The sequence below is a fragment of the Melanerpes formicivorus genome, unplaced genomic scaffold, assembly GCF_026170545.1.
Source record: "Melanerpes formicivorus ecotype bairdi unplaced genomic scaffold, bMelFor1.0.p_v2 SCAF_1, whole genome shotgun sequence".
NCBI classification, from domain to species: Eukaryota; Metazoa; Chordata; class Aves; order Piciformes; family Picidae; genus Melanerpes; species Melanerpes formicivorus.
In genome coordinates, this window is record NW_027142353.1 from 63126764 (window position 1) to 63270942 (window position 144179).

The 144179-nt window shown below is 41.1% G+C and overlaps 1 long non-coding RNA gene across 1 annotated transcript in view; it reads left to right on the plus strand.

Moving 5' to 3' along the window:
- The first annotated feature begins 142021 nt into the window (after window positions 1-142021).
- LOC137443616 (uncharacterized) overlaps window positions 142022-144179 on the plus strand; it is a 3680-nt gene continuing 1522 nt past the window's right edge. Inside the window, exon 1 of the long non-coding RNA XR_010987962.1 lies at window positions 142022-142053. This is a non-coding gene — a long non-coding RNA (uncharacterized lncRNA). The remainder of the gene's footprint in view (window positions 142054-144179) is intronic.

Genomic DNA, 144179 nt, shown 5'->3' on the forward strand with positions numbered 1-144179 from the left:
GTTCGGTGCAGTATAGGCACGAAAAATGCCTTAGTCTTCCTTGAGATTCACAGGGCTTAGAGCGGCACACATGACGGCTCCTCTCCCTCTACGGCGGGGCTAGGCATATGTGGACTCGGTATCAATCAAGTCCCTTCTCCCCAGCAACTGGGCAGATCTTACCCTTGGGGGTCGGTCCAGTCCTCCGGTGGCACGGTGGGCTCTCCCGGTCGGTACGACTGGCTGTAGCAACTCTGAGGTCCTCATTCTGTGCTTCTCATGATGCAGAGGCTTTCAGTATGCATGCATGTATAACAGAAGCTAATAACAATAAGCTCAATGGCAAAGGCTGCAGCTCGAGAGTTGCTGTCTCGAGCAAGCACAGAGACAAAGTGAATGAGGGGGCAACTTGTTTACCAACTGGGGTGATACTTATATATTCCTCGAGGCTGGGCTTGACTAATGGGCAATCACATGAACAACTGACTTCAGCCTATAGAAAGCGCGAAGCTAGAATTATGCCCATACTTGGTGTCAGCACGAGCAATGCATGCGCTGGGTGCGTGCTGGCCTGGCTAATGCCTTGGCTTTTGTCTTCCTCCTGGAGGAGGGGGAACTTGTCCACATGCTGGGACAAGATTCAGTATCTGGGCATAATGTGCCTTCACCACAACCCTCTCAAGCAGTTTGCTGTTCTTAAAATAGAGAGCCCAGAACTGGACTCAGTCCTCCAGAGGAAGCCTGTTGTGGGTTTAAGGCTGGACATCTTAACCAGAGAGTACAGCCCACCAGAGGGACTAGATTTCCCAGGGTATGGATACTTGAAAGGTGTAATCTGTGTTATTTCATTCCCCTAATGCCTGCTTCTCCCCTTTATAAATAAATGAACAGCACAGGTTGTTCAGCCCCTCCCCTTCTCCTCTTCCTGCTTCCTTCCCAGCATGGACTGCTATATCTTGTGATGTGGGGGAGAGGGGCCTGGTATTGGCAAGCTGAACTTGTACTGCGCTGTTCAGGCCTGGGTAGGGAGGTCTGGGGGTGGGGCATATGAGGCCTGGAGTTTTGTTTGGCCTGGTTTGGAGGGAGGTTATGGAAAGCTTTGGCTTAATGAGATCCTGTGGTAAACCCAGATTGAAGAACTGGGCTCGGGTTGACTATGGATTTGTGTATTTGGTATTTGTGTAAATAGCTGTGAATACTACTTCCATTGAAACTTCCATTCTTCCCAATCCTGTGTGGAGCATTTTCTTTTACTACTTTGGGGAGGGGTAAAGAGCATCTGTCTCATTCTCTAAATCCAAGACAAAGCCCTAGACAGAGTAGAGAGGGAGGATAACCTCTCTCTACCTGCTGGCCACACTCTTCTGAATTCATCCCAGGACAACATTTGACTTCTTGGCCACCAGGGTATATTGCTGGCTCATGGTCATCCTGTTGTACATCAAGATTCCCAGCTCTTTTTCCACAGAGCTGTTTTCCAGAAGGTCAGCCCACAACTTGTACTGATATGTGGGCTTATTCCTCCCTGATTGCAATACCCTACACTTGCTCTTGTTGAACATCATAATGTTACTGTTGATTGGATATCTAATAATTAGGAAACACCACGTTATTGCAATGCATCATTGTTTAACTATCCACACAATTTCTTCCACAGTATAGTTAATCTCTCTCCATTATGAAGGTCTTCAAAATATTATTCTTATCCTTCTGGTCAAACCTGCTTGTTACTTGGTCAGTCTGACTGGTTCCTAGCTCCTAGCAAGTCTTTTAATATTCAGGGGAAAAAAAGTGATCATCCTTGGTTATGCTGTTGCTAATGATACGTTGACTGGCTTGGCCTGGTTTTCCAGATGGAATGATTGCTAAAGGAGAACATGAACTAGGGTATAATCACCTCAGTGACCTGGATATTTTCACAGGAGATAGGAACCTGTATTTCTTATTCAAGCAAGGAAGGTCAAAAGACCTTAACTTCTCCACTATGTGTTCCAATTACCAGGAAAAAAGAATCTGTGCTCTCCTGTCAGGTGTGTCTCCAAACTAGTGACATTGCTCTCCACATTTGATCATAGTTCTTTGAGAGAATAACAGTCATTTACCTTCTGGAAAGCTATCTGGCTTTTGACTCTTGAGAAGGCTTAAAAACATCTTTGTAGCCCTAAATTTTGTCCACTCTGAGGATAAAGATGAAAAGGGATCCCTTTCCCATGCTTAGAGCTTTCAGATGATTCTGTCTGTAATGAACACAGTATAGGAATGTCTCAAATTGCCCTTATAAAGCAGCTAACTCCTTCCTAATCCTGTGCAAGAACTATGCACCTATCTCTCAAGACATTACAAACTAAAGGTAGAGGTGCATTCCATCTACTATAATCTGTCATTTGCAATCACATATCCTGTAATATGTGTTGCTGGACTGCAATTAGACAACTACAAAAACATTCACAGAAGAACTGGCTGAACTTCAGTGCTTATATTTAGTAAGAAGCATGAACTTTTCAGGAAAAAACGTCTCATCCTGCACTGGAACATTTGTTTATTTAAAAGTACTAATAAAGGAATTTTTTTCAAAATTATTTAATTTAAGACCACTGAAAATTATAGAATCATGAAATGAGTCAGGGTTGGAAGGGACCACAAGGATCATCTAGTTCCAACCCCCCTGCCATGGGCAGGGACACCCCACCCTAGATCAGGCTGGCCAGGGCCTCAGCCAGCCTGGGCTTAAACACCTCCAGGGATGGGGCCTCAACCACCTCCCTGGACAACCCATTCCAGGGCTTCACCACTCTCATGCTGAAGAACTTCCTCCTCACATCCATCCTGAATCTCCCCACCTCCAGCTTCATTCCATTCCCCCCAGTCCTATCACTACCTGAGATCCTGAGAAGTCCCTCCCCAGCCTTCCTGTAGGCCCCCTTTAGATTCTGGAAGGCCACAATAAGGTCACCTCATTGTGACCCTATATTCTACCTGAACTGGTACTGCTCTTCAGGACTAAATTATGTGTTCAGAAATTAACTCAGTCCATCTCTAGCTTATACACAACAAATAGGTTTCCACATACAAAGATTCAGTGTTCTGTTCTGATTCCATCATGTTTCCAACCTATGCAATATTCTGATTTGGATGAAACATTATTATTTCTGCATGACTCTATATAGAATAGGAGAGAATAGGAGAGAAGAGAATAGGAGAGAATAGGAGAGAATAGGAGAGAAGAGAAGAGAAGAGAAGAGAAGAGAAGAGAAGAGAATAGGAGAGAAGAGAAGAGAAGAGAAGAGAAGAGAAGAGAAGAGAAGAGAAGAGAAGAGAAGAGAAGAGAAGAGAAGAGAAGAGAAGAGAAGAGAAGAGAAGAGAAGAGAAGAGAAGAGAAGAGAAGAGAAGAGAAGAGAAGAGAAGAGAAGAGAAGAGAAGAGAAGAGAAGAGAAGAGAAGAGAAGAGAAGAGAAGAGAAGAGAAGAGAAGAGAAGAGAAGAGAAGAGAAGAGAAGAGAAGAGAATAATAAACCAGGTTGGAAGAGACCTTCAAGATCATCGTGTCCAGCCCATCAATCAATGCAACCCACCTAAACAACTAACCCATGGCACCAAGCACCCCATCAAGTCTCCTCCTGAACACCTCCAATGATGGTGACTCCACCACCTTCTATTCTTTAATTTTTCCTCCTCTGTGGAGTATAAAATTGTTTGTTTCCTTCAGAGGGAAAAAAAGACCAGATTCTATTTATACCTTCAAACCAAAAGAAAATTCTTATGTATCTTGTTATATGTATCTGTTTCATGATTTTGATTGATCATCACTGTGGGTTTTTTTCCTCCAGGTATCAGAAAATAAATTTCAATTGGCATAATCTGGCATCCTGTTGAGAATGTTTGTTTTTAAGTGTTATGAATGCCGCATTAATGCATTAAAATCTTATGTTTCCCCATATTTTGCTGCTGGTGTATCAAGACCTTTTTCTTATTTTATATTGATGCCATTGAAACCAGATATAAAATAAATTAAATCACTCCAATTCCTACATAGGAGCTTTAAGGATCCTGAAAATGTTATCAGGATAAATCAGCTTACCTTGGATGACAATCAAGTCCCTATTATTTATATCATGTCAAACATTCTGAGTTTATATATTTTTAGACAGAAACCTTCCTAGAAGTAAGGGAAAATTATTTCCTTCTAAAGTTATTCTGTGTTTTTCAGGCAACTGGCACCTGCCAGTACATGTGTGTCAGCTACCTGCTTTTAAAATAATATATCTGATGGTACTGAAATAGATCAAATGTCTAAATAATGATACTTGATTTTAGGTATGTAAATGTATTCATGACACAGAGGAATGAAAGAAATTATGTGAAAAAATTTAGTGAGTAAAATTTTGGTTTCCCCAGGAGTGGGACCTGAATCAGTATGTCAGTGATATTTTATTTCCACAGAATCAAGCAGCAACTACACAGAAAGAGTTGTTGGCCACTGGAATGTGCTGCCCAGGGAGGTGGTGGAGTCACTGTCCCTGGAGGTGTTCAAGAGGGGATTGAATGTCGCGTTTGAAGCCATGGTTTAGTTAGTCACGAGGTGTTGGGTGACAGGATGGACTTGATGATCTCTGAGGTCTTTTCCAACCTTGTTGTTTCTATGATTCTATGATTTTATGATTTTACTTTGCAGAATACAGAGTTAACCAGGTTGGAAAAGACCTCTGTGATCACAGAGTCCAACCTATCATCCAACACCATCTAATCATAAACCATGGCACCAAGTGCCAAATCGAGCCTCTTTTTAATCACTTCCAGTGATGGTGACTGTGCTCTGGGCCACCCATTCCAATGGCCAATCTCTCTTCTGTGAAGAATTTCTTCTTAACATCCAGCCTAAACCTCCCCTGGCACAGTTTGAGACTGTGTCCTCTTCTTCTGGTGCTGGTTGCCTAGGAGAAGAGACCAGGCCTCTCCTGGCTTCAACCTCCCTTCAGGGAGTTGTAGAGACCAATAAGGTCTCCCCTGAGCCTCCTCTTCTCCAGGCTAAACAACCGTAGCTCCCTCAGCCTCTCCTCATAGGGCTTGTGCTCCAAAGTTGCAGATATGCATTGCAACTGTTTGAAAGCTGATGAAAAACAGCAAGTCTTTCCTTTGTTTCATAATACTTTGGGATTTATTAATGTTTCTTGGAGGAAAAAAACACAATACAAACCCAGTTTGGTTAGTATAAAATTGTTATTGAACAGCAACTTCATTATCAAATACATTTTTTGGAAGATAACAGAAGGTATTTTTTTCACAAAACAGAATTATCTCAATTGTTAAGGATTTCTCTTAATATATCAGAGGATGAGTTTTAAACCCTTGTTCCTCTGACTTAGTTGTGAGACTTGAATCGGGAGATTTAGTGTGCTACGTGGTGCTCAGTCTTCCTGTGTGAATTACTATTAACATTTTGAGCTGCTTTTCTGGTTTTGCCATTTGAGTCCATCCAGAGATGATTAGGGACTATCAAGGTTCTGAATATAGACCTTTCACAGCCCACAGAATCCCAGCCACTGGCACTAACTGTTAGACAACTGGAGATTGAACATTCTAATTTATTTCTGATTAAAAGAAATAAAATCCAAACCCCATAAAAGCAAAACCTCTTGCATTTTTTCCACAAACAAATGTAAACAACTTCAAAACCTCTGGAGCTTTACTGCCAGTTATCAGCTGCTCAAAAAATGAGTAAGTGCAAGCTATTTTTATTTGGTTCTTCTGGGATGTACTTACTGAGATAATGAATGATTGCAAGAGTGACTTCTCCTTTGTCCATTCTCCTGCTGTGTGTCAAATCATGGCTCAAGATTTTACCACTGCATTAAGTTATTCCTGGAAGGTTAATTTTACAGGAAACAGAGAAGTAATGGTAGATAATTCTGAATTATATAGAAGGATGGATAGAATAGAATAGAATAGAATAGAATAGAATAGAATAGAATAGAATAGAATAGAATAGAATAGAATAGAATAGAATAGAATAGAATAGAATTAACAAGGTTGGAAGAGACCTTCAAGACCATCGCATCCAAGCTATCATCCAACACCACCCAACCAACTAAACCATGCAACCAAGCACCCTGTCAAGTCTCCTCCTGAACACCTCCAACGATGGTGACTCCACCACCTCCCCGGGCAGCCCATTCCAATGGGCAATCACTCTCTCTGTGTAAAACTTCCTCCTGACCTCCAGCCTGAACCTCCCCTGTTGCAGCTTGAGACTGTGTCCTCTTGTTCTGGTGCTGGCTGCCTGGGAGAAGAGACCAACCTCTGCCTGTCTACAACCCCCCTTCAGGTACTTGTAGAGAGCGATAAGGTCACCCCTGAGTCTCCTCTTCTCCAGGCTAAGCAGACCCAGCTCCCTCAGCTTCTCCTCACAGGGCTTGTGGTCCAAGCCCCTCACCAAATTTATTAATATTAATATTTAACACATAAGGCTGGAAAAAAGTGAGAATAAGACAAATAAAAGGTGTTAGATCTTCAGGCAGAGTTTGTCTGAAAATGCTCTGAATATCAGGTAAAGGATGTAGAACAAATCAACATGCACACTGGTCAAGCTAACATTAAAGTGAGTTGGCAACAATAAGGAATGCAACAATGGAAACTTTAGTTTATATGAAAATATTATGCTAGGTTCTGGACATAGGATAGGATAGGATAGGATAGGATAGGATAGGATAGGATAGGATAGGATAGGATAGGATAGGATAGGATAGGATAGGATAGGATAGGATAGGATAGGATAGGATAGGATAGGATAGAATTAACCAGGTTGGAAAAGACCTTCAAGATCATCAAGTTCATCCCATCACCCAACACCATCTAATCAACTACACCATTTCACCAAGTGCCTCATCCAGTCTCCTAAACACTTCCAGAGATGGAGACTCTACCACCTCCCTGTGCAGCACATTCCAATGGCAAATCACACTTTCTGTGAAGAACTTCTTCCTAACATCCAGCCTAAAACTCCCCTGGTGCAGCTTGAGACAGTGTCTGTGTCTCAACAAGGATTATTCTCTGCCTAAAAGCTTGCACTGCTAATAGGGAAAAAAAACCTCAAAGAACTCAAATAATTGGAATTAAGGTTCAGAGAATTCATACCCTGAAGATTCAATTTTATAAGTTAGAAGGAAGATGTAGAGGACAATGAAGGTTTGCAGCCCCTATGGAGGAGACATACAGAACAATTTGAGGTATGCTTTCACATCACTGGCTTACATCAGAAAGAACTCAATAAAAGGAATGACATACGGTGAGTTCTTAACATGCTGTTCTCCCAGACTCATTGAAGTGCCCCAAAGTCCATTAGCTATGAGCTCCTTACTTTTCATTAAATACAGTACTCTTGGCATCATAACAAAATTCCTTTCAGATGTGCCCTCCACTCTTCTTATGCTTCACCTGTGCCTCCTGACTTGTCCAAAAGTCCCCAGTTTTCCACTGAAGAGTTGCCTCTGTTTACTTACACCAGCTTCATTCATAACCAGCCTTTCAAATCTCCTTTTGCCCAAGGCTTTTAGCATTTGATTCCCAAGTCTTGTTTTCCAGCTTTTATTCCCACATGACATTAATATTACCAAAACTGTGGCTGTATTGCTTCCTGCACCCTTTTATTACCAAGACATCTTCCTACTCTTTCTAACTAGCTGCTGAAGCTGGGCAGGTCTGCAGACTTTTGGCAGTCAAAGTGGCTCAGTTCTTGTATTGTCTGAGAAATTCAAAATCCAGGATGATGAGGATGGTTATCAAAATCTACCTGGTAAAGGCCTTGGAAAAGTTATTTGCCACTGGTTTTCAAAAAACCCCACTGATTCTCTATAAAAGCAATAAAATGACTTAATCCTATGCCCTGGTGAAAGGATTAAAGCTTGATCAGTTTCTGTATGCAACTTGTTTCATATGCCTATCTTTGTCACAGCAACCTAAGTCAAAATCTCTTGAGCCTCACTCTTACCTTAACTGCAAGACTCCCAGTTGTCTCACATTAAGCAGGTGTGGGTAATCCAGATTAAGTGATCGTTTTTATAGTCTGTTGTCCTTTTAATGTCTTTGCTGAGTCAGATGCAAGAGAACTAAAATAAAGAGGGAGAGTATCAGCAGTGAACTTGATCTTCACAAGACTTCAAATAAAGAGCTGAAAAATATTTTTTTCCCTTTGGTGTAATTTCTTACACTTAACAGGAGAACATATTCACCAGGCAGGTCCTAAACATGTATACTATCTTACATTTGTAGTTCGGTGGTACTCACATTTCTAAAGTAGGATTGTTGCACAATGGGGAAAATCCACTAGGGTCTGAAAAGGCCAAAAGGCCATTAATTCAAGTGAGATGAAATCCTTTTTGTACAGCCAGACCCATAAAACATGTTGCCATAGACGGAGAAAATCTGACAAAAGAACCACAGCGGCTCAATTAGATTTTTGGAGTGACTCCCTTGTACAGCACACAAAGAGCTCTGACCACTTTTTATTTTTAATGAAAAAAGAGTCATGTTTTCTGCCAGGGTCAGAGAGATCACTATGCTTAATTAAGTAATGATTCTTGCAATGCTGCTTTTTAGCCATGAAAGATTGTTTGGCCAAATTGCTTCATCATACCTATAAAGAGAAGAGAAAGTGACTTTAGGCAGCACTTCTTAGCAAGATGTCTCTTAAGATGTCACTCCTTAAAAAGTGCCTCTCTTCAGTCAGTCTGAATTATTTTCACCAATTTAAACAATTGAAACAGTTTATTTCTTTAGCTTTGGAGTCTTGCATAGGAGTGCAAGGGCAGAAAAAAAAAAATCACTGAGATGAATTCATTCTAAGAAATAGCAAATTAAATTATTGATTGAGAAGTTTCCTGATACTTTGCCTGATCCTAAATGTCACCGGCTGAGGCTGTCCCCTTAAGAAAGGGAATATGGTGGACGGATGTTGGTAAACGAAAGAAGAATCTAAACTAATTTCATTGGAAGAGTGGGAGGAAGCACCTTCTGAACTGGGAGTGAACTGGGCACTCCGGCACTTTTATCTTCAGTCTTGCTTCCGCCTCTTCTTCGGGCAGCATCTTTCTGTGCTGGGCTTTCTGCCAAGGCTTCGGCCTTGAAACCGATAAGCTATAAGGCCTGTATTAACTCATTTCCAATTAACACAAAACTGCCTCTAACCCTTTTTTTCTCTCTCTCGCTCTTTTCTAACCACTCTGGGGAATAGGGGGAGAGAGGGGGAGAGCGGAGGTGGGGAACCCCCTCAGCGAGGGGGGGGGGGAAACTCTCATTTCTGTGTTACTTTATTGTATATCTTTTTATATATTGTACATATTGTAAATTTGTATATATTCCCCTGCATATCCTACATTGCTTTGTAAATATACAGCTCCACTGCTTTGCTAATTCAGCTGTGAGTTTTTTTTTTTCCCTTTCCCTTCAATTTTCTTTCCCTTTACCTTACAAGGGGGAAGGGAAGAGGCTTCTTGGCCTTACCCTTCCAACCCTCGACACTAAACAAAAATAAACTTACTGCTCTTGGAAAGCTTTCAAACGTTTGGATGTCTCTTTTCCATTGCATGCTGCACAAATAGCCTTTAAAAATTATTTAATTTCATCATGACTAATTATCTTAGATTGTGTGCCATGCTGAGTTCTGAATAACAGGCCATTATTGATGCTGTGATGTACAATATACTCCTCCACAACAAACTATTAAGAAAATAAAGAACTTCATTCTATTATGCATTATATAATATTTCACAAGACCTACAATGAAGGCAAAAGGAGACGTTGTCATTTACTTCTAATTGAAATTTGTATTCTGAGCCACAAAATTTCGTAGAATCATAGAATCAATAAGATTGGAAAAGACCTCAGAGATCATCAAGTCCAACCTGTCACCCAAAACCTCATGACTACTAAACCATGGCACCAAGTGCCACCTCCATTCCCTTTTTGAACACCTCCAAGTAGGGTGACTCCACCACCTACCTGGGCAGCACATTCCAATGGGCAACAATTCTTTCTGTAAAGAACATTCTCCGCACCTCCAGCCTAAGCTTCCCCTGGTGCAACTTGAGACTGTGTCCTCTTGTTCTGGTGCTGGTTGTCTGGCAGAAGAGACCAACCTCCACCTGTCTACAACCTCCCTTCAGGTAGTTGTAGAGAGCAATAAGGTCTCCCCTGAGCCTCCTCTTCTCCAGGCTAAACAGTCCCAGCTCCTTCAGCATCTCCTCATAGGGCTTGTGCTCAAGGCCTATACCCAGCCTCATTGCCCTTCTCTGGACATATTCAAGAATCTCAATGTCATTCTTAAATTGAGGGGCCCAGAACTGGACACAGAACTCAAGGTGTGGCCTAAGCAGTGCTGAGTACAGGGACAGAATGAATGACTTCCCTGCTCCTGCTAGCCACACTATATCTGGTGCAGGCCAGGATGCCATTGGCCTTCTTGGCCACCTGGGAAGTGCAAGAAACAACATAAAAAATAATAAAATATCTAGGAAAATCAAACTTGCCCAGCATGAAAGTTGTCTTTGCACTTTTGTGTTCAGCATAAAATACTCTGGGAATAGGTCGCAGCTCTGCATAAAGTAATAACCCAAAGCAGGCACACCAAGGAAGTTCCCCAGCAGTCCACACAGCAGGGCTTAGACAGAGCTTAGCAGGAGAAGGTGCCTCAATATGTTCCTCTGCTTAGTACTACACACATCTTTGCTTCTTGAATGTTCAACAAACACATAAATATTCTGTAAGAGATTAAATTTTAAAACAGAGAGAACAAGGTTCTTCTAAAGGATAAGCCTAGGATGTTCAAAAGAATAATTGACAAGTTTAAGCTTTTCATCTAACCTAGTCAAAACTGTCAATGATACAGGAGTGAAGGTTACCAATATAGATTCATTCTGTGAAAAAAAATCAGTTCCTAACAAAAGCATAACAAATGATTGTCTCGATCTGCTTTTGTGGAAGAGATGGTTCTTTTATGGATCCCCAAATGAAACCAAGAAGGAGCCAAGTAGCTGGTTGCAAAAAGAACTTGAATTCTATTTGCTCACATGTGCAGGGGGAAAAGTTAGAAGTGTAGGAAAGAAGGGGGCAAGAAGGTTGGAGGGAGGGGAAGGAAGGGGAAAAAAGCAAGAGACAGTACAAGCAAAGATACTTACCACCATGGATCCAGATGATGTCTCGATTGTCCTGAAAGCCTTGGTCAGTGGGGGAGTTCCAAACATCCCTGTTACCTCTGAGGTTTTATATCTTTTCTGATCCTATACATAGTCACAGCTCCTCATTCTGTTGCAATGGTTATGGCACTTTTGACTGGTGTTAGTACTGGTCCCACAATTAGTTACGTGCATCAGCCCCTGTCCCAAGGTTAGATATGTGTGTTGGTCCTGGTTTCACGGTAAGTTGTGTTGTGTGCTCTCATGGCACTAAACTGCTGTCTCAGTCATCTGTGAGGGTCCTCTCCATCAAAAGACCCATAAAAACTTGTCACAGTGAGCCCCAGCTTACATCCCAACACTCTTGAAAGTGGAACCTGTGGCTTTGTCTGTTTTTAACAGCTGCTATAATCACAGAGCTTGTGGTCTTGTAGATAAGCATTGATCTTACCGGAACAATACTGTGAAAACACCTCAGGACAAACAATGTGGAAGCAAACATGAGGAAAACAAACCTAACTCCTTACAATGATGTCTGTGTCTTCCCATCAGCTGTAGATAGATCCTAGAAAACAAGTTCATACTGCACAGCTCCCTCATTATTTTAAGTTGTTGAAGTCAGGTGATATTCAGCTTGTGAAACGGGTAGAGAGTAGATTGCTTTTGGAGAATAAAATCCCCTTTTGTTCAGTATAATAGTATTGAATTGATTTAATCTGATCTATTTCTAAATAAATTGACCTCAGCAGAAAACTCAGATGTAGACAAAGCCAGAGCTGTTCTTATAACTTATTTTTCCCAAAGATTTTTACTCCCATGAGGTATATTTCTAGGAGTGCTGGATGGAGTCCGAGAAGTAGGAATATTTAATACCGTACAGAAAATGTGTGACAAGTGCATCTGACTGGAAAGCCACTTGCTTTATTTTTCTTTTCCAGGGAATTCAGACATTTTCTTGTTCTGCTGCAAAATACAGTTGGAAGTGTGCAGTTAGAGGCAGTGCTAAAGAAGCGTGGGTGTGAGGGGATGTTGTAGTTGAACCCCAGCTGGCAGATAAATCGCACCCAGCTGCTGGCTTACTCCTCCCTGGTGGGATTGAGGAGAGAATAGGAAGAATAAAGTGAGAAAACTTACGGGTTGACACAAAGACAGTTTAATAGGTAAAGTAAAAGCTGTGCATGCAAGCAAAGCAAAATAAAACATTTATTCACTACTTCTCATCAGCAGGCAGGCATTCAGCCACCATCAGGTTAAAGAAAGTTGTTACACTATAAAGATCCTGGGACTCACAGAGGCAAGAATGTGCACAAGATTAAATTCATGTCTTGTAAAACTCTTGATTCTAAAAATTAAAACAAGTCAGAAAATCTAAAATGTTATCAATATATGTCAGGTAAAAATACAGGGGAGAGAGCTGCTCTTGATTTCACCGAATGTGTAACAGTGTAACTCTTAAGATTCAAAATGGGAGAAGGCAGATGAAAGCTACTCCTCTGATCTTTACCCTGAATAAAACATATTTTCAGCATCAAATAATTTTCAAATGCCCAGAAGTTACTTAGGATTCCACTTTCCTTTTACTACTCTCTGTGTACCTCCACACTTAGCAACTTAAGACTACATTTTTTAAATTAAGCATAGATTCTTTCATCAGTTGGATACCATTAAAATTTTTATCCTGTGTCTACTTTGCTCTCCATGACTATGCATTAAGAGTTTCATTCTTCACTATCTCTCATTCACTGCAGAAGATACCCCTTAGGAGTGACTGAAATTGCCTTTGAACTACACAGCTCTCAGCTTGATTACTACTGCAAAGTTCACTTCCTATAAAACAGAACTCAGTGTGTTTCCTTTTCCCATTCTGTGCACAGATTATTCCAAACCTTCAGCCACAAAGGATTTAAACTTCTTTTTTTTTTTACCTTTTCCAAAAAGCTTGCCTATAAAGTATGAGTTCAGTGCATATTGAAGAGCTACTCTTCAGAGCATTTCTGAGACCCCACATAACTCTATCCCTCTGGCTGTTCCTATTAACATTTCTTCCACAGTGCATTGTATGTTTGCCTTTCTTAGAAATATTGTCCTCTTCAACAAGAAACTCAATCTTTTTGACACTTGGATGCAATGTCTTTATGCCATACATGATACATTATCAAACAAGCTGAAACTTTGCTTGCATATTAAGAAAGGTAAAAGTTAAAGGAAGGAAGGATGAAGGTTTGAAATAACAAGCCTTAATAAAACTTGAGAGATCATCGAATCATAGAATTAATAAGGTTGGAAGAGACCTCAAAGATCATCAAGTCCAGCCTGTCACCCAAGACCTCATGAATGCTAAACCATGGCACCAAGTGCCACATCCAACCCCCTCTTGAACACCTTCAGGGATGGTGACTCCCCCACCTCCCTGGGCAGCACATTCCAACAGCTAACAACTCTCTCTGTGAAGAACTTTCTCCTGACTGTAATGTAGAACTGTTATTTCCCAGACAAGAAAATGAAGAAAAGAAGGAGGGAGAAGGGAAAGCTAGAAAGCTATAGGTAAAGGGAAGCATTATGAAAGCTGTAAACTAAACTTAAGCCAGGATACCAGTGATGAGGATATAAGACCAGCCCTCTTTATGATCAGAGCTGTCAGGTTAGATGATTTTTTATTCTCTGCTTCCCATTGGTATGAGAAAGTACAGGAAAGAGAATTATCTTTCTCATTTGATCTAAACTTGATGATCTCAAAGGTCTTTTCCAATCTGATTAATTTCTATTCTATTCTATTCTAGTCTAGTCTATTTTTCTATTCTATTCTATTCTATTCTATTCTATTCTATTCTATTCTATTCTATTCTATTCTATTCTATTCTATTCTTCTATTCCAAACTTATTATAACTGATCATATTTCTAAAGCAATTACAGCATTAGGAAAGTAGGTACATGCTATTCTTCTTCTGTTAGAAAATAACTAAGATATGTTTGCAACATGTATTTGAACAAATAGTTTTCTTCCATTTGCAGAAAACAGATTGATGCAGTAGTCTCTTGTCTCAGAAAACAAATACACCAAAAAACCCCAACAAACCAGCTTATTGTTTATACAGGAAAGAAGAACTAACTTAAAAAGTGTCATTGAGCACAAGCCCTGTGAGAAGAGGCTGAGGGAGCTGGGGTTGTTTAGCCTGGAGAACGGGAGGCTCAGGGGAGACTTCATTGCTCTCTACAACTACCTGAAGGGAGTTTGTAGCCAGGTGGGGGTTGGTCTCCTCCCATGCAACCAGCACCAGAACAAGAGGACACAGTCTCAAGCTACATCAGGGGAAGTTTAGGCTTGAGGTGAGGAGAAAGTTCTTCCCAGATAGAGTAATTGCCCACTGGGAATTTGCTGCCCAGGGAGGCGGTGGAGTCACCATCCCTGGAGGTGTTCAGTAAGGGACTGGACGTGGCACTTGAAGCTGTGGTTTAGTTAGTCCTGAGGTGTTGGGTGACAGGTTGGACTTGATGAACTTTGAGGTCTTTTCCAACCTTATCGATTCTATGATTCCATGATCCTCAATGCCAGTAGCTGGGTTACAGTCTCAGCGCTTCTAGGAGTGTTGCTAATCATGTCACATTTGCAGTGATGCAGAAATTCTGGAAGACTTATTGGGCTGTACTGCTACCACCCTAATAGGTCCTACTACCTTTTCTGGTTTTTTCCAAACCCCACAAGAGCTACTGGTGATATTTTGAAGAAATGTTTTCTGATTGAAGAACAGAATCATTACATTGAATGCAATGTTTAATAAGAGAAATTCTTGGTCAGGATAGGTATCTCTGGTTTCAAAAACAAACAAATTAAAAAAAAAAACCCTAAACCACCAAACATCTAACATGTTCAAAGGTTGTGTTTGATGTTTTTGAAAATGGAAAGAATTAAAGTCTTAGTTGTAGATACCACAGTAATGCATAGCCCATTAAAATAAAACAAACTACAACAAAAACTAATAGAAATAGAAATAGAAATAGAAATAGAAATAGAAATAGAAATAGAAATAGAAATAGAAATAGAAATAGAAATAGAAATAGAAATAGAAATAGAAATAGAAATAGAAATAGAAATAGAAATAGAAATAATATTGTTTTCTACAGCCTAACAAAATATCTCAAAATCAGTATTAGTAAAAAGATAATTTATTTATTTACTTACTTACTTATTTATTTTAAATTGTAAGTGGCAGAGCCGTATCTTTTTGGCACTGTTAACTTAAATAACCTTGTTTTGCCTGGAGAAGAGGAGGCTCAGGGGAGACCTTACTGCTGTTTACAACTACCTGAAAGGAGGCTGTAGACAGGAAAGGGGTTGATCTCTTCTCCCAGGCAACCAGCACCAGAACAAGAGGACACAGTCTCAAACTGCACCAGGGGAGGTTTAGGCTTGAGGTGAGGAGAAAGCTCTTCACAACGAGAGTCATTAGCTGTTAGAACGGGCTGACCAGGGAGGTGGGGGAGTCACTGTCCCTGGAGGTGTTGAAGAGGGGACTTGGTGCCATGGATTAGTAGTCACGAGGTGTTTGGTGACGGGTTGGACTTGATGATCTTTGAGGTCTTTTCCAACCTTATTGATTCTGATTCTGTGATTAGAAAATCAAAAAGATGCTAAAATATCCTGGTAGGATGGCAACATGTTAACTTGAGGATTCTTTGTTTTTTCCAGTTGGCAAATACATATGCATTTCTGTATATTCTCTTGCAAAATGTAAAGAGACAAAAACTTAAGGACATAAAGAGAGACAGAGAGAGAAAATGAAGTTCTTCCAAAGCAGTGAAATAATTTCCCTTTCTGGTCAGCTCTGTAGGCCACGATTGCCTCTATGCTCTAAACATAAGGGCATTCATTAATCTTGGAGGCAATATATCTGAACTGAATTGTTGAGAAGAAAGGCTCCCACAACTATAAATGAAGATGACATCACTTATAGAATCCACTTAACATTCATTCTGTGTTTGTTACAGAAAGTGAAACATAGTTAAGATAAATTTGGTAGGTGAATGCAGCAGGCTGAAGGATGGAGGCTAGCCATGACCATGACTTAGTATAGAATCCACTGCTAGGAATCTGATCAGGGTAGTAGTCACACAGCCACATGGCTCCTCATGTTTATCTTGTATACATTTCTGTGTACTATGATGACAGTGAAGAATTTGTCTAACTCTTATGAGCTGCAAGTAGAAATAGAGGCTTTCTCCCAGAACTCAGACTGTTAGGGAATTCCAGCATGGCATGGCTGGCTTTTATTCTTTATGATTTTAGTGGGACTATAAAGACTGTTGCATCAACAACATAAATTGTTAAAATCCCACTGAATAGATATTGAAAGGATTGGAGTGTTAACCTAGAAGTATGTGAGTATTTGTAAGGATGGAGAGAATTACTATCTACTTTGTCATTGTGGAAAGGTAAGACACAGAATATCTTCTCAAGGGAAATATTTGCTAAGTATCTGACTTCTGAGGTAATTGCATTCAGTTGTTAAGTGCATTCCAACTGCACTTCAGAAATACTCTGCAACAAAGACAATTTAAGTGAAGAACAGCAATTTCCAATAGTGACAGAGAAGTCATATTTTTCCTCACTTATCTCTGTGCTAAATTTTAACAATTTATCTTGATTGTATCTGGGATTAATATTCGAGATGTCACTCCCAGGAGTCCTCCAGCTGAGACACTCTTAACCCCTCTCTTTCAACCTTTACCTATGTTATTTACATAGGTAAATATGCAGGGGTCTTGGTGGGCAGGATTTCAGAAAGCACAGTATTCAAAACAACACATAATAAAAAAGTCTTCCCAGTGAGCCACTTCAAAATAAATAAAAGAAGGTGTATAGAAAATCCAAATGACAATAAAACTCACATATCAACAGATTTAAACAGATTAATTTAAGGAAAATCAAATGTAGGTGTCTGTCCTCAGAGGATAATCCCCTCCCACTACTTTTGTACTTCAGTAGAGAGAGGTCAACAGTCCCAAAAGGAGCAAGACTGCTGAATGCACAACCTAGCTCCCACTCTCTCCATTCAAAAGGTGAGAACCCTGAAATTAAAGCACCCTAGTTACAATCAACCCAATATGAGCCATATATCTTTGTCACTTCAAAGATAATATGTGTTCAATACCTGCACCTCTGAGCTAGGTAGTGAATATTAAGCAGAATGAATGTTCAAAACAGGAACCAGTTAAAGCACAGCTACTAAGTTATGAAGAACCCCCACACGGTCACATTCATTAAATTCCTTACTCAAGCACCCATTCTCAAAACAATTTAACAAAAATCCAGGGTCATAAAGAACAATAGATGACAGTCACATTTGGTCTTGTTTACCTTTGTGAACATCTGGATTACTGTCAGTTATTTCAGAAAAGATACTTTGCATGAACACCATGAGATATGAGTAGGACCTTCCTTAATATTAAATTAATAATTCTCAGGTCAGGACTCTGATGGTCTTGTGGCATAAAGCACCTCTGAAGATGGTAGAAAAATTGATAAAAGCATTACGTTGCTGCAGGCAGTCTTTCTGTAACACTAGTAGGAAAGTTTCTAACCCACTACTCCTGTCCTTGTGGTATCTGATGTGAAAGATTTCTTGTAACAAATGTGAAGTCCACGATTTCCCAGTTGTTCCAAATACATATGTCTTTAATAAGATGTTTTTGTAGGATCTTTGATTGCATCTATGTGGGGAAAATATAATTTATGTTTTTATAATCACAGAGCTGGGTCATTCCTCCAAGCATAGAATCATAGAATCAATAAGGTTGGAAAAGACCTCAAAGATCATCAAGACCAACCTGTCACCCAAGACCTCATGACTACTAGACCATGGCACCAAGGCCTCTCCCCAGCCTTGTTGCCCTTCTCTGGACATGTTCAAGAGTCTCAATGTCCTTCTTAAACTGAGAGCCCCAGAACTGGATACAGGACTCAAGATGTGGCCTAACCAGTGTTGAGTCCAGGGGCATAATGACTTCCCTGCTCCTGCTGGCCACACTATTCTTGATGCAGGCCAGGATGCCATTTGCCTTCTTGGCCACCTGGGCACACAGCTGGCTCATGTTTAGCTGGCTGTCAATCAGTACGCCCTATGAAGACAGGCTGAGAGAGTTCAGATTCTCCAGCATGGAGGAGAGAAGGATCCACGGAAACTTTATTGCATCCTTTCAATACTAAACAAGGCCTTCAAGAAAACTGGAGGACATTTTACAATGGTATGTAGTGGCAGGGCAAGGGGCCTTTAAACTGAAGAAAGGCAGATTTAGATTATATCAAAAGAAGAAGTTCTACACTGGAGAAGGTTGCCCAGAGAGGTTGTGGATGCCCATCCCTGGAATTGTTCAAGATTGGATGGGGCTTTGAGCAACCTAGTTTACTGGAAGATGTCCCTCTTTATGGCAGGGGACTTGGAACTAACATTCTATGATGCTGTGATCCTTAAGGTCTGTTACAACCCAGAATATTTTATGCATATAAAATATTGTTCCCTCTTCTAATTTTTCAAATTTTCAGTTTTATTTTCTTTTCATCTCTTCTTCCTCCTCTTCACAAAGTCTGAGTGCCCAGGGTTCAGCCAGTTGAATCAGCTGATGAGTATTCAACACCATGCTGATGTCATGCCTGCCATAGAAAAGAGCTGACCAGAGTAAAGGATGATGTGGCTTGGAATTCAGACTGTAACCTGTGACATTTTCTGGTAAAAAAGGGCTGGCAGAGGCAAAGGATCATGGGGCTTGTAGTTCAGACTCTAGCATGAGATGCTTCCTGCTTCTGGGGGCTTCCTCTGGCTTCCAGCTTGCAACTTGTGCTGTGCCTCTCTTCTGCTTTGCTGGCTGCTACTTTTTCCACTTGTTGTCTTATCTCCTGATTGCTTTTTCTGGCTTGGATTGTTTGCTCCTTGGCATGACCATTGTACATTGCATTATTCCGTTAAACTCTCCTCATCTCAACCCACAGGGCCTTTGTTATTTCTTTCACCCTTGAGCTGTGGCAGGTGGGGCTTGCTTGTGTTAGCAGCTTGAGACTGTGTCCTCTTGTTCTGGTGCTGGTTGCCTGGGAGAAGACACCAACCCCCTCCTGGCTACAACCTCCCTTCAGGTACTGGAGTAGAAGTGTCACGGTCCGGAGACATTAGATGTCTCGGTCCGGAGACACAGTTCTTTTAAATATTCCCGTGTTGTGAAATTAAAGGCACAAACGAGGCCAAAGTATCAACAGCTAGACTATTTATTACATAAATAAAGTGGACATAAGAAAGGAAGAGGGAGAAAATAGAGAAAGTGGACATAAGAAAGGAAGAGGGAGAAAATAGAGAAAGTGGACATAAGAAAGGGAGAGGGAGAAAATAAAGAGAGAGAGAGAGAGAGAGACGAGAGATAGAAGAGGAAAGGAATTATATTACCACACCCCTCATCCCCCCCAAGATAAAGTCTGTGGAGGAAAGGTGCTGCAGGAGATGTTGGGTTTGTAGAGACACCGTGGTGAGGCTTTTGCTGGAGAACAGCTGTGGTCCTCTGGGGAGATGTTGGGTTGATACAGGAACGGTGCTGAGGATTTGGCTGGAGCTGTGGTCCTCCGGGCAGCTTCTGTCCTCCGGAGCAGCATTGTCCCGGCTTCTCAGCGGCCTGGCCCGTCTCCTGTGTTTTCCTTCATCTCCGTTTTTCTCCTCGTTTTTCTCCTCTGTTTCTCTCCTCTGTTTCTCTCCTGTGTTTCTCTCTACAAACCAGTAGTTGCTCAAGTCTTTTATACAGTTTTTTAGTCCTTAGGTATGTAGTCAAAATATTGTCCCTCAGGAATTCCAGTGGCAGGAAATCTGTGTGTTTGGGCAAGACCCTGGCTGGAGGAGGGGGGAATCTCCGTCTACCCTGTCTCCATCCAGACAAAGCTCAGGAAACAGGTGGTGATTATCTTGCCCTAAAGGTGTGATGGCTGGGTCCTTGGGTCCATTGTTGTAGTCCCGTGTTATCACGATGCAATCACAAGCTGATTTGCATCCAGGATTGGTGGACAGGATTCTTTCCACCTTCTTTGCAGTGGCTCTGCTATCACTTTTATCTTTGTTGACTCACATAGAGAGAGGCAAACTTATTAGACTCTCACACCACCCCGTCAATCAAAGATAAAAGGAAGAAAGAAAGAAAAGAAAGGAAAGAAGTGGAAAAGAAAGGAAAGAAGTTTTAAACAATTTTTGCAATAGACATAAGTTTTGATTGGCTAACAGCACAAATCTGTTGTACACCATCATTAGACACAAACTGCATATTGGACACTACATGTTGAATCACTGTATACAACAGGGATTTATACAAGATTGACAATTATAACAAAATTAAACCAGGTAATTACACAAGGTGAAAGCATCCTTGTTCCTCCTGGAAGGCAGGAGAACAAACAAACTCATACCCCCCCCCACCCCGTCAGTCCTTCAGTTTGGAATTGAAGTGAGAGCTTCAGTCCAGATCTGAATGTCTGCGGGGTTATGGAAAGTACAGTCCTTGAAGAGATGTCTTCTGTGATGCAAAACTTGAGAAGTCTTCCATATTGTAGCAAGACAAGTCCTTCTGACAATACATCAGGTAGTCTTCAGCATTAGAACTTAAATTTAGCATTAGAACTTAAATAAGAAACACAACCTTGAAACATACAAAACTGGTATTTCCAGGTTACCATTCAGAGCCACCCTCTCAGGTGATAATTACTTTGAATGGGCCTGTAAGTATCGTTGATTGCTTCAGGTTCTCTCAAAGCCAAGCTAAACACAAACAAAAGTCTTTTTCCAAACCAAGTACAATTTTTTGGTGATCTCCTGATTCATGCTTCACCCCCCAATTCACCACTGGGAAGTGAAGCCCTTGGTTGCCCTGGGGTGCATACCCTTCAATTCACCAAATGGTCCCACCAAGAGGGGAGCAGTTACCTCAGCCCTCTTTTTAGGCTCGGGCCAGCATTTCACAATGATTTCTAATTGCCTCGTGGCTACCCCATCAACCACTTCTTTTGGAATACCTTTCTTCTGGCCCATCCCCCACCAATATTGCCGGGTATTCAAGTGTTCCCTGCCCCTAGCCAGCTGCCTAGTAGGAATACGGCGCATCTGGCCCTGGGGGCTTGGTGGGTGAGTCATTTTCACATGTCTCAAGCCTCTATTTTGAGGTTTTTTAATTTCCTCAGGTACACTATACTGCCTAGCATAATCTAATAATTCCCTCCCCACGTCTTGCCATGTCCTGGAAGAAAGTGGGGTATTAGCTATTTCTTTTTGAAGCTGGATACCTCTTATTTTAAGCAAGTCATTGAGACCCCTGATCAAAGGAGTCATTCTGTTTGCATCCACTAGGACAGAAAGAGGGGATTCAAAATGATGTTTTAGTTCCCTTTCATATATCATCTGCAGGCATGCAGCTTTTTGCACATTCTCCATTATCTGATTCATCCCTCCCCGCAGAATTAGGGGTTCACCCCTCTCCTTTGGATCAAACCCCCCTGCCCAATAGGCAGCTCTTTGCGTAAGACTCCAGGCTCCACTTCTGTTTTTTGTAGTTAGGAAAACATTATCACCCCAATAGCCCATGGCTTCAGCTTCTGTTAACAGAATCTGATCACCTCCAGTTTTTGAAACTCGCCAGACATATTCCACCTCAGATTCCTCAGCAGAGCGTGCAAATTCTGCACGAATTTTGGCCAATTCAGTGTAGGAGAAAGGCGTTTCTTTGGTTGTGATAGTGGGGGTAACCTCCCCATCCTCATATAAAACTTCAGTTTTAATGAGAGGTCTGATATGCGCAGCAGCTTCCTTAGCCACTGTCAGTTCTGCCCGAGGGCACATAGGGGCAGACTCCAAGTAATTCACACCCTCTTTTGAGTCCAAATACGAATTTTGCCTCCTCTCCTTTTCCAATTGAATTTTAAGATCTGCCACTACGTCTTTCAAAGTGGCAACATGGCTTTGTAGTGACGAAACTAAGTCCTGCAAAGAGGAAATAGTTATATTTTCCTGTTCATGCCATTCCTCTTTCTCCTTCACTGAGGCGGCTAAACAGGCACCTAAAACCGCACAAATAAAACCTTTGCCTTTCCCGGCTTTTGCTCGTGCATCTTTCTGCAGGGCCACAATTCTATCAGTCACACTCTGGAAATTATGCCAATTTTCACGGGCCCAGTCAAGTACCTGTACAGATGGGCGGGCACCGTGAACTTCTAAAAGGTTAAAAAGCCTCTCACACCGGGCCATCTCTTTTGTTTCACAAAGCATTTCTTAATAGGGCACTAAGTTTCACGGGGAAGTCAGATCAAAACACTGTTTGTACCAGCAAAATCTTCCCTGGAAAAACGTACACTTTTAAAAGGCTTACTTCAAAATAATCTTCTCCAGGAAAAATGCACAATAGATTTCTCAGGAGAGGTCACACACAAGAAAAAACAACAACAACCTGGGCTTCTCAAGGAAGTCACACTATTTCCCTGAGTGAACCCACACTTGCAAAAGCTTCTTAGCTTTTGTACCTCAAATTTTTTTTGTTACACTAGGATAACAACCTTGTGATTCTTAGGGAAGAGTTACTCTGTTTCCCTGAGCGAACACACACCGGCAGAAGTTTCTCAACTTTTGCTTCAATACTGGGCTTCTCGGGAAAGCCACACTTTACAAATATCACCAAAACTGGGTTTCCTAAAAGAGGGTACTGAGAATTCTCGGGGAGGTCACACTATAAAGTCAACATTTGTACCCCAGATAATCTTCCCCGGGAATGCACACACAAATTTAAAGCAGGGTACAGAGGATTCTCGAGGAGGTCACACTATAAAACCAACAGTTGTACCCCGGATAATCTTCCCCGAGAAAGCACACACATTTAAAGCTTTTGAGAACTCCCACACAGTCTCTCTGAAAATTTCGCTTCGTCCTTCTCCGGCCACTTCCCTCGCGGGCGAGTGGAAACGCGAATCTGGACTCCACTCTCGCTTCGTACTAAAAGTACGTCTCAGGCACACACACACATTTCGGGGTTCTCAGAAATGCAATAATTTTGCTGTGATACTTTTCACTGCACGGGAATCCTGCCGACTACGCCATTTAAATGTCACGGTCCGGAGACATTAGATGTCTCGGTCCGGAGACACAGTTCTTTTAAATATTCCCGTGTTGTGAAATTAAAGGCACAAACGAGGCCAAAGTATCAACAGCTAGACTATTTATTACATAAATAAAGTGGACATAAGAAAGGAAGAGGGAGAAAATAGAGAAAGTGGACATAAGAAAGGAAGAGGGAGAAAATAGAGAAAGTGGACATAAGAAAGGGAGAGGGAGAAAATAAAGAGAGAGAGAGAGAGAGAGACGAGAGATAGAAGAGGAAAGGAATTATATTACCACACCCCTCATCCCCCCCAAGATAAAGTCTGTGGAGGAAAGGTGCTGCAGGAGATGTTGGGTTTGTAGAGACACCGTGGTGAGGCTTTTGCTGGAGAACAGCTGTGGTCCTCTGGGGAGATGTTGGGTTGATACAGGAACGGTGCTGAGGATTTGGCTGGAGCTGTGGTCCTCCGGGCAGCTTCTGTCCTCCGGAGCAGCATTGTCCCGGCTTCTCAGCGGCCTGGCCCGTCTCCTGTGTTTTCCTTCATCTCCGTTTTTCTCCTCGTTTTTCTCCTCTGTTTCTCTCCTCTGTTTCTCTCCTGTGTTTCTCTCTACAAACCAGTAGTTGCTCAAGTCTTTTATACAGTTTTTTAGTCCTTAGGTATGTAGTCAAAATATTGTCCCTCAGGAATTCCAGTGGCAGGAAATCTGTGTGTTTGGGCAAGACCCTGGCTGGAGGAGGGGGGAATCTCCGTCTACCCTGTCTCCATCCAGACAAAGCTCAGGAAACAGGTGGTGATTATCTTGCCCTAAAGGTGTGATGGCTGGGTCCTTGGGTCCATTGTTGTAGTCCCGTGTTATCACGATGCAATCACAAGCTGATTTGCATCCAGGATTGGTGGACAGGATTCTTTCCACCTTCTTTGCAGTGGCTCTGCTATCACTTTTATCTTTGTTGACTCACATAGAGAGAGACAAACTTATTAGACTCTCACAAGAAGGAATTAACAATTTATCCAGCTACAAAAGAATTGATACTATTTAAGTATCTGGACTAATAAATAGGGAATGAAGTTCTTACAGATAAAACTGAAACAAACATGATTTGGAGCAATGGATAAATAACGTTTATCTGTTATCTCAAGAAATGCTACTGACAGAGGAATGGGATTTGACACTTTTGAAATAAAAAATCCCCAAAGCCTTCAGCTTCAGAAGGATGTAAACATTGTTAATAAGAAAATTATGAGAGGAGTACAAGAAATCAGCAGAGAGTATCACTATCATGCAAAGCTGCATCCCTTACTTAGAACAGCAAAATTCCTTTGCAGATCCACTAGGACTGCTGAGTAGAACTCACCAGGGCTTTCATTCTTTCCTCCTTAATGCATAGAGAGACAGCACTAAATTTTCTAACTTAGGGCTTGGACAGAACTGAAGTGTTCTTGTCCCACAAACATGCCAAATAAAGAGCTGTACTATGGTTTTTTGTTTGAGTTTTTTTTTGCTTGTTTGTTTTTCCTCAGATAAGAATGCCCGAAGGGTGGGGATATTTGTATTCCTTGACAGGATCTGTTTGTTTACTTGAAGGAACTAAATAACAACCAGACAGCACCTTCAAAACCTAAATGGCTAGAGGGCAAATCAGCTTTTCAATCATTCTACAATCTACTTTTATCCAGTGCAAGTAAATTGATATAAGCTTAAAAAAAAGAGTATGCCTTGACCTTGGCAGAACTAAGATCAGTCTGAGAAATAAGGAGGTCACACATCGATCACCCCAAGCATCTGTGAATTGCAAACAAGAAACCAGCGGTGGCCAGTGATAAAGAACAGTTCCCACAATCTAATAAATTGGTGAAAAATGATGCTGTGTGCTGAATGTACCATCCACACTGACGCATAAACCCGAACTCATATGGAAAGAAGGGCTGCTCCACAAGGGTAAAAAGCAGAGAGGTTATAGGGGCAAGTTTGCCTCCTCAGAGAAATCCAGCCAAGTTAATGTTGAGCTATGGTGAAGCTCTGGCACTCAGCAAGGCTAAATTACGCCAGTGTTCCACTGATGTGCCTTTGATGCTTCTAATTCTACAACCAGTTTTATCTGACCTATGCTCTATTTTACACCCAAAGTTTATTTAAATAATTGGAAGAAAATTAAATAAAGAAGCAAAAATTCCAGGTCTAAGCAGAAGTAGACAACAGAGAAATACTTGGTCCAGTGCCTCCCTCAGGGCAGCCCTAAGGTTCTATATACCTTGGAATATATTTGCTTTGCTTTTCCCTCCACTGTTTGCTTCTACAATTTCACATGGGCTCACCTTCAGCCATGTATGACTTCTTCAGCTCTTCCTCCTTCTATTGAATAGTTAACACAATTACATAGTTCAGAAGTATTCATAGCATACATCAACTTACCCTGAACTCTCTAGGATTTTTTGTCTTTAAACTTCTTAAGTTGCTTGACAAAAGTTTTAGTAATGGTAATGATCAATCCTCCATGTCATAAACAATATTATCCATCTAGCTGAGGGCTATTATTCAGTTTAGAGAATGAGCCTGAGCTGGGTTCTGGGCAAGGACTTTTGTGTTTCTGTTTAGACTTGACTGCGCAAAGAAGGTACTAGATCTCAGCAGAGTTATAAATAGCACTTATGCCCTATCACATGATCCTGTCAGATATGAAGCATGAGTGCCTGAGCATCTGCCACCCCCCTGTAAAATGTTGAATAAATACATGGCAAGGCACAGGGAATAACATAAAACTACCTGAAGGGAGGTTGTAGACAGGCGGGGGCTGACCTCTACCCCCAGGAAACCAGCGCCAGAACAAGAGGACACAGTCTCAAGCTGCACCAGGGGCAATTTAGACTGGAGGTTAGGAAGAAATTCTTCATAGAGAGAGTGATTGCCCATTGGAATGGGCTGCCTGGGGAGGTCGTGGAGGTGTTTAGGAGGAGACTGGATGGGGTGTTTGGTGCCATGGTTTAGCTGATTAGATGGTGTTGGATGATGAGTTGGACATGATGATCTCAAAGGTCTCTTCCAACCTGGTCTGGTCTGGTCTGGTCTGGTCTATTCTATTCATTCTATTCTATTCTATTCTATTCTATTCTATTCTATTCTATTCTATTCTATTCTATTCTATTCTATTCTATTCTATTCTATTCTATTCTATTCTATTCTATTCTATTCTAAATACTTCATAGTTCTGCCATTTATTGCCTCATTTATTACACAATGGAAATTGGAGGCCAGAGTCTGGATGTGCCAATTCTTACTCAGAAAGACAGTAATTCAGAAAGGAAAAGAAATGCTCGAACAATAAAATGAACCCAGTCATACACTCCTATAAGTAAAACTCCAGTGCAATTCTGCAGTTTGGATTGCATTGATGAAACCTTTTTAGAAGGAAATAAAGGTTTCCCACTATGCCTTGGCTAGACAATAAAAACAGTCCCATGGACCACCAGAGACACCTTCCCCTTGCAGTATTAAATATGTCTGATTGAAACACACAATTAAATGGTCAGATTTTCCCATTAAATTTAAAGGTCCAAAACGAATGTTCTTTCACAAATTCCAAATCTGTTCTGTCTTTCTCTTGTGAAACATGTACTATGATTTCTGGCAAAAAGGAGAACAAAGTGGTTTGACACTGTGTCAAACTATATTCTTGTTTCCAAGTTGTACTTTTACAGTTTGAATGGTTGGATAACCAGATGGGTTAAAAAAATCTTTGCATAATCATGCCCAGAGAGTCTCTCTCCATCCTTTAAGTAGCCTCCTTCAGGTACTGGAAGGCTGCTATTAGGCCTCCCCAGAGCCTCCTCTTCTCCATCTGTATTTGACCCCCATGTCAGCTTATCATATCTCAACTACAAACTTCAAGCACTCCTGCAGGTTTCCTTTAACTGCTATGCTGGTACCTAGGCTAGGGACACAGATGTGACAGAAGCTGTTCCCTCAGCTGGAAAGCTACAGCAAGCTCCCAGGCACAAAGATACTTTAGCTTGGGATAAAGCAAAAGATGTTGCCTTTACCTGCAAAACTTCTCAGCTTTCATGTTGGGCCACTTTAGCCTTGCAGAAACAATGATTCTGCTGCTGCTGGATGTCATTCTGAACAGGGTGTGGATAAGACTCTCCACGATGCAGCACTGCACCTTTACACTAACACACATGCATTGATTGCCAACACCAACTGATGCAACCAGTGTTAGACTCAAGAAAGTTCTTGGATTGAGGATGGCCATTTAAGAAATATCCAAAAATTCCTGCAGGAATTATTTACATCAGGAAAAAGACCTGCTAAGGTCAGTCAACTATTGCTGATTTTTTATTAGCATATCCTGGAAGTGATCACTGCATGAAAGAGCTACTAATCTCAAAGACATAACAGGAGATAAATGAGGGAGAGAGGAGACTGACCGGGGAGATCAACACATTTAAGCTGTCTTGGCATAATTTGACTGCATGCTAGAGGCATTACTTCTGGCAACATAAGCCTAAGAACTGGAAGATTCAGGAGCTGTTTAGGTCTTTTCTTTTAGTCCTTTATGAAATCTGTAGGAAAACAGAAAGAGGAAAGTCACACTCCAGTGCCTGGAACTTTCTCTTTTTTCCTTCATGTGGCCAGAGGCAGTGAAAATAAGAGTTTGAGATCTCCCTGTTTCCTGCTCCATTTACAGTAACAAAGGACACCCCAATCAGATGCTTTCACAAAGTGGAAAATGAGGTTTATTTTTAATGATCTGATGTAAGCAGCTTTGTGATAGAAAAGTATTAGTGTTCTTTCTGGGCAGCTGCGCAGTGTTTCAAGAAAGATGGCTGGAAGAGACCTACTCTTAGTCCTCCGCTTCTTCAGAGCTGAGCCTCCTCCACAACGTCTTTCTGTCTCCTGTTTGAGCTGATTGTTAAGGAAAACGTTTTTATATCTGCATGGAAGAAAGAAGAGTCACAGTCAAAGCGTTATTCAAATAGTCTGTTTAAAGAAACTCATTTAGAGACCTGTGATACAACATTGTTTTTCAAACAATCAAACCATATTGTTTTGATCAAACCAGCAGTTTTCTAAGTAGTGGTCTTTCTACCAGCTGGTGGAATTTCCTCCCTTTGAGAGTCTCCCTTGTAATTTGCTAAAGAAGAATGGATGCTTCCATATTTTTAGAGGGCTATTTAATGCATCTATCCTAAATGCTCATTTTAAGATAAGGTGAGTCATATTCTGGAGATAGTTCATAGTTTCATAGTTTCATTCAGGGTTGGAAGGGAACACAAGGATCATCTAGTTCCAACCCCCCTGCCATGGGCAGGGACACCCTACACTAGATCAGGCTGGACAGAGCCTCATCCAGCCTGCTCTTGAACACCCCCAGGGATGGGGCCTCGACCACCTCCCTGGACAACCCATTCCAGGGTTTCACCACTCTCATGGGGAAGAACCTCCTCCACACATTTAGCCTGAATCTCCCCACCTCCAGCTTCATTCCATTCCCCCTAGTCCTATCACTACCTGAGATCCTGAGAAGTCCTTCCCCAGCCTTCCTGTAGGCCCCCTTCAGATACTGGAAGGCCACAATTAGGTCACCTGGGAGCCTTCTCTTCTGCAGACTGAACAGCCCCAACTCAGCATAGAAAGGACAAATATCATGATTTACATACCTGGTGAAAGTCCTTTTGCATTTTGGGTTTACTAAGGTAGTCAAACACATATGAAAAATACCTTTTAGACTGTTTAGGTAACCCAAGCACCTGACTAGTGGTTTTGGCAGTGCCCCAGTGGTAATCATTTATGAGTCTGTAATAGGGGGAGATAAATACATGCAAAAAGTGCAGCATCTGACAGACCTGTACAGACAGATTGGTCACTTTTCTTGAGAAGTGTCCGACTTGTCTTTGTGCCTTAATCAATAAAGTCTTCAAATGATAAACAAGTTAATTCATCAATTGTTTTTAGAACACCTCCTTGCTCATTAGATATCAAAGTCAAGCAGAATTTGCATCTGATACTATATCATCCTCTCAATATGTTTTTTTTCTTTCCTGCAGGTAGAGTTAATTGCTGCCTAATGAGGTGTTATATTTAGCAATATGTGGCATTATTAGCAGTGATTTTGAGATTTTTTTTTATTTAGACCTGATTTTGCTTTTTCTTCTAGTTTATAGGTAATTAGTACTGAAGGCATACTGCAGGCATGCCTCAATTCTATGTAATTGGGTAGTGTTTTAAAGAGTGACTGGGGGGGGGGGTTGAACTTGCCCAGCAACCAAGCACCCACCATATTACTTATTAATCAACAGGATGGTGAAGAGAACTGCAAGAATAAAACCTGAAAACTCATGAATCAAGATACAGTTTTGTAAGTGAAGCAAAATAGTATACACAAGGAAAGCAATGTGGGGACCTATAAGAAGGCTGGGGAAGGGCTGGTTAGAAAGGCCTAGTAGCAATAGGACAAGGGGCAATGGCTTTAAACTGAAACAGGGTAGATTCAGGTTGGACATAAGGAGGAAGTTCTTTAGAAAGACAGTGGTAAAATAGTGGAACAGGTTGCCCAGGGATGTGTTTGAAGCCCCGTCCCTGGAGGCATTCAGGATCAGACTTGATGTGACCTTTGGGAATTGTTTCAAATCCGATGCAATCTGTAAATCTGTGAATCTTTTATCAGGCTATTGACGTGGCTAGGTAAAACAGCCAAGCTTTCAGATACACAAATCTCTCTTCCATCCTCTGGTGTAGCCAGATGCTTGTTTGTTTTTGCTGCTTTCCAGGCATAAAAATAAATTTTGGGGAAAAAAATAATCATTTAAACACCAAGGTATCTTAGAATTAAACAATATCTATAAATAATTGGCACAGTGACTCACACACACCACTTCTACTTCTTGCTAAACTACCATACTACTGAAATCTATCAGAAGTTTTCACTATTTTCCTTTCCTCATTATGTTCCAGTGAATATTTAAATGGAAATCCCACTTCTACCACATTTTCCTTTGAGATATATATATATATATATGTATTATTTTTTAAGGTTAACTTAGATGAAGTCTGCAATCAGCATATTGAGTAAATTCCATTCCTTAGATTCCATCTCTCTAACATGCACAGTATAAAAACTTAAATGCCTAATTTAGGGGTTTGAAGTACAATCTAGGGACCACTTGCCTGAAGGAATGTTTTAAATGCTTACATTCCTTATTAGATCCAGGCGTAATACTTGGGGATAAGAAACCTCTAAGCAACAGGATGTCTGAAACTAAAGCTTTGGAATGCTAAATCTTAAATCACACTGTGAATCTAGCCTCAAGAGATCAAGTGATTTTTTGAACCCAGCTCTTCCAAGATGTGATGTGTGAATTCTGTTCTCAGCACAAGATATGTCTGAATTTAGATTAGAATACATTTATTTCCATGCATTAATTTATTAGTTTAAGCAGAATACTGGAGCTCTCTAGCCATAATAGATAGTACCTGAACAGTTTTATGGGCTTGCTACAAGACACTATGGAGCTATAATAACCAATTTCAGCAATCCTGATATAATTACAAAGAGGTAACATCTCCAAAAAGCTCCTCTTTCTTAGAAGAAATTACATACTTAGGGAAGAAATTAAACCAAATAGGAATAATCATAACCTCATGAATGCAGGGAATGAAGAGACTGGAATTGAACACCCTGGAGATGTTCAAGGTCAGTTTGGATGACACCTTGAGCAATCTGGTCTAGTGGAAAGTGTCCCTACCAATGCCATAGACAATGGAATTACATAATCTTTGAGGTCCCTTCCAGCCCAAAGTGTTCTATGAATCTGAGATTTTTGAGTATTTAAAAGCACACAGAGCTCTGGAAAATACATCCTCTTCTGTCTACCAGAAGATATTTACTGGTGACAAGATAGTGATACTCAAGACCAAGGCGTGAAAGAGTGTACAGAGTTCCTCAGAGTTGACTGATGAGGCCAATTCAGGCTACTATTGTAAGGAAAGGTACCTAACTTATGATAATTTTACTTTTGTATTACATCTCTCATTTTCTGGTATCTCTGTACCTCTGTACCATTGGCTTGCTAACTGGAATAAAAACTAGCTGCATAAACTATTCTGTCTCCACTTCTCCTCTAGCTCTAGCTGATACGAACTGGTGCTTCTGCTTGGCTTTGCTATCCTTGGCTGGGTCAGGGTGGAGGGCAGGAATGGAAAGGGAGGAGGCTGGTAGCCCCCTGGCTTCATCCAGAGGCATCTTTATGTTGTTTATAAATTGTAAATGCATACATACATACATACATACATACATACATACATACATATACATAAATACATATCTCTATATATGTATAATATATTAATTGCATTTCATATTTCTAGATTTTAGTTTGCTTGTAAATATAGCTTCATTTGCTTCCAAAACCATCTGAGCTAGTCTGGTGATTTATTTCAGGGGTAATTCTCCAAATTCATGTTGGGGTGAAATTCCTAAACCCACCACACATTGCTTAAGCACTCAGCTTCACTATGAAATTGTCACAGTAGCATGGTAAGGAAGCTTCATGTTGCTGGGATAACTGTATTCGTGTATGCTTCAGGCTTAACACAAAGGCAAGGTTACCAGACTTCTTTTGTTATGCACTGGGCAGATGAGGTCAAATGTCCTGACAAAGGTAGCTACAGTGGCACAGCAAATATAAAGTTGTTAAACTATGACTGCTAGGTGATAGGTCTGTATGGATCTGCATATTAGGACTTCCCATGCATTGGTTTTTGTGACCGTTTGAGGCTATGCCTTTAAGAAAGGGACACCATGGCTGAATGTTTTATAAACAAAAGGCAGGTCTAAACTAATTTCATTGGTGGATTGGTAGAAAGCAACTTTATACTCTAAGTCCAGCAAAGACTTCGGGCAGTCTTGCCCTTTTTCCCCCTCCTTTCACAGCTTAGAGCTTCTGGGCTTTTGGCCAGACTGACCTTGGACAGATAAGGCCTCTACCAACATATTCTGCTTTAATTAACAATTGCTCTTTTTCTCTCTTTCTAACCCTCTTTGGGTAAAAAGGGGAGAAAAGGGGGGTACGGGGGTGGAGAAACCCTCCTCAGCAGAGGAGGGAATTTCGTTCCTGTATTACTTTGTTGTATATTTCTGTATATATATTGTAAATACTGTAAATTGTGTGTATATATATATATATATATCTATATATCCTGCAGGCCTGCTTGTAAATATAGCACATTCTCTTGCTCATCCAGCTGTGCTTAGCTATGGTTTCTTTCCCTTCATTTACAGGTGGGGGAGAAGGCTGAGGCCTTCCACCTCAACCCTCGACAGTTTTAATGAAAACTGTATTAAGCAGTTGCCCCTCTTCCATAGCACACTCTTTCCTGGACTTTACAGAAGGTGTAATTGCTGACAGACAGTGGAATCTTTTTCAAAGGAGAAATTTTAAATATGTTTGTTGTTTCTTGTTATGCCCCAGCACCTGGGTAGCTGTGGTGGGTGGGTTGAAGGACCCATCCTTCCTTCCCTCCCACCACAGGCAGGAAAAATGAGACGCAGACAAATGGATTGCAGAAGTGGTGGAAAGTTTAAATGGAAAAAGCAGTGAATGTTTTACTGAGAACCACAAGCACAGTGACAAAAAAAATCCCAAAGCACACCCAAAAACATCCCAACACTTTCCTCTCCCCACCTGAGGGTACACCCAAAACCCCCAGGGCTCTTTCATGCACACACACACCACCTTCCACTGTTAAGCTAATCTCAGCTGGCCAGATCTGAGATTGCCCTTCCCCCTGGCCTTGTCTCCCCCCACTACCAGATAGGGACCATCTTCATATAAGAGTGGTGATGGAAGAAAGAGGAAGTTCAGGACCCCGCTGATGGTTTTATAGGGAGCAGGACATTATGGGATGAAATATGGTCTCTTCTCCCAGGCACCCAGTACCAGAACAAGAGGACACAATCTCAGGCTGCACCAGGGGAGGTTCAGGTTGGATGTTAGGAAGAAGTTCTATACAGAAAGAGTGATTGCCCATTGGAATGGGCTGCCCAGGGAGGTGGTGGAGTCGCCATCACTGGAGGTGTTCAGGAGGAGACTTGATGGGGTGCTTGGTGCCATAGGTTAGCTGTTTGGGTGGGTTGGATTGGTTGATAGGTTGGACACGATGGTCTTGAAGGTCTCTTCCAACCTGGTTTGGTTTATTCTAAAGGTTTATTCTAAAAATGTAGCTTCCTGTGTCCACCCACTGGGCTGGACCCTTGGGACAACACAGGTGTGGCTTATGTGGCAGCATCACGGGGGCACCCAGCCTGACCCGCCACAGTAGCAAATGGCAGTTTCATGTTTCCTATTTCAATTTTGGCACAAAACCAGAGTGCTGCTTAGTTTATACCCTTTTTTATATGCTTTGTATACTGCCATGCCTTCTGTCCTCAAGTCCGTTCTGCTATTCGTCTTTCTCTTTCCCACACTCTGCCCCCACATCTCTATTTTGATTTCATCGTATGCTTAAAAACTATCTCATCTAGGAGAACAGGCCTCAGCTGTCACAGGCATTCAAGGCGTGACCATCACTTTTCACACATCCTGAAATCCTTCCCCTAGGATCCTTGTTAAATCCATTCTTGGGAAAAAATGTTAAGCATATTGTGATTTTTTTTTCCTTTTTGCCTTCTGAAGTACAGCTTGATATTTACATATACTCCACATGTGACAATATAGAAGACCTTTTCTCTTTCTCCTCTCTTTAAGATGTTTTCCCATGCCAGAGTGGTTGAAGTTCCACAATGTTAATTTTTTTTTCCACAGTAATTATAGACATGACTCTTTTAATCTATTTTAATCAGTCATAGAATCATAGAATCAATAAGGTTGGAAAAGACCTCAAGGAGCATCAAGTCAAACCTGTCACCCAAGACCTCAGAACTACTAGACCATGGCACCAAGTGCCAAATCCAATCCCCTCTTGAACATCTCCAGGGACGGCAACTCCACCACCTCCCTGGGCAGCACATTCCAATGGCTAACAACTCTCTCTGGGAAGAACTTTCTCCTCACCTCCAGCCTAAACTTCCCCTTGTGCAGTTTGAGACTGTGTCCTCTTGTTCTGGTGCTGGGTGCCTGGGAGAAGAGACCAACCCCCACCTGGCTACAACCTCCCTTCAGGTAGTTGTAGACAATAATAAGGTCTGCCCTGAGCCTCCTCTTCTCCAGGCCAAGCAACCTCAGCCTCTCCTCATAGGACTTCTGCTCAAAGCCTCTCCCCAGCCTTGTTGCCCTTCTCTGGACACGTTTAAGTGTCTCAATGTCCTTCTCAAACTGAGGGCCCCAGAACTGGCCACACTACTCATGGTGTGCTAACCAGTGCTGAATACAGTGGCAGAATGACATCCCTGCTCCTGCTGGCCACATTATTCCTGATGCAGGCCATGGGGAATAGTACCTGAATTCTGAGCAAGGCTCTAGGAGATGATAATCTGAATTCTAAGAATTTGTGTGTATAGCTATATCAATTCCTTGTAATTACTGCAATGACTTATATGTAGAGGTGCTAAGGACACTCTGTAAATCCAGAAGGAATAATATTAAACAAACTCTTTATGAGAAGGGACTTTTTTATTATTATTTTTTGTTGTTATGACCATGGGCAATGCATAGGTTTATTAATATAAATATCATGAAAACTAGAGAACAAAAAACATCTGCTTTAGACTAGATGTCCACTGTAGCTATTTATGATGGTCACAGGTTTCTCTTCTCAGCTCTGAGATGGACTTTGCTTCTTTATAGAAATTTTCCAAATGACATGTGAAAAATTCAAATACTATAATATTTAGACCACAACTAAGGAAAACAATTTTCCTTTAAGTAATTCACTGTAAACCCTGCTTCTATCTGTTAATTATGTAATCTACTGAAGCACCATCAAAGGTAAAATCTTCAATCCCTAAATGACTACAAAGCCTTATCTTGTACAATTAAATTACTTAACTAGTTATGAATGTGTTATTTCACTGAGAGGCACACTTAGCAAGGAAAGTTTATAGCTTAAAAATGTTAAGATCTATATATATGTACATTTTCTTTCTTGGTTGAATCTTCTTGGTTAAATAAAACAAGAAAAATTCTGCTGTATGTGGCTACTCAGGATGAAACATGTCAAAGGAAGAAACTCTCCCTGATTTTAATATCTCACCCACGTATTTCCCCCCGGGTCCTATAAAATATTATACTTCTGTTGGTAAAGTCACTCACTCACCATCTCATCTTATACAGCAGGGGCTCCGGTTATGCAGCGGACCACTCCCGGTTCCACCGCCCTCACTGGCACAGCCGGGTTTGCAGCCATCACCGGCACAGCCGCTGCCGCCTGAGCAGGGCTAGCTGCCGGCCGTCCCCTCGCTGGCTTGGTGCCAGTGCTACCGCAGCGTTTGCTGTGGTTCAGGGCAGTTTTTCTATTAATCCCCTCCTGCCTGCCTGCTGCTGCCTGTTGCTGCAGCTTCTCCTGTCTCTGTGTCTTCCTCAGCACTAGAACTCTACATTGGAGCCAGACCTCTTAATATCTCCTTCTCCACTTAGAGCAATCAACTGCACGGCCCTTTTGATATAATGCTATTAACAGATTTATTATTACCACCACAAGTAACAAAATCAGGCATAGCAAACAGATCACTTTAGGATTCAAATCTCCTGGATAATTCTCAGTTACAGGAACACTAAATTCAAAAAACTCAGGAGGGACAATCACAGTTGTACTGCTGCATCCCCCCAAACCAACAAATCCAAGGCAGTAATCACCATACCTCTTTAACTTGTATTTAAACCAAAGAAACAGCTTATATAATATGTGCCTGTCAACTTGGTTGATTAGTGCAGAAGCAAACCATTTATAAAGCATCACACTTAAAACAGAGTATATCAAATGCCACAACCCCCAAACCAGCTTCGTTTTGGCTTCCTTAATCTGAACAGGTATTAATCTATCAAGCAAGGCCCCATGCTGAATAGGTGCCAATTAATTTTGTAATGTGGTGGACTGAAATTTCCTGCCCCAACATTAAATTTGCCAGACCAGCTCAGCTGGAAGCAAATCAAAGCTGTATTTACAAGTAAAATTATATAATCTACAATGAAATGCAATGAATATGTACAAATATACAATGTTTACAATATTTACAGATACTTATAATTAATCAACAGCACAAGGATCCTGCTGGCCAAAGACCAGGCATAGCCTAAAACTAGCACATCTGAGATAGGGTGAGTCCCAAGGGCTCACTGAGAAATGGCAAGATTTCCAGGAAACTGTTAAAATGTAACATTCAGACTAAATATATTATCATTGTACTGTAAATTAAGATGTTGTTTGGGTTTTTCCCTGCATGAATAGTTGATGATTTCTATCAAGAAACACTGAGACAGCCTAATCAGAATTTATATATGATCCACTTCCTTCACAGATTTGCAGTTTGACTTAGGTGAATAAGTTGTTTTCCTTATATTCTCATTATCAAATAAAGCTTAATTTGCCTCTTAATCATTTCATAAAACCACAACTATTAACTAGGTCATATTTGAAAAATCCTTTGAACATTACAACTTTGGCATGCATGATTGCAGTGTTAGTACTAAAATGCACACTTGTTTTTTTTAAGCCTTTCTAATTCAAGGCACAGGTAGTTCCTGGAAAGGACTTCTTTAAACTCCACATCTTACTCTGAAAAGTTGTTTCAAAAGCTGCTCATCTTATAGAATAGAATAGAATAGAATAGAATAGAATAGAATAGAATAGAATAGAATAGAATAGACCAGACCAGACCAGACCAGACCAGACCAGGTTGGAAGAGGTCTTCAACATCATCCTGTCCAACCCATCATCCAACACCACTTAATCAACTAAATCATGCAACCAAGCACCCTATCAAGTCTCCTCCTAAACACCTCCAATGATGGTGACTCCACCACCTCCTCGGGCAGCCCATTCCAATGGGCAATCACTCTCTCTATGAAGAACTTCTTCCTAACATCCAGTCTGAACCTCCCCTGGTGCAGCTTGAGACTGTGTCCTCTTGTCCTGGTGCTGATTGCCTGGGAGAAGAGACCAAACCCCACCTGTCTACAACCTCCCTTCAGGTAGTTGTAGAGAGCAGTCTTTAGAAATTTCACAATGAGGCTTACTCACCTTGTCATTTTCAAGGATATAGAAGTGACTCTTTACATTCCTAAAGAGTTCCAGTACTTTGCTGGGTCAAATTATTTTGAAGATGAGATTACTTGACCAAGAATACTTGACTTCTTATCTAAGTTTTAGTTCAACATCGAAATCCAATGTTATTATGGGTTTCAAGGTGCACTGGACCAGGCCCTAGGCATCTCAAGAACTTCAATTACACACAGGAAACTTACACAAAAACCTACAGCAGAAAGAGACATTTTTGTTAGCATTTTATTGCATCACTAGGGTGGCATGCCTTAACATAACTATGTATTTATGCCATAAGATTTCCAAATGTGCAAGGAAATTGTATAAATTCTTCCAGCGTGACAGTCTTAAAAGCAGGTAAGTAATCTTCTGCAATAAACTTGACGTATGTGAAACAATTCTGTGAAAATCCTGTGAATCAAAAAAGTGGCTCTGCTCAGCTGAAAAACATGAAATACTTAAGAATTAAATTCAAGCAGGTAGTTGAGTCACCATCCCTAGAGGCTCAGGGGAGGCTTTATTGCTCTCTACAACTACCTGAAAGGTTAGTGAGGTCAGTGTTGGTCTGTTCGCTTAAGTAGCAAAAGGACACAGTCTCAAGCTGTGCCAGGGGAAGTTTAGGTTCAAGGAGAGAAAGTTCTTCACAGAGAGAGTTATTAGCCATTGGAATGTGTTGCCCAGGGAGGTGGTGGATTTGCCGTCCCTGGAGGTGTTCAAGAGGGCGTTGGACGTGGCACTTGGTGCCATGGTCTAGTAGGCATGAGGTCTTGGGTGATAGGTTGGACTTGATGATGCTTGAGGTCTTTTCTGACCTTGTTGATTCTATGATTCCATGACTGACACACAAAACAATGTAACTGATTTGGCCATCATTATATTCTCAGTTTGAAATATCATCCATGAATTACCAAAAAATGTTATCATCTTTTTCACTACCTTCATGGTAACAATATAAATACCCAAAATAATAAAGCTGTCTGTTTAATATAAATAGAAAGTTGCGATAATGTATGTTTATTCAAAAGCACTTTAATAGTGAAAGATCTTTGACTTTTGGGCTTACATGGGTGAATAGAATAGAATAGAATAGAATAGAATAGAATAGAATAGAATGGAATGGAATGGAATGGAATGGAATGGAATGGAATGGAATGGAATGGAATGGAATGGAATGGAATGGAATAGAAAGAATAGAATAATCCAGGGTGGAAGAGACCTTCAACATCATTGTGTCTAACCTATTATCCAGCCCACCTAATCAACTAAACCATGCAACCAACTACCCTATCAAGTCTCCTAAACACCTCCAATGATGGTGACTCCACCACCTCCCTGGGCAGCTCATTCCAATGGCAAATCACTCTCTCTGTGTAGAATTTCTTCCTAATGTCCACCCTAAACCTCCCCTGGAGCAGTTTGATATTGTGCCCTCTTGTTCTAGTGCTGGTTGCATGGGAAATAGAATGGAATGGAATGGAATGGAATGGAATGGAATGGAATGGAATGGAATGGAATGGAATGGAATGGAATGGAATAGATCAGACCAGGTTGGAAGAGACCTTCAAGATCATCGCTTCCAACCTATCATCCAACACCATCTAATCAACTAAACCATGGCAGCCAGCACCCCATCAGGTCTCCTCCTAAACATCCCCAATGATGGTGCCTCCACCACCTCCCTGGGCAGCCCATTCCAATGGGTAGTCACTCACTCCATGAAGAACTTCTTCCTCACATCCAGTCTAAAATGGAAATAGAAATTAATTTAATTAATGAATTAATTAATTTTCAATTAAAATTGACATTTTGCCAGCTTAATTGGAATTCTGTGCTTTTCTAAATGTCCACTGCTGGACTAGTATCCAATTAAGGAGCTAATTTAAATTGCAGACATTATTGTGGTGCTCTCACTAATTCAGCTTTTATGGGCACTATCAGAAAGTTTTATTTCTTACATGTCGTATGTCGACATTACTTACAAGAAAATTATTGAAGTAGTGCTTTTTAAAACGCCTTTAAGAAGTCTGAAATAGGGAACTGCATCAAAGAAAATAGCCTTTTTCTGTAACTGTCTTTTATAGCTGTTTATATAGATTTTAGGCCAATGTGGACTTGATTTAATCATATGGAGATTATATTTGCACAAAAGGTCGCCAGCAGTGAAGCAGTGCACATATATAATAAGCTATTTTTAATTTCCTTTGCATTTCAGTCTTGTTCCCATTGCTGTTGAAATATGAATGCCTCAAAGTACATATAATGCTGTATCCCATTCTGAAGATAAGGCCATTTGTGCTCTATAATAAAAAATAATTAAAATTGCTGTTCTTGTTAAAGCTATTGAAATGAATATAGCCATGTGTTAGCAAAGGACTTAAAGTGCACTGTTTTTTAAGCAACATTTTCCAGATGCCATACATTTAAAGCTATTCTGTCCGAATAGAGAAGATGAAGTGCTAGATTGACAGTTTCCAACTTGGATGGCACATAATAGTGTTGCAATGAATGCATCTATATTATTGGATAGTTTTCAATGAGTAAAAAAAATGAAGTGTAGGATATTTACAAGTTGTGGTTCACCAATTGTGGCAAGAAGTATGTGTTGTCAACTCTAGAACAGGAAGAATGCAGAAAGAAACCTGTGAACTCAAAGATGGTTTATGTCTAAATGTACAGTCTAATAAAGTGTTTAACATTTTCACCTCTGTTTTTCCAGGTTGGACAATCAGCTGTTTATCTTTGCATGGTGATTCTATCTAATCATATCTAAAGTCCCTCTTTATGGGACTTTTCTTTTTCTTTTTCTTTTTCTTTTTCTTTTTCTTTTTCTTTTTCTTTTTCTTTTTCTTTTTCTTTTTCTTTTTCTTTTTCTTTTTCTTTTTCTTTTTCTTTTCCTTTTCCTTTTCCTTTTCCTTTTCCTTTTCCTTTTTCTTTTTCCTTTTTCTTTTCCTTTCCTTTTCCTCTTCCTTTTCCTTTTCCTTTTCCTTTTCCTTTTCCTTTTCCTTTTCCTTTTCCTTTTCCTTTTCCTTTTCCTTTTTTTCCTTTTCCTTTTTCCTTTTTCTTTTTCCTTTTTCTTTTTATTTTTCCTTTTCTTTTGATTTTAATTTTTTTCTCTTTCTCTTTCTCTTTCTCTTTCTCTTTCTCTTTCTCTTTCTCTTTCTCTTTCTCTTTCTCTTTTTGAAACTTTGAAGATCCCTCTGAAGTCTGGAATACTTCCTGACTCTTAAAGAAATTTTGTCTAATGCTTCAGCTTACTCCTTCCATTTTCAAAGCAAATGCCACAGGTGAAAATCTCGTAGTAAATTTACATATTTCAAATAAGTTTAGATTGCCATTTTCTTCAGTACTGGAAATGAAGAGCCTAATCAAAGTGTGTTTCTTTTGAATTGCCTCCTGGCAATCCTCAATATTGATACAGGCTGGAAGATGATGAATATGAGAGCATCCCTGCAGAAAAGGGCTTGGGTGTATTGGTACATGGGAAGCTGGACATGAGCCAGCGGTACATGCTTGCATCCTGAGGGGACAATTGTGTTCTGGCCTGCATAGGGAGAAGCGTTACCAGTGGATCAAGGGAGTTGGTTCTGCCACTCTGCTCTGATGAGACCTTACATGGAGTACTGTGTCTACTTATGGGGCCCTCAATACAAGAGGGACCTGCTGAAGTGGATCCAGAGGAGGGCTACAAAGATTATTAGAGGGCTGGCTGAAGCACCTCTCCTATGAAGACAGGTTGAAAGAATTGGCCTTGTTCAGCCTAGAGAAGAGGCAGCCTCAGGGCTTTTTGGAAATGGCATAATCACAGACATTGCTCAGCTTAGAATACTGTTTAAATATAGCTAGAACTGTAGAACAGATTTCCTTAGGATTTAGAGATATAGGTTTTGGGTCTTCAATATTTTCTGTATGTTTAGCTAAGCCTGCCTTTTTGAAAACATAAACTGAAAACACTCACACACACACACACACAAACAAAAAAAAACCCCAGGACTGTTTTGGAAATCTTGTCAGTATCCAGTACATTCGTTATTTTATTCCCTAGTAATGTTGGACTCAAATTTAGCATTCTTCTGAACACATGCAAATATTTTATTTATGGACTTCTTTTTCTTAAGATGCAAGTCTTTTCCGTGGCACAGTTGTCTTCTGCATCTGTGCATCCTTTCATTTCTAGCTGAAACTTTCAGACTTATTCCCTTACTTAGAGAAATATATTTAAACCAGACCTATTTATCCTTCTTTCTTGAAGATCTGCATGTTCTCTCTTTCATTAGTGACATATCTTTATGTTTATGGAACATGCTGAGAAGTGTGAAGGTGCTGGTTTTAGTTTTTCCAAACTTTACCAGGACCAGCAGCCACTTCAGGGCTATGCTCAGCCAACACCTTTGGAAACAGAGACACCAGCATGCTTTTTCTGTTGCTGATTTAATATCAAATAAGCAGCTGAACCAGATGACCAACTGCAAATAGTTGTAACAAACGCTTTAGTAGCTGTTACAAAGTGATAGTGATAACAATAACATTATTATACAGGCCAGTGGTTTTACAGTGCTGAACAGCCAGTGCACGTGGAACATTCTTTCCTCTAAATAACAGGGTCTAAAAATCTGTAGGGGAGGCATTCCATATTCCCTAGGACAAGGGCAATGTGATGAAACACATATGTTTTCCATATATTAACCTCCAGCTGTTAAGACTCCCAGAAAATGCAAAAATGCTCCTCTGTATTCTTAGAACAAAAGAGAAGAAAAGAATGAAACTTTGTTTCATGTCTTATGTGGGAACATGATAGATATGTTTGAGATTTCTGGCAGTCAGACTAAACCATGCTTTCTATCAGCCATCATGAAATTGGCCTGGAGCTATAGCTAGAGAATGTAGGTTTCTTTCTTGGATAAAAAGTAAGTATTAATAGTCCTGTTGACAATGCTTAAAATATGGCCTATCACTGGAATTGAGTATATAAAACCATAAGCCTACGAGTATTCCCACATGCTTGATGTTCTTCATATGCCTAAGAGCCTAGTTAATTCATCTGTCATTGCCCATGTTTCTGGATCATTGCCCAAATAGCTTAATTTAATTGCTCTGAATATACTTATCACTAAAATTTAAAATCAAAGCACTAACACCTTTCGTATCAGTCAAAAAATTGATAGCTTTATCTACCGTGAATCAGGTTCCAGAAGTCTCCTCCAAATTTTTCCTGACTTCTCCCATCTACTCTCTCCTAAATGCTCCTCACCCTTTCAAGTTTTGAAATTGCCACAGACTTTTTCAGATCCTTTAATGACCCTTCTCAGCTTCCTTTACCCTCACAGCTCCTCAGGTTTCGTTCTTCTTTCCAGCCTTTATGTCTGAACTCTGCCAGCCAAATGCCCAGCTTTTTCTTCCTCTCTCAGAATCAGCTCTGCCACCTCTCAAAAACTGAATTTAGCTTGCTTTCCTGATAAGCACTGAATTTGTTCTGTGAACAAGTTTTGAGTAAAAGCTGCCTTGGGTTGCATGTCCAATATTACTTAAACTCAGGCTTTCTGACTGATAAAGACCAACAGATAGAAAAGGCATAATACAAGGGAGAAAGTGAGAAGAATGAGCAATACTTGTTTCAGCAGAGATTTTAAATAAGATATTATATAATAACCCTGAACTTTTTAGTTTTGATGCTGTATTGCATCTTTATTTACTGATGAATAAGTAAACAATTTAGTGTTTTCCTAAGATTGTTCTGTTAAAGTAAGGCCTTTAGACCATTTCCCTACACAATTTCACAGCCCTGATTGTAACAGCCTTTACTCAAAAGGAACTTTTTCAGCAGCATTCTTCTAATGCTCTAAAATCTTTACGTTTTTATACTGAGGAGTTGTCTGATTTTTGGAGAATGACTATAGAATCATAGAATCAAAGAATCAATAAGGTTGGAAAAGACCTCAAAGATCATCACGTCCAACCTGTCACCCACCACCTCATGACTACTCCACCGTGGTATTGCTATCTGGGGCTGCATCAAGACTGGTGACAGTAATGTGGCTCTCAAAGATACAGACTAGTTTGGTTTTACTTTACCTTAATTAATTGAATTTCAGAAATTAAAATTCAATGTGGCTTCTTTCTCATATAATTTACAATATTTGTCTAACAACTCACTGAACACACAAGATTTAGACACTTCCTTTGAGATGTCATGATCTAAGTAAGTAATTTTGAGTAATTGTTTGTTTCAGCTGTAACTCTTCCTTTCTACTCTTTCTTTTTTCAGTCATTCTTAAGTCCTTTCAGTCACAGAGAAAAGCCTGGATTGTTGACTTCCTAGTCTAAACTAAATAGCAGTATATTTAGGCAGCAAATCATTTAAAGAAAATGTCAGTGTTTGATGGATAAAACTATAAATAAAATGTGAAGAATTTATTCAAGTAGCTTAAAAGTAGCAATAAGAATGTGTGAAAATGAGAAGAAGATTTACTTAACGAGACTGGAAACGTTTCTTCACGGGAGAATAGAATGCCAAGTGAAAATGAGTCTTCTCCAAATCTTGTGACAATTACAACTGCATTTTTTGCAAGTCTTGTGAAACATGATCAGTCCTCATCCGAGAAAATAATCCTGTTATCAGTCTGGGGAAAACGACAACAGTGTACTTCTTAAGGCTGTTATAATGCTACTTTGCACCTTTGCTTTGCTGAAGTGCCATGTTAGAAGGCATGTTCTGGCTTATAACACAGCATAATGTCCACACCTTCATATTAGAATTAGAATTAGAATTAGAATTAGAATTAGAATTAGAATTAGAATTAGAATCACAATTAACCACGTTGGAAAAGACCTTTGAGATCATCAAGTCCTGTACAGTACTCCAGGTGATGTCTCACCAGAACATCTTGTTCAATATCTTTGTGGGTGCCATGGACAGTGGCATTGAGTGTACCCTCAGCAAGTTTGCTGATGACACCAAGCTGTGTGGTGCAGCAGACAGGCTGGAGGGAAGGGAGGCCATCCAGAGGGACCTTGACAGGCTGGAGAGGTGGGCACAAGCCAACCTCATGAAGTTCAATAAGAGCAAGTGCAGGGTCCTGCATCTGGGTCGAGGCAATCCCAGGCATAAATACAGGCTGGGCAGTGACTGGCTGGAAAGTAGCCCTGAGGAGAGAGACTTGGGGGTGCTGGTGGACAAAAAGCTCAACATGAGCTCTCAATGTGCACTTGCAGCCCGCAAAGCCAATCAGATCCTGGGCTGCATCAGGAGAAGTGTGGCCAGCAGGTCGAGGGAGGTGATCCTCCCCCTCTACTCAGCCCTGGTGAGACCCCACCTGGAGTACTGTGTCCAGTTCTGGAGCCCCTATTGCAAGAGGGATGTGGAGGTGCTGGAACGTGTCCAGAGAAGGGCCACAAGGATGATCAGAGGGCTGGAGCACCTCTCCTATGAGGACAGACTGAAGGAGTTGGGGCTGTTCAGTCTGCAGAAGAGAAGGCTCTGAGGTGACCTCATTGTGGCCTTCCAGTATCTGAAGGGGGCCTACAGGAAGGGTGGGGAGGGACTTCTCAGGATCTCAGTTAGTGATAGGACTAGGGGGAATGGAATGAAGCTGGAGGTGGGGAGATTCAGGCTAGATGTGAGGAGGAGGTTCTTCCCCATGAGAGTGGTGAGACCCTGGAATGGGTTGTCCAGGGAGGTGGTTGAGGCCTCGTCCCTGAGGGTGTTTAAGAGCAGGTTGGATGAGGCTCTGGGCAGGCTGATCTAGTGTGGGGTGTCCCTGCCCATGGCAGGGGGGTTGGAACTAGATGATCCTTGTGGTCCCTTCCAACCCTGAATGAAACTATGAAACTATGAAACATAATAAATTGGCATAATCACCTCACTCAATTTGCTGGCCGTGATTCTTTTGATGCATCCCAGGATGCAACTGGCCTTCTGGACTACAAGTGCACACTGCCTGCTCATGTCCATGTTCTCATCCATCAGCACCCCCATGTGCTTTTCTGCAGGGTTGCTTTCTATCACTTCATCCCCCAGTCTGTATTGATAGTGGTTGTTTAGTATTCATGTTTCAGTCAAATTAATACAAGGACAATAGGAAAAGACAGGATTAATTCATGATAGATTGTGCATTTTCAAGTCTTTACTGACAGCATAAAAACATGTATCTATGTATCTCTAAAATTACATGCCTTATCACATGCCTGTGCTAAACTGCTGCATCAGTTTGAGATTTCAGGAGTCAACCTACTGTGTTTTCATTGTCTCTGTAGTCTATTGCCCTGAAAAAAGAAGTCTGGTTCCTAAAATAACCCAGTGGATTAAATCAATCCTTCTGAATTAATATTTAAAGTGTGTTCAGTTTAAATTGTTGCAATATAATTTCCTTTTCTATTTCATAGAAAAGCTACAGATGACCTGGAAAAAAGAATTATCATATTTCATCCAGAAAGAATTATCATTGTCTCAAATAAGTCCTACTGTATTTAGAGAAAACAATGGCATTACCTCTGGGGAAAAAAAAAGCCACTGTGGCAGAGGAGGGGGAGGAGGGGAATATCTTCAAAGCCACAATATATAGGTTGCACGAATAAAGTAAGATTAATATCCACCTAGGAATAAAAATACGGGCTGGTAAAAAGTGAGGAGAAAGTTCTTCACTGAGAGAGTCATTAGCCATTGGAATGGGCTGCGCAGGGAGGTGGTAGAGTCACCATCACTGGAGGTGTTCAAGAGGGGATTGGACGTGGCACTTGGTGCCATGGTCTAGTCATGAGGACTGTGGTGACAGGTTGGACTTGATGATCTTCGAGGTCTCTTCCAACTCTGGGGATTCTGTGATTCTCTGATTCTGTGAATGTTTGTGAGATGAAAACACATGATTCAGATTTGGTACAAGATCACAGTGTACTTCTAGTTATGCAAAAAAAAGGGATTGACAGCTCCCAAATGTCATTATGTCTAGGAATTTGTTTGAAAATAGAAAGTAAAAGAATGGCTTTCATTACTAGAAGCCACATTGCAAGAATTCTAGCAAATAAATATCAAATGGGTTGTTAACTCAGTCCACATTATTGCTTTCACTTAGTGCATTATAAATCCCCAGTTTTAATTTGGGAGCCAGTGTGAAGAGGGAGAAGTAAATAAATAAATAAAAATCCAAAATAAATCTAAGAGTACACTGAGAATTAGTCAGATGACTACGGCTTTTTGAGCACTTACAGGGGACAGATGTTACTGGTCCTTCACAGGCTTCACAATACCCCAAGAGTCTATACAAGGTCCAGTTCCATTTAACACCTCCATGGACTTGACAAAGTCAGAAGATGTGGCTGATCCACCAGTGGGTCATGCTACTATCCAGAGAGACTTCAATAAGCTAAAGAGGTGGGATTGTAGGAACCTCATGAAGTTCAACAAAGTCCTGCTTCTGGGACAGAAGAACTGACACCAACATACTCTGGGGATTGCCCAGCAGGAAAGCAGCTTGTCAGAAAAGAGCCTGGGGATTCTGGTGAAGTTGAACATGAGGCAGCAACATACTCTAGCTACAGAGAAGCTTAAAGGTATCCTGGACTGCATTAGGTAAAGGGAGAAAATCCTTCCCCTCTACTCAGCCCTGGTGAGACTAGAACTGGAGTATTATGTCCAGTTCAAGATTGATATGGACATGGTGGAAGGGATATATAAGGACCAATGGACATCCTAGAGATCTCAGTGAAGGGCCATGAAGATGATGAAGGAACTTTCCTCTTGTTAGTAAAGGCTGAGAGAGCTTGAGACAGTTAACTGAAGAGGACTCATAAGGGACCCTATCAATGTGTATAAATACCCAGGAGGACAGTGCAAAGAGGGCAGAGCCAGGGGAGACGTTATTGCTCTCTACAGATTCCTGAAAGGAGGCTGTAGACAAGTGGGAGTTGGTCTCTTCTCCCAGGCAGCCAGCACCAGAACAAGACACAGTCTCAAGCTGCACCAGAGGAAGTTTAGGCTGGAGGTGAGGAGAAAGTCCTTCACAGAAAGAGTAATTTGCCATTGGAATGTGCTGCCCAGGGAGGTGGTGGAATCACCATCCCTGAAGGTGTTCAAAAAAGGATTGGATGTGGCACTTGAAGTCATGTTTTAGTTATCATGATGTGTTAGGTATTAGGTAATAATCAAACTTGGTTGATTCTGTGATACTGTGATTGATTATAGTATTTGGAATGTACATGAATGCATAGAGTATTAGGTATGAGAGTGGAACACACGCAAGTCATTCATCTTCTGTTTCTGAGCTAGATTAGCATGAACATTTACTCAGGATTTCCCCCTATATTTCTTTTAATTCCTTTTCAGATTTCTAAACTCTATTTTTACAACTTTCTGCTAGGCAGAAATATTAAACTAGCCATAAAAATTATCAGTTGAAAGTCAGCAGAACACATTGAACACAGAAAATCACTTAGATTTAGAAATGTTCTGATTTAGCCCATGTCTTCTGTCTGTAGATCTGAGTCTGTGTTTGAAACAGAATGTGGTGTTTTACCTTAACAAATCCCACCCACTTTTTGTATATTAATTATTTTATGCCAAAGTCTTTACAAACTGCTTTCATTATTCACCATGTATAGCTGATAAGCATCAGGTTAGTAGTCTTTGGAGATTTCTAATCATTATTACTCTCCTTTCAGTCATGTCATGTTATCCATAATGCCTACAGAGCAGAAAATAATTTGATTTAATGTTTTATTCAAAGGACAAATCCTTCATCAGGATAACATTCTCTAATGCAGGATAGATTTAAAATGCAGATGTAGATGCAAGGTAAATGTAAAATGTCCAGTTTATTGCAGCCTGAGATGTAGATTGACCCTTTCAGCCTGGAGATGAAAGAGCTTTCCATTAATGGCTAGTTACAAAACTCACAGGCTATTAGTGGTTTTGACATCCTTTCTTACTCTGATTATTGATTATATATCATGCAGCTGTTTGACCATCCACACTGGCATTCTAAAAATACATTATTATCTTTTGCTCTCTTTCTGTTACATATATATATATTTACAATACTTTTGTAATTTAATCTACCCTATTTCATTACATTTATTGTCTAGATTTGTGAAGAGTACAGGTCACAGAACCAGTGGATATGGAATTCAATTTAAGGAGAGAAATTAAGTGGCCTTAGTGGGATGTACTTAGAACAGAACAGAACAGAACAGAATAGAATAGAATAGTATAGAATAGAATAGAATAGACCAGACCAGACCAGACCAGACCAGGTTGGAAAAGACCTTTGAGATCATCGAGTCCAACCTGTCAACCAATACTATCTAATGAACTAAACCAAAGCACGAAGCACCCCATCCAGTTACTTCCTAAACACCTCCAATGACGGTGACTCTACCACCTCCCTGGGCAGCACATTCTAATGGCGAATGACTCTCTCAGTGTAGAACTTTCTCCTCACCTCGAGCTTAAACTTCCCCTGGCACAGCTTGAGACTGTGTCCTCTTGTTCTGGTGTTGGTTGCCTGGGAGAAGAGACCACCCCCCCCACCTGGCTACAACTTCCCTTCAGGTAATTGTAGACAGCAATAAGGTCTCTCCTGAGCCTCCTCTTCTCCAGGCCAAGCAACCCCATCTCCCTCAGCATCTCCTCATAGGGCTTGTGCTCCAAACTCCTCCCCATCTTTGTTGCCCTTCTCTGGATGCATTCCAGCAAGTCAACATCTTTCCTAAACTGAGTGGCCCAGAACCAGGCACAGGACTCATTAATATGGCTGCAACTATGCAACCTCTGAACTCTGAGATGAGTACCAGGAACACTAGTGTAACTACTAACTTGACTCATCTTATGTGTAACACAGCAGGAGCTAAGACAGTTTAAAAATGGCAAAATACTTGACCAGTATAATCTTATCTACAATTTACCTCAAATAAACAGCACTTTCACCACAGTGCACAACTACTGCTGACAAGAGAGTGCACGTAAGTAGTTCATGATTTTGCCTGCAGTTTCATGAGCCATTTAAAGGAGCTTATTCTAAATAACTGTATTTTAGTGTAGTTAACAAGAAGAAGTGGTCTCAAGTTGCTCCAGGGGAGGTTTGGATTGAATATTAAAAGAACCTTCTTCACTGAAAGTGTTATCAAACAGTGGAACAGGTTTCCCAGGGAGGTGATCAAATCACCATCCCTGGAGGTGTTTCAAACATGTGGAGGTGTGCTGCTAAGAGACATGGGTTAGCACCAGACTTAGTACAGTTCAAGAATAATTGGTTTTGATGATCTTAGAGGTTTTTTCCAACCAACAATATTCTAGTATTCTAATATGGTTAGATGGCATGTGTAACATCTGTGTTAATCTGGACTTAACAATTTTTATCATGTGTTCCATAGCTACCATCTCTCCATCATGCTGTTCTGACATGCTCCTACATCAACCTCAGCTTCCTTGCTATTAATTCAGACATCAGAGGCAGCATGATAGATGATAGACTGCAGACTGTTACTGCAAACTGCTACATATCTCACAGATCAGGAAAGCCAGTAAACATCTGAAAAAACATCAAAAAAGGGTGCCATACACAGTCAGGCCATCAAAGTATTTCATTGAGATACACAGCTCAGCTGAGTAAAAGAAAACTACACCACCAAGCTAGTCTCCAGATTGCATCTTTGCACCACCTCTCAAAGAAATATATGGAAAATTAGTATACTATAAGCAAAACACATCACTGATACCCTTAGGACACCCTGAGTAATCCCATTCCAGCATAACCTGAAACAAATGCTGCAAGTTATTCAAAAGATGCTGTTCATATCTTGAAATGCATTTTCAGATCTCCCCTACTTTTTCAAATGATGCTCCCCAAAACAAAATATAAGGATCTGGGATTGTTTAGCCTGGAGAAGAGGAGGCTCAGAAGAGACCTTATTGCTCTCTACAACTACCTGAAGGGTGGTTGTAGCCAGGAGGGGGTTGGTCTCTACTCCCAGGCAACCAGCACCAGAACAAGAGGACACAGTCTCAAGCTGCATCAGGGGAAGTTTAGGCTGGAGGTGAGGAGAAAGTTCTTCACAGAGAGTTGTTAGCTATTGGAGTGTGTTGCCCAGGGAGGTGGTGGAGTCACCATCTCTGGAGGTGTTCAAGAGGGCATTGGACGTGACACTTGGTGCCATGGTTTAGCAGTCCTGAGGTGTTGGGTGACAGGTTGGACTTGATGATCTTTGAGGTTTGGATTCAATGATCTCAAAGGTCTTTTCCAACCTGGTCTGGTCTGGTCTGGTCTGGTCTGGTCTATTCTATTCTATTCTATTCTATTCTATTCTATTCTATTCTATTCTATTCTATTCTATTCTATTCTATTCTATTCTATTCTATCCCAGCCTAAACTGCCACATGAATAAACATACTGTCTCTTTGTATGGCTGGTTGAGTTTATATCTAAATAATCTGAATACATAAACATAGACACACCTACACATGGAAAATTTTGAAATATTAAAAGTGAAGTACATTAAGTAAATACATTTTTAAACAGTCTTAGTGAAGAGGGATCAGTCCTGGGACCCATCTTGTTCAACATCTTTGTGGGTGCCATGGACAGAGGCACTGAGTGCACCCTCAGCAAGTTTGCTGATGACACCAAGCTGTGTGGTGCAGCAGACACGCTGGAGGGAAGGGAGGCCATCCAGAGGGACCTGGACAGGCACAAGCCAACCTCATGAGGTTCAACAAGAGCAAGTGCAGGTTCCTGCATCTGGGTCAAGGCAATCCCAGGTACAAATCCAGGCTGGGCAGGGACTGGCTGGAAAGCAGCCCTGAGGAGAGAGACTTGGGGGTGCTGGTGGACAAAAAGCTCAACATGAGCTCTCAATGTGCACTTGCAGCCCGCAAAGCCAATCAGATCCTGGGCTGCATCAGGAGAAGTGTGGCCAGCAGGTCAAGGGAGGTGATCCTCCCCCTCTACTCAGCTCTGGTGAGATCCCACCCAGAGTACTGTGTCCAGTTCTGGAGCCCCTATTACAACTAGATGATCCTTGTGATCCCTTCCAACCCTGACTGATTCTATGATACTATGATAATACAATCAAACCAAACAATATACTGAAATAAGTAGTCAATATGATACTACAATGTGATTTTCTTTATTTCCAGCTGGTGGAATCTCTTCATATATTTGTTTTGTTTTTCCCAGCTACACTTGTTGAAAAGGCACATGAAAATAAAATCATGCCTAGCAGAGCAGAGAATGGTGATTTACACAGAAATGAAACCAGGTAAGGATGGCCATGTCCCTGCTCCTTGGTCATTGTTTGATTTGCTAAATCTGAGATGAATCTAAGATTTGCAAGAGTAATAAATGTTGCATATTTGAAATTAGCAGCCATCAGGAGAAAAAAAAAGAAACTCTAGAGGTTCATTCACCCTTAAAGTCTAGTTTAATGAAGTCTGAAAAGTCTTTTTATAGACAGTAAAAAACTCCAATAGAGTTCCTATAAAAAGAGTATCCCCTGAGTGGGAAAGCTGTTGGAAATGACAGCAATTAAATCAAGCTTATAACATATTTAGACTCATTAGAAGGTGAATTTATTTCAGTGAATATCAGTTATTAGACCTCCTAGAAGAATGCTGCAATAAACTTATACAGAATGACTAAATTTATAATTTTCATAAAAAAGGGGCAGACTTTTTGTAACCAGGAAAGGTATGAAACATTTTGTGACAATGCTGACAAACTACTTGCAGAAGAATGAGCTTCTGAAAAGAGCAAGATAAATCTGTAAGCAGTAAATTGCCACTGCAGACTCAGACTTACCAAACACAAAGTGCAGTATGGAGAGGAGGAGACTCAGGGGTGACCTTATTGCTCTCTACAACTACCTGAAGGGGGGTTGTAAACAGGCAGAGGTTGGTCTCTTCTCCAGGGCAGCCAGCACCGGAACAAGAGGACACAGTCTCAGGCTGCGCCAGGGGAAGTTCAGGCTGGAGGTCAGGAGGAAGTTTTACACAGAGAGAGTGATTGCCCATTGGAATGGACTGCCCGGGGAGGTGGTGGAGTCGCCGTCACTGGAGGTGTTCAGGAGGAGAGTTGACAGGGTGCTTGGTTACATGGGTTAGTTGATTAGGTGGTGTTGGATGATAGGTTGGACGCGATGATCTTGAAGGTCTCTTCCAACCTGGTTTATTCTATTCTATTCTATTCTATTCTATTCTATTCTATTCTATTCTATTCTATTCTATTCTATTCTATTCTATTCTATGTTTCAGTTTCACCCAAACCAACCAACCAACCAAAATAATCACAAACCACTTTAAATACTTACAAACCTTCTTCATGTCTTTATTATATGTCTTTAAAAAATGAATGGTTTTCAGATAGTAATTTTTGTGTATCTCCTTTAACAGGTGTGTTAGGCACTGGAAAAAGAGAGCATTTTTATCTAGTTTAACAGGCCACTCAGGGAGCACTGACAACAGAAAGATCCACCTGAAGCAAGCAGGGATTTTGATGTTCTGTATATGTTGTCCTGCTGTTGAACAGCTCTCATGGAAGTGAATATTACAGCCAACAATGAACATCATATGTACAAGACCTCTTCTCCCAGGCAGCCAGTACCAGAACAAGAGGACACAGTCTCAGGCTGCGCCAAGGGAGGTTTAGGTTGGATGTCAGGAAGTTCTATACAGAGAGAGTGATTGCCCATTGGAATGGGCTGCTTGGGGAGGTGGTGAAGTCATCATCATTGGAGGTGTTCAGGTGGAGACTTGATGGGGAGCTTGGTGCCATGGTTTAGTTGTTTAGGTGGGTTGGATGGTTGATGGGTTGGACGCGATGATCTTGAAGGTCTCTTCCAACCTGGTTGTTTATGTTTATTATTATTATTATTATTATTATTATTATTATTATTATTATTATTATTATTATTATTACATAATGAATTAAATGCTTTAATCCCCATCTAATAAAAATTTCTTTTTAGCTATTGATAATTGTTCTTTTTTGATAGAAATTCAAGAATGTTATCTTTCAGTACATTGCAGGGGTTTTCTTTGTGCCCTAGGATACATCAAGACATACACAAACATGAGATCTGAAAATTACAGTATTGAATAATTCACTCTGCAATGGAAACAAAAACCAAAGAAGAAATATAAATTTAGAAGCTAAGCTACAGACTTTTGTACTTCTGCTTGAGAAAGCTTCCAGCTGTGACAAACTGTGGCCAAGAAGGCCAACTGCATCCTGGCTTGTATCGGGAACAGTGTGGCCAGCAGGAGCCGGGAAGTCATTGTGCCCCTGTACTCAGCACTGGTTAGGCCACACCTTGAGTCCTGTGTCCAGTGCTGGGCCCCTCAGTTTAGGAAAGATGTTGACTTGCTGGAATGTGTCCAGAGAAGGGCAACAAAGCTGGTGAGGGGTTTGGAGAACAGCCCTGTGAGGAGAGGCTGAGGGAGCTGGGGTTGTTTAGCCTGGAGAAGAGGAGGCTCAAGGGAGACCTTCTTGCTCTCTACAACTCTCTGAAGGGAGGCTGAATCCAGGTAGGGGCTGGTCTGTTCTCCCAGGCAACCAACACCAGAACAAGAGGTCACAGTCTCAAGCTGCACCAGGGGAGGTTTAGGCTGGAGGTGAGGAGAAAGTTCTTCCCAGAAAGAGTGATTGGCCATTGGAATGTGCTGCCCAGGGAGGTGGTGGATTCACCGTCACTGGAGGTGTTTAAGAAGAGACTGGATGATGCGCTTGGTGCCATTATTTAGTTGATTAGATGGTGTTGGGTGATGGGTTGGACTTGATGATCTTTTCCAACCTGGCTAATTCCATTCTATTCTATTCTATTCTATTCTATTCTATTCTATTCTATTCTATTCTATTCTATTCTATTCTATTCTATTCTATTCTATTCTATTCTATTCTGCTCTGATGCTTCAAGGAGTTTGTCTTCAGTGTAAACTGAAGTTAGAATTTCAAGGGATCCTTTTTATCTAAGTGCTGTTTACAGACAGAAGTTTGTAGCATCCTTTAGCGTTGATTTGCCAACCCGTAAAGGCAGTTTGTACCTGGTACAATGTGTCACTCGAATTTAATTTGTTTCTGTTTCCTAGCATTCACTTACATAAAAGCCCATTCTGAAAGCAGGTGCAAATGAATATGTATAGCAATACAGTCTATCACACCCACTCTACTCTTACCTCATTTGAGGTCAGACAGGCATAGAATCATTTTGGTTGGAAAAGACCTTTAAGATTACCAAGTCTGATGCTAATCCATGTCCGTTAGCACATGTATCTATGCATCTTTTAAACCTCTCCAGGAATGGGGGTACAAACACCTCTCTGGGAATCCTATTCCAACATTTGATAGCTAGACATTTCTTCTAGTATCCAGTCCAAACCTTCCCTAGTACAACTTGGAACTATTTCCTCTTATCCTACAACACTAACCTCTCTAGAACCTCCCTTCAGGTCCTTGTAGAGAACCATAAGGTCTCCCCCCAGCCTCCTTTTCTCCAGATGAAACAACCCAGTTCCCTCAGGCACTCCTTACAAGACCTGTTCTCCAGATCTTTCTCCAGCTTCATAGCTTCAGGGCCCACTTCAGCACCTCAATGTCCTCCTTGTGTGAGGCTGATCACTGTACTCAAATCAAGGTGAGACCTCAGCAGAGCTGAGTACCTGGGCATGATCTCTTCCCTGCTCCTGCTGATCACACTCTCTCTGATACAGGCCAGGATGCTGTTGGCCTTTTCAGTCTCCTAAGCACACTGCTGCCTCATCTTCAGCTGGCTGTCAATCAATATTGCCTGGTCATTTTCTGCTAGGCAGCTGTCCATTCACTGTTCCCCAAGCCTCTAGCATTGTATGGAGTTGTTGTGAACCTTTGAAGTTCAGTAAGCCAAGTGCAAGGTCCTGCATCTGGGCCTGGGCAATCTCCAGTTTCAGTAGAGTCTGGAGGATGATTTGATTTAGAGCAGCCCTGCAGAGAAGGACATGGGAATGCTGGTGGATGAAAAGATGGACATGAGCCAGCAATGTGTGCTTGCAGCCCAGAAAGCCAACTATATCCTGGGCTATATAAAATGAAGAATAGACAGCAAATCAAGAGATGTGGGTTAGCTGTTTGGGTGGGTTGGATTGGTTGATGGGTTGGACACGATGATCTTGAAGGTCTCTTCCAACCTGGTTTGGTTTATTCTATTCTGTTTATTGTATTCTAATGCTTACTGTTTGGTTTATTCTGTTTATTCTATTCCTTATCTACTCTGCTTTTGTTTGACTCCACCTGGAGTGTTGTATCCAACTCTGAGGCTCCTGGTACAAGAAAGACATGAACCTGTTGGAGCGGATCCAGAGGTGGGTCATGAAAATAGTCAAAGGACTAGAACACCTCTCCAGTGAAGAAAGACTGTTGGAGTTGGGGCTGGTTAGCTGAGAGGAAAGATCACTCTGGGTGGACCTTCTTGCAGCTTTTCCTCCACTTTACTAGGTTCATAAAAATTAAGATTTTTTGTTTATATATATATATATATATACATTTTTATTGAATCTCACATACATTATCTGACTTGAATCTCTCCTTTTAAGATATATATTTAGCTATTCAGATTTAACAAATAACATTAATAGGTCTTAAGTTATATTTAGTGTTCTCTCATATGTTTTCAGATGATGTTATTTTTTAAAGATATAATAGCTTATTGTAAATCTGTACCACACCAGCTCACTATAAACCTGTGTGGACTGTGCCTGGCCTAATGTCACATCCAGCTGCTTTCCATTTCCTCATTATGGGACTCAATTCTTTCTATTACTATATCAGAGCTACAGGTTGGGGTTGGAGTGGCTGGAGAGCTGCCAAACAGAAAGGGACCTGGGGGTGCTGATTGACAGCTGGCTGAACATGAGCCAGCAATGTGCCCAGGTGGCCAAGAAGGCCAATGGCATCCTGGCATCCTCAAGGTGAGGAGAAAGTTCTTCACTGAGAGAGTTGTTAGCCATTGGAATGTCCTGCCCAAGGAGGTGGTGGAGTCACCATCCCTGGAGGTGTTCAAGAGGGGATTGGATGTGGCACTTGGTGCCATGGTTTAGTTATGAGGTCTATTGTGATAGGTTGGACTTGATGATCTTTGAGGTCTCTTCCAACCTTGGTGATTCTGTGATTCATAGCTCTCTCAATTATGTTTTCTTTTTGTCTGTCAAACTCCCTTTTTTTCAGACATTGCTCTTTTAAACAGACATATCTATATTTCCATTAATATCCTGCAAAACCCTTTACTTTAGTCCCCAGGGTTTCTGTCTATTGTGATATTAATTTTCTTGACCATGTTTCTCCATGGCACTCAGCGTGACACATCGTATGATAATTCACTGTGGATATGTCATCTATACTTTACAATAGTAGGGCATCAAAAGTTTGTATGGGCTGTATAAAGTAACAGAAATAGTCCTCTGGAAAATAAATTGGAAATAAATAAATAAATTGGAAGTGCTTGAGTATGGCCCAAGTATTTTAGCCTTTCTCTGTATGCAGCAAGCAAGCTAAATTTAGATTACAAATTTGCATGTTACATGCCTGTTATTCACACCAACACTGAAAAAGAACTATTACTGAATACATTTGTGGGCAGAAAATCTGTGTCCTCTCAGTGTTATAATTTCCTTAATATCCTACAGCAGATGTTTTGCAGCTTTCCTGCCTGGAGAGTCCATATTTGGGTTTATGATTTTGATATTTATTGTTTTTAAGTAGAAAGAAAAAGCTTACCAGGGATTGAAAACACTGGCAAGCAGATCTGTTAACTGCAGCCATAAATTACTTTCAGTCTAAATTACTGTTTATTAGTTCGTGAATATTACAGCTATCATTGGTATTTGTCTCAGAGAAAGAAAACATGTTTGTAAAACACTAAACTTTCTGGAGAAAATGTTCATCTAAATAAATGTGATATGTAATAAATTATTCATAGAATCATAGAGTCGAGAAGTTTGGAAAAGACCTCGAAGATCATCAAGTCCAACCCGTCACCCAAGACCACATGACTACTAGACCATGGCACCAAGTGCCATGTCCAGTCCCCTCTTGAACACCTCCAGGGAAGGTGACTCCACCACCTCCCTGGGCAGCACATTCCAAGGGCCAATCACTCTTTCTGTGAAGAACTTTCTCCTCACCTCGAGCCTAACATTAGAGATTCTTTTGGACTGCATTTTGTTGTCCTTACTGTTAACTGTAGCCTTGCCAAGAGTTCTGCACCTAATGAAGAGAAAGAATCAGAAGCTATATTTGGCACTTATATTACTAACTTCTGGTTATGGGAATTCTTCTTTCAAGACTTATACAGCAGTGTGAGACAACTTGAAAATAAATGTTTCCAAAACTTGTAGGAAGGCCAAACAGTAACTGGAATCAGCTAGACACTGGATGTGAAGCACTGCTTTGTGTTATATTAAACATGATATTTCAGTGTTATTTGTTCATCTGGTCCCCATATTTTTTCCCCCCTATAATCTCTGAGAGAGAGAGAGTTTAATTTTTATTATGTATATAAAACACTTCAGACAAAAGATCTCCAGCTGCTAGTACTGCATAACTCAGTTGATGGGTGAGGAAGAAAGAAGAAAAAGGATGATCTGGCTTTCAGGATTATTTAAGCACCAAACTATTACCTCTATAGTTTAATACATTAATTCAAGAATGAAAGCTGTTCTCAGTTTTAGGAATAGAAAAATCAAGATTATGGAACGAGGTGGAGCAATGTCCCCAAATGACTTCAGAAATGAAGAGCTGAAAAGACAGAAAGGTTTGAGAATAAATTGGTTTTGTTTAGTGATGGTGATAGAAGTTATGCACACACACACACATACAAAATCATGTGGATTATATGAGTGACCATTCCAGGTTTGAATCATAAGTAGACCAAATCTTCTCTTTTCCTGTTCTTCCTAAAACATCACCTAGATCAAAGAGGAAAGACTATTCAATTACTAGGCAGCCCAGTGCCCTGGATGTTGCAGATCAACTATAGGCAAGATTGAATATTTTGTAATAGTCAGAACAAGCATTACTATGACAATAGTCAGTTCTATTTTAAAACTCCATGATCAGAGCAACACATGAATATTCATGATACCCTTTTTGCTGCTACTCTGGGGAAATCTTTGCTGAGCTCAAAATACAGATTCAAATTGACAGTAAAGAAAGATGGGATGGGGGATAGAGATAGAAAATAACAAGGGCTAAGACAGTTGGTTCACAGAACCACAGAATCATGGAATCACCAAGGTTGGAAGCCATGTTTAAGGCGGAATTTAAATGGAACAGGTACTTCAAACAGTAACAATGATCAAGAGCTTCACATAACCCATTGTGGGTGAAGATAGATTTAATATTGTAAAAGAGTCTCTGGATAGAAAATTACTCTGAATAAGCTGTTTGGCTCTCCACAGTAAAATTAAGGAAAGGATATTAAAAAACCTGGCAGGCAATAACTATCATAGCACTTGATTATTTGGAGAGATTCCTCAAGGAATGAAATGCTTACAAATTTAACTGGGCATTTTTCATTCTGATAGGCATGTAATATGTTTAAATTTACTGTAGAGACCACCTTGATATAAAGCAGCAATCACTGAACTCTCTGGTCACCAAATATCATGGCACACTGAGTGCACTTTATTCTCAGGTAACAAAAAGAATGGCTGAACCAGTTCCAGAAATTGGACTTTTTAAATCCCCCTGAAAAACACCTGCCAGTATTCTTCATACTAGTGCTTTTGGAAAACTGGGCTGGGAAACTGTGCATTTGCTCAGATGTCACAGGATCACAGGATATTAGGGGTTGGAGTAGTTTAGGGGTGAACTTTGTAGTAGGGTTATCAGCTGGACTTGTTGATCCTGAGGGTCTATTCCTACTTGAATGTTTCTGTGTTTCTGTGATTCTGTGATTCTGTGAACTACCAATTGTTGTTTGGCTTATGGACTGCTTGGAGCTGAGACTCAGGGGTGACCTTATTGCTCTCTACAACTACCTGAAGGGGGGTTGTAAACAGGCAGAGGTTGGTCTCTTCTCCCAGGCAGCCAGCACCAGAACAAGAGGACACAGTCTCAGGCTGCGCCAGGGGAAGTTCAGGCTGGAGGTCAGGAGGAAGTTTTACACAGAGAGAGTGATTGCCCATTGGAATGGGCTGCTTGGGGAGGTGGTGGAGTCGCCGTCACTGGAGGTGTTCAGGAGGAGACTTGACAGGGTGCTTGGTTACATGGGTTAGTTGATTGGGTGGTGTTGGGTGATAGGTTGGACGCGATGATCTTGAAGGTCTCTTCCAACCTGGTCTATTCTATTCTATTCTATTCTATTCTATTCTATTCTATTCTATTCTATTCTATTCTATTCTATTCTATTCTATATACACAGCTCCCTGTGAGGTGTCTGTGCCTCAAGGCAATCCAAGGCTGGGTCACATTTACAACCCACCATGAGTGACCTGCATGCACCAGACATTACCAAAACTTGTTTAGAAACTCTGAGCTATAATTGACATAATTGTTACAGACAGGTGAGAGAATCACAGAATCATAGAATCAATAAGGTTGGAAAAGACCTCAAAGATCATCAAGTCCAACCTGTCGCCCAAGACCTCATGACTAACTAAACCAATCCCCTCTTGAATACATCCAGGGATGGTGATTCCACCACCTCCCTGAGCAGCACATTCCAATGGCTAACAACTCTCTGTGAGGAACTTTCTCCTCACCTCAAGCCTAAACCTCCCCTGGTGCAGCTTGAGACTGTGTCCTCTTGTTCTGGTGCTGGTTGCCTGGGAGAAGAGACCAACCCCTACCTAGCTAGAACCTCTCTTCAGGTAGTTGTAGACAGCAATAAGGTCTCCCCTGAGCCTAGTCATCTATGGCTTTTTAGGGTCAACATCTAGAGGAACACTCATAACTCCCTAGATCATATCACCCTTGGCTTTGCCAGCCAAGCATGGAAACGTCCCAGGATGGAAACTTCACCACTCTGAGTAACGTGCTTCTGGGCTGCACAAGCCTTGTAACTAATTTTATTTTTCCTGATATACAAGCTGAACACCAAACACAATATTTGTTATATTGCCTGGTACTACCAAAACCAAACCATATGTAGCATCTTCAAAACTGCCTTTACTTCTGTAAAGTAAATTGGCCATAGCCCCATGGCCCCAAGTATTAATGTCCACAAACTGTACTGCTCCTGTAGTTTGCATCACTTCTAAGAACTTGTGATCAAATTAAAAAGGAACAAACTTCTAGCTCCTGTTTCTACATGTAGCCCAAAAATGCTAAAATCAAGATCAAAAGAGAAAATTGTGATGCTTAGTGCTGCAATGGCTAAAAGTTAAGAGCCTTGCTCAGTGTAGAAGTCATTATAATCAAGAATTCCTTCACTAGGAAACTTCCAAGTCTATAAAAACAGGGTCCACAATAAGCTGCTGGCAGATGCTTGTAGAATAGAATAGAATAGAATAGAATAGAATAGAATAGAATAGAATAGAATAGAATAGAATAGAATAGAATAGAAAGAATAGACCAGGTTGGAAGAGACGTTCAAGATCATCGAGTCCAACCTATCATCTAACACCACCTAATCAACTAAACCATGCAACCAAGCACCCCACCAAGTTTCCTCCTAAACACCTCCAGTGATGGTGACTCCACCCCCTCCTCGGGCAGCCCATTCCAATGGGCAATCACTCTCTCTGTGTAAAACTTCCTCCTAACCTCCAGCCTAAACCTCCTCTGGTGCAGCTTGAGACTGTGACCTGTTGTTCTGGTACTGGTTGCCTGGGAGAAGAGAGCAACCTCTGCCTGTCTACAACCTCCCTCAAGGTAGTTGTAGAGAGTGATAAGGTCACCTCTGAGTCTTCTCCTCTCCAGGCTAAGCAACCCCAGCTCCCTCAGTCTGTCCTCATAGGGCTTGTGTTCTAAGCCTCTCTCCAGCTTTGTTGCCCCTCTCTGGACACGCTCCAGCAAGTCAACATCCTTCCTAAACTGAGGGGCCCTGAACTGGACACAGTACTCAAGGTGTGGCCTAACCAGTGCAGTGTACAGAGGCAGAATACAAGTACAATACATAACTTGTGAAGAAGAGAGAAATCATATATGCTTAGGTCTTCTGAAGAGCCAAGCACTCCATGGATAAATGAAGTGATTACACATAGTCTAGAGCTGTTGGTGTGACAGTCTACCCTAAGAAATATACCCCATACAGTGCTTTTCTCAAATATATAGATTGATCTGGATTGTTTGGTGTCAAATTATCGGCTGCTTGACATCTTCCAAGTCAAAAAATGAATGGAGGGTATCATACTTGTCAGTATACATTAGTAATCTATATCTCACATAACTAAGGATTTAGGTTCTGTGTCAAAATAAATTCAGCTGCTCCTAGCTCATTTCTTGGAACAGACATCTTTCTCCCCCCTAGGAGATGTGTTTTACTGGGTTTGAAGTCTTTATTTAACATGAAGCCTGAGAGTTGCCGCATTTGCCAAGGAAGCTTGAAAGACTTCTTCAAACCAGAGCTCCTGTTTACCAGGATAGAACTCTGCCTTTTGATCTCTTCCACTTGGGAAGGTATCTCCATGGATTCAAAACATATTGTCTGTAGCATCTGTATACAAATAGAAAAGTAAAATACTTTATTAGTCTAGTGGCTTAGATGGGTAGAAAGAAGTCTGAGCTGAGCTACTATTCTTGGAAAGCTGGTATATTTTAAGGAAAACTCCTACTGTTTTAATGTCAGTGTAACTTAGTTGCCTACAGATCTCAGAAATATTCTGGCAAAGCTGGCAATTGATTCTATGTCACATAAGTGCTCATCTAGAGACTTGCCTATAAAATCATCTCTCCTCTTATCCCTGACTGTGCAACAATGATACATTTCTGGTGCAACTGGTTTCAGGGGGAATTCTATTTTCCAAGGGAAGTCCTAAAATGTGTACAGTTAGGATAGGATAGGATAGGATAGGATAGGATAGGATAGGATAGGATAGGATAGGATAGGATAGGATAGGATAGCATAGGATAGGATAGGATAGGAAGAATAGAATAGAATAGAATAGAATAGAATAGAATAGAATAGAATAGAATAGAATAGAATTTGAACTGAATTGAATTGAATTGAATTGACCAGGTTGGAAAAGACCTTTGAGATCATTGAGTCCAACCTATCATCCAATGCTATCTAATCAACTAAACCATGCAACCAAGCACCCCATCCAGTCTCTTCTTGAACACCTACAGGGAGGGTGACTCTCCCACCTCCCTGGGCAGCACATTCCAATGGCAAATCTCTCTTTCTGGGAAGAACTTCTTCCTAACATCCAGCCTAAACTTCCCCTGGTGCAGCTTGAGACTGTGTCCTCTTGTTCTGGTGCTGGGTGTCTGGGAGAAGAGACCAACCCCCACATGGCTACAACCTCCCTTCAGGTAGTTGTAGAAAGCAAGAAGGTCTCCCCTGAGCCTCCTCTTCTCCAGGCTAAGCAACTCCAGCTCCCTCAGCTTCTCCTCATAGGGCTTGTGCTCCAAACGCCTCACCAGCTTTGTTGCCCTTCTCTGGACACGTTCCAGCCACTCAACATCTTTCCTAAACTGAGGGGCCCAGAACTGGACACAGTACTCAAGGTGTGACCTAACCAGTGCTGAGTACAGGGGCACAATGACTTCCCTGCTCCTGCTGGCCACACTATTCCTGATCCAAGCCAGGATGCCATTGGCCCTCTTTAAGGGTGGGGAAAATATAGTACCTCTAATCTATACAAAGAGAAAAACTTTTTAATCTTTTATTTGTTTTCACAGTGTCACAATACAAAAATAACTATCTCATGTTCCCTAGAGAAGGTGCAAAGCACTGAGAGATTTGTGTACAGAGATAATATAGCAAAAGCTTCTAACAGAAAGGGGGGAATGCCTGTTTCCAATGCTTCCAATTGTTTCATATGCCTTGTATTTAATCTTATTTCAATTGTCTCACTATACTATAAGTATATACATATATATACATGTATACATATATATATACATATATATACACATATATATGTATACATATATGTGTGTGTGTGTGTATATACATATATGTGTGTATATATGTGTGTATGTATGTGTGTATATGTGTGTGTGTATATATGTGTGTGTGTGTATATATATATATATGAGATCATGGACACCTGAAACACAGTAGTTATTAAACCAAATATAAAAAACTGTTTGGATTTCAAGTGAATAATTTCCTCCTTGTTATTTTTTTCCCCTTTTTTTTTTAATCAAATGTGAAAGTAATTTGAAGGTGTTAAAAGCTGGACTGGACATATTAGTCCCTCATGGAGATATTTAATCAAATTCTTCTTTTAACTGCACACCAGTAAAGTAAAAATGGATAGCTGATGAATAGATGCAATTCAGAGCACAGTTCAAACAATTCTGTGAAGGAGATACACAAGTGAAAAGCTCTAGTCATCAGGCCCCATGGGAACAGTACAGGCCTTGACCAATTTATGAAGCAAATAAACCAGAATTTCAGATCAATTTTAAGCATCTTCATCCCTTATTCAAAACAGTTTTTAGAATATTTAACCTCAAGTGTTTGTGCACTCCCTGCTTTTCCTATTGTCACTGAATCTTCCCTACTTTGAACCCAACACTATTGAGATCAATGGTCATCTGACTCCCTTAAGGCTAATGGTAGTCTTATTAAAATAAAGTGTCTTGTTCTAGTTAAATATACCTTTATAAAGGTAGCACTAAAATGTCAAGAGACTAAGTGACTGTACAGCATTTCTTGTTAGCTTGTGTTTCACTTGGCAACAGCATGTGTCTAATTGCCTGCAAATACTAAACACACATCCCAACACGGAAGCCCTGAACAAGAACCATAGAAAAGGATAAACTTTATCAAAAGGCTGCTCTGCAGCATCTGATTGCTACACCTATGTTTTCTTCTGCAGAAGGTTTCTTGTCTCACAAACACTGACATCTCTGTTGGTAGTAATTACTCCCTTGAGCTTGTCAATGACTGTAAGAAACAAGAAGCTCTGGGGATAAAGTCCTCCTGGTATCTCTGAAATAAAATGCTTCCTTCTGAGCTTCCCTCTCTTACAGATCAGGAGATTTTTAGAGAATGCTGTTTCCTTTAAAGTGTAACTTTGTTCTCTCTGCAATTTAGGTAAGGGAATGCACAGGCAATCTATAAAAGCATGTCTGCCAGCATGAGCTGTCACAGCTGCTTCATGAGCTCATCTGGCATAGCACATATTTGGGAGGCTGAGAGACACACCACAGTTCCATTCTCATTTAATGCACCGTACTAATTGGCATGGAGCTTTCTTAATTAAAGTAGATCTGGGGCCATTTTCAGTGGTCCATGTGTGCACAGAAAGCACTGCTTCCAGACCACACCTGCAAATCTATCTAATTGTACATGTCAGGATAAAAATATGGTCAACTAATGCCAACTGGAATCAAGGTTAGTTATTCTCTCTCCTTATTTTGTTTTTTAAATGGGTGTCTCAGTCCAGAGAGGGAAAGAGACTCAGTTCTTTTGAGTATTCCCATATCATGAAATTAGAGGCACAAACGAGGCCAAAATATCGACAGCCCTCGAGGCTATTTCTTAACAGAATATCAAAAGGAGGAAAAGAGAGAGAGGGAAGAAATAGAAACAGGGAGAAGAGGGATAAAGCAGGAAAGGGATTATATTACCAACAGTCAGAGGTGGAGAGAGGGTTTTCAGAGTCCAAGATCTGCTGTGTTGCCCAGTGGTGTTTCCAGTGTGTGGTGTGTTCTTCTTTCTTCTGCTCTGCCAGTATCACTCAAGTCTTTTTATACAGTTTTTTTGGTTCTTAAGTATGTGTCCAGGTATTGTCCCCCAGGAAATCTTCCTGTGTATTCCTCGTGTTTGGACAGGATTCTGGAGGAAGGGGTGTGCCTCTGCCTCCTCCTTCTCCATTTACCTGCCCACACACCCAATACACATCAGGCACCAGGTGGTGAATCCATTGCCTCATCATTCTCCCTTTCCAGGGTACCTGAGGGGTGGAGATGGTCTCGTCTTATGCATACTCCCGAAGGTATGGCCTCGGCCCGTTGTCAGGCCAGATGCAGTCCTGTGAGCAATCTTTATCCTTTGCTGGGGCACATCTCAGTTCATGATACAATCACAAGGGGATCTGCATCCAGGATTTGTAGACAGGATTCCTACAACAGGGTCCTGACTGAAGAGAGATGTACAACAAGGCAAGGAAATCTCATGTCTCAAGAAAAAGAAATGTGTTTCTGTGGGTCACATTGTAAAGGAGAACTCATAGTCCCAAGTAATCATTTACTTCCTTTATCAGTATCTGTAAGCAGTCAGTGTCCACTGGCACATAGAATAAGATCCTTCAGTTACTCTACACAGCAAAAATGCTGTACTGTTATAGCTAAGCCACACTGCAGGCAAAATCATTTTACAGAAAGGTGAATGTATTTGAGCTAACAAAGGTCAAGGGACTAGTTGTATTTCTGAAATTTTCTCTGACCCCTTGTCCAATAAATAACCTTTACTGAAGGGAGCTTAGTGCTAAAGACTTTGTGAAAAGGCCTGTCAGTTGTGTTGAATTAAACCATAAAGGTCTGAGCCATACACTATTTTCTGAGCTGCAGCTGATCCTACAAAATTCATTTCACTTCATATCATAATTCAGCCAGTTTGTATTCCCAGAGTTTAAAGACTCTAACTTACAGGTCAGTTGGCAAGAACTTTTTAATATGTATTCCTATTTATATATTTTTTTATCAGATATCTCACATAGATCACATCCATGGGTTTATATTTTGTATGTTTATTTAATTAAATACCTTCAACACTACAGCTACTTTCACTTAGAAAAATGTTTAATATGCTGCTGAGTTTTTCTGGACAGACTGAAGGAGTTGGGGCTGTTCAGTTTGGAGAAGAGAAGGCTCCCAGGTGACCTAATTGTGGCCTTCCAGTATCTGAAGGGGGCCTACAGGAAGGCTGGGGAGGGACTTCTCAGGATCTCAGGTAGTGATAGGACTAGGGGGAATGGAATGAAGCTGGGGGTGGGGAGTTTCAGGCTAGATGTGAGGAGGAAGTTCTTCCTCATGAGAGTGGTGAAGTCCTGGAATGGGTTGTCCAGGGAGGTGGTTGGGGTGCCATCCCTGGGGGTGTTTAAGAGCAGGCTGGATGAGGCTCTGGCCAGCCTGATTTATTGTGGGGTGTCCCTGCCCATGGTAGGGGGGTTGGAACTAGATGATCCTTGTGGTCCCTTCCAACCCTGACTGATACTATGATACTAAGTTGTGGATTTATGAATCAGCACATAACTGCTAATCCCATTCGTAGGTTGTTTTCACTGTATATTTGTGGCCATGTATCTTTAACTTGAAATCCTTCTTGTCAAGGGCAGACTTGGCAAACCCATCAGAAATATCAACCCAGCTCCCAGTTATCTGCTGTATTTGGCTTGTTGCCTACATTCCATGAGGTGTAACACTGAAAATATGACAAATCCATAGAATTAATAGTTAGCATAACTTAAATAAATTATTATCTTGTTATTCCCCATATTACCTAATATTGATGATAACATTAAAGGCAGAATGGCAACACCTCACTTTCTGTTTCTGATACGTACTGCATTAAGCACATCACCCAAATTCAAAGCAAAGCATGTTATAAAATGAGCTGCATAATATCACTGTGTAGCTTTCTGCATGATACAGATGGGAAATATTGACAGGATATCTAATCTGCAGCTAAGGATCTTCAGCCTGAGAGAAAAAAAAAGAGTGTGATGCTGTGGGGTATACCAAGCGCAGTAAGAAGCTTACTGACTCTCTGAAAATGCAGGGAAAATATTGGCCTGCAGCTGCAAGAGAATTGTTTAGCTGAACTTGGCATTAGGCATTACTTACTCCTGCTGAAGCTCCTGGCAGTCTGTCAGGAAGTACTTATCCACTCTACAAGTTCCTTAAAGATGTTTCAGGGTATTTATTGCCTCAAAGGTGTGTGCATCACTATAATATTTATACTTACTTTACTGGGAAAAGTGTCTCCTTTAATATCTCAGTTCCATCCTCAGTTTACCTCCCCCTCTCAAGACTGAGCTGTCTTCAAGGTGAATAATAGATTTGTTAATCATCAGGACTCTGCCCAAAATTATGCAAAGAGCGAGTAACCTGCAAACCAATACATAAGACTCTCTTGGACTTGATGAATAACTTCATGCTCCTCTAGCTGTCTGGCCTGGAAACAAGTTCCACTTTTTGTGCAAGTAGCACTATAGCTCTGCAGGTGAACCAAGAGCTAAAATCTAAACTGGGTTAAAGTCCCCCGAGAAATCTGCTGCAAATTCTCCTTTAACAGTTTCTCCAGAGTTTCTCCTGTTTTGTTTTTCATTTGGTTGGTTGGTTGGTTGGTTGGCTGCTTGGTTTGCTTTGGGGTTTTTTTTTTGTTTGTTTTGGTTTTGTAACTTAATGATCTCATCCTCTGGCAATAGTCCAGTGTGGTCATTTCAAGTATTTTTCCCTCTAATTTTCTCGTGTTTACTTTCCATTTTCAAGCCATACAACTTTGATGATTCATCTTCCTTCACTTCCTCTGTCTTTCAACACTGATTTTAAGACACATAAGTAGTTATCCTTGCTGGCCTTTCCTCAGGCTGAATGCCTTGGATACTTAAAGGTTAATATATTTGGGTCACTCCTACTCAGCTTGATAATCAGCTGCCTTTGTCAAACAGGGACTATTTAATTAATTCCCTAATACCAGCTGGAGCCACACTATCCTATACTGAATACTAATCAAGCTGAGACTGACTCGGTGCCTGGTACATTACCAGCTCTTTGAAGAGACCAGACATGATTAATTTTCTATAAAAATTAGACCTGTGATAGAAAAGCACTTCAGATACATTTAAGAGACTGCATATCCCTCTTCTGTCATCCTGGTAGCTTTCTATTTATTAGTATTTATCACAGTTATATATGACTTACACTAAGCATAAATTAAACTTATGAAAATATGTCAGATGAAATGTGAATAGAATAGAATAGAATAGAATAGAATAGAATAGAATAGAATAGAATAGAATAGAATAGAATAGACCAGACCAGGTTGGAAAAGACCTTTGAGATCATCAAGTCCAACCTATCAATCAACACCATCTTATCAACTAAATCATGGCACCAAGCACCCCATCCAGTCTCTTCCTAAACACCTCCAGTGATGGTGACTCCACCACCTTCCTGGGCAACACATTCCAATGGCAAATCATTCATTCTATGAAGAACTTCTTCCTAACATCCAGTCTAAACCTCCCCTGGTGCAGCTTGAGACTGTGTCCTCTTGTTCTGGTGCTGGTTGCCTGGGAGAACAGACCAACCCCCTCCTGGCTGCAACCTCCCTTCAAGTAATTGTAGACAGCAATAAGGTCTCCCCTGAGCCTCCTCTTCTCCAGGCTAAGCAACCCCAGCTCCCTCAGTCTCTCCTCATAGGGCTTGTGCTCAAGACCTCTCACCAGCTTTGTTACCCTTCTCTGGACACGTTTCTTAATCAGAAATGTATAACTATTTACAATGGAGACACCAATATCTGAGCTTGTCATTGAGTATCACTTTAGTAATCATGGTGAGAAATAGTATTCTGGGTGTGATTCACCTCAAGCTAAAGTAAGCATTTGATATATGTTATGTGACTCAAAACCTGAAACATATATTTCTCATGCAACAATAAATGCTTTTACTAGTCTCTCCTTTCAAACATCTCTTTCCATGTAAGGTTCCAATTTTGTTTGAATATCATCCTGAACAGAATATTCTTAATAGAATATAATGCCCTGTATATAGTATAACATAGAATAGAACGGCAGAATCATAGAATGGTTTGATTTGGAAGGTATCTTTAAGATCATGCAGTTCCATCCCCACTGCCATGGACAGGAACACATTTCAATAGACCATGTTGCTCAAAGCTATGTTCAACTTGGCTTTGAACACTTCCAGGGAGGGCACATCTACAACTGCGTTAGGCAACTTGTTCTAGTGTCTCAGCAACCTCACAGTAAAGACTTTCTTCTAATACCTGACTCTTCCCTCTATTCTTTTCTCTTGGCAGCATTTCAACCTCTGATTTTAGGCACCATTAGGTACTTAAGGTGTCCAAGTTCAATGGATCTAATACCTTAAGTGACAAAAGACCCTAGTTAAGATTCTGTTCTTAGTCTCCCTTAGTTAGGAAAATTAAGTTACTCATTCAAACAGTAGAGAACTGAGAAGGTTAAATAAGTCTGAGCTAGAGTTGAAGTGATCTGGAATATGGTTTTGATACAAACCTTCCCAAAGGAATAGACATTTTCCCTGCACATGACCATAAGTGCAAGTGAGATCCACAATCCCTTTCAGGACTGTGTAAATTGTTTGAGGTAGTGCTCAAAGAGCATAGTTAACAAATGAGTGTCGGAAGGGCTGGAAAAGTTAGGCTTTTACAACAGGGAGGCTATGGATAGTTGTACTCACAGCCAAGCAATATCTAGCTCATTCCCCTTATTCAGGGTGACCCAGAACAGGTGGGTCAGGACATTGTCCTCGTTTTAGTATCTCTGGGGACTGAAACTCCACAGTCCCTTTGCATAACCAGTTCCAGTGTTTTTCTGTATTCCACTTTTTGTCTCTCATCACATTCACTAGGCACCACTAAGAGCTGAGCAGAGGGTAAGGATCACATCAAGGTTGGACAAGATGACCTTTAAGGGTCCCTTTAAACCCCATGCAATCTATGAATCTGTTAATCCCTTGACCATCTGGCAACACCCTTCCTAATGGAGTCCAAGGGGCTTTTTGCCATAAGAACACATAGCTGTTTCATGGTCAGTTTTTCTGCAGAGGGGTTTCCCTCAGCTCCTCCTGGTGCATGGAGCTTGTTTGTCCCCAGATGCAGACCTGACCTCAGCCTTTTGTTGAGCTTCATGAGATTCCTCTGTATGAAATTTTCCACCCTATTGAGGATCCACTGAATGACAACACAAACAGCAGGTGACTCAGATATTCCTCCCAGTTTTGTGTTATCTGTAAATGACTGCTCACCTAAGTGCAGCTATTGATCCAACTCTTCATGCTTTTTAACACTTCTGTTTGAATATTTTGGTACCATGAAGTTCTGGAATAGCTGCGAAAGGTGAGCCTTTCTAAATGATAACACAGGCAGAAGGTATTTTTATGTTGACTTCATGACAAGAGCACAGCAAGACTGGATTTCAAACTATGATTGTGATTAACTTATTCATGAAGATAAGATAAGGAAAATAATAGGTACTACTAAGGCATGATGAGAACAGAAAGAAGCTCATTGAAGTGTGAAAACTTTCAAACTGCTGAAGCACATCATACCAACTGCAGAGAAAAGCTCCTAGGAGAATGCAAAGGTCTTAAATACTACAGTGATCAGCACTCAATGGTAATTAAATTAAAGATCACTGTTGCAGTGTAGAAAATCATTATTACCATAGTATAAGAAATGTAATATTGGAAACTCAGATGGAAATCTGGAAATGTAGGCACTAAAATCACACAATTGGATGTTCTTTTTATTTATTTTCCATAAAGAGCATTTCCAGTTTCAAAGCCAATTGCATTCACAATTCAGAGCATTTGAGTTTCAGGATATTTTCTGGTTTTGAAAGCTCCAAGGACTTAAAGCAGAAGAGAAATATTCAAGATAACAGTGGCTACAAATACAATAAAATTAATGAAAGAACTTAACTGGAATGGATCCTTAATGTAGCTCTTGTTACGTTTCAAAGACTGCATTTAGATTTGCTCTATAACATTAGAAATGATTGCAAGTAAAGTAACACTCCAGTAAATCCCAAAGGGAGTTGCTGTTTGTGGCAGTTATCTCCGGATAGAAGAATGAAAGCAGAAAGAGAGAGTTTAGAGAATCCTTATAATGTGATAAAATGTTGTATGCAGGAGAAAATCATAAACATTGTGATTAATAGTGTGATTCATTCTTGAGTCAATGGCGATGATGGAATGGGGTGATGATGATTAAGAAGTGAATACAGAGCAAAAGAAGTCAGGAGTTAGAAAGCATGTCTTGTTTCTAGGATACCGCTTGATGCAGCATAAAATATCTTTCCTTGCCTGATTTTCAGGCATCACTTTCTGCCTATCATGTCTGCTTCCTGGCAGACATTGCATCTCTTCTTCTGTACAGTTTCAGATATTGATTTGGTCACTGCTTGTTCTCGCTCTGACATGTAACTGGATCTGTGGACATGGCAGTCATTTCCTATACCAGATGAGTTACAGAGGACCTATCATTTAAACCACAGTATGTGGCCAGTAGAGAAATGAATTTGAAAAAAAAATAATAAAACTGAACTAAAACATATCAGAAACAGCTCAAAAAAATCCTCATTGTCAGTGCAGACTTGGGGATGAGGTGATAGAAAGCAACCCTGCAGAAAAGGATTTGAGGATGCTGATGGATGAGAAGCTGGACGTGAGCAGACAGTGTGCACTTGCAACCCAGAAGGCAAACCGCATCCTGGACTGCATCAAAAGATGTGTGGCCAGCAGACTGAGTGAGGTAATTCTGCCACTTTATTCTGCTCTGGTGAGACCTCACCTGGAGTACTACATCCAGCTCTGGAGCCCTCAGCACAGGAATAACATGGACCTGATAGAGCAGGTCCAGAGGAGGGCCATGAAAATGATCAGGGGGCTGGAACACCTCTGCTATGAAGACAGGCAGAGGGACCTGAGAGAAGAAAAGGCTGTGGGGAGACCTAATAATGACATTCCAGTACCTGAAGGGAGCTGTCTCGATCCAGAGAGGGAAAGAGACTCAGTTCTTTTGAATATTCCTGTGTTATGAAATTAGAGGCACAAATGAGGCCAAAAGATCAACAGTGAAGCTATTTATTAATGACCTTCCAACCCAGACCATTCTATGATTCTATGAAATTCATGTCATGTCACATTAGTCTGTCTTTTTCTCATGTTAATAAATGGAAAACTACCACTTTCATATGTTCCTATAAGAAAGAAGAAAAAAAATATAGAAAGAAATCAGATCCTACACTTGAACACTTGAAAAGAAGGAACAAGATGTGTTACAATTTTTAATGATTTATCAGTGGAGAGAATTACAGTGAAGATGGTGATGTACTGTGCTAGGGTGGGAAAATATAAAGTGATCAGGAGAGAAGAGAAGAGAAGAGAAGAGAAGAGAAGAGAAGAGAAGAGAAGAGAAGAGAAGAGAAGAGAAGAGAAGAGAAGAGAAGAGAAGAGAAGAGAAGAGAAGAGAAGAGAAGAGAAGAGAAGAGAAGAGAAGAGAAGAGAAGAGAAGAGAAGAGAAGAGAAGAGAAGAGAAGAGAAGAGAAGAATAGAGAAGAGAAAAGAGAAGAGAAGAGAAGAGAAGAGAAGAGAAGAGAAGAGAAGAGAAGAGAAGAGAAGAGAAGAGAAGAGAAGAGAAGAGAAGAGAAGAGAAGAGAAGAGAAGAGAAGAGAAGAGAAGAGAAGAGAAGAGAAGAGAAGAGAAGAGAAGAGAAGAGAAGAGAAGAGAAGAGAAGAGAAGAGAAGAGAAGAGAAGAGAGAAGAGAAGAGAACCAGGTTGGAAGAGACCTTTAAGATCATCGCATCCAACCCATCAACCAATCCAACCCACCTAATCAACTAAACCATGGCACCAAGCACCCCAGCAAGTCTCCTCCTGAACACCTCCAATGATGGCGACTCCACCACCTCCCCGGGCAGCCCATTCCAATGGGCAATCACTCTCTCTGTATAGAACTTCTTCCTAACATCCAGCAGCCTAAAAGAAAAGGAGGACTAAATGAAAGGAGGAATCTGGATAAATCCTTGTTTAAAATATAGCTTCCATCCAAGATGATGATGATGATGATGATGATTATGATGATGATGATGAATAACAATAGTTGTTATTATTATTATTAATAATAATATATTATGTGCTATGCTAGTAGAGTAGAGTAGAGTAGAGTAGAGTATACTAATCTTTGTTTCTTCCTTGGATTTATATATACAATATATATATTACATAATGTATATATTATAATATAATATATAATACATATTATTATTGTTGTTGTTACTATTACTACTGTTGTGGTTGCTGTTATTTTTTTCAGCTTAGATAACTATTGATGGTACAACGTAACAGCCACTGAAAAGCAGCTTGCATCCTTTAAGGAGGGCTCAGTAACTGAATATGATTTTTGTCTTTTTGATTGTTGCTTAGAATCCAAACTTTTGAATATTGCAATCGAAAAGACAGCCTGTACAAGTGGGGTTTTCTCCCTTAGTTAACTTCAGAGCAAGGTTTTGCAGACAACCTGGAAAGAATCATCTGTGCTAAGTAATTGTCTTTCCAGGTTGTTGGAGTAAGCCTTCTTTGGGTTGTTGTCTTTACCATCGATCAGTGTTTGTCCTTAGCAAGGTTATAAGCAGGGCAAAATATTTCTTAAAAGAGTGCTTTGCATTGATTAATTCACCTTAGATTAGAAATCAGGTAGTACTCTGATGAGAAGTGGGGTTCGTCCTCTACAGATATTTTGTTCACTGAATGTTATTCCTCCCGAGGCTGCCAGAGGGAAGAAGATGTTGAGTAATGGTTCTTATTTTGGCTGCTGGAAAACTATTTCAGGCATGCACCAGAAAATACTCCTGTAATTCCATTTTTACTAGTATGAAATTGGACTACTTTTCTGGCTGAAATGCGGGCCTTCAGAAAAGACGAATGATTCCAGCTGTCTGAGCAGTTGTTTGGATGGGTTGTTCAGTAATGTTCATGAACTCCCTGCGCGCTGTCTCCTGTAAAATCTCTGCCTGCTGTGATCTGTGAATATTTTGCAGTGTGTTGGAGGGAGCCTACACATTTATCTCAGGGCTATAGATTTCAAATGAGAAAGGGTAAAGAGAGAGCCTTATGAGACACATTGAAGTGCTTTGTTTCTTCCTTGGATTTAGCTCCATATCCCCAAGAACAGAAAGTACCACTGGCTTGCATTTTACTTCATTTTCTGCTGTGATAGGTGAGGATTTGTTGCAATACACCTTATTACTTATTCTATCTGATCTGAACACTGGATATTGTGATTGAAGAGATGCTAAAGATGCCATTGCCCTTCTCTCTGCACATAAGGTGGGAGTGTGTTGCTCCTGCTGATTGAAAGCTGGCTTTAATGTAAACTTTCAAAAGCAGGATCACAGGATCACAGGATCACAGTATCACAGTATCACCAAGGTTGGAAGAGACCTCGAGGATCATCGAGTCCAACCTGTCACCACAGACCTCGTGACTAGACCATGGCACCAAGTGCCATGTCCAATCTCCTCTTGAACACCTCCAGGGATGGTGACTCCACCACCTCCCTGGGCAGCACATTCCAATGACCAGTGACTCTCTCGGTGAAGAACTTTCTCCTCACCTCGAGTCTAAACTTCCCCTGGTGCAGCTTGAGACTGTGTCCTCTTGTTCTGGTGCTGGTTGTCTGGCAGAAGAGACCAACCCCTTCCTGGCTACAACCCTCTTTCAGGCAGTTGTAGAGGGCAATGCGGTCACCCCTGAGCCTCCTCTTCTCCAGGCTAAACAATTCCAGCTTCCTCAGCCTCTTCTCATAGGGCTTGTGCTCAAGTATTCTCCCCAGCCTTGTTGCCCTTCTCTGGACACATTCAAGTGTCCCTATATCCTTCTTAAACTGAGGGGCCCAGAACTGGATTGCAGAATTTTTCTTCATTTAATATGACCTCATGCCAAGTGATCTGATTTTGTGCATCTCTCCTTTAATGATTGCTTTTGTATTTACTGTTTATACTGAGTGCTGTTGTTTTAAAAGCTACATTGTTTTGAAGTCATCACACCACTAAGTAGTGCACAACAGCACAGTGTGCTGATGCACTGTTTAGAAAGAAGGCACACAGCTTAATGGCCAGAGTCACCAAGGTAAAGATATGGTGCTCTGTGAGGCATTAGCCTGGAGAAGATGGGAGACCTTATTGCTATCTACAACTAACTGAAGGGAGGTTGTAGCCAGGAGGGGGTTGGTCTCTTCTCCCAGGCAACCAGCACCAGAACAAGAGGACACAGTCTCAAGCTGCACCAGGGGAAGTTTAGACTCGAGGTCAGGAGAAAGTTCTTCACTAAAAGATTGGCCATTAGAATGTGCTGCCCAGGGAGGTGGTGGAGTCACCATCCCTGGAGATATTCAAAAAGGGATTAGATGTGGGACTTGAAGCCATGGTTTAGTAGTCATGAGGTCTTGGGTGACAGGTTGAACTTGATGATCTCTGAGGTCTTTTCCAACCTTATTGATTCTATGACTCTATGATTCTATATATGCAAAATGTGACTTTGTTCTTAATGTATATGGTGTACACTGAAACATGATCTCTGTTGGGTTGCTTATACCCATCTTTTCATCCACTAGTACCCCCAAGTCCTTTTCTACAGGACTGCTCTCAATGTCATTGCCTCCCATTCTGCATTGATACCAAAGATTGCCTCAACCCTGGTGCAGGAACTTACACTTGGCCTTATTGAACCTCATGAAGTTCACACAGACCTACTTCCCAGGTTTGTCTAGATCCCTCTAGAGGGCATCCCAAAAATTTAGTACATAAGCCACATTATTCATCTTGGTGTCATCTGCAAACTTGCTGTCAGTTTCAATGCCACTGTTTACATCACTGGGGATCTTAAACACCACTTGTCCCGGTACAGACTCCTGAGGGACATCTCTTGTCACAGATTTCCACCTAGATCATAGAATCATAGAGTCATAGAATCAATAAGATTGGAAAAGACCTCAATGATCATCAAGTCCAACCTGTCACCCAAGACCTTGTGACTACTAGACCATGGCACCAAGTGCCACATCCAATCTCTTCTTGAACACCCCCAGGGAAGGGAAGGGAAGGGAAGGGAAGGGAAGGGAAGGGAAGGGAAGGGAAGGGAAGGGAAGGGAAGGGAAGGGAAGGGAAGGGAAGGGAAGGGAAGGGAAGGGAAGGGAAGGGAAGGGAAGGGAAGGGAAGGGAAGGGAAGGGAAGGGAAGGGAAGGGAAAAGGGAGAAGGGAAAAGGGGGAAGGGAAAAGGGGGAAGGGAAAAGGGAGAAGGGAAAAGGGAGAAGGGAAAAGGGAAAAGGGAAAAGGGGAAAAGGGGAAAGGGAAAAGGGAAAAGGGGGAAAAGAGAAAAGGAGCAATCTAAGTCTTAATGACATCACTAGTAGAGATAGATGTAGATGCATTTTTGATCTAGTGGAGGACTCTGTGTTCTGTAAGCCAACAAAACCAGGCACACTAATGCAAAATAAAATCTCTGCAAATAAATTTCTTCAGATAGGTGTGTATTCTAGGCCAAACTCATCAGCTAACCAATCAGAAGCATGTTGCTCACCACTATCCCCTGGGGTTCTTTTGGGTTTTGGATTTGGGTTATTTTGGTGGGGGTTTTGGTCTGTTTGTTTTCTTTTGAGCTATATTTCCAGATTGAATTTTGTCTCCCCATCACCCTGTTATTATCATATAATTTTGTTTCTGAGTGTTAGAATAGTTGTTAAAATAGCACTTCATTGGCAATTTTGTTACATCTTTACCACACCAGGAGGTCTGTGCTATGCTGCTTCCCTGAGGACTGCTCAGAATTGAAACTCTCAGATATCCTCTACTCTGTATCACATCAAGATCGTTAGGACAAATGACATAATCCATGTGTTGTAAAAACTGAAATATTCCAGATACTATAGTTGTAGCTGTTCATTAGCATTTAGGAAACAAAAAAACAACAACAAACAGACCCACAAACAAAAAACCACAAAAACTCTCAGTCTTAGTTATATCTCAGTGTGACAATGGCTGGAGTGGGTCCAGAGGAGGGCCACGAAGATGAGTGGAGAGCTGGAGAACCTCCCTATGGGGACAGGCTATGAGAGTTGGAGCTGTTCAGTCTGGAGTAAAGAAGGCTCTAGGAAGGTCTTAATTTACATGGACCTTCCTAGGCCTCAACTTCCACCCATTGGGCAACTCTGAGAAGAGGCTGGCTCCATCCTCTTGACACTTGCCCTTCACATATTTATAAACATTAATGACGTCACCTCTTAGTCTCCACCAAGCTGCGCCAGGGGAGGTCTAGACTGGATGATAGGAAGAAATTCTTTGCAGAAAGAGTGATTGACCATTAGAATGTGCTGCCCAGGGAGGTGGAGAAGTCACCATCCCTGGAGGTGTTTAAAAGGGGACTGGATGAAGCACTTGGTGCCATGGTTTAGTTGATAAGATGGTGTTGGGTGATGGGTTGGACTTGATGAACTCAAAGGACTTTTCCAACCTGGTTAATTCTATTCTGTTCTGAAGTGACCCAGCTCCCTCAGCCTTTCCTCATAAGGGAGATGTTCCACTCCCTTACTCATTTTTTGTGGCTCTGCACTGGTGTCTCTCAAGCAGTTCCCTGTCTTTCTTGAACTGAGAAGCTGTGGTAGTTTTAAGCTATGCCTTTAAATTTTTTCACAGATCTTGAACAGAAAGTAGTAGAACGTGAATAAATCACTATTGGGTAAAAAGGAAAATAAAGATGGTTCTAAGTAATCCCATTGGAGAGTTATCTACCATAAGAACTATCTTAGTAGATAGTTTCTCTCTTCATGCTTCCTCAGGCTGGGAGATACTAACTTTGTGCTTCTGCTGGCTTCTGCTTGACCTTGGCTGCAAATATCACAGAATCACAGAAATCACCAAGGTTGGAAGAGACCTCAAAGATCATCAAGTCCAACCTATCACCACAGACCTCATGACTAAACCATGGCACCAAGTGCCACATCCAATCCCCCCTTGAACACCTCCAGGGATGTTGACTCCACCACCTCCCTGGGCAGCACATTCCAATGGCAAATGACTCTCTCAGTGAAGAACTTTCTCCTCACCTCGAGCCTAAGCTTCCCCTGGTGCTGCTTGAGACCATGTCCTCTTGTTCTGGTGCTGGTTGCTTGAGAGAAGAGACCAACCCCCTCCTGGCTACAACCTACCTTCAGGTAGTTGTACAGAGCAATGAGGTCTCTCCTGAGCCTTCTCTTTTCCAGACTAAACAACCCCAGCTCCCTCAGCCTCTCCTCATAGGGCTTGTGCTTGAGGCCTCTCCCCAGCCTCATTGCCCTTCTCTGGACACATTCAAGTGTCTCAATATCCTTCTTAAACTGAGGGGCCCAGAACTAGCATATATACTTACAATGTATGATGTTATCATAAGGGGTTCATGGCAGTCTGCAATGCAGCTGGAAAACAAAACAAGACACACACTGTATAAACCTATGTTATAATTAAGGGTCAGGCTGCTAGCTTGTGGTTATTCTTTAAAACCTACCCATAAAAGGTTTCCAATGTCAGCTGGTTGATAGTAGAGAAATTTTACCCCTTTTCACTGTAGATTGTTTGGATAATTGAATTACCATAGGACACTGATTTAATGTATCTTTTCATAAGCTTTGTTTAAAATTTCCTGGGATATCAATTGCTATTATAATAAAACTAAGCATCTGTATATATTTGGACCATTTGCTACTGCAAAGCTGTAGAGTAATAGGGTCCATTTTTAGCATGTGATTAAACTGGTTATGATTCACTTCTCCTAAAGGATAGAATTGTGGTGAAGATGTTCTATTGTCTTGTTTTTCTTGCTTCATCTCTTCTTGTCTCCCCTCATCTCTCTTGGTGATAGGTTCTCACAGAACTTCTACATATTTGAGGTCTCACCTTTAATCAGCAGTCTCCACTCTCCCCAGCAAAACAAAGATGGAAAATGCAAACATTATTTAGGATTTTATGTTCTGAATCTGAAACTGCTATGCAAGCTCTGTCAAAGCATTTCTACCACAGAAGTCTGTAGATTTTTAGAGTTGTGTTATGGGTGGACCAGTTAAAAAAAATGTAAAAAATATCACAGGTTAGACAAAACAGATTTTGGATCTTAGTACACTATTTGAACTAATGAGGTTCCAGAAATCAGACCATTTATCTCCTTTAGGAGCTTTTATTTTCTAGGTTCTTTCACAGTCTTGATGCAGTTACAACTTGGCATCTTTACAAAAGATATTTGCAGCCACCAATCTCTTTTCAGATGGTCAAATGAGGTCATAGGTCTTGTGTGACTGCTGCCTTGTGTCTCAAAAGCTCCCTAGATCATTGAAAGAGACAAAATTAATCCTTTGCTCCCTCTCAGAGTATTCATATTCAATTCCTCTTTAATATATCTGCCTCTTTTAAGCTAAACATCTCAGGTTTCCATCAGTATGTTAGACACTGAATATATGAAGAATAGAGGCTTTTGCCACAATGAGAACTTTGAGCTACAAGCTGTGCAATATAATGCAGAAGTAACCAGAATTTCTGTTTCATGTGCCTCATCCATTGAGGCACAGCTGCCTGAAAAGAAGAGTTCTATCTCTTTGGATAGCCAGTCACTGTGAAGTACTGATACAGGTTTTGCTATCTGTATTTGAGTCTGTGTTGTTTCACATAGGCACTCATCAAGTTTCTAAGAAGTCAGATATTAGTGGCCATTTCACATGCTGAAAGGGAAAAAAAAACCCACAACAAACCAAACCACAAAAACAAACAAACAAAACCATAAAAACCCCCTACCAAAACACCCTCCTTCCCTCCCCAAAAAATCCCAACTCCTAATCAAAATGAATCTGCAGCAGGTCTCTCTCCAACCTTGATGGAGTGGCAGTACTAAAAGCCAGCCAGGCAGGCTGACAGCAAAGCTGTGGATTCATTTTTTTCTTTGTTTTTAAAGAAACTGGAAGAAGGGTTGTGGTAGGGACAGGCTGATTCCTGCTCTTTGCCTCAGAGCAGTTCCAAAGAGTGTTTATTAATATAAGTTCATTCTCATTTCTATTTTTCACATTTAGAATTAGAATTAACCAGGTTTGAAAAGACCTTTGAGATCATCGAGTCCAACCTATCACCCAACACCATCTAACCAACTAAACCATGGCACCAAGTTCCTCATCCAGTCTCTTCTTAAACACCTCCAGTGATGATGACTCCACCACCTACCTCCCTGGGCAGCCCATTCCAATGGCAAATCAACTCTTTCTGCGAAGAACTTCTTCCTAACATCCAGCCTAAACCTTCATTTTTCCATATCAGGCAGAATTTAATTTTCAAGAGAGTTCTGACTCTTTGAGAGTCAAACTGCCTGCATTTTCTGAGTGCTTGATTGTTCCTTGCCTAAGATACACATTTTATAAACTTACAGTAGAAGTTTCATTAGAGCGGTCCCTGAAATGCCCTTACCTGATTATTTGTACTTCAGAAAAGCAAATTAAATAAATAACCATGCAAAGTTCAGAGCCTGGGAATGGTTAGAAAGTATTCTGAGTTAAAGCCTCTAGATTAGAGGCTTCTAGTTTTTGGCTGTGAGTCTACTTACTTTGGATATCATCAGGAGAGGACAATGTAAATTCTTTAGAGTAATGTTAACTGGAGAACACATTCACCCAGGTGAAAGAGCTAAAGAACTTGCAGATTGTGTCTCACTGCAAGTATTTATGGTTTGGGGCTCACTGCTCTTGTGGTTCAAAAGGGTAATTATTTCAGTTACAGATTTTCCAAGGATTTCATTCTGGTGGTTATACTATTCTGATGTGGAACAGTTAAAAGAGCTGATACACATATTTGCTTATGAGAAAAGCAGAACCAAGGGAATGCTTGAGCATCCAACGTGGTCCTGCCTTGCAAGAAAAATAAACAAATTATGCTAGATAACTTTTCCCATCAGCAAGCAATCAGTAACTTGGAAAAGAGAAAACGAGGGGTTTGTGTCCCTTGAATCTCTTCACCATTGTTAGATAAGATTGTCATGTCTGATGATGTACATTTAGTAGAAAAATAAAGATGAGTGTGACTCTGTAGCTTGAGGTAGTAATTAAAAAAGGAATAAAGGTCTTTCAGAGGGCACAGCAATCTGTATTCACAGTAACGCTTCTCCTAAAGTAGTTTCAAGTGAATACAAATCATCCTCAGCAGAAATATGACGCTGCACTTGCACATGTGACCTTGCACTGTTTACCACACACAGGTTATTCATAGTAAGACTAATCAAATACTCTCATCAATAAATTATCTAATTAATGTAGACTTCAAGCTTGTAGGAAATTATTTTCTAATTAATTCTAATTTCTGTAAATGCAGTTGTTACTTGATATTTTCCACAACATTCATGGAAGTTTATTTATGTGAATTACTGTGATCTGTTCAGGATTCATTATCTAAGGATTCATTATCTAAGATCCGTGACTGTTCTTCAGTTTCCTTATATTCAGTATTCAGTATCACTAAGGTTGGAAGAGACCTCAAAGATCATCAAGTCCAACCTGTCACCACAGACCTCATGATTAGAGTAGGGAGGACACTACTGCCCACTGCAGGCTTGAACTCACGACTTTCCCATTAAGGGTCTGATGCGCTACCAACTGAGCCATGACTGCCCCATGAAGGCATTACAGAAGGCATTACTGAAGGCATTAGTAGACTGAAGAAATACAAATAAAATTGTGTAACATATATTGGGTGGGAGTGTTGATCTGCTTGAGGGTAGGAAGGCTGTACAAAGAGATCTGGACAGACTGGACTGATGGGCTGAGGTCAGTCATATGAGGTTTAACAAAGCCAAGTGTTGTGCCTCGACTTGGGTCACACCAACCCCATTCAACACTATTGGCTTGGGGCAGAGTGGTCCCAGTGTGCCTAGTAATGTACTTCAAGGGCATGAGTGGGTTAGAATAGAATAGAATAGAATAGAATAGAATAGAATAGAATAGAATAGAATAGAATAGAATAGAATAGACCAGGTTGGAAGAGACCTTCAAGATCATCGTGTCCAACCCATCAACCAATCCAACCCACCTAAACAACTAAACCATGGCACAAGCCCTAAGAGGAGAGGCTGAGGGAGCTGGTATTGCTTAACCAGGAGAAGAGGAAGCTCAGGGGAGAACTTATTGCCATCTACAACTACCTGAAGGGAAGGTGTAGCCAGGTGGATGTTGGTCTCTTCTCCCAGGCAACCAGCACCAGAACAAGAGGACACAGTCTCAAGATGCACCAGGGGACGTTTGGGCTGGATGATAGGAAGAAATTCTTCATAGAGAGAGTGATTGCCCATTGGAATAGGCTGCCTAGGGAGGTGGTGTAGTCACCATCACTGGGGGTGTTTAGGAGGAGGCTTGATGGGGTGTTTGGTGCCATGGTTCAGTTGATTAGGTAGTGTTGGATGATGGATTGGACACGATGATCTTTGAGGTCTCTTCCAACCTGGTCTGGTCTATTCTATTCTATTCCATTCCATTCCATTCCATTCCATCCCATTCCATTCCATTCCATTCCATTCCATTCCATTCCATTCCATTCCATTCCATTCCAATCTAATTCAATGACTTTTCCAGGACCAAAGTGAGTCTGAGTAACCTGTAGATCTATGGATTATTCTCTTGGTTGTTTATTGTGGGTTTTGGGGTTTTGGTTTGGTTGCTGGTTTTTTGGTGTTTTTTTTTTTTTTATGTGTGTGTGTGTGTTGTTCTTGACGTGGATTTGTTATGGTTGTTTTGTTTGATTGTTTGGATTTTTGTTGTTGTTGGTTTTATTTTTTTTAATTGAGAACAACATTTATATCTCCAGTTGTCAGGCATATCACTAGGGATTCATGATATTCTATCATAGGGTGCAATGATTTGGATGCTAACAGGAAATTACACCATTTCCATTATAGACTGAGTATTCTCCTGTGCTTTTTAGTGCATCTATGTTTATTCCTTTTCTCAGACATGTTTATAATGATCACTAGTCTCACTTACTGATTCAATGTTAAAAAATCAGATTTGATCTTGATACACTGTCACAGATGAATATGTTTGACACAGTTGGATTTAGTGGCAATTTAGGATGTATAAATAGAATGGGAAAACTCCAAGGCTGAATTTTAGTAACACTTGATGATCACCCAGTTTAAAGATTAACAAGTGGTTTACTAAAGTATGCTGTAATAAAGCAGCAACTTAATTACAGATTCAAGAATGAGAAGATTCACACATTTGGGTATCCCAAATCAAATATGCATTTATATACATATGTATACATATGTGTGTGTGTGTATATATATATATTTATTTAAAGTATTCATTCCTCAATGGCTGGTTTGGTTTATTCTAATAAAGGTTTATTATTCTAAAGTAGTTGAGACTCAAGCCTTTATAGGATGGAAAATGTACTGCCCTTGTAAGTATCACTACCTTGTGGTTAGGACACTTTCCTTGTTGAGATGCAGCGTTCAATATCACTGTGCCAAGAAGTCCTAGGAGGTCATACCTCCCACTTCACATATTCCTGAAGTTAATAAGCCTTTTTGGTCCCAGTAGGCTATTTTGGAGAGCCCAAATAGTTAGACTTCTATTGGAGAGATCCAACAGAATGCCATTTTTTCTTCTTTCGTGTGTTATGTAGAAGGTAAGTATGTATGTAGGAAGAAGTTCTATACAGAGAGAGTGATTGCCCATTGGAATGGGCGGCCTGGGGAGGTGGTGGAGTCACCATCATTGGAGGTGTTCAGGAGGAGACTTGATGGGGTGCTTGGTGCCATGGTTTAGTTGTTTAGGTGGGTTGGATTGGTTGATGGATTGGACGCGATGATCTTGAAGGTCTCTTCCAACCTGGTTTATTTTATGTATTCTATGTATTCTAAGGTAATAGTTAATCTGATACCCAGTGAAAATAGGGACATTTTGAATTACATCCACATTCTGTAGGAATCCAGGGAGGTATGCTTCTGAATATCACAAAGCTAGGGTGTTCAATTGTTCAAAGGCTTGCCTGAAATGCTTCTTTGACACTCTGAACACCCTTACCTGGTCTATTGTGTGCTTGCCCACGCCACCCAAAAAAGTATATTTTTTAAAGCTATCTTCAACAACTTCTCTGTTAAGACCAACCTTTTAATACCTCGTTTACATGAGTACACATGGAACCACATGCTTAGCTGTTTGCTGCCATCTTCTTCAGTGTACTGGGGGTTTACCTGGACAGTTCTAAACTACACAGTGTGAGACCCTACCATGAAGCATGAGTAGTCTTAGAGGTTGGCTAATAAAGGACACTTTCTATTGGATGAACAGATCTTGTGTGGTTAGTAGGGTACAAATACACTAGCATGGGGTGAGTACTCTGTTACACAAGCTGTTGATTGCACATTTGGATGCTATACATGTAATATCACTGTCTCCACAGCACACATGAAAATATGTTTTAACCACAACGTGTAGTTGCTTGCACCTTTTGGCCATGTATATTTTTTTTTTGAGGGAATGCAGTATAAAATTGTTATAATGCACCACTTTGGCAAAGAGTCAAAGAGAGATCCTTTGCTTTTGAGGCCACTGACTTGTAAGTTTATGTCCTAGATAATTCACGAAGCTGTCCTCTCATTGCTTCGCTCCCCCTGCCCCACCAGCACATATCCCCTTTTAACCCAGACTCTTAGGATCTTGTGATTCAGAGGTATACCATGAGATTAAATGCATTATGCATTTTTCAGATACTAAGTAAGCAAGCACAATACAAGTAGTCTGGGTAGAAATGCTGCATGATTAATGCATGTCACAACAATCCTGCATGTTATAAACAAAGGGAGTTCAAACAGTCCCATTTCCTATCAAAAGTGCATTTTTTAAAGGATGGGAAATCTAGGATTGTATTTTCCCTTCATAGTCACCTGCACACAGTGCCTGTATTTTAGTATTGACATAGATCTTAGACATAACATTTTATTTCCTATATTATACCATCTTTAACTGGAAGCTTGACAGTAGGCTTTTGGAGGTGAAAATCCTCTGTTCTAAGAGAGCAGAACTCCAAGGAGTAATAAAATACAGGAAAAAACCTGACAGTTTATATATGCTGTTAATTCCACTGATTGTGTCCAATTCCAAAAACAGCCCCTGGGTATTACATTTAAACATTATCTTCTCTGCAATACTCTGCTTTGAGAAAAGAATATGTCAGAAGTTGCTCTGAACAGTGACTACAAGGTTACAAATAGCTGTCAGTGAGGCCAAAAATTATTACCTTTCCTTGGTGAGACTGGAAACACAAACCAAGGTGGGCAGCAAAGCAAAATGTGGACATAAACAGCTACAGCAGTAAGGAAAGCAAAATGTTTTCTGTTGCATTTCTACCATGTGAGAGAACATCAGCACAAATGAAACTATTCAAGCAAGCGAACAAAATTGAAGCATCAGAGCTTCTAGGAGAATCTCTTCCATGAGCTTCCCAGGCACAGATCAGTAGTTCCCAGGGTCCCCCTTTCTACCCTTTTTTTTAAAGTGGGTGTAATGTTTTCCTCCTTTCAGTCACCAGGGACTTCACCTGACTGTTATGACTTTTCAAATATCATGGAGAGTAGCTTGGCAACTACATCAGCCAACTCCCTCAGGATTCAGAGAGCTATCTCCTCAGGTGCCACAGATATGTGTATATTCATGTACATCACTTGATCACAAACCTGACCTCTTGCAATAAGATGCACTTTACCAAGTCCCCATCTTGTGGTCCCTCAACTTAGGGTGCATGGCAAGAGTCTTTACCATTGAAAAGCAAGGCAAAAAAAGTTATTAAGTACCTTTCCCTCATTTGTTGTTACCAGCTTGCCAGTCTTGCTCATCAAAGGGAGTACTGTTTCTTTGACCATCCTTTTCTCATTGACATGCCTGCTGAAGCTCTTCTAGTTGAGCCCATCAAGTTATTCAGATTATCTAATGCAGTTTCACATACACACACAAAATTACTTGTTTTACGTTTCACATACACACACAAAATTACTTGTTTTATGTTTCACATACACACACAAAATTACTTGTTTTATGTTTCATGCCACACACATTTCTACTTCCATGTGCATCTTCTAGTTGGTGAGGAATCACCAGTACCATAAATTAAGATGACAGAGGACAGCTTAGCTGTTCACTGGGACTGTGAGTGGATGGAATGGCTCATCTAATCATTTGACTCATTCGAGTGATAGGAACCACACAGCAATTCAATTGATACAAAAGAGGTAGTGAGCAATATTAAACAATATTACTATTTGAATAGCAGTAATAAATGCATGGGTATTCTTTAAACTACCTGGTATATCTTCAGTTTGAAAGTCACAAAGCTTTGATAAAAGGAAAGTAATATTCAGGTTTCCTTGATGTATTGGGGAAGGGTTGACACCATCATCACAGGTTGGTTTGTTTCTTTCTGTGGTTGTTATCGTTTTGGTTTGGTTTGGGTCTTTTAGCTCAAGATTTCACTGTATATATTCCACATGAAAACACGTCTGAAAAATTTTTCTTAGGAATTACAGAATATGTTTCACTTTCATTCACATTACAGCGAAACTCAGGGAATTATCTTCAAGGTTAAAAGGCTGCTAAGTTCTAGCTGTGGATAAATGTTTGGTGACATGGCTATCTGGCTGTCTACATACAAAAGAAAAACCTTTAACCAGTGAAACTGCCAAAGGCTGCTATTGTTGAACATTTTGTAAGTTCTATATTAGAAGTCTGCAGTCTGCTTTAAAATATCATTGTATGGCATTATCCTTGCTTTGGCAGAGTATGATCAGCATTTTGGGTGAAAAAAAAAGAAATAGAAAATAGTCCCCAGGCATATTTAGAAAGTAGAAATTGCACTTAAGAAAATGCAAATACAAAATACTAAGTAACTACAATTAAGAAAAGCTATTGCTACCCTTTTGTATCATTATGAGGTCAAACTCATCCCTTATTAGAGTGTGTTCTCCAACTTCTGTTTTATTATTTTGATTCCCTGGAGGTGCTGGATGAGTAGACAGCATAAGACACTCTTGCTTTATTCCCCATTGCCAGGCTTTACCATGTGGTTTGCTAAATTATTATGTATAGAGAAGTAATCTCTGGATGCAAAGCAACAAATCTGCAAGGACTTAAAACACGAGCTGAAAATAATGTGAGTTGACTACACAAAGATAAACAAAATTACTTGTCCTTGGACAGGCTCAAGCTGCTTCTCTCAGTTACTGGGTCCTACTCAAAATATCTCTTTTACTCAGATCAATTAAAGAATAAATGAGCAACTAGGTGATCTGTCTGCATGGCTAATTGCTTGTCTGGTGTCTGAAGTTTCAGCTTTAATATCTCTTCTTTGCAAGAAAACTGGTATTCCTTTGAGAGGGAGGACTAATGCCTATAAGAAATATTTTAATGAATTTCTGAATTGCTGGGGAAGGTGTCATAGTTTAATGGCACATTTTTGCTCACACAGCTGCCTGCGGAACATTTTAGGTGCACTATTACCTATTAAGCTCACAGTGGGTAACAGCATAGTGCTAAGCATATTCGCGGGGTTTGCAGGAGATTGAAGATCAATTTTTTTGTACTGTTGGACTCTTATTACAAACCTAAACATAATTCCTTTAGAAATGAGTCATAGCTACCACACTGGGTTAGAATCATAGAATAGAATCATAGAATCAACAAGGTTGGAAAAGATCATCAAGTCCAACCTGCCACCCAACACCTCATGACTATTAAACCATGGCACCAAGTGCAATGTCCAATCCCCTCTTGAACACCTCCAGGGATGGTGTCTCCACCACCTTCCTGGGCAGAACATTCCTATGGCTAACAACTCTGTAAAGAACTTTCTCCTCACCTTGAGCCTAAACTTCTCCTGTGCCCTCTTGTTCTGTTGCTGGTTGCCTGGGAGAAGAGATCAACCCAACCTGGCTACAACCACCCTTCTGGTAGTTGCAGACAGCAGTAAGGTCTCCCCTGAGCCTACTTTTCTCCAGGCTAAACAACCCCAGCTCCCTCACCCTCTCCTCCGTTCATTCACTTGACTTATCAGTGTCCTTAAAAGTAAACCCTAATTCAGAGGACATATAGATCCAACATATTAATTGAAAAAGAACACACACAATATTTTATGAAGTTTAGAAGCTTGCCATTCAAGCAGGAAGTTGTGAACCTGATTTTGGGGATGACAGCCCACAAGTCCAAATATTTAACAATGTAGTATGGATACCACAAATATAGTGTAGGTGCCATTTCATATAGCACAGGGTTCAGCACTCCTAAGTCTAATCACTGCTTGGTTTGAATCCATTGAGCAATTTGGAACTGACCTTTAGCACAAGAGCTGTGCAGGCATTTCATTAATACTTCATAGTACAGGAGGTAGCAAGGCATCGCTTTTTTCACTCTGTGTTTTAAGTTTAAGTTCTAGGGATGGAAGATTTGTCACAGATGTTAGTTAAAAGACTGCTATATCCCTTACAAAATAACCCCAGATGTAAAACCTTCCTGCCCCAAGAAAAGAACAATTTTTTTTATATATATAATGACAATATCAGTAAAAAAAAGGCAGAACACCTCTGCACTTTTACCAACAGTGTGCTGGAGACTAAATAGAATATAATAGAATAGAATAAACCAGGTTGGAAGAGACCTTCAAGATCATTGCATCCAACCCATCAACCAATCCAACCCACCTAAACAACTAAACCATGGCACCAAGCACCCCATCAAGTCTCCTCCTGAACACCTCCAATGATGGTGACTCCACCACCTTCCTGGGCAGCCCATTCCAATGGGCAATCACTCTCTCTGTATAGAACTTCTTCCTAACATCCAACCTAAACCTCCCCTGCCACATTCTGAGACTGTGTCCTCTTGTTCTGGTGCTGGCTGCCTGGGAGAAGAGGTGCACTGGAAACCATCTTCCTGCACTAAGTAAACCAGGGTATTTCATAATACTCGTTGTGGCTTCTTGTGTCATATTTCTTCCATGTTTTAGTTGTAATTTTCTTCTGATGTTGCTGGGGAAGTTTCTTTCTGAAGCTATGTTTTGGGGAAAAATTTCCTCCTATTTTCCTTTTCTTTTCAGTTCCATTTTACCTCTTTTATCCCCTCTGGCTATGAACACTTTGGGGAATTTAGTCTCAGCAAGGTAAATAACACCTTAATGACCTTCATGCTCTTTTACACTATGGCTTCAGCTGAGGCTTATAACAAGGTTTGTTTTCATTGGGCCGATTTTCTTTATAGGGACATTTTCCTACAGAAAGCTGTATCAAAGCTGCCTTCAAAGGATAACAAATTTGAGTCACTGTTAAACTGATTAAAAATCAGTGATTTGTTGCTGAAAGCTTAAACAGCTCCATCTCATTAATCCTCAAAGCTTAAAATGCTTTCTAAGGTTCCATGAATTATACTTTCAGTTGTTTTTTCAAACTGGTGTTTGCTTTTAGATTGTATAACTTTTCACTCAATCAGGCCATTTTATGTTTCAGTTCTGGACATCAAGAGATGAATTGCATTAGTCATAAATTATTGGGAATTAAGGACAGAAATCTATTCACATGTGTATACAAAAGTCCTAGGCAACCAGCACCAGAACAAGAGGACACAGTCTCAAGCTGCACCAGGGGAAGTTTAGGCTTTAAGAAGGACATTGAGACTCTTGAACGTGTCCAGAGAAGGGCAACAAGGCTAGTGAGAGGCCTTGAGCACAAGCCCTGTGAGGAGAGGCTGAGGGAGCTGGGATTGTTTAGCCTGGGAAAGAGGCAGCTCAGGGGACACCTTACTGCTCTCTACCACTACCTGAAGGGTGGTTGTAGCTAGGAGGGAGTTGGTCTCTTCTCTCAAGCAACCAGCATCAGAACAAGAGGACACAGTCTCAAGTTGCACCAGGGGAAGTTTAGGCTTGAGGTGAGGAGAAAGTTCTTCATTGAGAGAGTTGTTAGCCATTGGAATGTGCTGCCCAGGGAGGTGGTGGAGTCACCGTCCCTGGAAGTGTTCAAAATGGGATTGGAGATGGCTGTTGGTGCCATGGTTTAGTCATGAGGTCTGTGGCGACAGGTTGGACTTGATGATCTTTGAGGTCTCTTCCAACCTTGGCGATTCTGTGCTCAGGATTTGTTGAGGTGAGGAGAAAGTTCTTCACTGAGAGAGACATTCACCATTGGAATGTGCTGCCCAGGGAGGTTGTGGAGTCACCATCCCTGGAGGAGTTGAAGAGGGGATTGGGCATGGCACTTGAAGCCATAGTTTAGTCATGAGGTCTGCGGTGACGGATTGGACTTGATGATCTTTGAGGTCTCTTCCAACCTTGGTGATTCTGTGATTCGGTGTTCCACTAAACTGAAGAAACACCCAGTCAATGGGACTAGATACACAAATAAGAGGAATAAGCTCTGTCTTGCTTCAAGAAAAGTCTCTAATCAGCTAATATATGTAGAGACTGCCCTCAACAGGAGATAATCACTAAGAAATCCAATTTTAGCATGTATTATTCTAGATCTCAGGGAAGGTTAGACATGAAGATTTCCATTAATTAAAGAGTCTGTTCACTTTCTTAGGTGAGTTTCTTTTTAATATATATGCATGACTATTAACATAATACTGTCCTGCACATGACTGCTTCATCATCATTTGGTAATGTTAGATATCCCAGGATATAAGTAATCAATTTACACATTGAAGAGACAGCCATCCCACTATTTTTAGAACTCTACATCTTTTAAATCAACACCCAGAAAATGAAGGTAATTGCATTTGTTTCCCCCTCATAGCAACAAAATGCTACAAAAATAACACTTGGAAAAGCCGACAAGAAGGCACGGGCTTAGATTTTACAGTTCTGGATATTCCTCTCTTCTAAGCCATCACTCAGAAGATTTTCTGGAGAGAAATGCCATGATAAACTAAGCTTCCCTAGTGAATTGGCTCAAGGTTTATATTACTACTTTCCTTCAGTAAAGTTTATATTTCTTCACATCTTTGTTCTCGTCTATGATATATTTTATGACAAGTTGTCAACCATTTCTATTTTTCTCTTTCTGTAGAGTCCAGTAAAATTATGGTTTTACTGTAGCTGTTAGATAGGAAAGAAATAAAGACAGACATAGAACTTTATGGAATAATTTGTAGTACACTAGTGCTAAAGAAACCAAGACATGGGCTGGCTTCCTACTGTGCAAGATGCTGTACAAGCGCTCATAAAAGACATGTCTGTCCAAGAAATCTGAATATCAGATCTGCATGCTTTGAAGGAAATAGGCAGCATTATTCTAAAGGAAGGGATAGAAAAGGATTTAAATTGTGTTAAGTTCTTTTTATTTCATGTTACAGGGCATTTGAAATTGGCAGTTCAGGAAAAAAATATGGTATTAAAAGGAAATGTGTTGTGATTGCCAGGAAAGAAAACTGTTGTCATCCATAGGGACCTTGACAGCCTGAGAAGGGGCCTGTGTGAACTTCACAAAGTTCAAAAAGGCCAAGTGCAAATTCCTGCACCTGGGTCAGAACAATTCCAGGCACACATACAGACTAAGTAATAAATTAATTCAAAGCAGCCCTGTGGAGGAAAACTTGGAGGTGTTGGTTGATGAGAAGGTCAACGAGCACTGGTAATGTGTATTTGCAACCCACAAAGCCAGTCATATCCTGGGCTGCATCAAAAGAAGTGCAGGCAGTAGGTCAAGGGAGGTCATTCTTCCCCTCTATGTTTTCTTTGGTGAGAACCCACATGGAGTCTTGTGTCCCCAACACAAGAAGGGCAGGGACCAAAAGATGGTCACAAAGGTGATTAGAGGTCTGGAGAACTCCTCCTGTGAAGACTGAGGGGACTGGTGATGATCAACCTGGAGAAGAGAAGGCACCAGGGACACCTTATAATGTCCTTCCATTACTTAAAGGGGGCCTACAGGAAAGATGTGGAGAGATTCTTTATTGGGTGGTGTAGTAATAGGACAAGGTGTAATGGTTTTAAAATGAAAGGTAGATTTAGATTAGATATAAGGAAGAAGTTCTTCATTTTGAGAATAGTGATGCACTGAAACAGACAACCCAGAGAAGCTGCAGATGTTTCCTCACTGGAAGTGTTCAGAGGCAGGTTGAACGGGGCTTTGATCAACCTGGTCTAGTACAAGGTGTCCCTGGCCACAGCAGGAGGGATTGAAACTAGATAATCTATAAGGTTCTTTTCAATACAAATCATCCTATATTTGCATGATACCTCACCTGGCCAAGTATTCCAAGAAAATGCGAAAACTTTTCATGGGTGCATTGCAGCTCTTGCTCAGCACAGCTGATATGATCGGAGCCTACAGCAGTCTCACTGCCTTTCCACAGTATCTCATCGTGTTTCATTTCAAAACAATATCATGAATACAATTTGTGATAAAGTTTCTCCCTCTGAACACAAATCATATAAGGAAAACAATCTTTTCTGCTGTCTAAAGTTAAGGCAGTGCCACAGGTAATTCCAGCCTGAAGCACAGTAATGTGTTTCTCTTCATTCAAGAGATAGCGCAGGTGTGCAGTCTTTCCTAAGCTGTAATTAAAAAGCGCATCTTCTCTGTCCCGAAAGCCTGAACTCTCCTTGGGCTATCTCCTGGAATGATCCAGTTATCAAAGTGATCAAGAGGGCTATTAAATACAAAATACATACATTCTTCAAGAAGCAAATACCAGAAGCTGAGTGTTGAGTGACTAAACTAAGCTCAGACTGGGTCATTCTTCCTCTTCTTTCTTCCATTTCTTCACTGCACAGTGGGGACTTGTATAGATGGAGTACATTTCCTTCCCCGAAAACCTGTAACACAGTTCAAGTTTTTTAAAGTTTTGACTCAGAAGCTCATGGCAGGGGGGTTGGAACTAGATGATCCTTGAGGGCCCTTCCAATCCTAACAATTCTATGATTCTACAGGCAGGGGCTGGTCTTTTCCCCCAGGCAACCAGCACCAGAACAAGAGGACAGAGTCTCAAGCTGTGCCAGGGGAGGATTAGGCTAGATGTTAGGAAGAAATTCTTCATAGAGAGAGAGTGATTAGAATGGGCTGCCTGGGGACGTGGTGGAGTCACCATCACTGGAGGTGTTTAGGAGGAGACTTGATGGGGTGCCTGGTGCTGTGGTTTAGTTGATTAGATAGTGTTGGATGATAGGTTGGACTCAATGATCTCAAAGGTCTCTTCCAACCTGGTCTGGTCTGGTCTGGTCTGGTCTGGTCTGGTCTATCCTATCCTATCCTATCCTATCCTATCCTATCCTATCCTATCCTATCCTAACCTTCAGAACAAGAAGACAGAGTCTCAAACCATGCCAGGGGAAGTTTAAGCTCGAGGTGAGGAGAAAGTTCTTCCCAGAGAGACTTGTTAGCCATTGAAATGTGCTGCCCAGGGAGGTGGTGGAGTCACCGTCCCTGGAGGTGTTAAAAAAGAGATTGGATGTGGCACTTGGTGCCATGGTTTAGTAGTCATGAAGTGTTGAGTGACAGGTTGGACTTGATGATCTTTGAGGTCTTTTCCAACCCTATTGATTCTATGATTCAGGTCACACTATAAAAGCCAGTTAGAAGCAATAAGTTGGTTTAAGTCACCATGATTACTTAACTGCTTATTAAAGTTATCTGCAAAAATTTGGCTATACTCAAACTATTTTCAAGTGACTTGGGAACTCTGTCATATAATCAACACCCATAACTTCCAAACATGTTCTTGATATCTTCTTAAACAAAATTGTTAATGTCTTAAGCTGGAAATTTGCTATTCAAGTAAGAACATGCCATGGACTATGTAGACATCTGCTAATCAGTTATTTTGTTCTTTTGGATATAGTTGTAATAAGACTATTCTTTTTATAGCTGTTAGAGTTCTCAAAAAAATGAACTGGAAGTTATTTTTATGGCATTATTCTGAGGAAAATCTACAGTCTGAACTCAGTGTTCCAGCCCTATGGTCTTTTGCACAGCATTACATTTTACTTTGGGATGGTCAATATACTGCAGAGTATTCAAAGGTTTTTGTGTTATGTATTTCCTTGTCCTTCAAAAACACAACAGAACAGACTATTGTGAAAGAATTCCCCACCCCAGATCTTTAAATAGCTGAGAAAAGGGACAGAAGTGTACAAGTAACGAGTTTATACCCCTGATTGCTAAACTAGCTATTCACATACTTTATATTAGCAGAAATCTGAGGGAGAAACTGAAATCTTGAAGATATTTTTGAAGAAAGAACATAGAAACTTTTAAGAAACCTTGATTCTCCTTTAATGTAAATATATTAATAATGAGAACAAAGGAAAGGAAAGCAAAGTTGCTTTTGTAGGTCAAATGTATGATATCAGCTTTATAGCTCTCTGATATTTCCACATCGTCACTTCTGACAATGAGAGCTGGTTTGCCTCTGTTTTCTCTCAGCTGAGTGGCAGTGTACATTTATTTTTCATTCCTCTACTTAAATTTGAATCCTGGCCTAGGAGACACAGACAGGGAAGTGGCACTTTGCTCAGTATCTTACTCTCTTACACCTTGTCCTCTGTCAGCTTAACTACCTGAAGATACATATACATCCCTGAGAGGAAAATGATCTAATTCGACAGTGCACCATGAAGAGACCTGGCAGGTAAATAAATTACGGATGGATTTCTAATGTTCTTTTATGCGGTAAACTCTTTGCCCTACAGTCTCAAAGCTCTGGAAATAGACCACTGTCAGCCAGTGCCTCCTTTCAGCACTCCTTTGTTTAAATTGGTTATGTTTGGTCAGATTAAATAACACGCTACACTGAACAAACACAGATGAGTTACCCACCAGTAATCTGTTTTCTTCAACACAGGAGTGTTTAAAGATCTTTCCTACAACACTGTGTGCATGGAGTTCCTTGGATTTGAATCAACACAGCTGAAATAAGAGAGGAAGATAAAGGTTTCTGGCTAGAGCAACTCCTACACAGCAGTATCATTCTGTATCATATGCTGGGATTTAGGGAGGGTTATATTTTGTTTCTTTTAATGTGTTTTGTGCACTGTATTTGAATTACTTTTTAAGTGCAGCAGAATTTTAAGAGTCTATTTTTTCTCAGACTAACTTTTTTCTTTGTCCCCTGGGCCACTGGGATACTCCAAACTAAAAAGCAACAGCAGATTCTTACTGGGTAATAGCTTTCATAGATTTAGAGATTTTACATAGAACAGTCAATTTTTAACTGCTAGTTTGATAGCAGAGTTCACAATTTCATGGAGTTTTATGCATAGAAGAGTACCTTTTCACAGTTAAATCACTACATGACTTGATAGTGAAAAAATTGCACCAGTATAACCTGCATCTGGGGAGGAATAACAACAGGCACCAGTACAGGTTAGGAGCTGCCCTGCTGGAAAGCAGCTCCTCGGAGAAAGACCTTGGAGTGCTGATGAACAGCAAGTTCTCCATGGAACAATAATGTGCCCCTGTGGGGAAGAGAACCAATGGTATCCTGGGATGCATCAAGAAAAGTGTGTCCAGCAGGTCTAGGGAAGTTCTTTTACCTTTCTGCTCTGCCCTGATTAGACCACACCTGAAATACTGCATCCAGTTTTGAGCTTCCCAATTCAAGAAAGACAGAGAACTGCTAGCAGAGAATCACACAGAGAGCCATGAGGATGATTAGTTGACTTGAGCATGAAGAAAGACTGAGTGACCTGGGGCTATTTAGTCTTGAGAAGAGAAGACTGAGAGGGGATCTCATCAATGTGTATAAATATCTGAAGGATGGGTGTCAAGTGGAGGGGGCCAAGCTCTTTTCAGTGGTGCACAGTAATAAGACAAGAAACAATGGGTTCAAGGTTGAACATAGAAGATTTCACCTCAATATGAGGAGAAACTTCTTGACAGTGAGGGTGACAGAGCACTGGATCAGGCTGCCCAGACAGGTGTGGAGTCTCCCTCTCTGGAGACTTTCAAAACCCACCTGGATGCATTCCTTTGTGGACTACCCTAAGTGATCCTCCTTTGACAGGGGTTGGACCCGATGATGTCTTGAGGTCCCTTCCAACCTCTAATATACTGTGACACTGTGACACTGTGACACTGTGACAACATGATTGAAATCTCTAATCAGTGGTGAAAAACTGTTGAGAACTACCTTGCAATCTCTTCGATCTTCCTCATGGAAAAAGAATAAGGATAAGGCTCCAAGGAAAACTAATTGTGGCCTTCCAGTATCTTAAGGGAGCCTACAAGAAAGCTCAGGAAGGAATTTGTAGGCTGTCAGGTAGTGATAGGACTAGGGAAAATGGAACCAAACTAGAAATGGGTAGATTCAGATTGGATGTTAGGAAGAAGTTCTTCCCCATGAGATACTGGCACAGGTTGCCCAAAGAGGTGGTGGAAGCCCCATCCCTGGAGGATTTTAAGGCCAGGCTGGATGTGGCTGCGAGCAGCCTTATGTAATGCGAGTTGTCCCTGCCCGTAGCAGGGGAATTGGAACTAGATGATCCTTGAGGTCCCATCCACCCCTAAAAATCCTATGATACTATAAAAGACTTTAAGGATAATAGAAGGTCCTCACTGAAACACACTACTAGCTGGATTTTTTTGAGCTGAACTTCAGATCAGTGTCCAGTTCTTTGGTTTTACTATTTCCTTTACCTTTTTGAAATCAGGAAACTCTCAACTGTGATGGTTTTGTTTGTAGTGGTTTTTTGGTTTGGTTTGGTTTGTTTGTTGTGTTTTTTTCTCTGCTGTAGATCATCATTAAACACATTGCTAAGCATAGTTGGAAAACATTCATAGCAAATCTCTCATAGTACTGTCACTATGATTAGCCTCTGCAGTCAAGTAACACTTAATAAAATAGCCATAAACTTTGACTGGTTATCCTTTACTTCTTTTCCATTTTCTTTATGTACTCTTCTTTTGAAGCCATTAATAGAAGTATTGGTGGATGAATTGTTTGTCTCCTTTCCCATGCTTTTCTGTTTTGCAATCTATTCTGCCTAACAAATAAATAAATCAGTAACTATTCTCTGATGTCTTATAGACCTCCAATAGTCCACGGGCCACAAGTTGCAAGGCACTGCACTTAAGTACTTAAGAAATGTGTCAATCAATTTCTAACCCATTAGCAATTATCTTTAAGAACTCCCACAGGACCAGAGAAGATGGACGAGTTTATGGCTCCCTGCAAAGGAAACATTTGTGAACTGAACACTGCACATATTAATTCTGAAGCCTGTAAATATACCAGGAAAAACACTGAATAATCTCTAAGCACAGAATAAAACATATTGCCACATGTATGTATCAAAGCATATTGCCAGACCTTGTCACTCTCTATGAGTTTGTAACTGACAGAAACATAGAATCTTTTTCAAATCATCTGACAAGCATTTTTGCACTGATTTGTATGACTTCAATAGGAAGTTGCAGCAGAGATAAATATACTAAAATAGGGTGGTTATAGACCAATTAAAAAACTTGTTAGAATAGAATAGAATAGAATAGAATAGAATAGAATAGAATAGAATAGAATAGACCAGACCAGGTTGGAAGAGACCTTCAAGATCATCACATCCAACCCATCAACCAATCCAACCCACCTAAACAACTAACCCATGGCACCAAGCACCCCATCAAGTCTCCTCCTGAACACCTCCAATGATGGTGACTCCACCACCTCCCCGGGCAGCCCATTCCAATACTGAGTGCTTCTTTACAGATTTTGAAGGAAGAATCAGATGTGCTCAAATCCTATACCATTCAATATTTTATTAATAATTAATTTAATCATAAGTGGGATGAATCAATGAATGTGAGAATGGGAGAGGCAGCGCTTGTCTCCCATCTTGGAAGGGATCAATAAACAGCACTGAAAGGGACACCACAAGTGATTTCTCAGTTCCCTTTCCTCTTGCAGCAGATTTCAGGAGGTAGTGTCAAGTTCTGAGCACAACATGTTATAAAACATACTGAAAATTAGAGACCAAGAGAGAACAGCAAATAACACTATGAGCTTTAGAAAAATAAGAGGCAGAAAAAGCTATCATTGATGGTTAGGTTTTGTTCAGCTGAGGAACAATATGATGAAAATTAACCATTTATGGACTTAAGTTTTCTTGTTCTGTGTGTCTTTTGAAGAGAGAATGAGAAACAATCATCTTAATTGTTAGCAGATCTTTTTAGAGGGACTTTCCATCTAAGAATACAGCTAAACAGCAAATGACAGAGGCTGTAGAATTCTCACCAATAAACTGAATACAGATTAGAGAGATAGAGAGACACCCGACTAGGACAATCTAGATGTACAATGTTCTTCCACAAGACAGAATGGACCACAAGACCTCTGTACAACATTTTGCCTTAGAAGCAATTGACAATTTTGACTAATTCTTCAGTTACTGCAATGGAATTTAGTTCAGAAGTAGCAAGTTGTATATAAAACCAAATCCTTACATGTCTTCATTGCAAATGGCATTCTACTACTGGTGTCAATGAAAGCCAACAGAGGAATTAGAGTGTCACAGTGAGTCTTCCTTAAGATAATTACAGTCAAATTGAGTAAAACAATTGTTGTAAAAATAATTAGGTTTTTATTGATTGGAACACATATATCCTAAATTTCTTTGCTTAAAAGCATAATTTCAACTCTGCTGCCAGGCATGAAACATTGAGCTCTCACCATTTAACTAGAGACACCTTAAATCTCAAATTTTACTACTAATAAGGATGTATCTTTCACTCTGTCAGATATATCTTTAGTAATTATCCCCTTGCCTCTTAATGCCTTGCTTGACAATTTAGTATGGGGCTTTCCTTTCCCATCTACATAAAGCAGGAGCAGTTTCAACACTACTGCCCACATTCAGTCACAATCTCTATACAATATTAATTTTATAGAACAGAACAGAACAGAACAGAACAGAATAGAATAGAATAGAATAGAATAGAATAGAATAGAATAGAATAGAATAGAATAGACCAGACCAGGTTGGAAGACACCTTCAAGATCATTGCGTCCAACCTATCATCCAACAACACCTAATCAACTAAACCATGCAACCAAGCACCCCATCAAGTCTTCTCCTGAGCACCTCCAGTGATGGTAACTCCACCACTTCCTTGGGCAGCCCATTCCAATGGGGAATCACTTTCTCTGTGTAGAACTTCTTCCTAATCTCTAGCCTAAACCTCCCCTGGTGCATCTTGAGACTGTGTCCTCTCGTTCTGGTACTGGCTGCCTGGGAGAAGAGACCAACATCTGCCTGTCTACAACCTCCCTTCAGGTAGTTGTAGAGAGTAATAAGGTCACCCCTGAGTCTCCTCCTCTCCAGGATAAGCAACCCCAGCTCCCTCAGCCTCTCCTCATAGGGATTGTGTTCCAAACCCCTCCCTAACTTTGTTGCCCTTCTCTGGACACGCTCCAGTAAGTCAAAATCCTTCCTAAACTGAGGGGCCCAGAACTGGACACAGTACGTGAGGTGCGGCCTAACCAGTGCAGTGTACAGGGACAGAATGACCTTTATATCACTTTTTCTATACCTTCTACTGCTAAAGTAATATTTAATTAAAAAAAAAAAAAAAAAAAAAAAAAAAAAAAAAAAAAGAAGAAAATAAAAGAAAAAAGAATGGGGGTGGGGGGAAATGAAAAAGTTCTATTTTATAGCTGGGAAAACCTCTGCACCTGGAACTCCATGGGCTTAGCGATGTATAAACAGAACAGAAGCTGCTCTGTCACTCTCTCCAAATTTATAATTGAATTCATTGAGAAGGATAGGGAATTGTGGAATCATAACAGATATAATCAGAGTAAATATGTTTGCCAAGGGCATAAAAACTAACAGCAAATCCTTTATTCTGGGTATCTGGAAGTCTACCAGGAGGAGTGTAAGGTCAAAAAAGGAGCAAGTAATAAAATGAGCATTCAGGTAAGATAAGCAGTAGAAAAAATGATTTAGCTTTTTGATTAGTGCTCACAGTTTACAAACAGAAGCTTAGAGAAACTTTAATTTGAACCTTTCTCTACTGGGGCTGCAAGCAAAACTTATCAGAAACAAAACAAAACCCAAAACAAGCCACCAACAAAAAAAAACCCCACCCAAGCTGCTACTGATATTTGTTCAGTTGTTTTTTTTTTTTTAATCTTTATTAAAACCATATTGCTGTTACGGGACTGGAAGGAAGAAAAGCCAATATTTATTTTACCAATGAGATCCATGAGTACTGAGCCCCTCAGTTTAAGTAAAACATTGAGACACTTGAATGTGTCCAGAGAAGGGCAACGAGGCTGGGGAGAGGTCTGGAGCACAGCCGTATGAGGAGAGGCTGAGGGAGCTGGGGTTGCTTAGCCTGGAGAAGAGGAGGCTCAGGGGAGACCTTATTGCTCTCTACAACTACCTGAAGGGAGGTTGTAGCCAGAAGGGAGTTGGTCTCTTCTCTCAAGCAACTAGCACCAAGGGAAGTTTAGGCTCAAGGTGAGGAGAAAGTTCTTCACAGAGAGAGTTAGTCATTGGAATGTTCTGCCCAGGGAGGTGGTGGAGTCACCGTCCCTGGAGGTGTTCAAGAGGGGACTGGACGTGGCACTTGGTGCCATGGTTTAGTCATGAGGTGCTGGGTGACAGGTTCGACTTCATCTTTGAGGTCTCTTCCAACCTTGGTGATTCTGTGATTCTGTGAATCCTTAGAGCTATGGGTGTTTAAGTCTTCTATATGTAGCTAGCCCACTAGTATAAAGAATTTCAAGAAAAAAATAGGATTAGTAGATTAATGCAAAACTCAAGGAAACAGACTTTCCTCTCTTTGTAAAGGGATATCATACTCAAACTTCTTAGTTTCATTGTGGAGTCAACACACAAACATGAGAGACAGCTTTCTCAGATTTACAAAAGGTGTTAGACAGCCTTTTTAACTAGGTGTTCTTCAACAAAGGAATTAATTGCATGGAAACATGCCTCTTCAAAAAGAGAGAAACAAAAGTAGAAAGTAATGGACTGGTTTTTTTGGTTGCTAATGAAGAAAGGTCCTGTGGAGAATGGCATCTGTGCTGGTGCCTCTGCTGTTCGTAAACACTCCAGGAAAAAATGAGAGACAGTGAAGCGATACTGAATGTCCACACAGAACTACTGAATACAGGAAAACTATGACATAGGGGCCATCACATCAGCATGGTGGGATGACTCATGTGACTGGAGCACTCTGATCAATGGCTACAAACACTTCAGAAGGGATAGGCAAGGAAGCCTATACAGAAGGGATATCCCCAGAAGGGAGAGGCAGCAGTGTGGCCCTGTGTGTCAGGGTGTGTTTTGATTGTCTTGAGGTTAATGACAGTGAAAGTAGGGTTGAGTATTTACAGGTAAGAATCAGGGGAAGGCCAACAAGACATAGGTCTTGGTGGGAGTCTGTTATAGACCACCCAACCAGCCACACCTTGAGTATTGTGTCCAGTTCTGGGCCCCTCAATTTAAGAAGAATAGTGAGACACTTGAATGTGTCCAGAGAAGGGCAACAAGGCTGGGGAGAGGTCTCGAGCACAAGCCCTATAATGAGAGGCTGAGGGAGCTGGGGTTGCTTAGCCTGGAGAAGAGGAGGTTCAGGGGAGACTTTATTGCTGTCTACAACTACCTGAAGGGAAGTTGGAGCCAGGTGGGGGTTGGTCTCTTTTCCCAGGCAACCAGCACCAGAACAAGAGGACACAGTCTCAAGCTGCACCAGGGGAGGTTTTGGCTGGATGTTCGGAAGAAATTCTCCACAGAAAGAGTTATTTGCCATTGGTACCATAGTATCATAGTATCAGTCAGGGCAGGAAGGGACCACAAGGATAATCTAGTTCCAACCCCCCTGCCATGGGCAGGGACACCCCACACTAGGTCAGGCTGGCCAGAGCCTCAGCCAGCCTGGTCTTAAACACCTCCAGGGATGGGGCCTCAACCACCTCGCTGGACAACACATTCCAGGGTTTCATCACTCTCATGGGGAAGAATTTCCTCCTCACATCCAGCCTGAATCTCCCCACTTCCAGCTTCATTCCATTCCCCCTAGTCCTATCACTACATGAGATCCTGAGCAGTCCCTCCCCAGCCTTCTTTTAGGCCCCCTTCAGATACTGGAAGGCCACAATTAGGTCACCTGGGAGCCTTCTCTTCTCCAGACTGAACATCCCCAACTCCTTCAGTCTGTCCTCATAGGAGAGGTGCTCCAGCCCTCTGATCATCCTTGTGGCCCTTATCTGGACACATTCCAGCATGTCCATATCCTTCTTGTAAGAGGGGCTCCAGAATTGGATGCAGTTGGGAATGAAATGGGCTGCCCAGGGAGGGGGTGGGGTCACCATCACTGGATGTGTTTAGGAAGAGACTGGATGGGATGCTTGGTGTCATGGTTTAGTTGATTAGATAGTGTTGGTTGATAAGTTGGACTCCGTGATCTCAAAGGTCTTTTCTAACCTGGCTAATTCTATTCTATTCTATCCACAGAACTATTGAATACATATATATGTAAAGTAATACTCTCATGGACAAAAATACTCAAAATTTTCTGTACATAATAATGGCTCTAAGTGAGTGATTACATCTCAGAAATGAGATCTTGATATGCCATAAGTAGGTGTGTGGAAACATCAGCTCAGTGACTGTTTGCAAAACAAAATTGAACACATGAAGGCTTACTTGGTTTTTTGAAGATACCCTGTTTCACTATGCAAACCCATCCACCCACTGACATCTTGAATAATTGAGAGACATCTGACTCCCCTATAAAGGAGAGAGTCTAGTAGTTTTCGATGGAAAAGGCACAGAAAAAAGCAAGAGACAGTAAGAAATCGCTCCCCATGTGAGGAACCAATAAAGAGAAGACATTCTTCAATCTACTAAATTGATTCAGGGAGATGCAACAGATGCAAAATCATAAATGACCTGGAGAGTATGAACAGGGAAAGATTTGTCACTGGCTCTTCAAATATAAATGTGAGGGAGCATCAGATTAAATTGTCACAGGAGCTCTCTAGCACGAGTTGCTTTGAATGTCAATAGGCCTCTGCAAGCAGTTTTAAACTCATGGAGAAATTCATAGGGAAATAACCCATTGAAGATGATTCCAAACAAAGATACACCACCTTGGTCATAAAGTTCATGATCTGTAAATTTCTGTGAGGGTATTGGAGTTCATGCCAGCAAAAAAACATTCTTCTTTTCACTAGTCTATTTCTTATTATCATAGTATCAGTCAGGATTGGAAGGGACCACAAGGATCATCTAGTTCCAACCCCCCTGCCATGGGCAGGGACACCCCACACTACATCAGCCATTATCACAAATCAGGTACTGGATTTGACAAGCTTTTGATTTGATGACTCTTTCAATACTTCTGATAGTTTGTGTATCTTCAAATATGATTTCCAACTGTTCATGAAATGACAGATTCCCCCACTTGTCCATCAATTCCCTAAAACAAAACATAAAATTGCTGCTCCTGAAATTTTTAGGTGATACTACAGAATATTTTAATAAAAATAGAAAGCCATCATTTAAAGCTACTGACTTTGACAGATCTATAAACATAAGGAACTCCTAAATGATGATGACCTGGATTTCAGAATAAGGTTTGAATAAATTCCTTGTCATTACTAGTCCTTTTGAATGAAATCAGAAGTCACACACTTTTGAATGAAATCAGAAGTTCTCCAATAACTGCCAAGACTGCCACCTGGATCTCTCCCCTACATTTCCCCACCATCCTTTCAGTTTGTCTCCTCCTACTCCTCTGAATAAACTGCCCATAATTAAACTACTCCCTCAAGAACAAGACTTGATCAAAACACTCTTCCTGATAAGAAACTGATCAACAGTTTCAAAACAATCTTCTTAATACCTCTCACAAAACCATGGTAGAGCCCAAGCCCTCTGCAGGAGGACTGCTGACCCTCCACCCACACCTGCAATTTGGTTCTCCCTGGGGAACACAAGAAGACGAGGCTAGAGCTGCCTAATGGCATACTAGTAAGAATGTCACTAGACAGAATCACACAGAATCACAGAATCACCAAGGTTGGAAGAGACCTCAAAGATCATCAAGTCCAAACTCTCTCCACAGACCTCATGACTAGACCACAGCACCAAGTGCCACGTCCAATCCCCTCTTGAACACCTCCAGGGATGGTGACTCCACCACCTCCCTGGGCAGCACATTCCAATGGCTAACAACTCTCTCTCGGAAGAACTTTCTTCTCACCTTGAGCCTAAACTTCCCCTGGCATAGCTTGGGTCTGTGTCTTCTTGTTCTGGTGCTGGTTGCCTGGGAGGAGAGACCAACCCCCACCTGGCTCCAACCTCCCTTCAGGTAGTTGTAGACAGCAATAAGGTCTCCCCTGAGCCTCCTACTCTCCAGGTTAAACAATCCCAGCTCCCTCAGCCTTTCCCCATAGGGTTTGTGCTCAAGACCTCTCCCCAGCCTTGTTGTCCTTCTCTGGGCATGTTCAAGTGTCTCAATGTTCTTCTTAAACTGAGGGGCCCGGAACTGGACACAGTCCTCAAGGTGTGGCCTAACCCGTGCTGAGTACAGGGGCACAATGACTTCCCTGCTCTGGCTGGCCACACTACTATTGATGCATTGGTGAAAGAAAAAGATAACATTTTCTCCTTTAAACAGGTTGGACTTGATGATGTTTGAGGTCTTTTCCAACCTTATTGATTCTATTCTATGATTCTAAGGTACTTGATGAGATATCTTGGTCTCTACACGCAGGTGGTCAAACAACATACCCTTAAAAAGCTTGGATCAATGAGTAATTAGCTCAGTTCTACACCCTTTGACTTTGGGGTCAAATCTCTGAGACTCATCAAAGTCTAAGCACAAGAAGAGTTTACTGAATCGTTCTCATCATTTCCTCTGTTTTTTATGTCATACCAGTTGCTATGAGACCGAACACACAGATATTGATAAAATAATTCTGCCTTCATCCTGGGCACTTTCAAAAGAATTTTTTTGCATTGCTTTCTAAATCCCTTGCTTTTTGACTTACCAGTAGGTTTATCAGAAACTGGTTTTTGACCAAAAGATTTGGGAATCACACTGAATTTGGTTTTGTAGTGTGTACCTCTGTCTAAAGAAATGATAGAATGCCTTGGATCAGAAGAGGCCCTTGAAGGTCTTCATGTCCAACACCCCTGCAGTGTACAGGGGGTTTCACAGTGCACCTCATCACAACTGTCTGTCAACCTCCATACCTGAAATAACTTAATTCTATTATGATTATGCTTTTTATGTTGTTTTACTACTCTTTTTATCATTTTCCTTAAGCAGTAGATTCAACTGCATTCCTGTTGTGCTTTTCTTCTTGAGCTTACTAAAAGAAGGACCTGAGATGTCAGATGGTTTCTGCTGCTACTTTACTACTTTATCTGAATCCTATACTAATAAATTATTTGGAACACTTCCACATTTGTACTAGAATGTTTTTTGCTGTTGTTGTTTTGCATTGAAAACTGCTTTGATCTTTCCAGTGTGTTTACCCTGTCGTCTTCCTGTTTTCTCCCATGGAATGGACCTGCACTCTTTAGCACTCACTTAATATCACAAAACACTCTAAAAAGGTCCAAGGTCAGTTGCTATGGAAATCAACCTGTGAAGGAGATTTCATGCAAAAAGAAGACACAGAAGGACTGAATTTATTGGTGCTACATCCTTGGCATGACACTAAACCTTTATGAGACTGTATTCAAGTGGGAACTAAATTACTTGTTGTGACTACAATGCCCCATGGCTACAAGGTATAAAAAGCCAAAGGGATGCTAGTACCTCAAATACTTTTGCCATGTTCATGTAGCTTATGTTGAAAATATAAGTCAGTATAAAATTGAGTCTTGTTTTGAAAGGAAACACCCTTTGAAAGGTGACGTCAACCTTCAATCTAATCAGCGTTTTCTGCCTCTGGTCTCTATGTAAACTGCTTTTCAATTAGATATCTATTTCTAATAAGCTGAAACTTGGGACACACTTTCCTGCTGCACTCATCATACTAAAATTAAGAGTGATATCAATCCTCATACGCAAGAATAAAGTCATCAGCTGAGGTAAAGATTAAATTTCCAATCTTAGTATTATAGAATAGAATAGAATAGAATAGAATAGAATAGAATAGAATAGAATAGAATAGAATAGAATAGAATAGAATAGAATAGAATAGAATAGGAGTTGAATTAACCAGTTTGGAAGAGACCTTTGAGATCATCAAGTCCAACCTGTCATCCAACACTATATAATCCACTAAACCATGGCACTAAGTGCTCCACCAAGTCTCTTCCTAAACACCTCTAGTGATGGTGAATCCACCACCTCTCTGGGCAGCCCATTCCAATGGCCAATAACTCTTTCTATGAAGAACTTAGTACTTCATAATCAAGAACACTAATGAATTGGTTCCTTTTTTAGAAAACATTCATCTTTGAGCTTTGCTAGGTACAAAAAGAACATAAAGGATAGTAAGACTGCTCTTATACTCACAATACTTTTGTTCATCAAGTATAAATAGCTCTTCAACTGCTTTTCTTTGAATTCATATTGGATCCATCTTTTGTGCATAGAGGATGTAAATTGGTGCTAATGCCATTAACTTTCCTCATGCAACAGTTAAAATGGACACAAAAGATGCAACACAATAAAAGAATGAACATATTATGTTCATAGAATCATAGAATTAATAAGGTTGGAAAAGACCTCAGAGATCATCAAGTCCAACCTATCACCCAACACCTCATGACAATTAAACCACGGCTCCAAGTGCCACGTCCGATCCCCTCCTGAACATCTCCAGAGACGGTGACTCCACCACCTCCCTGGGCAGCATATTCCGATGGCCAATCACTCTTTCTGTGGAGAATTTTCTCCTCACTTGAAGCCTAAACTTCCCCTGGTGCAGCTTGAGACTGTGTCCTCTTGATCTGTTGCTGGTTGCCTGGGAGAAGAGACCAACTCCCACCTGGCTACCATCTCCCTTCAGGTAGTTGTAGAGAGCAGTAAGGTCTCCCCTGAGCCTCCTTTTCTCCAGGCTAAGCAACCCCAGCTCCCTCAGCCTCTCCTCATAGGTCTTGTCCTCAGCCTCGTTGCCCTTCTCTGGACACATTCAAGTGTCTCACTATCCTTCTTAATTTGAGAGTTCCAGAACTGGACACACTACTTAAGGCGTGGCCTAACCAGTGCTGAGTACAGGAGCAGAATTATTTCCCTGTTCCTGATGGGCACACTATTCCTGATGCACGGTAGGATATTATTTGCCTTCTTGGCCACCTGGGCACAACGCTGGCTCATGTTCAGCCAGCTGTCAATCAGTGCCTCCAGGTCCCTTTCTGTCTGGCTGCTCTGAAGTAACATAGCATGTAATCTCCAGGAAATTATTCTGAAAACCATAATTCATGCATGACCTCTTGCTGTCTGATTTACAGTACCACCATAACTCCTTGTAAAATGCCTGCCAGCTTTGTCAAGGAAAAGAATAAATCTAAAAATACAAGTTTTAAAACAATACATTACTTCCTTTCCTTTTTTCTAGAGGACAGGAAAAGTCAGCAACAGTGTTTCAGCTGGAATGGTCTTTTCAGTTTGGCAACATATTTATGTGATAAATATCTGACTTGTGTGGAAGAAATTCCAACTGAACGAAATATAAACTAGAATGCATAATTGCATCTCCATTTTTGTAGAACTGGAAAATCTGCATGAGTGACAAGCTGAAGATATCTCAGTGTCCATTGCATCATAATCTTTCTCTTGTCTGCAGGAAGAATTTGCCATGGGGAACTATAAACAATTTTCTTCGTGCTCCTATGTGCATAGAAATACAGATAATTAACATTCTTGAGTTTGATTGTAAACATAGCTATAAGCATAAAAGCTTTCTGCAAAGTGAATCTAAACAGAATATTTAGGAAAAGACTTGCACAGCTCTGGGATTGCAACAGATCTTATTCTCAGTTTTGAAAGTCCCATGGAACTGTTTCCTTAAATGGTTTGAGTGGTTGGTAGGAGAGATTTGGATAAACCCTATCTTTTGCCATACAGAGGCCAGAGCTTACTTAGTTTACTTCTTATCAGGCTGCAATATTTTCTTTGATTTCAGTGAAAACTTCTAACTTGCCACTTCGTTAACTCAAGCTCTTCCTTAGGTGAGCCCTTAAATATATGTGTCTGGAGAAGTAGGAGAGATGTTCTGCTAAAAACATCAGAGCACTCTGTAGTTCAGTGGCTCTGGTACAGATATGGTAACTCAGGCTTCAAAATTCCACCTTGTTTTAATGGAACTACCTGAAGGGTGATTGTAGTCAGGTGGGGGTTGGTCTCTTCTTCCAGACAACCAGAAACAGATCAAGAGGACACAGTCTCAAGCTGTGCCAGGAGAAGTTTAGGCTTGAAGTGAGGAGAAAATTCTTCACAGAAAGAGTCGTTGGCCTTTGGAATGTGCTGCCCAGGGAGGTGGTGGAGTCACCGTCCCTGGAGGTGTTCAGAAAAGGATTGGATGTGGCACTTGGCGCCATGGTTTAGTTGTCATGAGGTGGTGGGTGACAAGTTGGACTTGGTGATGTCTGAGGTCTTTTCCAACCTTATTGATTCTGTGATTCTGTGAATTCAATTGTGCTGAGGGACCCAACTGTTCAAATCAGTGCCTCCTGCATGTGATGTCCACTATACCTGAGTAAACAGCTGCTTCCTCATTGCTACAGATGACACATTAAAATGTTGTAAATAGTTAATAACTACTGTGGTCTCAGACATCTTCAAAAGGAATTGGAAAAAAAAAAAATAATTCATCAAGTCTTAAGCCTGACCTTATGAACAACTCTCTGTGGTTTGGTTTAGATGAGGATTTACTGTAGGAAATAATGCAATTATCATAGTGCTTTTATAAAGGTCAGCACAGGAATAATTTTTATTATAATTCTTAGGAAGTAAGGAGACAGATTCAGGCTAAGTATCAAAACAAGCATTAGAGCTGGAGAAAACTTAAAAGTCAACAGGCTTTAAAAACTTATAATGATAATAAAAAGGGGGAGTAATTACCAATTAAAGCTCAAGTGTCTGACTTAGACTTTCATATACCTTATCCCTCTGGCAGTAATCTTTCTGGCATGCCCTTTTTGAACAGTTAATATATTTTGTGTAAGTAAGTACACAAGACCAACCTTAAACAGAAGGCATAACTGCTACAGGTTCATCTGAATCAAATAAATTCATAACTGAGTTGTCAGAAGGCGGCAAAGAGAAGAATCTCTTGATAGAGATAATGTCCTTGATAGATTATTTGGATGCACACAAACATCTCATTTATCTCTGTTTTTAATGATTCAGTGATAGGAAAGGCAAAGTTGCAAAATTTCATGGTGTATTTAGTAGTAAACCAAAGACTTCCCATATAATGTTAGCACTTCTTGATGCACATTTTAGACTGTTCCAGTCTACTTGGGAAATACTTGCAGATATTACCCATTTTAGGTGAAAAGTTACCTTCTTCCCTTAGTCATGACATTCCTGTAAATCCAACACAAACATGCTATTTTTTCAAGCTTTCTTGGTGTTGCAGTTTATATAAATTTATTGGTCAGAAATATGATAAAATATGAATATTATCTATTAAATATAAAAAATTGCTTTCCTGAGCCAATTTTATTCAGGTTTGTTTGCCCAGTCGTTGACAGGTTACTTACATATGGTAGAAGGCTGACAAACAGTAGAGTAACAGTTTAGAACAATCAGAACTTGGAATACAGAGGAAGAAACTGGAGGTGAGGAGGAAGTTCTTCACCGAGCAAGTAATTTGTCATTGGAATGGGCTGCCCAGGGAGGTGGTTGAGTCCTCGACCCTGGAGGCGTTCAAGGGGAGATTGGACGTGGCACTTGGTGCCATGGTCTAGTCATGGGGTCTGTGTTGATAGGTTGGTCTTGATGATCCTCGAGGTCCTTTCCAACCTAAGTGATACTGTGATACTGTGTGATGCTGTGATCTCCGTATGCGTGCGAAACCAAACAGCAATGCTGTCTCAGGTGGTGTAGATGGACCACCTCGAGTTCACAATGGAGCTAACCAAGGGGTAGCAAGCTATGAACCTCAGATATAACCAGGTAAAATAGCATAATTTACTCACAAACTGCCAAGCTGCTAACTACCAAAACCTTTGCTGGATGAAGAGAGGTTTTAAGTTTGTAGTTGTAGTCCAAAGGACACTACCCAAAAATTAGAGAAAATGAGAGAGCAGGCTCCTGTAGTGGAAGCCCAACTCGGGCACTACACTGCTAAAACCAAAGAAGCTAATTGCCCTGAAGATAAAGCAAGTAGGGTGCTTGTCGCCACCTGGAATCCCACTAGTGAACAGGGGGAGAAGTAAGAGAGTATCGAGCATGCAAGCTATGAGTGTAATTAGCAAAAAGTATATGAGGTCTTTGCTATAAATTTCCTCTTTCAACATGGAACAGCCTAATGGCACATCAGCCATCCAAATCCCGCCAATCAATTCAAAATGTTTATGTGGCGAGTAAACCGCACACGCCTTCTCTCATGGCTTCCGACACGTGCAGTCGCCTCTCTGAAGCGTGAGGCTCAGGGACTGGGTTCAGCTTCCGCCCCCCTCCAGGCAGCCATAACAGCGCCTGCCTATTAGGCTCCTTGACCTCTCAATCTGGACCCTGCAACAGAGAGGGAGGAGAAAGAGGCAGTGGCTCAAAACAGATTTAGCTGTCTTGTCAATGCCCCTTCCAGGACATTTAGGTTGTCCTTAATTGTGAATTTCTTCTTGCATCCTGTGGGCTCTTCAAGACAGGGCAGGTTTTGTGCACCCAGGAAACGAAACAAGTATTTGTTTAATACCCACTGAGATGTTTCTCTAGCTGTTTGTGTATTTTGCATCAGACATGTTTTCTGAGGAATCCAAAAAATTAAAATTCAGTAAATAAATATGGACTAAATTAGCCTTGAATATGAATAAAAGATCTCTGCTTTTGTTCCCTCTCTACATTCTTGCATTAATTGAAGTATCTGGTAATATCTTCATGTTCTTCTGACACTTTGATTTTCTTTTATATATTTTTGATGTGCCATTAACAAAAAAAAAAAGCCCCAAACATAAAGCCTATGCTCAGTGAAAAGTATCATCCTGTGCTCCATTAATGAGGATGCTGGGGCTGGAACTGTCAAAAATACCAGAACTCTTGTCCTTATTCTTTTATTAACATATATCCTAAACACTGACATCCTGACACTGCTTCTTTAAGTACTGCAGGCTCCAGTTACAGTGTGTCTCAGATCTCCTGAAACTACACTTTGTATACAAGAGCTGAAAATTGTGCTGCTGAAGTTGACTTAATAGCAGCCTATTCAAATGCTTCTCTTAATAGCTGATGCTTCAACAGCCACAAGGAATAAGCAAAGAAAATAATATGAATGGAAAATTAAACTAATTTTCTATATCTAGACTGGTATAGGTCTAAGTGGTTCATCTAGGAGACATTAGATTGCCATTAGAATGGAAACAATCCCAGTACTTTACCACTGCAATAGCTTCTCTGCTGTGAGAGTGTGCTGGCTTTTACTTTACTGGCAGTGACTGATTGTCCCCACTGATTCAGGTCATAAGCAGTTTGGCTGCCTCAGACATCAATTGCTTTAAGTCATTCACTGTGCTCTTACCTTCAGATGCAATAGGAGCTGCAACAAGCAAGTTATGTGAGGTTTTACATATCTGAACAGTAGATGTAAATATTATTGGGTGAGCATCTTCTATCTTAGAATCATAGAATCAGTAAGGTTGGAAAAGACCTCAGAGGTCATCAAGTCCAACTTGTCACCCAACACTTCATGACTAACTAAACCATGGCCTCAAGTGCTACACCCAAACCCTCCAGTGATGGTGACTCCACCACCTCCCTGGGCAGCACATTCCAAAGGCAAATCACTCTTTTTCTGAAGAACTTCCTCCTCACCTCAAGCCTAAACTTCCACTGGTGCATCTTGAGACTGTGTCCTCTTGTTCTGGTGATGGTTGCCTGGGAGAAGAGACCAACCCCCACCTGGCTACAACCTCCCTTCAGGTAGTTGTAGAGAGCAATAAGGTCTCCCCTGAGTCTCTTCTTCTCCAGGCTAAGCAACCCCAGCTCCCGAAGTCTCTCCTCATAGGGCTGTGCCTTGCTTTGTGTTGCACTGCTTTGTTTTGTTTTGCCTTGCCTTGCTTTGCTTTGCTTTGCCTTGCCTTGTATTGTTTTGTTTTATTTTGTTTTGTTTTGTTTTGTTTCATTTTGTTTAGTTTATTTTCGATTCATTTTGTTTCATTTCCCAAAGCTCTAGAAGAAATTTTAGTCCTGGCAGAAGTCTGAGCTTTTGCTGAAGAAGCTTACCAGTGAGAAATGGTCAGATCAGCCCATTTCACATTATTTTTATTAATAGCTTCTTCTTCGGTTGGGTGTCATTATTTATCTTTGTCAATGACCATGACATGCAACTAGTCTCATAGGCACCAAGCAGATAAGCTGAAGGCTAAAGGTTCATCTCCAGAGAGAGCAGAAAATCAACATGAGTGATGCAGATGGCTTATTCATGGCGCTAATTATCTTTTGTAAAAGATATCAGTGAAGGCAAAATGGAAACTAAAGCAAGAATAATTGAAACAGAATCTTACATTTGTCTTCTTTTCAGAAGACAAGTGACTTTTTTCTTTGCATCAGGGCCTATAGTAACGACAGTAGTTAGTGGCATGCTGTTTATAGCACATTATGACTGTACATATGCTTTTGTTCAGATGGGTCTGTGTCCAGATTGTTTTGGATCTTTGATAGTAGCACAGAGACATACACAGGACTTTCTGTGTCTGTAGAACAAAGTTGGTAAGGGGTTTGGAGCACAAGCCCCATGAGGAGAGACTGAGGGAGCTGGGGTTGCTTAGCCTGGAGAGGAGGAGACTCAGGGGTGACCTTCTTGCTCTCTACAAATACCTGAAGAGAAGTTGTAGACAGGTGGAGGTTGGTCTCTTCTCCCAGGCAGCCCGTACCAGAACAAGAGGACACAGCCTCAGGCTGCAGCAGGGGAGGTTTAGGTTGGATGTTAGGAAGAAGTTCTATACAGAAAGAGTGATTGCCCATTGGAATGGGCTGCCTGAGGAGGTGGTGGAGTCACCATCATTAGAGGTGTTCAGGAGGAGACTTGCTGGGGTGCTTGGTGCCATGGTTTAGTTGATTAGGTGGTGTTAGATTGGTTGATGGGTTGGACACGATGATCTTGAAGGCCTCTTCCAACCTGGTTATGTTGTTTATTATTATTATTATTATTATTATTATTATTATTATTATTATTATTATTATTATTATCATCATCATCATCATCATCATCATCATCATTAACTGTCATGGAAGGATAATTACATCTTAAGGCTGTGCTATAGTACTTCTGGGTTCCTCTTTGGCATCTGCTACTAAATGAATATAAACAGGTCAGGCTTTAACAGAACTTGTCACTGACACCTTTTGTAATCAACTACAGCATTTGATAATGGATCTGGTCCCTGGCATTGAGTTCCATAGATGACTCCTAACTCCTATATGTTGAAAAGCATCTTAGAATCATAGAATCACAGAACCAATAAGGTTGGAAGAGACCTCAAAGATCATCAAGTCCAACCTGTTACCCAAGACCTCATGACCACTAAACCATGGCTTCAAGTGCCCCATCCAATCCCTTTTTGAACACCTCCCAGGACAGTGATAGTATTGACTAAATTGACTAAATTATTCTTTGTTTTATGTGTGGTAAGTGTTACAGGGTTCTTGGACAAGAGACAGGTGTTTGGTCTGTATTTGGTAAACACTTCCTAGTGACAGTATTATCACATAATCATTGGATGTGCACGGTGTTGCAGAGACACTGATCATCGTGTTCTGTAATTGGAGCTGAACTGATTTTTGTCTCTGCAGGATGCAAAGTATGCTTTCATTTCTGTGAAATTTTGTACTAATTGGGGCTTAAAATGGTGCTTTCTTTGATGCCCGTTTGCAAGTGATTCACTTCACAGGAAAAATTTCCATTTTTCGTTGCAGAGCTAGTATAACCTACTGAGAAGAGGTCCCTACATATCATCTATTTTACTAAAATATTACCACCAATGGAATCTGACTAGAATATTTTTAACAAAGTATCACTATTAGGAGAAGTATAACTGAATTACTGGACCCATTTGCCTAAGCAGGGCTAATTAGGATGGACAAATCACTACTCTAAAATTACTATACTGCTCAAGCTAATATCCCTGCAGAGACTTAGTGTCTGATTCAGAGCTTGCTTGGGAATCTCTCATGCTGCTGGATTGCACTATGTCCAAAAGAAGAACAAAAAACCCAACACCTCTAGAGACTGTAATGAATGTATTCTCATTCATAGCACTGCTCCTTAAGTACCAATTGAGCTGCCAAAAAGATCATAAAATCTACGACTATGAAAAAAAAAAAAAAAGAGGAATAAAATCAGGACCTGATTGTCCATTATGGTTAATCATTGGCTTGTTCCCTTGCACTATTTTGAACTACTCCAGATCTCTGAGACAAACTGGTGATCTCAAAGGTCTTTTCCAACCTGGTTAATTCTATTCTATTCTATTCTATTCTATTCTATTCTATTCTATTCTATTCTATTCTATTCCATTCCATTCCATTCCATTCCATTCCATTCCATTCCATTCCATTCCATTCCATTCCATTCCATTCCATTCCATTCCATTCCATTCCCCCTTGTCCTATCACAGGGTGCAATAATGAAGAGCCTGTCTCCTCCCTCTTGACCCCCAGCCCTCAGATATTTATAAGCATTTATTAAATCCCCTCTTGGTCTTCTCCAAATTTGATTTTGTTTGTTACACATGGAATTTGTTTTAAGAGGTTAAACTTGTGGCAATGTATAGCTCTCACCAGCATCAAAAGAGTCAACTATGCACTGAACACTCTCATCTTTTAATACTATTTATTAAAGCATGCTTTTAATGGGAAACAAATGTATGCACACTTTAGTAATCTCTAACTGACATTTCACAGGGAAATGCCTATCAGCTTCTTAGGAAGAACTGCAAAAGTGCAGAGAATGCAATTAATCACCCTGCCTCTTCCACTGTTTGAGTCTGTAACAGCAATTGAACAAAGCCACTCTTATTTGCATATTGAACACTACCAGTGTCAATACTTCAGAAGAGGAGAAAGGTGTGCTCTTTTCAGGTCCAATTTTGCAAGCCTTAGAGACTGAAGCTGCTGCAGAGGATTGCAGCGTTCACTAGTTTCTTAAAGAAGCCTGAAGTTAAACCTTCAAAACAGGTCTCTGATCTGAACTGCTACCAAAAATGTAGAATTTAAAAACAAAAGAAAAGAAAAACAAAACAAAATAAAACAAGAGTTTTAGGGTGAATGTAATTTAGACCAAACCAGTAGAGTTCTTTTGAAGGAAATTTCCTGATGGTACTTACTCCCTTGAGTACTGTGTCCAGTTCTGGGTGCTTCAGTTTAGGAATGATGTTGAGTTGCTCAAACATGTCCAGAGAAGAGCAACAAAGCTGGTGAGAGGTCTCAAGCATAAACCCTATGAAGAGAGGCTGAGGGAGCTGGGGTTGCTTAGGCTGGAGAAGAACAGGCTCAGGGGAGACCTTATTGCTGTCTACAACTACCTGAAGGGAGGTTGTAGACAGGTGGGGGTTGGTCTCTTCTCCCAGGCAACCAGCACCAGAACAAGAGGACACAGTCTCAAGTTGCACCAGGGGAGGTTTAAGTTGGATGTTGGGAAAAAATTCTTCACAGGAAGAGTGATTTGCCCTTGGAATGTGCTGCCCAGGGAGGTGGTGGAGTCACCATCACTGGAAGTGTTTAGGAAGAGACTTGATGGGGTGCTTGGTGCCATGGTTTAGTTGATTAGGTGGTGTTGGGTGATAGGTTGGACTTAATGATCTCTGAGGTCTTATCCAACCTGTATTCTGTGATATAGTGGAAAAGTTTTTTTAACCAGTTTTCTATTGGACTACTTCTATTCCTTGTCTGTAAACTATCTAGGAAAAAGAGAATTATTCAGACACATTCTGAAGGCAGTATCCCGGGAATTTTAATATGTTCTTTCAGCATAATAATAATGCACAGAATATTTTTTAATATGCAGAAATCCTCCTGTAAGAATTCTCCTTTTAGGCATATATGAATATGTCTAAATGTGTCAACAAAACAGATGAAATCTGAATTTTTGGATAAGAGAAAAAAGAATGATACATGAATATTCATAAAAATAAAATTCTGAACACTGAAATATTATTTGTTCAAGATATTCAGTAAATTATTTTGAGCAATGAAAAAATCATGGAGACTTTAGTGTGACTCCCAGTCATCCACATTAGGAAAAGGAGCAAATTCCATCGGTGACTCACAATTAATAGCTCATTCTGCTATTTATTAGCCTGTTGAACTCTGCAGACACATAATATGGCTGAAATAAATCCCTGTGTGTTTAACTGCTTATTCTCTATTCACTTTCTACATAACTTTTACCAAATTAATCCTTTAGTTGGTGATATTTTTATTGTCCATGCATAAGTTCAGATCCTGCCGGAGTTGTAGGCTTTTGCTATTGCTGTTGTTGGGTAACACTAGACATCCAACATTGCATGCTGTAGCCCTGCTTGATTTATCAACTCTGATCATTCAAGTAATGACCATACAGAAAAACTGGGATGTTTCTGGGCTTGGTTTTTCACAGAATCACAGAATCACCAACGTTGGAAGAGACCTCAAAGATCATCAAGTCCAACCTGTCACCACAGACCTCATAACTAGACCACGGCACCAAGTGCCACATCCAATCCCCTCTTGAACACCTCCAGGGATGGTGACTAAACCACCTCCCTGGGCAGCACATTCCAATGGTTCACAACTCTCTCAGTGAAGAACTTTCTCCTCACCTCGAGCCTAAACTTCCCCTGGTGCAGCTTGAGACTCTGTCCTCTTGTTCTGGTGCTGGTTGCTAGAGAGAAGAGACCAACCCCCCTCCTGGCTACAACCTCCCTTCAGGTAGTTGTAGAGAGCAGTAAGGTCTCCCCTGAGCCTCCTCTTGTTCAGGCTAAACAACCCCAGCTCCCTCAGCCTCTCCTCACAGGGCTTGTGCTTGAGGCCTCTCCCCAGCCTCGCTGCCCTTCTCTGGACATGTTCAAGTGTCTCAATGTCCTTCTTAAATTGAGGGGCCCAGAACTGGACACAGTCCTCAAGGTGTGGTCTAAACAATGCAGAGTACAGGGGCACAATGTCTTCCCTGCTCCTGCTACCCATTGGCCTTCTTGGCCAGCTGGGCACACTGCTGGCTCATATTCAGGTGGCTGTCAATCAGCACCTCCAGGTCTCTTTCTGTTTGGCAGCTCTCCAGCCACTCCAACCCCAGCCTATAGCTCTGCCTGGGGCAGTTGTGGCCAAAGTGCAGCACCCGGCACTTGGATTTGTTGAATGCCATCCTGTTGGACTCTGCCCATCTGCCTATCTGTTTTGTTTGGTGTTTTTCTGTTTGTCTGGTTTGGTTTTGTGAGTTTGTGGTTTTGTTTATTTGGGTTTGGTTTGGTGGGTTGGTTGGTTTGTTTGTTCAGAAATTGCTTGCTGTGTGAAGAGGCAACGATGCCTGGGGTGTATTAGGTTTCAAGAAGATTTATTTACTAGGTATGGAGAAGGAATCTATTGTAGAGGTTTTGTTAATTTTTTTACACTTGGCCAGCTAAACTGACTCATCTTGGTTTTGTTTCAGCTTGAGCGTAACAGAGGAGCAGTCCCTGGGTAAAGATGAGAGCAGGAAATATTGCTTAGTAAAAGAAAAAGGTATTTTAGATATTCTTCATAGCTAACAGAGAATAGTTATAAATGTCAGTTATAGCCTCCCAAAGAGAATCCTCATAAAAGTACTGATTTCTTCTTTCCACCTTGGGTCTGAATGATCTTAGCAGCCACTCATGGTAGCCTAATGATTCTAGTATGCTTATTCTGCTGGAAAAGATAAATGACATGTCTGCCACATTAAAGCAGCCAGCACCTTGTGAATTGCCAAACAGTTAAGTGGAAATAAGGTACAAACTAAAACCACCCACATTTAACTTTTTGTTGGTAAAAATATTACACTATTCTGGATTTGACTCATTTTCCTTTGAGTCTAGACTTCTATATCATTTGTAGAAGCACAGCTGAAAATCATGCTTTAAAACTAAACAATGTTTTTGTCCTGCTATAATAGTCCTGCTTTCATTAACCCCTAGTAAATCCTTTATTTCTCTTGCTCTATCTGTTATTCTACATTTTTCTTTGGCACATGACTGATTTAGAGCACATTCACATGGAATTGCAGGCAGCCATGGGCCTTCTATGCACCCTGTTACCAGTCAGAAATGCATAACCACACACAGTATGGCACTGAGCACTGTCCCACTGAGAGATGGGGTTCATTGGTTTCAACTTGGCAGTCACACAGATCTGAGTTTCACACTAAAGTTGGACTTTTATCTGCTAGCTTCAAGGGTAAGCAGAATGCCCTCAATCCACCTTTGTCTTTAACGAGCCAAAAAAATATCTTGCCATAATATTCAGTGTTTTGTTCTTACAATTCAGACTTTTGTGAGATTTTATGTTACTTAAAAAAGCCCAAAACAACTTGTACTTTTTGTTAGGACAGATATAAATATTCTGAGCTTCTTTTCACTATCAGCCTTGAACTGGGTGCTTTTTTAGAGCAGGCAACTCTATATATATCTGAGAAGTAAAAGACTGAGTGTTACACTGCTGCCTGCTTCTGAAGGATGGTGGCTTTTCATAGCTTTGTAATAATAGAATAAGTCTGAGGGAGATAAAGTAGGGGAGGAGGGTACATGGCCTAAAAGTCAAAAGTGGACTAATGGATGGATCTATTACAAGTCACATTTTTACATCCATCTATATAGAACAATGTATACAGAGAGTATCTATATTTTAATGTAAGCAATCCAGTAAATCAGACAAAGAAAATAGTTTCATAGTGTCATAGTTTCATTCAGGGTTGGAAGGGACCACAAGGATCATCTAGTTCCAAACCCCCTGCCATGGGCAGGGACACCCCACACTAGATCAGGCTGGACAGAGTCTCATCCAGCCTGCTCTTAAACACCTCCAGGGATGGGGCCTCGACCACCTCCCTGGACAACACATTTCAGGGTTTCACCACTCTCATGGGGAAGAACCTCCTCCTCACATCCAGCCTGAATCTCTCCACCTCCAGCTTCATTCCATTCCCCCTAGTCCTGTCACTACCTGAGATCCTGAGAAGTCCTTCCCCAGCCTTCCTGTAGACCCCCTTCAGATACTGGAAGGCCACAATTAGGTCACCTCGGAGCCTTCTCTTCTGCAGACTGAACAGCCCCAACTCCTTCAGTCTGTCCTCATAGGAGAGGTGCTCCAGCCCTCTGATCATCCTTGTGGCCCTTCTCTGGACACGCTCCAGCACCTCCACATCCCTCTTTTAATGTATCCCTCTTGTAAAATATCAGCACAGAAGCTGTAATTCATGGCATGCCACACCATATTCCAAGCATGTCCACTGCTGCTTCTACTCAGAACGGTAACAAAGAACCTTCCACCAGAGAAGTGTCAGTTTTATTTATATTGATCCTAAAATCACCTTTTGAGCTATTTGTACTTGAAACTGAGTATATGTGTCAGTCATGAAAAAAGAAAGCAAACTCTCAGAACTGGCACATTTCCAATATTGGTAGAGAAAGGCAGGAGGGAGAACGGAGGAGAATAGTAGGGTAAATTTCACCTCAAGCAAAGTATACAATGAAATAAGTCTCACCACAAAGCCTCCATGCAGTTGTTAGTGAGGTCAGTAGAATTCCTTCCCTGGTTCATGACCCTTACAGATATTATGACCAGATCAGAAATATTTCCTCCAACGGTATGTCAGCAATGCAGAAACTAGCATCAGCAATTTAGTGAGCAGTATTCTTGCACTAAGAATCAGAAATAACCCAGTGTCTCATCCTGGTGTCTTGGGACAGAATGACACAGGTAACTTTGTTGAGGACTTTTCCCTCGAGAAAATCTACAAAGCTGACTCCCTCTGATATTTATAGCCACAAAACATATCATAACACTAGCAAATAGGCTCCAGATTCTCTAGATGGGTACCTCCACACATAAATACGTTTCTCTTGGATGCAAGCTGGGTATATATGTCTTCATTTGTGGTCCACAGTCTTGCAATAACACGTCTTTTGGGTAGTGATGCTGCAACAGGTGCATGATTTCATGCCAGTGGCACAATTTCACGTCATCCAGAAACAAATGCAACACTCATGGTGCGTAAAAGCAGTGATCCAGAAGATATGCACAGGGTGAGAAGGACCTGAAGAGGGACCACTCTGCTCCACTCCCAACTGTTAAGTTCGTCCTTGTTTTCCTCAGTGTGAAAATGTAAGAGAAATTCTGTATCAGACCAATCAGGGGAAACTGCTTACAAATGTTAATTATTCAGAAGTTAACAAAACTCAAAACACTTGCAGATTAGTTTTGGATATTCCCTGTAGTAAATTACAAATACTACTGACTAGGTAGACAGAGAGGAAAGACATGGTACTGCTTAGGATTATAAAAATCACAGAATCACAGAATCACTGAATCACCAAAGTTGGAAGAGACATCAAAGATCATCAAGTCCAACCTGTCACCACAGACCTCATGACTAAACCATGGCATCAAGTGGTCCTATGGATATAAGAGTGGCTAAGACTTTAATACATTACAAATGTAGTTCTTAAATATATGTAGTGGCTTTGTATGGCCTTGTAACATCACTCTCTGCTCCTCTTCTGTCTGTAAAACAGTGCAATAGTATCTCATTTCATTAATCTTATCTTAATCTGCAAATTCTGTTTGAATTTTTGTGTCATGCTTGTACTTAAAGGAAGTTGATCTTTGCTTGGACTTCTAAAATCTTTGTGCATTGTCAGTATCATAGATGAAAACATAGGTTTGATTTCCATAAGAATGGAATGGAATGGAATGGAATGGAATGGAATGGAATGGAATGGAATGGAATGGAATGGAATAGAATAGAATAGAATAGAATAGAATAGAATAGAATAGAATAGAATAGAATAGAATAGAATAGAATAGAATAGAATAGAATTAACCAGGTTGGAAAAGACCTTTGAAATCATCGAAACCAACCTATCATCCAACACCATCTAATCAACTAAACCACGGCACCAAGCACCCCATCCACTCTCTTCCTAAACACCTCCAGGGATGGTGACTCCACCACCTCCCTGGGCAGCACATTCCAATGGCCAATCTTTCTTTCTATGAAGAACTTCTTCCTAACATCCAGCCTAAACCTCCTCTGGCACAGCTTGCGACTGTGTCCTCTTGTTCTGTTGGTGGTTGCCTGGGAGAAGAGACCAATCCCCACCTGTCTACAACCTCCCTTCAGGTAATTGTAGACAGCAATAAGGTCTCCCCTGAACCTCCTCTTCTTCTTATAGATCAGGATAAAGAGAGGTTGGTCTAGGGAAAAAACATCCCTCTGAAATTAAACCCCTAAAATTCAAACTCAGTCTCATTTGTGATGCATTTTCTTTCCTTTATCTTCCCATTTGTTCAGTCTTGTGCCATGGTTTAGTAGTCATGTGGTGTTGGGTGACAGGTTGCACTTGATGATCTTTGAGGTCTTTTCCAACCTTATTGATTCTATGATTCTGTGATTCTATGACTGAGATATAACAGAGCATGTAAAACCATGGATAATACAGAATAGCTAATAGCACTGTGGATTTGATGACATGGAAATGAGAGAACATCAAATGGAATTACGAAGTAAATTTCGTTTAATACTCAAAGGAAATACCTTCGACACTCAGTACTTCAATGGATTGTTGAACCTATGGCTACAGGATGCTTTGGATGCCAAGGGTATAAATTAATTCAAAAGCTGATTAGGCAAGCTAATGGAGGAAAGCTCCACCAAGGACTACTAAAAATGGTTGTCTGATGACAGTCTCTGGCTTTGGTTCAGGATATGCCCGAATCAGGGATAGCCAGAACTGCACGAACGTAAGCAAGGAAAGTACCTGTTATTCTCTGAACATATGCTGCTGGCCACCATCTAAGGCCATCCTCTGATCTAATTTAGTACTGCTACTCTTTTAAAGTGAGAAAGAGAGGGAGATACACTGGAGGCTTTTTTTTTTCCTTTTCTTTTTTTTTTCTTGTGTGTGAAATGTACCACCTGCAATGAAAATCTAAATTAAAACCCAACCCTGATACATATACGGGATAAAAGGGATACCAGCCTGCAGATTAGCTTGAATACCTTCAGACAAAGGAAGGAACAGATCTTAGTTTCTTATTCCTTAGACAGAGTCTCTAAGTAGGGAGCTAACAATCATGGAAGTGTCACATATGGTGTGTGCAAGGCTTGCTACAGTTAAGTGTGGCATGAATAACACAGACAGAGACACAGCTACATCATGGACTCTAGGGGAAACAAGTGAAGAAGCAGCCAGGACTGCTCAGATTCCAAATTTCACTTTCCTGGAAAATGTCACTGTTGACAGCAGTCCTCTACATGCTTGAAGTACTTCCAAGGTTAGACGTTGGTGTGAGCAGAACTTCACTTTTGAAAGCACAGAGAAGACTGTACAGTTAATGTAATGTCACTACACAAATGTAGGGTAGGATGTGTATGACAGCAGTGCCTTATCCAGATCCTTCACTCTTCACTACCCAGCACCACCTGAAGCCTGTCTGAACTTAGAAGCCTTATTTTAGTTTCAGTCACTTTAGGTAAAAGTTTGATGTTGCTACTGTCTTTGTAAAACCAGTCCCAAGTCATCACTAGAGCAGTTTCCCCCTTACTAACTTACTGAAGGGCAGTTATGGATTGGTAAAAGAGGGCAAATGAAAGGAATTGAAAAGCATTGCATCTCATGCATATGATCTTTTATTCAGAAATTATCACAAATTTCTTGACCTTTGAAGCTGTAATCTTGTTATACTCAGAGGAGAAGGCATTTTTATATAATCACCAACAAATTTGTATCACTGAGAAGGTAGGTCAGTGTCTCTCAGCCTCCAGTGTATCAGGATGACACTTTGAAGCTTTGATTTCTGCCTGTCAAGTGATATACCCATATAGCAGATAATATGACTTGACATCCTATAAACTCATCTATAAGCCTTCACAACCCATGACAGAGAAGCTCCAACTGCACCATCACTATTCATTTGGGAATTGTCAGTTGTTTCTGAGAAACAAAGGCACAGCAACAAACAATACCCACCAGAGATCTTCTTCAATTGGCCAAGATATGGAAGTCCTGAGAGAAAACATCCTAGCCTAACACATCAGACACCACAAAATGTCATAGCACCAACACTATTTTTCACTAAAATAGCCTCATTATATATAAAAATTCCCTTTTCAGAAGCTTGCCAGCATGTAAGTCTAATGGGGGTTCAGTCTGTCACACATGTATCTGTGTTAAACAGGTGCAAATTCAACACAATAGATAAACCAGAGGGGAATTGAGAGTTTAGTCAACTTACTCCCCATCTACACAGGGTTAAAAGAAACAATGTATAATAGATAAAAATTGAATTTAATAGATATGGACTCATGATTTAATTAAATGAAACAGATCTTGTGATCTAAAAGGTTTTCTGAATTGCAGATAATCACTGCAATTAACCAGGTTGGAAAAGACCTTTGAATCATCCAGTCCAACCTATCACCCAACACCATCTAATCAACTAAACCATGGCACCAAGCACCTCAACCAGTTTCTTCCTAAACACCTCCGGTGATGGTGACTCCACCACATTACTGGGCAGCCCATTTCAATGGCCAATCACTCTTTCTATGAAGAACTTCTTCCTAACATCCAGCCTGAACCTCCCCTGGTGCAGCTTGAGACTGTGTCCTCTTGTTCTTTGGTGGTTGCCTTGGAAAAGAGACCAGCCTCCACCTGTCTACAACCTCCCTTCAGGCAGTTGTAGAGAGCAATAAGGTCTCACCTGAGCCTCCTCTTCTCCAAGCTAGGCAACCCCAGCTCCCTCAGCTTCTCCTCATAGGGCTTGTGCTCTAAATCCCTCACCAGCTTTGTTGCCCTCCTCTGTGTTGAAACTCTAAAAGCCCTTTCAAATCTATACAGCATGTTTAGTTGTGTTTGCAGAAACTTACCAAAGTGCTTAGAATGTCATCTCATTATTTAATGGTTATTTAGGCTGGAGGTGAGCAGAAAGTTCTTCACAGAGAGAATTGTTAGCCATCGAAATGTGCTGCCCAGGGAGGTGGTGAAGTCACTGTCCCTGGAGGTGTTCAAGAGGGGACTGGATGTGGCACTTGAAGCCATAGTTTAGTAGTCATGAGGTGTTGGGTGACAGGTTGGACTTGGTGATCTTTGAAGTCTTTTCCAACTTCATTGATTCTTTGATTCTATGATTCTATGATTTATTCCTTTCCTAACAATAGTAAAATGCATATTTGATTGCATGATGGTCAGTCAATTAATAATTCTATCTCTGATTTTGTAAAAAAAAAAACATATTAAAATGTATTCAACATCAACTATTTACTTTTTAACCTAATTACTTAAATACTCATAGTAGGATTCATAAGAACAACTGAGAAAATCTATAGGCAGAGATTTATACCTGTTAGTTAAACCTGACATGTTTTCAATCAATAAAAGAAAGTGACATTTATCATGCAATTAACTCCACCATTTTTTGTTGACTAGTCTGTGATGAGATTAATTGTGCTTTATGAATTATGAAAATGGGGGTGACAAGCTCAAACTATAGACAGTTACCTTTAGAATGATGAATCTCAGGCCTGAAGTCTTGTGTTGATTTAGCCCTGGCTGGGGGCCAGATACCAAAGCTGCTCTGTCAGCCCCCTTCTTAGATGGATGGGGGAGTGGAAATCTAACAAAAGGATTGAGAATCAAGATAGAAGTATTTTAACTGGATGAAAAGAAAAGCAAAGGTGGTGCTCAGAAGCAGGAGAAAACAAAGATGTTATTCTTTACTTCCCACTAGCAGACAATCATAGAATCATAGAATCAATAAGGTTGGAAAAGACCTCAGAAATCATCAAGTCCAACCTATCACCCAACACCTCACAACTAACTAAACCATGGCACCAAGCACCCCATGCAGTCTCTTCCTAAACACCTCTAGGGATGGTGACTCCACCACCTCCCTGAGCAGCACATTCCAGTGGCTAACACCTCTCTGTGAAGAGCTTTCTCCTCACCTCGAGCCTAAATTTGCCCTGGCACAGTTTGAGACTATGTCCTCTTGTTCTGATGCTGTCAATTCCCAGGAATCAAGGCTTAGCAAACTGCTCTGGAGGACAGATGCCACCGATGAACACCCTTTACTACCTTGTTTCACTTAGCTTTTATACTGGAGTTGACATCATATGGCATGGAATATGCCTTTGTTCAGTTTGGGTCATCTGGCCAAGTTGTGTCCCCTCCAAAGATCCTGCCCTTTCCTCAGCCTCCTGTTGGGGAGGAACATTGGAAAAGCACAGCCTTGGTGCCTGGCTCAGCAGTAGCCAAAAGGTGTATTATCAACATCCCGCTACATTACTGCGAAACATGGCACTAGAAAGATGTTCTGGGGAGAATTAACTCCAGTTCAGCCAAACCAAATGCAATTCTCTAAGCACAGGATTCACCATCTATGACTAAAGGGTTTATCAGTACCACCCTTAATAGTATAAATCATTGCAGTCAGTGCTGTTTAGTGTATGATTAATTTTGTCCTGATGTAGGTTGCTAAAACAGACTCAGAGAAATGCTGAATGGAAGGTACCTTTGGAGTACTATCTAATCCATCCTCTATTTCAGAGCTATGCTCTCAATAGAACCAGGTCTGATCAGTTATGGATTTGTCTGGGTATGTGTTGAAAAGCTCCAAGGCTGGAGATTTCACTAGCATTATGAGTAATCTGGATCAGCACTGCACTGCTCCCTTCTTGATTTTTGGTTTTCAGAATGTCCAACATGAACCACCATGACCTTGGTCCCTTCTTTTATTGTTTGCTAATACCAAAAAACATTTAGTCCTATCACCACTGTAACTGCTATTCAAATAGTTTCAGGCATCTCTTAATCACCTCCTAATCACATATACACCAGACTAATGAAGCTTAGCTTCTTCAGCCTCTCCTCATTTCTCACATGCTCAAGGCTTCTGACAGTTCTGTCACTTGGAGCTCTACCAGGTTTTCCACACCTGTCATGAATAGGAAGATCAAATACTGTTGGACCAAGTCCAGAGATCATCCACAAAGTTGGCCCAATGGCTGGAGCATCTTTGCTGTGAGGGTAGGCTGAGGGAGCTGGTGCTGTTCAGCCTGGAGTAGATTCTGGGGGACCTAATAACTGCCTTCCAATACCTGAAAGAAACCTACAGAAAGGCTGGAGAGAAACTTTTCATCAGGGCGTCTAGTGACAGGACAAGGGGGAATGGTTTTAAGCAGTGGGAGAGTAAGTTTAGACTAGATCTTACAAAGAAGTTCTTCTGTATGAGGGTGGTGAGACTCTGGAATAAGTTGCCAGGAGAGGTTGTGGATGGCCCCTTCCTGAAGGTATTCAAAGTCTGGCCAGATGAGGTTTAGAGCAACCAAGTCTATTTGTGAGGCACCCCAGCCCATGGAGGTTGGAGTAGATAATATCTAGGGTCCCTTCCAATGTAAGCCATTTGATGAAGATGACAATGACAACTTAGATAACTCTAATTTCAAATATCTCACTTCTGTTTTCATGACAAAGTGGAGGACTCCCATGCTTGCCAAGATTTTTTCCCCCTCTCTTGTTTATCTTGATTGCATGTCTTCCCAACAGACAATATTGTTCTTCAAATTAACCACCATAGCTGAAGTGGCAGCATCATCTGCCCCGTAAGGTACTGGCATGATGGATACATCTGCACTTAGCCTGAACTACAGCCCCTGAACAGAAGATGGCAGACAGATCTACCTGTTGATCCCAATGGTGTCACTGTTCACCCAACAGCAAAAAAAAGAATTGAACATGTTTCACATAAGAAAACTGAAACAGGCATTGCATTATAGGAAGTTGCCTGATACTCAGCAAATATCCCATAAAAAAAGTAATTTTGTTGACTGAAAGGGAAAGCACAGGCATGTTATTTAGGATAGGATAGGATAGGATAGGATAGGATAGGATAGGATAGGATAGGATAGGATAGGATAGGATAGGATAGGATAGGATAGGATGGGATAGACCAGGTTGGAAGAGACCTTCAAGATCATTGTGTCCAACCCATCATCTAACACCATCTAATCAACTAAACCATGGCACCAATCACCCCATCAAGTTTCCTCCTAAACACCTCCAGTGATGACAACTCTACCACCTCCCTGGGCAGCACATTCCAATGGCCAATCACTCTCTCTGTGAAGAATTCATTCCTAACATCCAACCTAAACCTCCCCTGGTGCAGCCTGAGACTGTGTCCTCTTGTCCTGGTGCTGCTTTCCTGGGAGAAGAGACCAATGGAATGGACTGCCTGGGGAGGTGGTGGAGTCACCGTCACTGGAGGCGTTCAGGAGGAGACTTGACAGGGTGCTTGGTTACATGGGTTAGTTGATTAGGCAGTGTTGGATAATAGGTTGGACGCGATGATCTTGAAGGTCTCTTCCAACCTGGTTTATTCTATTCCATTCCATTCCATTCCATTCCATTCTATTCTATTCAATCCCCATGTGGCAACAACCTCCCATCAGGTAGCTGTAGAGAGCAGTAAGGTCTCCCCTGAGCCTCGTCTTCTCCAGGCTAAGCAACCCCAGCTCCCTCAGCCTCTCCTCATAGGGCTTATGCTCCAAACCCTTCCCCAGCTTTGTTGCCCTTCTCTGGACACCTTCCAGCAACTCAACATCTTTCCTAAACTGAGGGGCCCTGAACAGGACACAGGTCTCAAGATGTGACCTAACCAGTGCAGTGTACAGGGGCAGAATGACTCTCCTGCTCCTGCTGGCCACACTATTCCTGATACAGGCCGGGATGCCATTGGCCTTCTTGGCTGCCTGGGCTCATGTTCAGCCTATTGCCAACCAGTACCCCAGGTCCCTTTTTGCCTGGCCACTCTTCAGCCACTCTGACCCCAGCCTGTAGCCCTGCATGGGGTTGTTGTGGCCACGGTATAGAACCCAGCACTTGGATGTGTTAAATCTCATGCCCTTGGACTTTCCCATCTGTCCAGCACTTGTGTTGATAGAATTAGTTTGGGGCAAAAAGTTATCTACAAGTTTCAGTTATTGTACTGATACAATTATGCTAATATTTTAATAATTGCCAGTGTATGACTGATGTTAATAAAAAGAGTGATTTGTGTAGGGAATATAATTAGACACTCTAATATATTGATCTCAATGTATGTAAGAATATCTCAGAGAATTAATATGTAAAGTAGGTGTTTTTAAAGTAGTGATTTTTCACAGTTTTCCCTGGGGCATTCTTATTATTACCAAAGCACCCTTTTCTTCTCTGCCATGTGAAAACAAAAGGAGATAAGCTGAAATTCTGTTGGAAAAGAGACACTTTAATTTTAGTTATAAAGAATTTTAAGTCATATCCCTAATTCTGCCAAATTAAATCTCTGACTTTCTTCAATAAGCTCAGAGTGACTGTTCAGGGATGAGCCTAGTGAGATTAATCAACATTGATTCTGCTTCATCAAACTAATTTTGTGTGACAATTAAAACTCTTACTTTGCCAGTAACACCCCTGGAAGGTCTACCCACAGCACACTGAAAACAAAATCAGAGATGTTTTTTTAGTACTGTTGCTTCCATAACAGATAAGTCAGCAAATCCACCTGTGGATCAGAAGACACAGGTTCAGCTTCCTGGTGGCTTCTAAGTAAACAGCACAGGCACAGAACTGTATGCATTTTGTTCAGATAAATAAACTTACAGTCTTCTCTATCAAAGCTGCACATGTCTATTTAATTCTCTACACAAATATTGAAGCATGGACTTCCCAGCTGGATGTAATACCCACAAAGCTGTAATGTATCCTAATGTGGTTTTTTAGCACTATATGGATATAAATAAAAGAGAGGGAGTTTTCCAAGCATAGTAGATAACACAGCTATGGGGAGATAAAAGTCTCAAATCCCCATTTCAAATCAAGAAACAGAGAGGACCTTCTAACCAGAGTAAACTAAACAGAAATCAGTTGGATGAAAGCTATTTCCTGCTGCCTTCCCTTTCCTGCCTTCATTGTTGTGGTCTTTTAGAATCATAGAATCAATAAGGTTGCAAAAGACCTCCAAGATCATCAAGTGCAACCTGTCACCCAAGACCTAATGGCTACTAAACCATGGCACCAAGTGCCACATCAAATCCCCTCTTGAACACCTCCAGGGACAGTGACTCCACCACCTCCCTGGGCAGCACATTCCAATGGCCAACAACTCTCTCTGGGAAGAACTTTCTCCCCACCTCAAGCCTAAACTTCCCCTGGTGCAGTCTGAGACTGTGTCCTCGTGTTCTAGTGCTGGTTGCCTGGGAGAAGAGACCAACCCCCACCTGGCTACAACCACCCTTCAGATAGTTGTAGGCTTATCTGTGTTCTCCTGAACCACAACTCCCTATAATCCTCTAATGTTCATGCCATTTTATGTATCATTAATACTACTACTACTACTACTACTACTACTACTACTACTACTACTAATAATAATAATAATAATAATAATAATAATAATGATAATAATAAACCATGTTGGAAGAGACCTTCAAGATCATCGTGTCCAACCCATCAAGCAATCCAACCCACCTAAACAACTAACCCATGGCACCAAGCACCCCATCAAGTCTCCTCCTGAACACCTCCAATGATGGTGATTCCACCCCCTCCCCAGGCAGCACATTCCAATGGCCAATCACTCTCTCTGGATAGAACTTCTTCCTAACATCCAACCTAAACCTCCCCTGGTGCAGCCTGAGACTGTGTCCTCTTGTTCTGGTACTGGCTACCTGGGAGAAGAGACCAACATCTGCCTGCAGAGTTGGAAAGTCTCTGAAAATGAGGTAAAATCTGTCAGTACTGGCATGAAAATGTAGCTAGGCACTCTGGTGCAGGTATAAACTCTCTATTTAAGAACATGCAGACTGTTGAAGTCTATTTGATAATACTGTTCTTTTAATTGACTTCACTATGCTGATATCATGCTGTGCTTTAATATTTCATACGATATAGCTGTTTAATATAGTACATGAGCTCTAATACTCCAAGGATAGCTTAAGGCAATTTATGCAAAAATATGACTAATCTGGCTCGTTTCTAGATAGCATGGGTGCTTGCTGTGGCACTGCTGTGGCATAACAGGGGGGGGAAAGAAGTTGTATTTTAAAACATACATTTGGATAGCATCATTTATGAGTTATAAATGTGATTTAATTTTGGTAAGAAAATAGTTCATGCCCAATTTTTTGCCTAGGGCAAAATTTGTGCTTAATAAAGCTGCATAGCAAAAAATAATAATATTAAGAGTAAAAACTTTCTTTGAGATAAAAATAATAATAATATAACTCTGGAGCAGGTGGATGTTAAATAGAAAACTTACTGGAGCAGGCTCCTGGCAGGAGCTATTATTCCAAAGCAAGGACTTCTAAGCCCACAGGGAACCTGGATTGGAGTAATTTGTTCCTGAAGCACTACACCTCTTGGAAAGGACTGTCCTAGCTTAGAACAGGACAGGTTGCTCCAAAAGGAGCAAAAGAATCATGCTCACACAAATGGATTGGGACCCAGATTGGAGCAGTTTGTTCCTGAAGCACTACACCTCTTGGAAAGGACTGTCCTAGCTTAGAGCAGGACAGGTTGCTCCAAAAGGAGCAAAAGAATCATATTCACACAAATGGATTGGGACCCAGATTGGAGCAGTTTGTTCCTGAAGCACTACACCTCTTGGAAAGGACTGTCCTAGCTTAGAGCAGGACAGGTTGCTCCAAAGGAGCAAAAGAATCATATTCACACAAATGGATTGGGACCCAGATTGGAGCAGTTTGTTCCTGAAGCACTACTCCTCTTGGAAAGGACTGTCCTAGTTTAGAGCAGGACAGGTTGCTCCAAAAGGAGCAAAAGAATCATGCTCACACAAAGGGATTGGATAGCCCTGGAAAGTTTAAATGCAGAAGCAATTAACATAATACAAAACCCACAAAGCATAGTGGTGAGAATAGCAACGCACAGCAAAGTTCCTTTACACCAGACAAAAATCCCCACACTTCCCTTCTCCCCACTTGGTGGTCACCCCACCCATCCTAGGGCTCTTTCTTCACACACACCCCCTGGCTCCTTTTTTGGAAGGATGGAGCAAGGGAAGAGTGTGAGGAGTCCTCCCTTAGAGAAGGAAGAAGCTGCAAACACAACACATGATGAACTGACCGTGATCCACTCTCTGTTCCCCTGCACCACCAGTAGAAGGATGTAGAGAAAATTGGGTGTAAAGTTAATCTTGAGAAGAAGGAAGGGGTGAAGGGAAGGTGTTCTTTTTAAGAACTAGTTTTATTTCTCGTTATTCTACTGCAGTTTGATTGCTGATAAAATTGTTGGGTTTTTTCCCATATTCAAGTCTGTTTTGCCCATGAATGTAATTGATGAGTGATTTCCCTCTGTCCATATCTTGGCCCAGGAGCCTTTCAATATATTTTCTCTCCCCTATCCAGCTGATAAGGGGGAATAATAGAGCACCTCTGCCGGGCACCTGGCATTTTTAATCTTTGACCTGAGCAGTTAATCAACCTGTTAGACTCTTTGATTGACATGAAAAATTCATTAGAGCAATCCAACAGGTTTTTAGGTTCAAAGCTATTCACAATAAATAAAAGCAAAATCCTTGCTTAGAAAAGCTACTTCCACGTGCACAAGCTGTAAAAGCAAACTGATCACCTTATTGCTCTCTACAACTACCTGAAGGGAGGTTGTAGCCAGGTGGGGGTTGGTCTCTTCTCCCAGGCAACCAGCACCAGAACAAGAGGACACGGTCTCAAGCTCTGCCAGGGGCAGTTCAGACTGGATGTTAGGAAGAAATTCCTCACAGAGAGGGTGATTGCCCATTGGAATGTTCTGCCCAGGGAGGTGGTGGAGTTGGCATCATTGGAGATGTTTAGGAGGAGACTTGATAGGATGCTTGGTTGCATGGTTTAGTGGATTAGGTGGATGGAGTTGGATGATGGGGTGGATGCGATGATCTTGAAGGTCTCTTCCAACCTGTTTTGTTTTCTGTTCTATTCTATTCTATTCTATTCTATTCTATTCTATTCTATTCTATTCTATTCTATTCTATTCTATTCTGCTCAAAGGCAGCTTGGTGTAACTTTAGTCAAAATACCACCATGCATCCTGATGGCAAAAGAAAGTTATATGATGGTAACTAAAGTAGTCTGATGTGTTTCCAGTTGTTGCCACCAATCCCTGATTTGGATTGCATGACTTTGATTAGCATAGTCTATATAATAACATTGTTTTGTTTTCATCACATAATTTAGAAAACTAAATGTTCATTTGTCTTGGTTAATTTCAGAGTTCAATTGCTGTTTTCTGTACCTAGAAAAGCTACCCAGTTTTGAAATATTCTCAAAATCTCATTTGGTTTTGCTCCATTCTCACTTCTGTAGGAGCAAAGTTTTCAGGTGACTATGTTAGAACTAAAATGGTAAGAGTGATCATCAAAGGGAAACTACATGCAGTGTGCCTTGATCCTTATCCTTTGATGGTTTCATCATTAAGTTTTATGTGACATATGAATAAATGCTTCCTCATTTTCACTCTTCCTTGGGGCTTTGCAGGTGTACTGGAAATGTAGCACTTTTTGAACACTGTATTTTCTGCAGCTAGACTGGACAAAACATTAAAGAAAATATGGTCAAAAGACTTTTTGTTGTAAAGCATCCTGAGATCTGTTGATAAAAAACAGGGTAAAAGAGGCAGGTATCATTTATTGTCAGGGACAGGGAATATGATATGACTACTGATACTTTTTATTCTAACTTTTTATTCTGGATCTTCTGTAGATAGTGTGGGTATTTGACAGTTGAAGGGAATTCATTGCACTTCTACCCAAAAAAGAGGTGAAACAAAAGATTTAGCAGATTACTGGTTAGGCCACACTTTAAATACTGTGTCCAGTCCTGGGCCCCTCAGTTTAGGAAAGATGTTGAGTTGTTGGAACGTGTCCAGAGAAGGGCAACAAAGCTGGGGAGGGGTCTGGAGCACAAGCCCTATGAGGACAGGCTGAGGGAGCTGGGGTTGTTTAGCCTAGAGAAGAGGAGGGTCAGAGGAGACCTTCTTGCTGTCTACAACTACCTGAAGGGAGGTTGTAGCCAGGTGGGGGCTGGTCTTTCCTCCCAGGCAACCAGCACCAGAACAAGAGGACACAATCTCAATCTTTGCCAGGGGAGGTTCAGGCTGTTAGGAGGAAGTTCATCATAGAAAGAGTGATTGGCCATTGGAGTGGACTGCCCAGTAATGTGATGGAGTCACCATCACTGGAGGTGTTTAGGAAGAGACTGGATGGGGTGCTTGGTGCCTTGGTTTGGTTGATTAGATGTTGGATGATAGGTTGGACTCGATGATCTCAAAGGTCTTTTCCAACCTGGTCTATTCTATTCTATTCTATTCTATTCTATTCTATTCTATTCTATTCTATTCTATTCTATTCTATTCTATTCTGTTCTGTTCTGTTCTGTTCTGTTCTGTTCTGTTCTGTTCTGTTTTGCTGCTGCCTGCTGCTTTGCTTAGTGAGAGTGAGGGCTCACCCTGGTTCACCCTGGCAACATTCACACAAATTCATGTAAATTTTCTCCTGATAGCCATGGGAAACATGCTTGTTGTGCAGCTGTCACAGGCTGCATGACGTCTTAGAAGACCACATCAAAGAACCAGAAAACAGAGCAAGAGAGGACCTTGCAAAGTGATGACATGTGGACCATCTCAACATATCTTCAGACATATTTCTCAGTAGAAATGCCCCAACAGTGAGGAACAGGATTGAGGACAACAGCCACAGTTTGCTTTGGTGCAGTAAAAACTTTGATGTTTGATTATGAAGAGGAACAGACCTGTAATGTACTGCTCTACCTTCTGCTCCATCATATGACAAGAGTAATTACACAAATCATGTCAGGTATTATATATCATGACTGTGTTTTCCAGAACTCTGTTCCTTTCATAGCTAGTTATTCAATTTCAGCTGAGAGCTAATTTAGACTGCTTACATTAAGTGCAGTATTATTATGGCAATACATTTACACTTTTACAGAAAGGAAGAAGGATAAGGAAATATAAGAATTAGTCACAGAAAAGAAAGTGGATAAGGAAATATAAAAACTAGACACCGGTGTTCACTGCCTCAAATCCATTCTGAGTGTTAAAGGCATGGCCAGAATTCAAAATTATTTCATTCCAGACTCTTTTGTCAGGATAACAAAAATTCCAGATTGACACTAAGGTGTGAATAGCCCTGTTACCTTTAACAGCTGAGAAACACAGAAGCAAAGCAATCAAAAAAAGGTAATCATTAAAGTATTTTCTGATGAGCAATTAAAAGGTAGGAAATTCCAACATGAAGGTCTCAAATGTAACCACAGTTTGACACCCTACACTTACGAGCACAGGCTCTGCTGGATAAAACACTGGCTGGGCAAACAGGCCAAAGAGTGGTGGACAGTGGAGTTAAATCCAGCTGGTGGCCAGTCACCAGAGGTGTTTCTCAGGTCTCAGTGTTGGGACCACTGCTGTTTAACATCTTTATTGATGATTTTAATGAAGACAAAGAGCGTGTCATCAGTAAGTTCGTAGATGACACCAAGTTAGGTGGGAGAATTGCTGTGCATGTGGGTAGGGATGTTCTGCAGAGGGAATTGGATAGAGTGGAGCAATGGGCCAGCATTAACGGGATGAGCTTCACAGAAAGAGTGATTGGCCATCAGAATGTGCTGCCCAGGGAGGTGGTGGAGTCATCACCACTGGAGGTGTTCAAAAAAGGATTGGACGTGGCACTTGAAGCCATGGTTTAGTCAGTCATGGGATATTGGGTGATAGGTTAGGCTTGAGGATCTCTGAGGTCTTTTCCAATCTTATTGATTCTATGATGATTCTAAGCCCAAATGCCAGGTCCTGCACTTGGGTCACAACAACCCCAAGCAATGCTACAGGCCTGGGGAAGTGTGGCTGGAATGCTGCCTGGCAGAAAGGGACCTGGGGGTTCCAATCAATAAGGAACTGAATATGAGCAAGCAGTGTGCCCAAGTGGCTAAGAAAGCCAATGGCATCCTGGCTTGTATTAGAAACGCTGTGTCCAGCAGGAGTAGGGAGGTGATTGTCCCCTTGTGCTCAGCTCACGTGAGGCCACACCTTGCATATTGTGTTCAGTTTTGTGTTCAGAGATGTAGAGGTGGAGGAGCGAGTGTGGAGAAGGGCAAGGAAACTGTGAAGGGCCTGGAAAATTAATCATATGAAGAGTGACTGAAGGAGCTGGGGCTGTTTAGTTTGAAAAAGAGGATCCTGAGGGGATACCTCATTGCTGCCTGCAACTACCTGAAAGGATGTTATGGAGAGGCTGCTGCTGGTCTCCTCTCACAGGTAATTAGTGATAGAACAAGAGGGAATGGCCTCAAGCTACAACTGGGTAGGTTTATGTTGGGGATTGTTTTGAGCAAGAGGGGACATGGGTCCCATGAACACCTGTGCAATTCAGGCCTTGAAGAATTCTCTGTTGATAATATAGCGGTGGAGTAGGAGCTGTGGGAAAGTGTTGATTTCTTGGCATGCTGAAGTCCAGCTGCCCCTGAGAAGGGAGGCAAGCAAGATAAGGAGGAGGCGAGATCTGGGAAAGAGAGCAATTAGACTGAGTAGAAAAATTCCACAGAGTTGTGAAAACAATGATGTAACCTTTAAGAGAGAAACCAATAGTATGTGTTAAATTAGAATAGAATTAACTATGCATAAGATAAGACTATAAATAATGAAGTGTGGAACAATAAAGTTGGATGATTACTATCACTCTTATTGAGTGCTGTTGTCCCTGTCTCCGCTCTTGTCAGGTTTAGACTGGACATTAGGAAAAAAAATATCACAGAAAGCGTGCTCAGGCATCCCCCTGCTGCCCAGGGGGAAGGTGGTTGAGTCACCAACCCTGGATGTGTTTAAAGGTCATTTGGATGTGGTGCCTAGGGATACGATTTAGGGATGAACCTTGTAGAGTAGAGTTATTGATTGGTCTTGGTGATCCTCAGAGTCTTTTCCAACTTGAATGTTTCTGTGATTCTGTGATTTCTGTGTTATGTTAACAGCCTGTGCATGATCACATTTTATGTCAATTACCAGTTCCAGATTAGAGCAACCAGGACCAGAAAGGATGAAAAGCCCACACTGACAGGAGTGTGACTTGCCCAGAACCACAAAGGAACTCTGATAAAACCCAGTTATTTGGGAGGCATCCAAAAAAACCCCACAATTATTAAATCTTCTTTCTTTCAGCTCCAGCTTCATTAGCAGTATACTTTTATGGGGGGAGAGAGGGGGGAAGCTAGTATCCTACAGTCAACATCTCTTCATTATAAAACCTGATTTGCAGTCTGTGAACTGAATGAGAGGAGAATGATATTAAAAAAAAACTTGCATGCACTAATGTAATTATAGATGGTAATACTTACATCTAAGACAGACTAATTAAGGCTGTATAGACAACCTTAATTCTGACATTTTTCTAACTTCTGAGTAATTGACCTTGCAATCTCAACACTCCTCATGTATCAGTTATAATTAGCTTTTAAAAACACAAAAAACACCCCACTGTTGTTGAAGCAGAAAGAAAAGAAAAGAAAAGAAAAGAAGAAGAAAAAAATAATTTTCCTCAGGAACCAAGCTGTGCTTTTTTGAGAGCCAAATCCTTCAGAACCACTCTTTGGAAGACTGCAAGAGGACCTACAGCAGGCAGGCCTGGGGTGATTAATTACCCCCACATGGGGCAGAAACTGCAAAGTGGAATACACATCAGCACTGGGAGATTTCCCAGATTGTTCTTGGCAGAAGACAGAGGTTGGGATAGAGGATGCCTGGGGATGTTTAGTCAGGTTCTGGTGCCTTGTTTTATCTGTAGTCCTCTGTTTCAACCTTATTTGTCCCAGTTCCTTCCCTTGATATTAGAATAACCTTTATTAGAATAAACCAAACCAGGTTGGAAGAGACCTTCAAGATCATCGTGTCCAACCCATCAACCAATCCAACCCACCCAAACAGCTAACCCATAGCACCAAGCACCCCAGCAAGTCTCCTTCTGAACACCCTCAATAACGGCGACTCCACCACCTCCCCGGGCAGCCCATTCCATAGCGCAATCACTCTTTCTGTATAGAACTTCTTCCTAACATCCAACCTGAACCTCCCCTGGCGCAGCCTGAGACTGTGTCCTCTTGTTCTGGCACTGGGTGCCTGGGAGAAGAGACCATCATCCGCCTGTCTACAACCTCCCTTCAGGTAGTTGTAGAGAGTGATAAGGTCACCCCTGAGTCTCCTCTTCTCCAGGCTGAGCAACCCCAGCTCCCTCAGCCTCTCCTCATAGGGCTTTTGTTCCAAACCCCTCACCAACTTTGTTGCTCTTCTCTGGACTCGTTCCAGCAAGTCAACCTCCTTCCTAAACTGAGGGGCCCAGAACTGGACACAGTCCTCGAGGTGTGGCCTAACCAGTGCAGTATACAGGGGCAGAATGACCTCCCTGCTCCTGCTGGCCACACTGTTCTTGATGCAGGCCAGGATGCCATTGGCCCTCTTGGCTGCCTGGGCACACTGCAGGCTCATGTTCAGCCTACCATCAACCAGCACCCCCAGATCCCTCTCTGCCTGGCTGCTCTCCAGCCACTCTGACCCCAGCCCGTAGCACTGCATGGGGTTGTTGTGGCCAATGTGCAGAACCTGGCACTTGGATGTGTTCAATCTCCTGCCATTGGATTCTGCCCATCTGTCCAGCCTGTCGAGGTCTCTCTGCAAAGCCTCCCTACCCTCCAGCAGATCAACTCTTGCCCCCAGCTTGGTGTCGTCAGCAAATTTACTGATGATGGACTCAATGCCCTCATCCAGATCATCATATTGACTTATGTTGTTTTCTGATTCTCCTAGGTCTTGCTCCTTGCACCTCTTCTTCTGAGCTATGGAGTGGCTGTTTCCTTCTGCTCCAAACTACCCATACTCAGCCTCATCTCCAGTGACCTCTTTGCACCCAGGAGAAACAACTGAACTCAAACTCATACTCCACTGCAACACAGGCTCATATCATGCACCTGAAGTGAAGAATCTTTGAAAAATGAACCATGAAACTCTTTGAAGCTTCCATTAAAGTTCAGGTTTAGGGGAAGTTTTGAGTATGATTTAGCAGTGATCCATTTTTATATAGAATGTAGAAAGTCTTGCCTCTCTGTTAACCAATCATGATATTGCTTTTCTTACTGGTGTTTTTAATATAACCCTGACATATTCTCTCTCACATTTCATTGAAAGATCCTCCTTATTCATTTTTAAATAAGCCAGAAGGTCAAGGTAGAAAACTTCAGTATAAATATTGGATCACTGTAAACACAGAGATTCTGTAAAACAAAGTGTCACCGAGAAGTGTTTTGGAATCAATATCTCTATCCAATGACATCCTGGCTTGGATAAGAAATACTCTGGCAAGCAGGACCAGGGAGGTGATTGCCCCTGTGTACTCTGGACTAGTGAGGCCACATATCAAATACTGTGTTCAGTTTTGGGCCCCTCATAACAAGAAGGATACTGAAGTGCTAGAGCAGGTCCAGAGAAGACCATCTGACCTGGTGAAGTCTTATGAGGAGCAGCTGGGGGAGCTGTGGTTGTTTAGTCTGGAGTAGGGAAGGCTGAGGGATGAACTCATTGCTCTTTACAACTACCTGAAAGGAGGTTGTAATGAGGTGAGGGTCAGTCTCTTCTCCCTAGTATCAGGTGATAGGATGAGAGGAAATTGGAATGGAATGGAATGGAATGGAATGGAATGGAATGGAATGGAATGGAATGGAATGGAATGGAATGGAATAGACCAGACCTTTGAAATCATGGAGTCCAACCTATCACCCAACACCACCTAATCAACTAAACCATGCAACCAAGCACCCCATCAAGTCTCCTCCTGAACACCCCAAATTGTGCTGGAGGAAGTGTAGGATGGATATTAGGAAATCGCTTTTCCACTGAAATAATTGTCAGGTATTGGAAAAGGTTGTCCAGGCAGGTTGTTGGCTGAGTCACCACCCCTGGATGTGTTTAGAAGCCATGTAGATGTGGTGCTTGAGGATATGGCTTAGTGGTAGACTTGGTAAAGTAGGGTTAACGGTTAGAGTCAATGAATGATCTTGAAGGTCTTTTCCAACCTAAAAGATTTTGTGATTCTATGATCTCTCTTCCACAGACAGTAAAAAGCAGAAGGCTCTGAAGTTTAGTTCACATCATGTGATAGGCACAGAATTACAAATATGTCTGTTAAAATATATTTAAGTGTATAAAATGTCTCATTGCATAGATGAGTACCTAGCAACAGCTGCAACTCTTGTTTCAATTCAATCTCCGCTTGAATTCCCTTGATTTCCTGGGGGAGAAGAAAGTCAATATTACTTTTCACTTCTTTCAAATGTTAACATATGAACTAAAGTGAACTAAACCTTGACCTGTAGTTAGCAATCAAAGTTACACTGTTTTTTTCAAAGTACTAAGGAGAGTCCAGGTCTAGGGAATTACATTGGTAATTACATTGGTCTCTTCTCCCAGGCACTCAGTACCAGAACAAGAGGACACAGTCTCAGGCTGCACCAGGGGAGGTTCAGGTTGGATATTAGGAAGAAGTTCTATACAGAGAGAGTGATTGCCCGTTGGAATGGGCTGCCCAGGGAGGTGGTGGAGTTGCCATCATTGGAGGTGTTCAGGAGGAGACTTGCTGGGGTGCTTGGTGCCATGGGTTAGTTGTTTGGGTGGATTGGATTGGAGGTGTTCAGGAGGAGACATGATGGGGTGCTTGGTGCCATGGGTTAGCTGTTTGGGTGGATTGGATTGGTTGATGGGTTGGACGCGATGATCTTGAAGGTCTCTTCCAACCTGGTTTGGTTTATTCTAAATAAAGGTTTATTCTACATTAGCCAAAGTGCTTTTGGAAGAAGCAACTAAAATAAAAGTGCCATCCTGGAACCCTTGATTCAACCCTTCAACTTGATTTGATATCATAATGTAAGAGGGAAAAATGCCACCAAAATTGTCATATAGTGACATGATTAACACAGTATCAGAATTCTTCACCAGATGCTGCCCAGGGAGAATATTGTCTTAGAATTAATGAATATAAACAAGTGATAAATAACTTTAAAATTAACATTTTCTCACCATTAAAATGAGATTCTGGTGCATTTGAAAAGATAATGCATGTATAAAAGAGTACATGCAGCTGGCTTCACCTCTTCAGTGTCAGTATTTTACTTGAGCTTCTTGTCCTGGGCTCCCCTTATCAGTGAGGAGGAGGCAATACTAGGACATAGTTATTTTCTTATTAAACTGAACCTCTAAACAAAGTGAATTATATAAATATTAGGGTCAGATGGAGTCCTCTGTGTGGTAATCTACACTGAACTCCATCTCTGACAGTTGAATAGATAAGACTGTGAGAACAAAGCAAGCCCTTAAGATACTGGCTTATTCTATATTTTTCTTGCTTTCTCCTTGCAGCTTTCAGCACAAAGTGTAAGAATTTCTGGAGCCAGAGGTATTTTTTGTTTGCTAAAGCCCTGATGCATTTCTCCTCCATGAGTTTATTGTATTGCTTCTTGAACAAATTTGCACTTTTGACATCCAGAATGCTGCTTGGCAGAGTTTCCACAGTGTGTGTATCCAAGCAAAAATATATTCCTTGTGTTCTTGTTTCAGCCTGTTCAGTGATGATGTCATTTGAAGATCCATAGTTCTTATACTATTAGAAAGAAAGAGCATTTTCTGTTCTTATATCCCGTGGGACTTGAAATCTCAGCTAAATTCCATCCTACTGGAGCCATGTATTTCTGACCTACAATTTAAGTTGCTATGTCATTCTCTTACAATAAATACTACCTTTTTTTTTTCCTCACAGAAGACCAGGAAAGTTATTTTTCACTGTTTGAGAAAGCTACCCTCAAAATAAAGTAATTTGTATAAAGATTGGTACAATGACATGTTCACACAGCATCACAGAATCAACCAGGTTGGAAGAGACCTCCAAGATCATCAAGTCCAACCGATCACCCAACCCTAACTAATCAACCTGACCGCAGCACTAAGTGACTCAGTCAGGCTTTTCTTAAACATCTCCAGGGACCTTGACCCCACCACCTTGCCAATAAATTATCTAATGTCCAAGAGTAGTGGAACATCCTGAAAGTAGCCATATTAAGCACCTAGCAATCACTAAAAGTCAATAATTCATATTTGAATATTAGCACTGGTTTCACACTCTGCCCCTTTTCTGCCCCATTTTCCCTCTTTTTCCCCTGAAACCCAAGGCACCTGGGCTCTGGTGGAGTCTCCTCCCACCCTAAGTGTGGCCACATGGCCCTCCCCACCCACTCACCTTTTTAAGCCCTCCTAGGAAAGGCAGTAGCCCCAAGCTGAGCCCATCTGGGCTGAGGATCCTCCTCTCATCGCTGGTGAGTCCCTATGGTGCACAGCGGGTGATGGTGGTGGTGACAACAAAGGCCGGGGGGCCTGGTGGCCCCCCGGTTGTTAGGGTCAGGATTGATGACTACTCCAATATCATCCACGGGTGCTGGCTGGGCCACCTTACTGGGGCTGAACTCCTCTGTGTGGTGTCTTGGCTGGTTGAGAGTCTTGCCCCCAGCTCTGGGGTTGGTGCAGTAATGGTGGTGGTGAAGCAGGAGCTGTTACTTGTCTTTCTCAGGGTTTATTTCTCTACTTTATTTATGTTGTTGATTTTTATTATTAGTTTTTTTATTGCAGAATCATAGAAGGACAGAATGATAGGGGTTAGAAGGGATCTCTAGTCATTATCTAGTCCAATTCTGCCAGAACAAATTTGCCTAGATCTGGTTGTGTAGGAATGCATTAGGCAGGTTTTGAAAGTCTCCAGAGGAGCCTCCGTGATGTTTCTGGGTAGCCTGTTTCAGTTCTGTCACCCTCAAAAGAAAAGTGTTTATCCTTAAGTTCAAGTGAAACCTTCTGTGTCCTAGTATGCATTTGTTGCACCTTGTCCTATCAGATTTGTTGCTGGAATTACCTGTCAGATACTTAAACAGAATCAGATGAAGGATGTTCATTCTTTTTACTAATCGGGAATAGTGGTAAAAACAAACACAATGGCAAAAAAAAACCCACACTTCCCAATTTTAGCATTTGACAAAAGTTGATGGGTAAATGTATTAGCAAGAAATAATAGCACCATTTAGAAGCATGCAATATAATGTTTGGTAAGTGCAACGGAAGCTGCTGTGAATTCCAGTATCAGGCAAAATACATTTCTGGGCCCCTCAATTCAAGAAAGGTGTTGACTTGTTGTCCAGAGAAGGGCAACAAAGCTGGGGAGGGGTTTGGAGCACAAGCCCTGTGAGGACAAGCTGAGGCAGCTGGGGTTGCTTAGCCAGGTGAAGAGGACGTTCAGGGGAGACCTCATTGCTATCTACAACTACCTGAAGGGAGGTTGTAGACAGGTGGAGGCTGGTCTCTTCTAGGCAACCAACACCAGAACAAGAGGACACAGTATCAAGCTGCACCAGGGGAGGTTTAGGCTGGAGGTGAGGAAGAAAGTCTTCATAGAGAGAGTGATTTGCCATTGGAATGGACTGCCTGGGGAGGTGGTGGAGTTGCCATCACTGGATGTGTTTAGGAAGAGACTTGATGGGGTGGTTGGTGGTTGGATGTGATGATCTTGAAGGTCTCTTCCAACCTGGTTTATTCTATTCTACATTGTTTTTTATCCCATAAATAAATAGTTGTTCTATGGCAAGCTATCCCAACAAATTTTATCCACAACACCTAGAAAACTGATGGAAAAAGACAGAACTGCATGGTTGTATTCAGTGTGAATGGAGAAGTTAAAATGATGTAAAGGGATCATGCTTAATATTTCTTTTAGCTTTCCTGCTTAACTCTGTCCTGTCCAGAAATTTGTATCCTTCTAGTAATTTGAAGAGATGTAGAGAACTGCTTTCACAGTATCACCAAGGTTGGAAGAGACCTCAAAGATCATCAAGTCCAACCTGTCACCAGAGACCTCATGACTAGACCATGTCACCAAGTGCCACATCCAATCCCCTCTTGAACACCTCCAGGGATGGTGACTCCACCACCTCCCTGGGCAGCACATTCCAATGACAAATGACTCTCTCCGTGAAGAACTTTTCTCCTAACATCCAGCCTAAACCTCCTCTGGTGCAGCTTGAGACTGTGTCCTTTTGTTCTAGTGCTGGTTTCCTGGGAGAAGAGACCAACCCCCACCTGGCTACAACCTCACTTCAGGTAGTTGTACAGAGCAACGAGGTCTCCCCTGAACCTCCTCTTCTCCAGGCTAAACAATCCCAGCTCCAACCCTCTTTCTCTACTCCTAACCCTCAATGGGTCTCCATTTTGGGGTTTACTTATGAAGATGTGGCTAAGAACCACTTTTTCAACTCTCATTTTCTGTCTTAAGCAGCTGCACTTGCAACTAGGTTTCACATTATAAGTATATTGAATGTCTGAATGATATCAACTTCAGATTGTAAAGGTCTAAAAATCAAAGACAGGAAAGAGTAGGTAAATTTATTGACAAATGATCCAA